Raw genomic sequence first — 116,140 nt, 5'->3', positions numbered from 1 at the left:
TTGTTTTAAGGCCTGTGTTTCCTCCATGTGAATGATCTGTTCATTGAAGTAAGTAGGGTGTTAAAGTTCTCTACTATTATTGTGTTACTCTAAATTTCTTCCATTATGTTTGTTAATATTTGGTTTATGTATTTAGCTGATCCCATGTTGGGTGCATATATCTCTACAATTGTTGTATCTTCTTGGATTGATCCCTTGATCATTCTGTAATGTCCTTTTTTTCTTGTTACAGTCTTTGTTTTAAAGTCTATTTTGCCTGATATAAGTATTGCCACCCAGCTTTCTTTTAATTTCCATTTACATGGAATGCCTTTTTACATCACCTCACTTTCAGTCTATGTGTGTCTTTAGATCTGAAGTGAATTTCTTGTAAGCAGCACACATATTGGTCTTGTTTTTACATCTATTCAGCCAATCTTTGTCTTTTGATTGGAGCATTTAGTCCATATACATTTAAAGTAATTATTGATAGGCATGTACTTATTGACATTTTAATTGCTTTGGATGTGGTTTTTTTTTTTTTTTTTTTGTACTTCCTTTTTGTTCCTTTCTTCTTCTTTTGCTCTCTTCCCTTGTGATTTGGTGACGATCTTCAGTGTTATGTTATGTTTGGATTTCTTTCTCTTTTTTGTGTGTGCGTCTATTATAGATTCTTGTTTTGTGGTTACCATGAGGTTTATACACAGCAATCTATTTAAATAAGTAATTATTTTAAGTTGCTGATCTATTCAGTTCAAGTGCACTTTAATAACCCTGCATGTTTACTCTTCTTCTCCATGTTTACTGGGTTTTCTTTCTTTCTTTTTTTTTTTTTAGTTTTCAGATTTTTTTTTTTACATCTTTATTGGAGTATAACTGTTTATACTGGTGTGTTAATTTCTGCTTTATAACAAAGTGAATCAGTTATACATATACATATGTTCCCATATCTCTTCCCTCTTGCATCTCCCTCCCTCCCACCCTGCATATCCCACCCCTCTAGGTGGTCACAAAGCACTGAGCTGATCTCCCTGTGCTATGCAGCTGCTTCCAACTAGCTATCTATTTTACGTTTGGTAGTGTATATACGTCCATGCCACTCTCTCACTTTGTCACAGCTTACCCTTCCCCCTCCCCATATCCTCAAGTCCATTCTCTAGTAGGTCTGTGTTTTTATTCCTGTCTTACCCCTAGGTTCTTCATGACATTTTTTTTTCTTAAATTCCATATATATGTGTTAGCATACGGTATTTGTCTTTCTCTTTCTGACTTACTTCACTCTGTATGACAGACTCTAGGTCCATCCACCTCATTACAAATAGCTCAATTTCGTTTCTTTTTATGGCTGAGTAATATTCCATTGTATATATGTGCCACATCCTTATCCATTCATCTGTCCATGGACACTTAGGTGGCTTTCATGTCCTGACTATTGTAAATAGAGTTGCAATGAACATTTTGGTACATGACTTTTTTGAATTATGGTTTTCTCAGGGTATATGCCCAGTAGTGAGGTTGCTGGGTTATATGGTAGTTCTATTTGTAGTTTTTTAAGGAACCTCCATACTGCCATGTTTACTGTTTTGACATGATATTTTACATCTTTTTTGTTTTGTGTATCCCATAACTACTTATTGTGGATATAGATGACTTTATTACTTTTCTCTTTTAACATTCCTACTAGCTTTATAAGTGGTTGATTTACTACCTTTACTCTATATTTACCTTTTCTGATGAGATTTTTCCTTTCAGAGATTTCATGTTTCTAGTTGTGGTCTTTTCTTTTTCCACTTAATAGAAGTCCATTTATCATTTCTTGTAAAGCTTGTTTGGTGGTGCTGAATTCTTCATTTTTTGCTTGCCTGTAAAACTTTCAATCTCTCCATCAAATCTGAATGAAAGCCTTAGGTAAAGTATTCTTGGTTGTAGGCTTTTCCCTTTCATCACTTTAAATATATCATGCCACTCTCTTCAGGCCTGCAAGGTTTCTGCTGAAAATTCAGCTCACAGCCTTATGGGAGTTCCCTTGTACATAGCTCATCCTTTTTTCTTTGTTGCTTTTAATATTCTCTCTTTATCTTTAATTTATCCCATTTTAGTTACAATGTGTCTTGGTGTGGTCTGTTTTGGGTTGATCCTGTTTGGGACTCTCTGTGATTCTTGGACCTGGATTCTTTTCTTTTCCCAGGTTAGAGAAGTTTTCAGCTACTATATCTTCAAATATGTTCTCTGCCTTTTCTATTTCTCTGTTCTCCTTCTGGGACCCTACATATGAACAAGTTTTGTTCCAAGAGTGTGTTCATAAGTCCTATTTTTTCATAAGTCCAACAGAGTTAACCTAGGTACCCAATTAACACAATCAGCTATATAGTGCTGTACTGTAATAGGTTTATAATAATTTTCACACAAATAATACATAAAAAGCAAATAAACCAAAAAATAAAAAGAAAATTTTTAATCTCGCAGTATAGTACCTTGAAAAGTACATTAGTACAGTAAAACAGCTGGCATACAGGGGCTGGCATCAAGTGAAGAGGTAAGAAGAGTTACTGACTGCAGGAGAGAGAGGAGGTGGGAGATGGTAGAGCTGAAGGATCATCAGCAATAGGAGATGGAGGGCAAGCTGCAATTTCACTCATGCCTGACGTTGATGGAACACACATTCACATCCTTGAAATTTCACACCTTGAAACTTCGTATGTAGGAGACTTACTGTAATGTGAATTTTAGTATACTTGATGTTGTCCCAGAGGTATCTTAAACTGCCCTCATTTCTTTTTCTTTTTTTTTTTTTCTTTTTCCTTTGGTGGATTACTCTACATTGACTACTTTTTATTCCAAAGTTGCATTTACCCATCTGCAGGTGGCATTATGTAGCAACCCTCTTACCTGCTTATCACACCACTGATGTCCAACCAGCCTGTTGTCTATTCAGCAAGCAAGTACAAGGTGCCTTCCACTGCCAGCAAGGACATCAGCAAAATCTCCAAAACAGAAATAGTGGGGGTACATTCTCATCACCTGTTCTTACTCTGGCTTGGAGTAAGAAATCAACAAATGATGAAATAAGGGTAACTTTGGTCCTCCCCAGTCTCTCATCTAGGTGTTTTCAACCGCATATTCTACTTTCATCATCAAGGGATTTCAGAGACCTTCAAAAGTCATTCAGTCCATACTGTACAAGCCAGGCAACACTCCCTGCAGAGAGAAGTACAGCAGTCTTATACTTAAAGTTCTCCATTAAACTAAAACACCTCAGTGGACAAAAATAGTCCTGAAAGAGAGAATTATTTTGGTATCTAACTTGAACGCTATTTTTTTCTCATTAGTTTTCTCTTTTATACATACTAGCATATACATGTCAATCTCAATCTCCCAGTTCATCCCACCCCCCTCCCCCTTTGTGTCAATACATTTGTTCTCTACATCTGTCTCTATTTCTGCCTTGCAAATAGGTTCATCTGTACCATTTTTCTAGAGTCAACATATATGCATTAATATACGATATTTGTTTTTCTCTTTCTTACATCACTATGTATAACAGTCTCTAGGTCCATCCACATTTCTGCAAATGGCACAATTTCATTCGTTCTTATGGCTGCGTATATTCCATTGTATATATGTACCACATCTTCTTTATTCATTCCTCTGTTGATGGACATTTAGGTTGCTTCCATGTTCTGACTACTGTAAATAGTGCTGCAATGAACATTGTGGTGCATGTATCTTTTGGAATTATGGTTTTCCCTGGGTATACATTCAGAATTGAGATTGATGGGTCATATGGTAGTTCTATTTTTAGTTTTTCCAGGAACCTCCATACTGTTCTCCATAGTGGCTGTATCAATTTACATTCCCACCAACAGTGTAAGAGAGTTCGCTTTTCTCCACTTCCTCTCCAGTATTTATTGTTTGTAGATTTTTTGATGATGGCCATTCTGACCAGTGTGAGGTGATACCTCATTGTAGTTTAGATCTGCATTTCTCTAATAATTTGTGATGTTGAGCATGTTTTCAAGTGCCTCTTGGCCATCTGTGTGTCTCCTTTGGAGAAATGTCTATTTCGGTCTTCTGCCCATTTTTGGATTGGGTTGTTTGTTTTTTTGATATTGAACTGCATGAGCTGCTTGTAAATTTCAGAGATTAATTCTTTGCCAGTTGCTTCATTTGCAAATATTTTCTCCTATTCTGAGGGTTGTCTTCTCGTCTTGTTTATGGTTTCCTTTGCTTAAAAGCAAAAGCTTTTAAGTTTCATTAGGTCCCATTTGTTTATTTTTGTTTTTATTTACATTTCTCTGGGAGGTGGGTCAAAAAGGATCTTGCTGTGATTTATGTCATAGAGTGTTCTGCCTATGTTTTCCTCTAAGAGTTTGATAGTGTCTGGCCTTACATTTAGGTCTTTAATCATTTTGAGTCTATTTTTGTGTATGGTGTTAAGGACTGTTCTAATTTCATTCTTTTACATGTAGCTGCTCATGCAGCTCAATATCCAAAAAACAAACAACCCAATCCAAAAATGGGCAGAAGACCTAAATAGACATTTCTCCAAAGAAGACATACAGATTGCCAACAAGCACATGAAAGACTGCTCAATATCATTAATCATTAGAGAAATACAAATCAAAACTACAATGAGGTATCACCTCACACCAGTCAGAATGGCCATCATCAAAAAATCTACAAACAATAAATACCGGAGAGGGTGTGGAGAAAAGGAACCCTCTTGCACTGTTGGTGGTAATGTAAATTGATACAGCCACCATGGAGAACAGTATGGAAGTTCCTTAAAAAACTAAAAATAGAACTACCATATGACCCAGCAATCCCACTACTGGGCACACACCCTGAGAAAACCATAATTCAAAAAGAGTCATGTACCACAATGTTCACTGCAGCACTATTTACAACAGCCAGGACATGGAAGCAACCTAAGTGTCCATTGACAGATACAGATGAATGGGTAAAAAAGATGTGGCACATATATACAATGGAATATTACTCAGCCATAAAAAGAAACGAAATTGAGTTATTTGTAGTGAGGTGGATGGACCTAGAGTCTGTCATACAGAGTGAAGTAAGTCAGAAAGAGAAAAACAAATATCATATGCTAACACATATGAATCTAAGTTTAAAAATCTTTAAAAAAAAAAAAGGTTATGAAGAACCTAGAGGCAGGACATGAATAAAGACACAGACATAGAGAATGAACTTGAGGACATGGGGAGGGGGAAGGGTAAGCTGAGACGAAGTGAGATAGTGGCATTGACATATATACACTACCAAATGTAAAATAGATAACTAGTGGGAAATCCATGTTGCCATAAGTGGCAACATTTAATTCTTTTCTACAGCTGAGTAAAATTCCATTGTTTATATATGTCAGGGGTCCCCAACCCCCGGGGCCACAGACAGCTACCTGTTAGGAACCAGACTACACAGCAGGAGGTGAGTGAGGTGCACAGCAGGTGAGCGACCGAAGCTTCATCTGCTGCTCCCCATTGCTCTCCATCGCTCTCATTATCACCTGCACCATCCGCTGCCCCACAGTCTGTGGAAAACTTGTCTTTCATGAAACCAGTCCCTGGTGCCAAAAAGGTTGGGGACTGCTGATATATACCACATCTTCTTAAGCCAGTCATCTCTTGATGGGCACTTGGGTTGATTCCATGTCTTGGCAATTGTAAATAGTGCTGCTATGATCATTGAGGTGTATGTACCTTTTCAAATTAGTGTTTTCATTTTCTCTGGATATGTAACCAGGAGTGGAATTACTGGATCATATGAAAGTTCTATTTTTATTTTTTTGAGGACCCTCCATACTGTTTCCATAGTGGCTGCACAATTTCATTCCCACCAACAATGTACAAAGATTCCCTTTTCTCCACATCCTATCCAACATTTGTTGTTTGTAGATATTTGATGATAGCAATTCTGAGGTGATATTTCATTGTGGTTTTGATTTGCATTTCTCTAATAACTAGCAGTGTTCAGTGTCTTTTCATGTACTTGTTAGCTATCTGTATATCTTCTATAGAAAAATGTCTATTCAGATCTTCAGCCCATTTTTTCATTGGGTTGCTTGGGTTTTTTTGATATTGAGTTGTTTGTATATTTTGGATATTAACCCCTTGTTGGCCATATTATTTGCAAATAAATTCTCCCATTCAGTAGGTTGTCTTTTCATTTTGTCAATGATTTCCTTTGTTGTGCAAAAATGTTTAAGTTTAATTAGGTCCCATTTGTTTATTTTTGTCTTTATTTCATTTGCCTTAGTAGACAGATCCAAGAAAATATTGCTATGATTTATGTCAAAAAGTTTTCTGCCTATGTACTCTTCTAGGACTTTTATGGTTCTGTTCTTACATTTAAGTCTTTAAAGCATTGTGAGTTTGTTTTTGTATATGATGTGAGGGAAGATTCTAATCTCATTGTTTTACATATGGCTGTCCAGTTTTCCCAGTTTCCCAGAGGCCCGCGTACCCCAAAAAAAAAAAAAAAAAAAAAAGAATTTTAGGATTATTAGTTATAGTTCTGTGAAAAAGTCATGGGTATTTTGATAAGGATTGCACTTAATCCTTAGATTGCTTTGGGGAGTATGGACATTTTAACAGTATTAATTCCTCCAATTCATGAACACATTTCCATTTCTTTGTACCATCTTCACTTTCCTTCATCAACATTTTATAGTTTTCAGCATACAGATCTTTCACCTCCTTGGTTAAGTTTATTACTAGGTATTTCATTCTTTTTGATGTGACTTTTTTTTTTTTTTTTTGCGGTACGTGGGCCTCTCACTGTTGTGGCCTCTCCAGTTGTGGAGCACAGGCTCTGGACACACGGGCTCAGTGGCCATGGCTCACGGGCCTAGCCGCTCCGTGGCATGTGAGATCTTCCCGGACTGGGGCACGAACCTGTTTCCCCTGCAACGGCAGGCGGACTCTCAACCACTGCGCCACCAGGGAAGCCCCTGATGTGACTTTAAATGGGATTTTTTTCTGCTTCCTTTTCCTGATAGCTCATTATTAGTGTATAGAAAAGCAATAGATTTATGTATATTGATCTTGTGTCCTGCAACGTTGCTGAATTAATTTATTATTTCTAATAGTTTTGGGGTGGAGACTTTAAGATTGTCTATATAAAATATAATGTCATCTGCAAATAGCAGCAGTTTAACCTCTTCCCTTCTTATTTGGGTGCCTTTTACTTCTTATCTTGTCTGATTGCTGTGGCTAGAACTTCCAAATCTATGTTAAGTAGAAGTGGTTAGAGTGAGCATCCTTGCCTTGTTCCTGAGTTTAGTGAGAAAACTTTCAACTTTTCATCATTAAGCATTATATTGGCTGTGAGTTTGTTGTAAATGGCCTTTATTATGTTGAGATATGTTTCTCTGTACCCACTTTGATGAAAGTTTTTATCATGAATGGATGTTGAATTTTGTCAGATGCTTTTTCTGTGTCTATTGAGATGATTGTGTGATTTTCATCCTTGCTTTTGTTAATGTGGTATATCACATTGATTGATTTGTGAATGCTGAACCACGCTTGTATCCCTGGAATAAATCCAACTTGATCATGCTGTATGATCCTTTTTATGTATTGTATTTGTTTTGCTAATATTTTGTTGGGGTTTTTTGCATCTATATTCATCAGATATTGGCCTGTAATTTTCCTTTTTTTTGTAGTGTCTTTGTCTGGTTTTGGTATCAGGGTAATGGTGGCCTCATAAAATTAATTTGGGAGTGTTCCGTCATCTTTGATTTTTTGAAAAGTTTGAGAAGGATTAGGTATTAGTTCTTCTTTATATGTTTGGTAGAATTCCCCTGTTATCTGTCTGATCCTGGACTTTTGTTTCTAAGAGTTTTTTAAATTTCAAATTCAATTTCACTTCTAGTGATCAGTCTGTTCAAATTGTCTGTTTCTTCTTGAATCGGTCTTGGCAGAACTTTATGTTTCTAGAAATTTGTCCATCTCTTCTAGGTTGTCCAATTTGTTGGCATATAGCTGTTCATAGTACTCTCTTACGATTTTTTGTATTTCTGTGGTATCAGTTGTTATTTCTCCTGTATGATTTTTTATTTTATTTGGGTCCTCTCTCTTTTTCTCTTGGTGAGCCTGGCTAAAGGTTTATCAATTTTTGTCTGCCTTTAAAAAACAAAAAACTCTTGGTTTCATATATCTTTTCTATTGTTTTTTATCTCTATTTTATTTATTTCTGCTCTGATCTTTATAATTTCCTTCCTTCTGCTGACTTTGGGTTTTGTTTGTCCTTCTTTTTCTAATTATTTTAGGTGGTAGATTAGGTTGTTTATTTTAGATTTTTCTTCTTTCTTGAGGGTGGCCTGTATCACTATGAACTTCCCTCTTAGAACTCTCATAGATTTTGGAAAGTTGTGTTTTCATTTTCATTCATCTCAAGGTATTTTCTGATTTCTTCATTGACTCATCGATTTTTTTAGTAGCATGTTGTTTAGTCTCTACATGCTTGTTCTTTCCCCATTTTTCTTTCCCTAGTTGATTTCTAGTTTCATACCATTTGGGTCACAAAAAATGCTTGATATAATTTCTATCCTCTTAAATTTGTTGAGGCCTCTTTTGTGACTAAGCATGAGATCTATCCTGAAGAAGCTTCCATGTACACTTGGAGAGAATGTGTATTCTGCTGGTTTTTGATGTAAAGTCCTGTAGCTATTAATTAAGTCCAACTGATCTATTGTGTCATTTAAGACCACTGTAGCCTTATTGCTTTTCTGTCTGGATGATCTGTCTGTTGATGTCAGTGGGGGTGTTAAAGTCCCCTACAATTATTATATTATCATCAATTTCTCCCTTTATGTCTCTTAGTATTTGCTTTACATATTTAGGTGCTCCTGTACTGGGTGTTTATATGTTAACAAGTGTAATATACTCTTCTTGTATTGATCCTATTATCATTACATAATGCCCTTCTTTGTCTTTCATTATTGACTTTGTTTTAAAGTCTATTTTGTCTTATATGAGTATTGCTAACGCTGCTTTCTTGTCATTTCTGTTTCCATGAAATACCAACTTCATTCTGTGAGGTCATCATTACCCTGATACCAAAACCAGACAAAGACATGAAAAAAAGTAATATTACAGGTCAATATATCTGATGTTTATAGATGCAAAATTCCTCAACAACACATTAGCAAAGTAAATTCAATCATATGCTATAATCAAATGGGATTTATTAAATATTCCCAAATCAATCAATGCAGTACACCACATTAACAATAGAAAGGATAAGAATCACATGATTGCCTCAATAGATGTAGGAAAAGTATCTGACAAAATTCAACATCCATTCATGATAAAAACTCTCAACAAAGTTGCTATAGAGGGAACATATCTCAACATAATAAAGGCCATTTTTGACAAACCTATAGATAATATCATATTCAATGGTGAAAAGCTAAAGCTTTTCCTCTAAAATCAGGAACAAGACAAGGATGCCCATTCTTACCATTTCTATTTAATGTTGCAATCAGACCAAAAAAAAAAAAAAAAGAAAGAAAGAAAGAAATAAAAGGCATACAAATTGGAAGGAAAGATGTATAACTGTCACTATTTATAGATTACATGATATTTTATATGGAAAACCCTAAAGTCTGCATCAAAACATTATTAGAACTAATAAATGAATTCAGTACAGTTGCAGGAGACAAGATTAATATACATAAATCTATTGCTTTTCTATACACTAATAATAAACTATCAGAAAAAGGAAGCAAGGAAACAATCCCATTCGCAAAAAGAATGAAATACCAAAGAATAAACTTAACCAAGGAGGTGAAGGATGTATACTCTGAAAACTATAAAATGCTGATGAAGGAAACTGGAGACAATACAAAGAGATGGAAAGATATCCCTTGTTCATGAATTGAAAGAATTAATATTGTTAAAATGTCCATACTCCTCAAAGCAATCTAAGAATTGAGGGCAATCCCTATCAAAATACCCATAACATTTTCCACTATAACAAATAATCCTAAAATTTATACAGAATTACAAAAGACCCCAAATAGCCAAAGCAATCTTGAGAAAAATGAACACAGTTAGAGGTATCATGCTCCCTGACTTTATACTATACCATAAAGCTATAGTAGTCAAAAGAGTACTGGCACAAAGAGAGACACATAGATTAATGGAACAGAATAGAAAGCTCAGAAATTAACCCATGCACCTATGGTCAATTAATCTACGACAAAGGAGGCAAAAATATACAATGGGGAAAAGAGAGTCTCTTCCATATGTGGTGTTGGGGAAACTGGACAGCTACATGTAAAAGAATAAAATTAGAACATTTTTTCAAACTGTATAAAAAAAACAAACTCAAAATGGATTAAAGACCTGAAAATGTAAGACCAGAAACCATAAAACTCCTAGAAGAAAACATACGCAGTACACTCTATGACATAAGTCTTAGCAATATTTTGGGGGATCTGTCTTCTCAGGCAAGGGAAACAAAAGCAAAAATAAACAAATGGGACCAAATTAAACTTAAAAACTTTTGTACAGTGAAGGAAACCATAGACAAAACAAAAAGACAACCTACTGAATGGGAGATAATATTTGCAAATGATATGTCCAATAAGGGGTTGGTATCCAAAATACACAAAAAGCTCATACAACTCTGTATCAAAGAAACAAACAACCCAATCAAGAAATGGGCAGGGCTCCCCTCGTGGCGCAGTGGTTGAGAGTCCGCCTGCCGATGCAGGGGACACGGGTTCGTGTCCCGGTCCGGGAAGATCCCACATGCCGCGGAGCAGCTGGGTCCGTGAGCCATGACCGCTGAGCCTGCGTGTCCGGAGCCTGTGCTCCGCAACGGGAGAGAGCACAGCAGTGAGAGGCCCGCGTACCGCAAAAAAAAAAAAAAAAGTCTACAAATAATAAATGCTGGAGAGTGTGTGGAGGAAAAGGAATCCTCCTACAATGTTGGTGGAAATGTAAATTTGTACAGCCACTATGGAGAACAGTATGGAGGTTCCTTTAAAAAACTAAAAATAGAGCTACCTTATGATCCAGCAATCCCACTCCTGGGCATATATCTGGAGAAACCATAATTCAAAAAGACATGCACCCCAACGTTCATTGTAGCACTATTTACAATAGCCCGGCCAAGGAAGCAACCTAAATGGCCATCGACAGATGAATGGATAAAGAAGATATGGTAGGTTGCTTCCTTGCAGCCGTGAGCTTTGGAGGCCGGGAGCGGTGGAACTCGGGCGGGCTGAGATCTGTGCTGGGAAGGGCGCCGGACTTGCATCGGAGCAGCACTTAGGAGACACGGTGCAGTTGAACAGAGCCATCATGAGGACGACAGCCCTAGGGCCCATTCACTTGCTGGAGCTCTGTGACCAGAAGCTCATGGGGCTTGTCTACAACGTGGACAATAAGGACATAGTGTGGCTGGAGGAGATCGAGGAGGAGGCCGAGCGCACGTTCACCAGAGAATTCAGCAAAGAGCCCGAGCTGATGCCCAAAACACCTTCTCAGAAGAACCGACGGAAAAAGAGACGGATTTCTTATGTTCAGGATGAAAAGAGAGACCCCATCCGGAGAACGCTGTCCCACAGAAAGACGCGGAGCAGCCGTCAGAGCTCCCGGCGCCTCCGTAACAAGGACAAGCTGGCCACAGTGGTGGGGGAGAACGGCTCCGTCCTGCGGCGGGTGACCCGTGCGGCGGCCGCAGCTGCAGCGACCTCCGCGGCAGCCGCTCCTTCGCCCACCCCTGAATCTCCCACGGTGCTGACCAAGAAGCCCAAGGACAGCCTGGCCCTGTGCCAGCTGGTACCCGTGGTGGAGACTGGCATCAGCGAGCGCCGGAGCGCTGAGCAGCACCTCAGCCAGCTCCAGTCTGCCCAGGCTCCGTCCCCCACCCCGGCTCCGGCCACGGCTTCGGCCTCCCATATCACCTTGACCTCGGAGGACGATTCAACACCCCAGAAGTCAGAGGCTGAGAGACTGGAGTCTGTCCCCGTGAGCTCCCTGATAACTACACCCCAGGACCCCAAGAGCCGAGGGGGCGGGGCAGAAAGGTCCGCCTCCAAGCTCAGAATTGCCGCGACCTCCCCAGGCCCGCAGGACTCACCCAGCTCTCTGGCCTCCCCGTGGCGGGAGCGGGTGCTGGCTCCCATCCTGACAGATAACTTCTCCACGCCCACGCGCTCCCATGTGGGCCGCGGATCGGTGCGGCGCAGCCTGATCGCCCCGTCCTCCCCGGGGCCCCAGGTCTCGCTGGCCCAGAATTACTCCCTGGTTTCCAAAGAGGAGAGCACCGTCCGAAGATCAAGCAGAAGGATTGCCAGGAAGGCCACCAAAGAGCCGGCCGCCTCATCTGCCACAGTTACCTGGAGAGGCTCCTGCATGTCGAGGTGCCCCAGAAAGCGAGCCCCAAGGCGGAGGAGCCCAGCAAGGAAGCTGAGCCGGAGAGGACGGCCGAGCCGGAGGTCCCCAAAGCAATGGCAGTGCCTTGCGGCTCCGCAGTGCCACCAAGATCGCCATTAGCATGCCCGGCTCGCAGCCTGCAGCCGGCGGCCAGGGAACGCCCTCTAAAGGGTGGCGGGAGGCCGAGACTGACCAAGCAGATGGCCCCCAAGGAGCCGCCTCCGAGTGCCAGGAGGAAGCGCAGCTACAAGCAGGCAGTGAGTGAGCTGGACGAGGAGCAGCAGCTGGGGGGTGAGGAGCTGCAGCCCCCCAGCAGCAAGACCCCTTCCCCGCCCTGTCCCGCCAGCAAGGTGGTGCGGCCCCTCCGGCCCCTCCTGTAGACCGTGCAGAGGAACGAGCTGCTCATGACCCCGACCTCGACCCCCAACAGCAGCATCATGAAATCCTTCATTGAAGCGCAACGCTCCCCTGCGCGTGGACCCCAAGGAGGAGCTGCAGCGGCTGGAGAACCTGCGGCGTTAGGAGTAGGCCGAGCAGCTCCGCGGGCAGAAGGTGGAGGACAAGCGGCGGCGGCTGGAGGAGGTGAAGCTGAAGCGTGAGGAGCGCCTCCCTAAGGCGCTGCAGGCCCGGGAACGGGTGAAAAGGATGAAGCAGGAGAAGGAACAGATCGAGCGGCAGTTTGCTCAAATCGACGAGAAGACGGAGAAGGCCAAAGAGGAGCGTCTAGCCGAGGAGAAGGCCAAGAAGATGGAGGGGGTGGAGGCGTTCAAGAGGCAGCAGGAGGAGGAGGCGCGGAGGCTCAGGTGGCTACAGCAGGAGGAGGAGGAGGAGGAGGAGGAGAGGCGCCCCCAGGAGCTGCTGCCGAAGAGGAAGGAGGAGGAGCGGGAGCGGCGGCGGGAGCGGGAGCGGGGGCGGGAGCGGCGGCGGGAGCGGGAGCGGCGGCGGGAGCGGCGGCGCGAGCGGGAGCGGGAGCGGCGGCGGAGCGGGAGAGGCTCCAGGCCCAGAGGGAGCTGCAGGAGAGGGAGAAGGCCCTGCGGCTACAGAAGGAGCGGCTGCAGAGGGAGCTGGAGGAGACGAAGAAGGAAGAACAGCAGCGCCTGGCTGAGCAGCGGCTGCAGGAGGAGCAGGAGAAAAGCCAAGGAGGCCGCGGTGGCCAGCAAAAGCCTGAACGTGACCGTGGACGTGCAGTCTCCAGCTTGTACCTCGCATCAAATGACTCCACAGGGCACCGCCCCCACCCAAGATCAACCCAGATAACTACGGGATGGATCTGAACAGCGATGACTCCCCTGATGACGAGGCCCATCCCCGGAAGCCCATCCCCAGCTGGGCCAGAGGCACCCAGCTTAGCCAGGCCACCATCCGGCAGTACTACCACCCCCGGAACCTCCTGCAGCTCTTCGGAACCATTCTCCCACTGGACTTGGAGGACATCTTCAAGAAGAGCAAGCCCCGCTACCATAAGCGCACCAGCTCTGCCGTGTGGAACTCGCCGCCCCTGCAGGGCACCAGGGTCCCTGGCAGCCTGGCCTACAGCCTGAAGAAGCACTGAGCCAGGTCCTCGGGCCTGCTCGGCAGCCTCAGCCTTCATCTGTGTCTATACGTCTGTGTCTCTGGTGCCATCCTGCCTGGTATCCTGTTGCTGAGGGTTCGGTCAAGTGTATATAAACGTCCTCTGTGTGCTACAGGGGGAAGGCGGCTCGGGCCTGCTGGGAGGCTGAGCTTGTTGGGTGTTCGGGGAAGACCCAGGCCCAGCCTTGCCTGGTCTGCTGACAGCACTCTGTAAATAGGTTGTTAGAGTTCAGCTGAATTTTAGCCTCTAGTGTTTGAGAGCTAGAGTAATAAAGTCTATTCCTTCAAGCCTGCTGTGAGTATCATGAAGACTGGGCTTCTCTTCAGAAAGCCCTGGACCCTGGCCCCGTCTCGGGCCGCTGGATGGGCTAGAGGAATAGGAACTGCTTATACTCCTGGGGTGTGCGTCAAGGTCTCCTGGGTCCCACCCCCAGAGATGCCGATGGAGTGGGTGATTCTGATGCCAGCCCTGGACAACCCTGAGAAACACTTCAGTTACTTTCATGTTGGGGCAGGTGACGATACTTCCTGTTTTTCTGGGGAGCGCCCTGCCTGTAAAGGGGGCCTCATTCCAGTGGTAAGACCTGGAGTTGAGGTCAGGAGAATTGGGCTCTTGACACAGCTCTGCCACTTAAGAGAGGCCCTCAGCCCCTCCACGCCTCAGGCTCCACCCACCCTTGCTGCACGGATGGTGAAAGGACTTAAGAACGTGGACATGCTGCTGAAGCAGGAGATCTGGGTTAGGAAGGGAACATCTCTTGAAACTCCCTCAGGACCAGTACGTGCAAGTAGTTGAGATGTTTCTCCAACAAATCCAGGCAGCTGCTAATTAAATGCTTAGTGTCCATGGAAGCTGGCCCTGCCCCATCGCTGCCAACCATGTTTTAAACGTGCCACAGCTTCATCATCTCCTACTCCAGCCCCTGGAATGGGGGTTGGTGAATTTGGGCCTATGGGCCAAATCAAGTCGCAATCCATTTTTGTAAAGTTTCATTGGAACCCGCCCAGTAGAAATGAATGCCTGTTGTCTCCGGCTGCTCTGCTGAGGGCAGAGTTAAGTAGTTACAACAGAGGCCTTATGGTTCGCAAAGCTGAGAATATTTACTGTGAACCTTTACAGAAAATGTTTGCTGACCCTGCTTTAGGACAAAATCAAGGCTGAATATAAGAGAGCTTTTTAAAATGAGTAAAGAGTGAATGCACACAACAGGCTGAAATCTAGAAGATTCCACCATGCAAAGAAAATCATTTTACAGTTCATTCAAATACGGTGCGAATTTAAATTTGTTCCATATGTTCTCTGATGAGAAACTGTTGTGTTGAGTCAACTGGTGAGTGTGTCTTTGCCTGAAACCACAATGTCAATGGGGAGCATATAGATGGATGTCCAGTTGTTCTAGAGCCATTTGTTTAAAAGACTATTCTTTTTCACTGAATTTCTTTTGTATCTTTGTCAAGAGTCAATCAGCCATATTTGTATGGGTCTATTTCCAGACTTTGTATTCCCTTTCATTGATCTATGGGTCTCTCCTTTTACCAATACCACATGGCCAAGATTACTGTAGCTTGTATAAGTCTTAAAAATCTGGTAGTGAGGCTTCCCTGGTGGCGCAGTGCTTGAAGGTCCGCCTGCCGATGCAGGGGACACAGGTTCGTTCCCTGGTCCTGGAGGATCCCACATGCCGCGGAGCGGCTGGGCCCCTGAGCCATGGCCACTGAGCCTGCGCGTCCGGAGCCTGTGCTCTGCGGCGGGAGAGGCCGCAACAGTGAGAGGCCCGCGTACCGCAAAAAAAAAAAAAAAAAATCTGGTAGTGCGATTTCTCCATCTTTATTCTTTTCAAAATTATTTTGGCTTTTCTATCAATTTTGCCTTTCTGTATAAATTTTAGAATCTGTTTATCTATACAAAAACACTGCTGGGATTTTGATTGAAATTACATTAAATCTATATAAGTTTGGGGAGAATTCACATGTTTATAATAGTGAGGCTACTAATCCATGAACATGATATATCTCTTCACTTATTTACATCTTTGGTTTCTTTTATCAGCATTCTGTAATTTCAGCATGCAGATCCTATATAAGTTTTGTTAGATTTATAGCTAAGTATTTATTTTCTTGGAGCTGTTATAAATGGTATTGTCCTTCTAAAAAAAAAAGAAGATATGGTATATATATACAACGGAATAGTACTCAGCCATACAAAGAATGAAATAATGCCATTTGCAGCAACATGGATGGACCTAGAGATTATCACACTAAGTGAAGTAAGCCAGACAAACGTGATATTGTTTATATGTGGAATCAAATAAATGAACTTATGTACAAAACAGAAGTAGACTTACAGACACAGAAAACAAAGTTATGGTTACCAAAGGGGAAAGGGAGAGAAGAATAAATTAGGAGGTTGGGATTAACACATATACACTACTATATGTAAAATAGATAACCAACAAGGACCTACTGTATAGCACAAGGAACTATACTCAATATTTTGTAATAACCTGTAAGGGAAAAGAATCTGAAAAATAATATATGTGTATATAGATATATGTGTGTATACAACTGAATCACTTTGCTGTACACCTGAAACTAACACGACGTTGTAAATCAACTATACTTCAAATTTTTTTAATTAAAATGAATCTGAGAGATCAAAGTGAAAAAAAAGTGGGCAGAATACCTGAATAGACATCTTTCCAAAGAAGACATACAGATGGCCAACAGGCACACGAAAAGATGCTCAACGTACTAACCATCAGGGAATAGCAAATCGAAAGCACAATGAGATATCACTTAATACCTGTCAGAGCAGCTATCATCAAAAGACCAAAAATAGCAAGTGTTGGCAGGATGTGGAGAAAAGAGAACCCTAATACACTGTTGACAGTTATGTAAATTAACACAGCCACTACGGAAAACAGTGTGGAGGTTCCTCAAAAAACTAAAAATCCAGCTATTCCATCATGGGTATATATCTGAAGAAAACAAAGGCCATAATTCAAAAAGATACATGCACTCCAATGTTCATAGCAGCATTATTTACAATTGCCAAGATTTGGAAGCAAACTAAGTGTCCATCAATGGTTGAATGAATAAAGAAGATGTGATATATATATATAGAGTTATATATATATATATATATATATACACACACATATAATTATATATCTAGTTATACATATAATTATATACCTAGTTATAGACATAGGTATAGATAGCTATAAAATGGAATAATACTCAGCCATAAAAAGAATGACGTTTTTCCATTTGTAACAACATGGATGGATCTGGAGAGTTTTATGCTGAGTGAAATAAGTCAGAGAAAGACAAATAGTACATGTTTTCATGTATCTGTGGAATCTAAAAACAAACGAATGTAATAAAACAGAAACAGACTCACAAATACAGAGAATAAACTAGTGGTTACCAGTAGGAAAGGGGGTAGAGGGAGAGGCAATATGGGGTAGGGGATTAAGAGGTACAAAATACAAGGTATAAAATAAATAAGATACAATATAATATGTTGCACGGAGACTATAGCCAATATTTTATAACAACTTCAAACGGAGTATAATCTACATAAATATCAAATAACTATGTTGTACACCTAAAACTAGCATAATACTGTAAATCAACTATACTTCAATTTAAAAAAAAAGTATTCCCTGTCTGTGTGACTTTGCCGAACATCGGAGTAGACCAGGAAGGAGGGTGTTTTGAAAAACAAGAATGGGGGTCGGAGACCTGTCTAGGTGGAGCTTGTCTATTTCCACAGGTTTGTAGCTCAAAGAACTCTGTGTGGCCTGAGGCAGGGCAGTTGTCTGGTACCCACTGAAAACTGGGTCTGACATTGTGAGCAGTGGCAGAGGTCAGTTATTTAAGAAGGCTTCCCACCTGCTAGTGGAGGTAAGATGAGAGCAGGTCCAGGTCAGCTTAAATGGAGAGCACTGAGAGAGATGCATCTCCTCTAGATGTCATGTCATGGATTGCCATGTGCCAAACAAGCAGAGGGTTTGAGACTGTTTCACATTCCATAGTATGAGGCTCTGGAGCCCCTTGAGAAGGAGCTGTGTGACATAAGGCAAAGTGAGGCAGCAAGACAAGACTGTTGGCCAAAAAAGGCTGAGAGTGACACGGTCCCATCTCTTCATTGCATGTCAGCCCACTCTACATTGATGCTTCCAGTGTTTGGAATGTTCAAATGCTCATTCCCTCCTTCACCCCTCTCCCCACACTCTTACCACAAAGCCAGACTATTTTCCTTGAATTTTTCCTGATAGAAGGGGTATGACAATCAACCTTGAAAATGTTTAATTACTTTATTCATTCACTGTAACTTTAAAATCACTTCAGTTCCTGTCTAGCATGGAATGGAGGCAGACAACAAGGTAATTCAGTGTGAGCTCACTGCCATGGCTATTTGGAACTCCTGAAGCAACAGGCAGAATGCTACTTCCAGGGAAAGTGTGACTTCCTGTGGGGAGGGAGGGAGGGAAGAATAGAAAGGGAGAGAAGGAGAATATTCTTTTTATAAATCTTGTAGAGGTCTTGTTGTATAAATGTGAATACGTGAATTTGCTAATTTTCAGTAAGGCAGAAGTTGATAGACAAAAGAACAAATGTGAAGTGAATTTACACCAGAGGCCCTAGAAGGTGGGAAGTATAAAGACAAGATGTGGTTGGAGAAAAGGGGATAGGGAGGATGAATCAAAGGAAGGGGAAAAAAAGAATCTAGGAAAAAACAGTCAGTTCAGTTTGGGGAGAGAGGTGTTGGAACCACATGTGTGTGCCGTGTAACCGGATGTAGAACTGCCAGGGTGTGGATTGGGGTTGGATGTCCATCTCTTTCGGACCATAGAAGAGGGCAATAGAACAAGGAATGGTAGGTCAGACTAGCTGTTTCAGGTGAGGCCTCGCCCAAGACTTTGATGAAATCCCCGGGTAGGTGGCCATGGGGCTCAGGGCTACAGTTTCAGAAACTCAGGTTTCTTGATCTGTTCATAAATCTGAGGAAGCAATGCAACCAAAGTCCCCAAGAGACTATGTAAATGAAAATTCCACTCCCTGACAATTCACACTACTGTCAGCAGAGGGCGCCCCTGCCCAATGAAGACCAAATGCAAATTAAAAACTTGTTTCAAGGCAGTTAATCTGGGCAGTAGGGTTACGGATGAACTTTGTTTTCTTTTTCTTTTTCTACATCTTACAAGAGTTATACAATGCAAATATACACTACTTATAAGATCACCAAAATTATGTGAAAATAAGATTTATTCTGCAACTTTCTGTCAAATGGTATAGAAAGTTATATATATTTGCCATATTACAAAATATTAATTGTCATATCATCTCAATGGAAGGGATATGAGTCTTCTTGGTACTAGTCTTTCAACTTCTCTATGGGCTTGAAAATTTTCATAATAAAAACTTGGGGAATATCTTGAATATAAATTTGAAAAAAAAAAAAAAGCTTGGGGAGGAAATAAAAGATATTCACATCTATTAATTCAAGGACCACTTCTACCTAAAAAATAGAGCCAGTCTCCTAGATAGCAATATCCTCACCCCTAGGGATTGGTGAGTAAATGTTAAAAAATTCTTATTCTCAAAATATTTGTTTAAACATTCCCTTCTGGTTAAATAAATCTTACATTTCAGGGACAGAACATAGTACCTAAGACCACCAGGTACCACTGTCCCTTAACAAACTACCCCAAAACTTGGCATCATAAAACAACTGTTTTATTTTACTCCCTATTTGTGGGTCATAAATTCAGGAAGTGTTTGGCTGGGCAGTTGTCACTTGGGGTGTCCCATGCAGTTTCAGGTAGGTGTCAGCAGAGCAGCAGACGTCCAAGGACCCCACCCCACCCCACCCACCCCTGGGCTGGATATGCAGTGTGGGTGACTCACAGGGCTGCAGCCTCTCCAGCAATGCAGCCTCAGGGTCATTGGACTTCTTACAAGGCAGCTCCACACAGCTCAAGGCTCAGAATTTGTGCAGTCCAGCAAACGAGGCAGAACCCAGCTCCCCTTTCATGACCTGGGGCCTCACTCCTGCCCACTGCGTGGTTTCATGTAGGCCAAGGTGGCTAGTACCACCACGGTAAGAGAAGTTTTAGCTGAACACACGGCTACCTCTCCGTTTCCCTGTCTCCCCTGCAACTGGGGGGACTAGAACAAGTTCTGGTGACTGGGAGATGAGGGAAGGAGATATGCACAAATTCTAGGTTTCATTCTAAAAGGAAAGAGGCTTGCCCTCCCCTTCTCTTTCCTTCCTATCTGACTGGAGCCAGGGCACCATCTTGGACTGGGTGCTAGGAACCATGTGTTGAAGATGGTAGGACAAAGAAACAGAAGACTGAGTTCTTGGTGGGTGTGAATCTGCTGTAGCCGCCTCAAAATACCACCCACCTGGACTTCTGAGTGAATGAGGAATAAAACATCTTATTTAGGCCACCATTGTGTTGCGTTTCTGTGTTTTGGCTACCAGACTCGATACCCTATAAGGTAAAAGTCTGCTGCTTTTAATACAAGTGCATCTCCTGGAAGGGACACAGATCCCTGTGAAACAGAGCAGGACCCCGTGGGGCCTTTCTGGGGACAGATCTCCACCCCCACCCGCACTCCTGTTGTGAAAAAGCTTTTCATTTTCTAGGCCTTCCCTGAGTTCCAAAGAGCAGATTTAATCAGAGAAGTGAGAAAATGCAGAAGCACTGGAAAACAGTCAAGCAAGATTCTGTGCCTCAAGACAGGAGATGTGGTGTCTGTCCCCATACCAGCAAGGGCCCTGACCTCTGCTCCTAGGTGGAGGGTGTGTGGGAGAACAGACAGAGATTCAAGGCCCCGGCTGGGCTGTAGGCAAACCCCTGATCGCTAAGGAAATCCTTTCAGGTAGCCTGAAGTCCCAAGTGTTTGTTAAAGATATTTAAGGAAGAGGGTAAATGATGAAAATTATGGTGAAGGTGAATATTTGACATGGTTACATGTAAATGTTTAACTTACATAAAGCTAAATAAATATTTATGTAAAGTTATGGCTTTTATAGATGATTTACCGATTTATCTACATATAGGAGAAAGATGCCTGATAGGAGTAAACAGAGATGGGACTGGGGGAGGAGTGTGGTATGTACGTGTGAATGTTTTATTATCTGCTTTCTGAAATGAATATATTTCGCTTTTTTTTTTTTTTTTTTAACATCTTTATTGGGGTATAATTACTTTACAATGGTGTGTTAGTTTCTGCTTTATAACAAAGTGAATCAGTTATACATATACATATGTTCCCATATCTCTTCCCTCTTGCGTCTCCCTCCCTCCCACCCTCCCTATCCCACCCCTCCAGGCTGTCACAGAGCACCGAGCCAATATCCCCGTGCCATGCGGCTGCTTCCCACTAGCTATCTACCTTACTACGTTTGTTAGTGTGTATATGTCCATGACTCTCTCTCGCCCCGTCACATCTCACCCTTCCCCCTCCCCATAACCTCAAGTCCGTTCTCTAGGAGGTCTGCGTCTTTATTCCTGCCTTACCCCTAGGTTCTTCATGACATTTTTTTTTTCTTAAATTCCATATATATGTGTTAGCATACTGTATTTGTCTTTTTCTTTCTGACTTACTTCACTGTGTATGACAGACTCTAGGTCTATCCACCTCATTACAAATAGCTCAATTTCGTTTCTTTTTATGGCTGAGTAATATTCCATTGTATATATGTGCCACATCTTCTTTATCCATTCATCCGATGATGGGCACTTAGGTTGTTTCCATCTCCGGGCTATTGTAAATAGAGCTGCGATGAACATTTTGGTACATGACTCTTTTTGAATTTCGGTTTTCTCAGGGTATATGCCCAGTAGTGGGATTGCTGGGTCATATGGTAGTTCTATTTGTAGTTTTTTAAGGAACCTCCATACTGTTCTCCATAGTGGCTGAACCAATTCACATTCTCACCAGCAGTGCAAGAGGGTTCCCTTTTCTCCACACCCTCTCCAGCATTTATTGTTTCTAGATTTATTGATGATGGCCATTCTGACTGGTGTGAGATGATATCTCATTGTAGTTTTGATTTGCATTTCTCTAATGATTAATGATGTTGAGCATTCTTTCATGTGTTTGTTGGCAGTATATTTCGCTTTTGTAACAAGAAAAAAGGAAATGATACCTTTCACTTTATTTATTTATTTATTTATTTTGTGGTACACGGGCGTCTCACTGTTGTGGCCTCTCCCGTTGCGGAGCACAGGCTCCGGACGCGCAGGCTCAGCGGCCATGGCTCACGGGCCCAGCCGCTCCGCAGCATGTGGGATCCTCCCGGACCGGGGCAGGAACCCGTGTCCCCTGCATCGGCAGACGGATTCTCAACCACTGCGCCACCTGGGAAGCCCACCTTTCACTTTAAAAGGTTGTTGCATCTAACAATCTAAACTCAGCACACACACCCCCTAAGCTCCCCTTCCCCCCACCCCAGCTCCACCGGTCCCAATCCCCATCCTCAACTCCGCTGTCAGCCCTACACCTGGCCCCCTACCACGCCCCCAGGTACGACCCCCCAGCCTTGGTCCGGTTTTGAACAAACCCCAGGGGATCAACCCAAGGCTCGGGGGGACCCTGGCCAGAGACTCTATCCAACACATCCGTCCACACCGGGATGACTCAGCCCACAAATAGAATCCCACCTGAATGACCCAGATAAGAGAAGAGGACCTAGGCCAAGAGACTTGTGCCGTGGAGGGAAGGCGGAAACACCAGTGGTTGGAGAGAATGGCAGGAAATGGAGGAGGAAGGGCTTTGGGTCCCTGGCAGAGGCTGAAGGGCCAAGGCCAAGGCGCAGGAGTGGTGGGATGGCTCAAGCCGTTTCTGGGCCCACAAACACACCAGGTCCCCGTGAGGCCTCCTGTGGGCAGCTGAGACGCCGACAAACCCTCCGCCCACGGGAACTTGCAACCTGCAAGCGCCTTGCCAGTCGGTCACCGACGTTTCAGTGAGGGCCTGAGGTAGGAGGTAGAGGGGCCCCTGGGCTGGACAGCTGGTGTTTGCCAAGTGGAGTAAAATTGGAGCTTTTTTTCCCTAGACACTCCAAGGCCAAAGTTAAAGGCAGGAGCTGAGCTCTGCTGGAGTAAAGAGATAAGATGACCGTTCCTGAGACCAAGGAGACCTCCCTGACTACACATGCGCAGTAAGGCTCCTAGGGGGTCAAAAAGGAGGGGGCGCCACCGCACAATAGGTGATGCCAAAACTCCCACAGGCCTCTGTGCTGGAATCCATCTTGGCAAATGTTGTGCACGCATATGGGGAGGGTCCTAGGGCAGGTCAGGTGTGAGAAAAGAAACAAGATAATTGGCCAAAGGTAAACAGAGACCGGGAAAAACTGCCCTATATAAATGATTTAACTGCCCTTTTACTGTGCTTCTCCCCACCAGGGAGGACACCTACACCCTTTCTCTCCTGGTGTATATTTCTGCCTTGCTTCTGTCTTAAATAAATCAACAGTTTCTCTGTGTGCTCTCCCACATGTTATGCTGTGTCTCTGATAATAAACTCTGTACCTGTGTTTTACAGTTTTTTTCCTCATTGAGAAATTCATTTTTCAAATGGGGCAAGAGCCAGGGGAACTTTGCTTTTAGTCTCTAGCCCCTGGTGGTGTAGTGGTTAGGATTCCTGGTTTTTCACCCAGGTTACCCAGGTTCAATTCCTGGGCAGGGAACTAAGATCCTGCTTTAAGCCACCACTCACTGCCCTCTCCCGAGATCAGGCCCACCTGGCCTGTGTTGAGCTGGGTGAGCTCTTTGGTATTATCTTTAATCTCCAAAGTCAAGGTTAGCAGAATTCTGAAGGATTTAATGACACCATGTTTTTCCATTTGGTATGTCCGCTTGCTTTGTTATCCACAGGAGGTTCATGCTCTATGAGGGCTGGCAGCCATGCACACATGAATCACATCTGAGGATGCCTTGGCATAGTGAATGTGGCCTCTCTGGGGACCCGCATCAAAAGGAAGAGAAACAGGACACAGAGACCCCTGAAAGTGCTCCTCACTTAAGGACAAACCTGAGAAACCTGCCTGAATCTTCAGAGGGTCTCCTCCTCTACAATCTCCCTGGGAGGGCTGCCCTCCCACCCCCACCTGCTGTTTGGCCTGGGAGCCCAGGCCCACCCACCAACCTGGAGCCTGTGGGAGGGGAGACCAGAGTACAAGGGAGGCAGAGGAGACGGCCTTGGAGCAAAGGCTGTAAAGGAGAGAAAGGGGAGGGTCCTGATTAAGTAGTGATTAACATGGGTTCCATTCAAATCCTGGCTCCACCCCAACCAGGTGTGTGGCCTTGGGCAAAGGACCCTCTCTGTGCCCAGTTTGCTCCTCACCTGTAAAACGGAGCAATACTTAACTACCCATGATCTCTTTGAGGATTAAAGGAGTTCATTCTAATTTGTGGAGCACTCAGAACAATGCACTTGGTAAGCAACTGTTAATTTAGTGCTAAGAACATGGATTCTGGCAGCCAAAACACACCTGGCCCAATTGTGTCGAGACAGAGAGCCTTGCCAATCACAGCTAATGATCACCTCTCTACCCCCAAACAGGGTTTAAACATCCACCTAAGAGCACATGGGAAGAAAAAACTAGCTCTACAACAATCTAAAAGGTTAAGATGAATGTCTGACCCTGGTTCCCTCAGCCCAGAAGTGAGGCCAGAGTTGCTCCCTCAGTGACCTGGTGACACCCCCTTCTCCACAACTCATCCATCTGGTGTGAAGCTCGAGGATGGTTTCTGTCAACAAAGTCACCTAGCTCAGGGTTTTCAAACCCACTGATGAAATCAAGTTGGTAGGTCACAAGCAGCATTAAAAAAATAATAAAAATAGTGGAAAATAGAAACTCTTAGGATAGTTTCAGGTAAAGTTTGCCATTTACGTGTGGGTGTCTTGGGTGGCAGTGTAAAAGGCATCCTCACACTCTTAGTGCTACTGCCAGCGTTGATCCAGTTGTCAGCTCTGCATCCTGGAAGGTGCTGGAGGATGCCTAGCAAATGCTGCCTCGGCCAGCAGAGGGCATCCCACCCGAGGTGCCCATTTCAGGAGGGACTGCCTGCATTCTCTCTCGGACCAGGGCTTGAGGGCCCCACTGCCCACCTCTAGAGAAGATTAGCACTGGGGGAGTGAAGCCTTGGGCCCTCTCCACCTCCAAGCCTGGCCTTTCTTTCCCACCTAGGCCCCTCCTTAGCTCTCCTACTCCCTGCTCCTATCTTCCCGTCATCTGCTTTCCTTCCTCCAACTGACCTCCTTCCTCTCACCTGTGCAGCCCCTTCCTTTAGGCCTCATTCTTTTCCTTGCTTCCTCCACCTTTCTCCTCCCTTTTCCACCCCCAACTCCTTTACCAGGACACACAAACACACAGAGTTTTTCAGACAATTCAGGCTTTATTTTTGAAAATAATTCTGTAGCTTCAACTTTCTTCCGTGAACTGAGGTCAGGCAAGAAAGAAAAACACACATGTTGCTCTCCAACCCTCCATCTGCGTCCTAATCTGTGCACACAGGAAGGGAATGCTTGGGGGAGAAGGGAAGGAGGCTGGGCTGAACGGTCTTGGCTGCCCTACCTCACACTGAGAGGGCCTCCAGAAGCCACGGGCCGGGCTAGCATGAACCGTCCCAGAGTGACAGGGAAAGGATTGGTTTTCAGAAAGGACCGGATAGGGGGCAGTCTGTTTCTTGGAGGAAGGATGAGGGAGGGGCGCCCCAGCACCCGAGGCTTTTCCCTCCACCCCAGCGGGTGAGCTGAGGAGAGGTTCTGCTTTTCCCCTTCACCGTTTCATCTTAGGATCACGAACTGCTAGGCTGCAGGGAAAGAAGAGCTGAGAGGTGGTCAGGGATAAACAAGAGGGGGAAAAAGAGAAATACAGGCAGGAGGGAGTGAACCCTGACAACCTAACAGCTCTGCCCAGACCCTGATGATGATGAAACCCCTTTGGTTAGTCTCATTTTGGCCACAAATACATCTCCTTCTCACATAATCCAGCCTCCCACCTTGCTCCAGTTGGGGGAAGGTGGAGATGGTGGGGGACAGGTACAGGAGGAGGGCTCATACTCTGGCTAGAATAGCCAGGACAGGGAAAAGAGGCCTGATCAAGAGAACTAAAGTTGCCAACCTCTCCACAGATGTCCTGGGAGAAAACCTGGAACGTGGATTTTGTGGCCCCAACGAGCCCAAGTCTCTCCCTACCACACAGTGGTTTCCTGCTTAATAACTCCCCCAACATACCCCAGAAAGATTCCCCTGATTTGACCCCCTTGAGAACGGGAGAATAACCCTCACCTTATCATCTGTGCACTTGAATGCCACTCAAAAAAAGAAAGAAAAAAAAAAAACAAGATAAATGGACCCAAGAGAGAAACACAGAGAGGATGATGCAGCCCAGGGACTACGGTCCCATCTTAGGCCATGATAGGCCAGGAGGGGCCCCAGGAGGGACAGGCAGGTGCTGCTAATTCCAGCTAGGATCATAGCCGTCCCAGGTCTGGGGTGGGGCCAGGTGGACACGGCGGCCCCGGAACAGGAAGCTGACGATGCCCTGGTAGCCGGCCCTGGGGACACCAGACTTGAGGTCATCCATGACTCCCAGGGCCTTGGCGAAGGCCTTGAAGCTGTCCCTGCTCGTGTACTGCACCCGCACCTCCCCCAGCTCACTCCGCTCACTGGTCCTCACTTTCTCCACCTGCAGCAGGGGAGCACCGTAGACACGTGCAAGGAAATCCCTGTCATAGGCCTCCTGTCGCAGGTAGGACAGGTCCAGCTGGGTGAAGGGCACGAAGTGCTGGTTCAGCTTGATAAACTTGAGGTGCTGGTCAAAGAACTGCCCATGGCTCACACCTTTGCGGCCAAAGGTCATCGTCCTGGAGATTTCAGGCCGCACACAGGCCCGGCCCTGCCGCTGCTCTGGCCGGCGCATCCAGTCATCCCAGAAGGCCTTGGGCCACTTGGGCTCTAGCTCAGCCCAGAGCTCGGCCAACAGCAGCCAGCCCAGGCCAGGGAAGAAGTCTGTGCGGTAGAGCAGGTCAGGCTTGCTTGAGTCCACCATCTGTTCCTTGCCGTTGTCATTCCAGGCGGACACACACCAGAGGGAGGGGTCGGCCCTCAGCAGCGGGTACGTGGCCTGGAAGTACTCGAAGAAGTCTGGAGCCACCTCCAGGTCATCCTCCACCACCACGGCTGCTGGGAACTTGAACGTGTGAAAGACCTGGCCCAGCGCCCAGCGGTAGTGCCGGGCAATCTTGTAGTAGCCCTGGAACTTTCGGTGGTCGGGCGGCACTGCGATGTTGCTCAGGTCGGGCTGCCGGATGTGCGTGATGGCGCTGCCGTAGGAGGCTATGACCTGGGCTGTCTCCTCGTGCCCGCAGTCCTGGCTGACGATGACGGGGAAGTGCTCGGCCGAAGGCCGATAATGCAGCAGCTTGTCCAGGCAGCGCCGGACGGTGCTGCGGTCACAGGCGATGACCAGGATGGGGATCACAGCTGGCGGAGAGGTCACAGGCACGCGCGGCAGGACAGGTGGGGCCACGGTGGGCACCCTCCACCGCTGGCTCCACCTAGCATGATGCTCCCTGATCTGCTGCAACAGCCCCCGCTGCCGCTCCAACTCGACCTCAGCATCCTGGGCCAGGCGGATCACCTCCCGGGTGAGGCTGGCGGGGTCGTCATCGAGAGCACTGTCTGAGGGCAGCCTGCCAGGCGCCGGGCGCGTCCAAAAGAAGAGGAGCAACAGGGCGTTCCAGGCCACAAAGAGGATGGCGCCCCACAGCACGAGCCCTGCAGACTGCTTCTTCAGCATCCTGGCCCCCGCGGGGGAGGCGGGCAAGGGTGGGGCTCAAGGCTGCCCTTGGCTTGCCTGGCTCACACGCGCACAGTTCTACGGATGTTTCCTCTGGGCTCCAGGATTAGGAAGCAGCCATGCACCTGAGGAGAGAAGAAAAACAACCATCATCACGAGGCATGGGGCTGCCCTGGAGTGGAAGAATGGGGCGCAGAAACAGATGGAAAAGTGCAGGACAAGGAAGGCCAGGACGTTAACTCCAAAGCTCTCTTAAAAGATAGCTGCCTGTTCCCTAATCTGGAGGGTCAATCTCTGCGGAAGAATAGGATTAGGAGAGCATGTTCCCGCACTCCAAAATGAGTTCATGAGTCCTCTGAAAAGCAATGTGGTTTTTTTTGGGGGGTGGTGGGGGGTGGGGGGGGTGGGGGGTGGGGGTGGTGTAGAGAGTGATGTTGGTGGAAGAGAGGAAGCAAAGGAATTCCACTTCCCCCTTCCCTACCTGACAGATTTTGTTTATCATCTTCTGTCCAGAGCTTAGGAGAGGTAGGGGTTAGACCACCTGCCTCCCATGCCTCAAATCAAACTACCCAAAGATTACTGATTTTAGGGCTTCCCTGGTGGCCCAGTGGTTGAGAGTCCGCCTGCCGATGCGGGGGACGCGGGTTCGTGCCCTGGTCCGGGAGGAGCCCACGTGCCGCAGAGTGGCTGGGCCCGTGAGCCATGGCTGCTGAGCCTGCGTGTCCGGAGCACAGAGCCTGTGCTCTGCGGCGGGAGAGGCCGCAGCAGTGAGAGGCCTGCGTACCGAAAAAAAAAAAAAAAAAAAAAAAAAAAGATTACTGATTTTAAAACTCTAATATCACACCTCAGGGCTAAAGCCAGCACCTTACCTAATAAAGAAGCACCAGAGGCATTCTCACGAAGGTCAGGAGCAAAGCCAAGCCACCCCAGATCTAACGACTATTTAACATTCTGTTGGAGGGATCAGCCAATGCAACTGGACTGCAGAACACAATCATAGGCAGAGGAAGTGGAGAAGAAGCAAAAGTATCTCAATGTACTGATGCTATGAGAATATGCCTGGAAAAGTCTAAGAGAATCAATGATAAATCCAACCTAAACAATCAAAGAATTGAGCAAGGTAGTGGGATATAAAAATTAACATGCAAAAATCAATAGCCTTCATATCCACAAATAATAACTCATTAAAAAAACAACAAATGAGAAAACCCTATTTATAATAGCCATGAAAATGATAAACTATTTAGGAATTAACAAGAAATATTCAAAAATCTACACGAACCTATAATTCCCGAAAAGACACAAAATAAGACTTAAATATCCCTTGTTCTTGGTTAGGGCACCTCAGCATCATCAAAAACCTCAATAAAAATACTTTTTTATAGAGCTAGACAAAAGTTCATAACAGAACATCTAGGAAAATGATGAAAACGAACGAGCAGTGAAGAGGGACTAGCCCTACCAGATATTAACATACTAAACATTACAAAGCCTCTATAATTAAAGGTATGCGGTGCTGGTATGTAAACAAACAGATCATCCAAAGGAATAGAATTTAAACGCCAGAAATACACCCAACTACACGCAGAAATCTAATGTATGATAAAGGGGATATTTAGAATTACTGGCACAAAAAATGGTCTTATTAATAGTGTTACAACAATTATATAGCTACTTGGGGGAAAAAAATAAGATCCGTACACAAGAATAAATTCCAAGTGGACTAGTCATCTAAGGAGAAAAATAAAACCATACAAGTGCTAAAAGAAAATGTATGTCAATTCCTCTGTAACCTTAGTATAGGGAAAGGCTTTCTAAGTATGACTTAAAATACAGATGCAGTAATAAATAAAACACTTTTTGCATGGCTAAAAACACCATAAGCCAAGTCAAAAGACAAATAACAAACTGGGAGAGGATATTTGCAACATACATCACAAATAATAAACCAATACCCTCACAGACAAAGGACTTTTTAAAAACTGAGGGGAAAAAAGGCCCAAACTCTTGTCTATATGACTAGGGCAACTCACACACAAAAATATTAAAATGGTCCTTAGACATACGAAAAGGTATTTAATTTCACTCATAAGAAATATTCTAATTAAAACTATACTAAGATAACATTTCTCCACCCATCAGACTGGCAAAAATTCAAACACTTGTCCTATTCTCGTAACAGAGTCAGCTGAAGAACAGAAGTTCTTGATTTTGATGATGTCCAATTATCAGGGTTTTTTTCTTTTATGAATCATGCTTTTGGCGTTGTAGCTAAGAAATCTTTGCCAAAGTCACAAAGATTTTTCCCTATGTTTTCTTTTTTAGGTTTGATAGTTTTAGGTTGTACATTTAGGTTTAGGATTTTGAGTTAATTCGTGTATATGGTGTGAGATATGGAACTAAAGTCCTTTTATAGCAGTCTGGCAGCTAGTCAAAATGCTAAACAGAGTTACCATATGACCCAGCAAGTCCACTCCTACATACAGACCCAAGAGAAATGAAAACATATGTCCATACAAAAACCTATAGGGAGTGTTTATAGCAGCTTTATTCATAATTGCCAAAAAGTGGAAACAACTCAAATGCCCATCAACATGGGAATATGGATAAACAAATTGTGGTTTACCCATGGAATGGAATAATATTCAGCAATTAAAAAGGAACGTACTACTGATACACACGACACATGGACAAATCTCAAAATAATCATTCAAGATGTGAAAGAGTACATGCACATCAGTGGCTGCCTGGGGATGGGGCCAGTGAGAACATCAGGGGAGGTATTACAAAGGGACACTAGGAAACTTTGTGGGATCATAGTTCATGGGTATATACATATGTACAAACTTATGAAAACTTACAATTTTAACTATGTAAAGTTTACTGTATATCATTTATACCTCAATAAAACTTTTTAAAAAAGATATTATTGGGTCAAATGACAAAATTAGAATATAGACCGTAGATCAAAGTATCAGTGTTGACTGACTGATAACCATAATGTGATTATATAAAAGAATATCCCAGTTCTTAGGTAATACACGCTGAAGTAATTAGGGGTAGAGGGCCATGGTAGATGCAACTTCTCAAATGGTTCAGAACAAAAATATCATGTATGTATATAAAGAGCAAATGAAGCAAAATGTTAACAGATGGATCTGAGTAATGGGAATATGAGTATTCTTATACCATTTTTATTCTTGCAACTTTTTTATAGTTTGAAGTTATTGTCAAATAAAATTTCTTAAAATCAAATATAGGGACATAGCCCACAGCTCTGACTAGATTCATCCAATATGGCCCCAGCTGGGCACATTAGTAAGAAGAACTGGGACACAATCCATTTTTCCTGAACTCCTCAATCACACCATGACATGCATCACACACCTGCTCTCTGCCAGGCTCTGGGAAGGGACTGGGACACACATCTAACAAGAAAAAGGCATGGTCCTGCCAACTCCCTCACTCTACCAGACCTCATTACTGAAAGGATCTACCATACCCTCCCATTCCAGGACAGCTGCCATTCCTGACCATGCAACTCTCTCCCTGGCATTCCTGCCTCTGGTCTCAACACTTCATATCCCAAAGCTTCAGGTCTGTACTCTCTTGTGCTGACTGCTCTGCCAGTTCCCCTCTGCCTCACAGACCAGTTCTCTAACCCTAGCTAAAATCTTGGGTCCCAGATCTCATCTCTGTGCTCCTGGACGCTCAAGCAGGCAGATCCAGTATCCAAGGATCAAAGGGCTGATCTTTAAGAGTCTCTAAAGGGAATGGATTCTGCCTCCCTCCTCAGAGACCCCTCCAGCCCCTGCAAGCACTACCACCCCCTGTCTTCCTCCTAGAAATCATCCACCCTCACAACTCCATCGCAGCAGTCTTCTCAGAAACCTCAAGTCCATTTCAGTTTTACTGTGTCATTAAATTTCCACTTTATTAGTGCTCATATACCAATTAGGGTTTCCTAGAAGAGAAACACACACAGATTTCCAGTTTCTTCCTCACTCCCCCCTCAGGATGTGGTCAATGTTGGAGTCCCTAACCCCCAACATCCTGCCTCCCAACTGACTGGGCAGGAATAGTCTTTAGATAAAGAGATGGGGGAAAGAAAAGAGAAACTGACTCCTTCAGCTGAAGTGTTGGCTTCAGGGCCAGAGGAGCAGGCTTGTCTCTGACTTATCAATGAGCCACCTCAAACCAGCAGGCTCTCAGAGGGGTAGCAAAACCCCACGGGACCACATCCTCTCCACCCTGCACCCTGCTCCAGACATCAGAATTAGGTGGCCCACACCCACTACCCTGAGGCCTGGAAGACCTCCCAACACCTTCTAAGCCAGGCAGATCAAAGCAATCTTCTCAGCCCCTCTGCAGACTGTATTCCTAGCAAGTCTATAAACCTTGAGAAATGTTAGACAGCCCACAGGAGACAGCTGCCCCAGTCCAGCCAGGCCTCCACCTTAGCCCTCAGGCCCTTGTTCACCCCACAACCCTTTTCTCTAAATTCTCAAACAGGACTTGCTTATCTTGCCGAAGGAGTACGTGATTGCTAGCCAGTCCCCTCTCTCGCCGGCTCTCTTTACTCCACTCTACTAGATTCCTTCCAGGACGCAAACACTCGAGCCTGCCTCAGGGCCTGTGCATGTGCCGGTATGCCTGGTCGGCTCTTCTCTCTTCTTCACCTAGTGTGTTCTGACTCACACCTCGCCAGGACACCTTCCCTGATGCTTTCGGACCCTGTGGCCCACCTCAGGCCCACCTCCCCTTCACAACCAACAGCACCAGCACAACGCTGTGCTCAACATCTGTCAAATCCCCTCTACCACCAGCTACCTGAGGAGGCGGACCCACTCCCCCAGTGCTGCCAAGCTGCTATGCTAGGATCCTCGACATTCAGATTTGCCTGCAACAAAAAAGTGGCTTCCATGTGGATGCCACACCCCCACAATCACTTAACTGCAATTCCCAAGTCCAAAAAGTGCTGAAAAGCCGAACTTTTCCACACTTGTTTGGCTTAACCTCATTTGGAGAAATCTGATCTAATGTGAGGCTACTTACAGTCTTTATTTATCCCATTCATATGTTTTGCTACAGAAAATAAACATGCTGGATTATCGTATGCTGCTCCAGACCTTCACTACACCATAAATGCACCAGATCATCTTTTTTAAATCCAAAAAATTCTAAATTCTGAAACATATCCAGCCCCAAGAATTTCAGAGTTATGAAAATGGAAGAGAAAGTTACCCATCCACTGCCATCATCCCATTTCAAGATCTCAAACGCTTTAAGCTGAACTCTCTTTCCTTATTATTAAATACTGAACTCCTGATGTGGCTCCTCAGCTGGTTCACCTATCACACACCTTGCTCCCCTCTAAGCAATCTTCCCAACAGTAACAGAGCATCCTTCATAAAGTACACAACTGGTCCCAACACTAACTTGCCTTAAAAACCATACTGCCACTGCCCACAGACTAGAACTCAAAATTATTATTATGACACACAGGGCCTTCACAACAAACTGACTCCAACATTCCTTTTCAACCTCACCTCCAACCACTAACCCCATGAACCCCGTACTCTGGCCTCAACAGGCTACTTTCTCCCTCAATAAGTACCCTTTGTACACTGCTTTCTTTCCTCTGGCTGGTCCCGCATCCTGAAATATTATCCAAAGCCCCACCTACAAGCATTATACATCCTTAAGAACGCAGTTCCTTAACATCCAGGCAGAGCCAGGCTTCCCACAGCTATACTCCCACCGTACTCTCTCCATACCTCCTGTCTTTCCTCTCCACACTGTAACAGAACCTGTGGCTGTACTTACCTGGCTCTCACCTTACTCCTTAGAAAAAAGGCTCTATGATCTGTATACCTATGACAGTGCTTGGCACACGTACGAAGTTCAAGTAGCTAGACGGAGGGCTGCTTGCATTATTCACTAAATCGGGGAGAAAGAAGACCAAACTAGCAGCCTAACAGTGAAAGATTACATTTTCCGAAGATGACTACCAAATATCCCATCCCACATGTTCTTCTTACAAAGTGACAATGAGGCTCCTCCCTCTAGAGCTGGGGGAGACGGGGTCTATGTTCCCTCTCTTTGATCTGTGACTACAGAGGAAGTGATGATTATGTGACTTACCAGGCTAGTTCATGAAAGGCAATACAGTTTCCACTTGGTGCTCCTGAGATGCCTGCTCTTGGAACCCAGCCACCAAAGTAAGAGGAAGCCCAGGCCATGTGGACAGGATACCTCTAGGTATTCCAGCTGACAACCACAGCTGAGGTCTGGCTAACAGTCAGCATCAGCCACTAGACATGGGACGAAGCCTTCCAGATGATTCCGACCCCAGCCACATATGACTGCAAGTACATGAAAGGCCAGGAGCAAAACCACAGTGATCCAAAACCTTGGGTCACTTCTTTTTTTTTTTTTTGCGGTACGCAGACCTCTCACTGTTGTGGCCTCTCCCGTTGCGGAGCACAGGCTCCGGACGCGCAGGCTCAGCGGCCACGGCTCACGGGCCCAGCCGCTCCGCGGCATGTGGGATCTTCCCGGACCGGGGCACGAACCCTTGTCCCCTTCATCGGCAGGCGGACTCTCAACCACTACGCCACCAGGGAAGCCCTGGATCACTTCTGACTTACTCACAGGCCAGGGGTATCACGAGTCGCTGCCTACATTCAAGCGAAAAGGAACACAGACTCCCCACCACCGGGTGGGAGGAGGGCAATGTCCTATTGTAACAATATAGAGTGGGATATTTAAAGTTGTGGCCATTTTGGGAAAATACAATTTGCTACATCTTCCTTTTCTAAAATAGAACAACAGTCCTTAACCTTGACCTGAGTACCTGATGTTCTGTTATTAATGACATTTGCCTGCAAGGCACAAACTCACAGTAGTTTTTTTTGGCCAGAGTTTTCACAACTCCTTCAGGGAAGTCACATAGCTGGTCCACACCACCAAGTACAAAGACATCTGCACTGTGGTGGGAGATGAGGAGTGAGCCTTTTTAGTGAATAAGACCCTCAACAAAAACCCAGGAGGTTCTGGGCAGGTTCCACCAACTCCCGTGGGTCTCAGCTTCTTCTTTTTTTTCTTTTTTACTTTTTATGGAGTATAGCTGCTTTACAATGTTGTGTTAGCTTCTACTGCACAGCAAAATGCATCAGCCATACATATACATATAGCCCCTCCCTTTTGGATATCCCTCCCATTTAGAACGCCAGAGTGCATTAGGTAGAGTTTCCTGTGCTATACATATGTTCCCATCAGTTGTCTATTTTACACATAGTATCGATAATGTATATGTGTCAATCCCAATCTCCCAATTCCTCCCACCCCACCCCTCTCCCCCTTGGTGTCCATATGTTTGTTATCCATGTCTGTGTCTCTATTTCTGCTTGGCAAATAAAGTCATCTGTACCATTTTTCTAGATTCCACATACATGCGTTAATATACAATATTTGCTTTTCTCTTTCTGACTTACTTCACTCTGTATGACACTCTCTAGGTCCATCCACGTCTCTACAAATGACCCAATTTCGCTCCTTTTTATGGCTGAGTAGTATTCCATTGTATATATGTGCCACATCTTCTTTATCCATTCCTCTGTTGATGGACATTTAGCTAGCTCAGTTTCTTCTTTTGAAAAACTGCCTATGAGCTGTGAGATCCCTTTTTAAAACTCTGATTCCTATGGTATTCTCTAGCCAGTTCTCTCTCTGTGACAAGACAATGTTTCTTAAACAGCAAGAGAACACCAGATAGTCAACTTCTCACTGTAAGCAATAATGGAGAAGTCTTATTTAGCTTTTAGAAAGTATGCAAGTTGAAGGAACATTGACAGACCTTCCTTTCTGTCTCTGTGTTGCTTAGTACGTTCAAAAGCACTGCCTGAAAAAAACCAGAAAGCATAGAACATGCCACAGATAATGGAGACCTAACTGAATCACCTTCTTGTTCATTAGACCTCTGCTAGATTCCTGTACCTTGTACCAGGCTCCATAATTTCAAAAGGATGTTAGAACTGAAAGGGAGTCGGAGAAGATACACTAAATAATTGAAGGACTTAGAGAATAAGACCTAGAGGAAAGGGATGCAGGCTAAAGGGATATATGATGCTAGCGCAGCAAAAAGGATGAAGCCCTGGGAAACCAAGTAACCTTGGGCAAGTCACTTGCGCCTTAGTTCCCTCATTTGAACAGGGAGAGGGTTGATTTGGATCATCTCCAAGGCCCCTGGGCTCTGGTGATGAAAAGGACAGTGACAATTTCCCCAGTGTCCCAAACAGGAAATGAGTTTAACCTGTCACATAGGCCACTGAGGTTAGACATACTACATTGCCTTCTAATCTGAGAAAAGGACAGGGAAGATCCGAGAGGCCTCAATGGTCTCGGGTAATGGGGTCAGGCAGGGGTGATTCACAGTTCGAGGCAGACGCAGGGGTGATGTAAGCATCTAAAAGAAAAGTCTACATGGTCTGAAAAGTATTATAAACGACAGAAGATAAAGCTGGACAATCTCAGCCAGTGATGTTCATAAAGGGAGGACTAATTAAACACATCACAGGGTCAAAGGTTAACCAAGGTGGAGCCTCACTCCAGGGTTCACTGTCCCGTGGGGACACAGACCAGCCGGCCACAGCCCCTGTGCTCCAGGGTTTGTAAGATGGGGCCCTGCACGTCTCAGGGCCCCCCTACTCCACACACATTAGCAAACAAGTACAAGAAAGTTTTCTTGACAATTTACTTATTTCCACATCGAGTCAATTCTTCCTCCCGGCAGAGGAGAAAGAACCCCCAGTAACTTTTGGAATGGACGCGCGGGTGGGGTCTGGGGAAAGGCCCCTCGCATTCCGCTCCCCAAACCCTCTCCAGCGACCCCAGCTCCTCCAGGCCCCACACCCACGTCGGCCCAGAGGCTGAGTTTCACAACCAGCCCCCTCCCCGCGGAGCCCGCCCTCTCTCACCAGCTGGAGGCCCGGGATTCCGAAAGCGGAACGCAGAGCTCCACTTCCCGGCTCCAAAGGGGCCGTGGCCGGGACCCGGGGCGGCCCGGGCCAAGTCCCTCTCTCGGGCACCGGGGCTGTCGGAGGACACGGAGGGCTCGGAAAGGGACAGCTTCCCAAGCCGGGACTCGAGCTCCGGAGCGCCCTCTCCGCTCCTGCGGGGCCTCCTTCAGTCAGACCTCGGTCCCGTTCCGGGGACAAGCCCCAGAACTGACGGACGCTGGCGTCCCCCGGCCCCCACTCACCAGGTCCTCCCAACTTCCCGGCCCTGAACTTGGCCCGCCCCGGGGCTTGGGGAGCGAGCCCGGTGCCCCGGCGCGTTCCAGGCGCTAGCGCGGAGGCCGCCGGCACCTTCCGCCAGGCAGGCTCTTCCTGCGGCGCTCGAGGGCCGGACCGCCGGGCGGGCAACGTGGCCCTTCCCCGGGGAGGGCGGGGCGGGGCAGGCCGAGGGGCGGGGCCGGCTGCCCCTACTCGCCCGGGACCCCTTCTCCCCGGCTCGCCTCCAACGCTCGACCTCTCAGAGGGACTCGCGGTCTGGACGCCCCAAGTTTTCCGGGGTCCCCAACTTCTGGAGATGCTATGGAGACAGCTGTTACCTTTGAGCCCTTTGCCGCTCTCAATCGCAACTCCACGGGTCTATACCCATCAACCCAACCACACTCAGCCCATTCCAGTCAGACTTCTCGCGTCTCCCCAGCCCCAGAGCCCAGGGCCTCGTGGGGTTGAGGGGCAGAACCCTGCCAGAGGTAGGCCAAGCAGCCTGCCTCAGTTGTGCGTTTACCAAACCCAAAGCCAAGGATCCTCCCCACAACCCCTGGCTTCCAGGAGGGAGGAGTCCAGGGCATTTGAGAGGCTAGAGGGTGCAGGGAAGTAAGAACACGAACCAGGATGCCAAAAAGGAAGCCAAGGAGGAAACACCTGCAGCCAAAATCGAGAAAGAGCAAGCTGGCTTTTTTTTCTTCCTGTTTTTTGTTTTGTTTGTTTTTTCCTTTCGGGGTGGGTAATGAGTGCTGTTAGTTTGGAGCAAAAGAGCAAAGAGAGACAGACCTTTCCCTAGGGTAGACCCACCAGACCTGAAGAGAAAAGGCCTCAATCAGGCTTTGTGGTAGCCCTGTGAAAGGGGGTGAGGGGGGACCCTGGAAAAGCCTAGATGTCCGTATCTGACCCTAACAAGTGAGGGTGGGGAGCTGAGAACTACCGGCTACTCATGCAGATGACTTTCCTGAGAAGGACTGAGTCCAGGGCCAGCGCTACCATGTGATCAGGACACACTCTGGCACCAGCACGTGCCCCCACCCACTTCCCTCCCCTGTGTTCCAGAGCACAGAGCAGGCCAGAACTTTGTGGTATATGGTTACTGACTTCACTCACTAACTTGTTTCTAGGTGAAACTAGGAATTACGTGGGGTTTTAGAGAAACAAAGGCAGGACATGCCCTAAAGTTCCCTGCGTGGGGGTGAGGAGCTAAAACAAAATTGCACAGAGGCCATCACATGCCAGACCTGCATCCTGCCCCACCCCCAGCCTCTCCTTTAACCCTCCTAGCAGCTCTGCAGAGTACACATTGTCATCCCATTCTACAGATGAAGAGTTTGAGACTCCAGCTAAGTGCCAACTTGCTGAAGGTCACAAGACCTAATGAGGGTCATGGCCAAGTTTTAGCCCCAGGCATTCCTGCTTCCAAAGATGGCACTCATTCCCTCTCCTCATGCAGCCTTGAGTGCAAGTGCTCTTTGTTATAGCTGTGTGTCCAGCATGACAGGCACACAGTGGGGCAGCAGGGAAATCCTGCAGTTGGAGCCCAGCCCTGAAGGAGAAGAGTGAAAGAAGAGCTGACACCTCAGTGAGGCTGGACACGTGTGTGTGTGTGAGTGTGTGTGTGTGTGTGTGTGTGTGTGTGTGTGCAAGGTCTCCAGTTTAGCTGATTGTGTGGACTGTGGCAGGAGATGGGAGCCAACCAGCTCCCATGTGCCAGCCAGCAGCCAATGCTTCTGTACCTCTGCCCCTTCTCTAAGCTTTTCCTCAGGTAGGAGACATGGAAGGCCTACATACTAACACTCCATGTCAAGGCAAGAGGGAAAACCAGAGTTTCTTAAAATGTAAAAAGTTGGGAAACACTGTAGGGCCAAGATATCAGGAGCTAAAATCACTGTCCCAGGACAAAGGCCAGAGTGGGATGCTGAAAGGTGGGGAAACCAACCAGCCCATGAGATGTCAGATTCCCACCTCTACCAATAATCCTTCTCCATCTAAGGCTGTTCAATGGGGAACAGGACAGGTAACTGTGTACCAAAACTCTCGCACCATCATTATAGTCCTCTGTTTAAATTCCAAGGCTCACAGGAAGATCTAAGAGTAGAAATTCCATGACTGTCCCAAAACAAAGGGCCTGGTTAGAGAACAAGAATGAGCTGAATTCTTGGATGGAAGCAAGAGAAAACATTTGGTCTGAGAGGCAAGAAACAGGGTGATGAGTGCCAAACTGACCTGGGAAAAGAGGTCCTGGGCTCCTGATGGAGGTTTCAGGCAGAAGGATTATAGGGGAAGGAGGGCAGAAACAAGGAGCCAGGTGCCTGAATTCTGGGGATGAAACTGGGAATGGATTATGTGAAAATGGAAGGAATAGGAAGATCTGGCCCCAGCCAACCCCCACTACTTCCAAAAGAGGAGAGCAGAGATAAGAAGGAAGTGAAAGTTGTTCCAGGAAACTACCCTCCCATAAACAATGCCTAAGATACCCTGAATTTTTGTATAATTTGGAAAGAATTCATGCTCTGAACTTAAGAATTCATGCTCTGAAACCATCAGTAGTGGTAAAAGCAAAGTTTTAAATCAATGATGTATCTATTTTTCCCTCTCCCTTCCTCTCAATATCCCTTCTCCCCATAAAGACCCAGAAACTCAGTTCATTAAGATAAAAGAAAAAAGATTAATACAATAATCACTGAGCAGTGTCTGTGAAATAGAACTTTTGGTTAGCCACCTACAGTTCCTTTTGGGAAAAAAAAGGGTATAAATAAATTCAGTTACAACACACACACAACATGTGGTTTCAGTCTATCATTGTGGATAAGTAGCTGGACACCCAATGAGTGCTGTGCCCTGACATCCTGGTACCCCTGTGAGAAGGCTGTGACTGTCTTGAGAGGACTGTCTTGTGGAAGGGTCAGGCTGAGGGCAGGGCTACTGCTTTTGGTGGAAACAACAGGAGAGAGGAATTCTGGCTCACTCCAGGGAAGAAACATCTTAGCAGAGAGGCCGTCTGACAGGGCACTTGAGTTCCCCTCCCTGGAGGTTTGCAGCAGAATCCGAATGGCCCTTCTCAGGTCAGATGCTGTAGGAGCAGCACAGCACTGGGCAGGCAATCACAGCATCTGCCGCTCCACACTTGGGCAAGCCCTTCCTAATCAGGGCTTCTCTGTAGCTTCCCCTCAAGTATCAAACTGGGAGAATAATCCCTGCTCTGTTCTCCCCACAACAATGTGGTGACGAAAAACTTACACAACACAACAGCCTGGACACTTCACATAATGTAAGCACTGTACAAATACAGCACGACTCTGTGGTACTTCAAGTGCTTCGAAGCACTCACCGTCCTCCCAGGCACGATGAGGGCTGCAGAGGCATCCTGGGACCACACATCCCTGAGGGATCACTGTGATCCCGGTATCTAAGCAAAGACTAGCACCAGGAATTTGCTGGACAAAGCTAGGGGAGGTGACAGGCCCACCCTGAAATCCAGACCTTCTAAAGTAGAAGCCTGGCCTCAAAGGGGCTACCTGAGGCATCAGACTAGAGAAGAAACATCTAGGGCCAGGAACTCCACCCAGGTCTGCCTGCCCAGCCCTCAGGCCCCTGGGGGACTCAGGGACTCCTATGGCAAGGAAGGAAGGGAAAAAAGAAATTAAGTCATAAATATGTGATTTTCAGCTTGCAAATGACCTCTGTTATTGTTGCCAGAACCCAGTGTATGTGATGCCCAGGTGTTACACATCTAGTGAGAGGCAAAGAAATGCTAGAAGCCAAGCTTCCTACCCCTTGCCCAGGCCACCAGACCCCACTGTCTATCAAAATTCCCAACACCTCTCCCTTCTACTGTTATTGTCACTGAGAAAAGCAGGCATCTTGGCAGAGGTAAACTGGAGTTCAAAGGAGGAGTGAGCAGAAAGTAAGGTAACCATGAACAGCCTATAGAGGGCTAAAAAATGACAGTCTGAAAAACACTGGCATCTTAAAGAGCAGGAGAGAAGACCACGATATGGCACAGGAAGGAAAGGCCCAGGGTTCCATCTCCTAAACAGACACTCGGTCCTTGAGACTTCCGCTTTTCTCCACCCCTCTTTAATCTGCTATCCCAAAGAGGCACACTTGTCAAGCTGACTGGAGAGCTCTGAGAGCCAACAAGGTATCTGGCAGAATCCCTCAATTTCAGTTCTCCTTGAACCCGTGCACCTTTGCCACCACTTCATGATCCCAGGTATTGTTTAACAGCAACAGGATGAGACAAATTCAGGGCAGGCTTTTAATTAAGGACAAATAAGGCTTTTGCCAGAACCCTAGTTCAATAAAAGAACAAAACTAATTTAGAGTTTTTCTCTATGTAACTATACAAGCATATGAAGCAATGGCAATGTTACTGTTTTACATGTACATGGCCCTGGATACTTCTCAAAATCTATCATTTCATTTGTTCCTTGTGAACAACCTGTGAGGGGCTTGGAAAGTTAGTTATCCCCATTTTGCAAGTGAAGAGAACATGGCAGAGCTTAACCAACATACCTAGGGGTGTACACTAAGAAAAGCAGAGCTAGAACACAAATCCTGATTCCCAAACCTGGGTTCTGTTCCTCTGCTCTTACCATGAGGTTTCATGGCCTACACTCCCTTATAGAGGAAGGAGGAGAGGCAACTTAGGAGGTTACCTAGACCATCTGCTACCTGCCCCCCAAGGCAGTTCTATTCAGTTAGCTGCCCAAAACACAGCAGCCTGCCTCAGCCTGGGTAATCCATTCCAGTGTTGTGCTTAGCCCAAACTGGCTTGGAATCCTACTACCTCAGCATTGAAAAAGCCCTTACAAGTAATCTAACACAACCTCCCTTCAGAGGCCTAAATAATTTTCATGTTCTCCTTGGACTAACCTCACAATTGCCATTGCTCACAACCCCTTACAAGGTAATCCTACCTGGGTAAGGAGCAGCTGGGAACAAGCCTGCACCCAGAGAGTGAAGGAGAGGTGAAGTTTCCTGTGTACCCCTCAGGGTAAGGGTTCCCATCACGGCAACTCCTCAATGACAGTGTCCCCAGACTTACCCCACTCAACATTTTCTGCACAGGAGCAGCAAGACACCAAGTGGGAAATGAGACACAAACCTTACCTTTCTTCTCTTCTCTCAGCTGCTCCCCTGGAGATCATCAAACCCCCATCCAGCACTCCATTTCCAAACTGAGAATCCCAAATCAGATACACCAAACAAAGTGCGGCTTCTCTCCTCTTGTCCAGGTCCAAAGTCCATGGCTGAGTGGACTCTGAGGGGGAGGAGTCTGGGGGGGAAGGGGTATGTCCAGGCCCCTCCCCCCCAACTGCAGGCTTCAGTGTCCCTCCCAGAGGTCTATTACATCCCTTCATTCAGCTGGTTTATTAAGCCCAGAGTCTGGTGATAGGCAGATCCCTGGTACTATCCCATCTCTTGTTCAGGGAGGGGAAGTCATCCACTGTGAGGGCTGGCGAGTCCGTCTTCTGCTGAGGCTCATGAGAGGAAACAGGCCTGAGAACTGACATGGTCCAGGAGGCTGATTTCTGTGTTAACCTGCAGAATATTTAAACATCATGACACTCTCTAATCTATTATATACCCAGAGGGATGTCTAAGACTCCCTACCTAAATTAGACTCCTTGACTCTATCATCAAAAACCCTTCCTTAAACACTCCACAAGGTTATACAAAGTTCCTACCTCACTCACATATTGCACCCCAAAACAGTCATCTCATCAATATGTATACACGTATAAGGCTCAAGATACAGGAAAGACAGCACCTAACCGCACTATAGGAAAAGTAACCAAAAGCACTAGTGTGTGGAGACTGTCTTCTAAGAAATACAGAAAAGAACATTCTCCCCCTGTTCTCGCCTTGCGAGTGCCACACACTAATCGCCCTACATCTCCCAAGCTTCTTAGGGTGTGCAGTGTTTTAATCGGCCAGCTCTCCCAGTCTGAACTAAATCCATTCCACACCTAGATGCTGGCACCTTCTACAAGCATTCTTTGCTCCCTTCCCTTCACCCGCACCTCCCCCTCTGCTTCCAAAACTGTGCCATGGATGTAATTCCCAATCTCCGTCAAACTCCTTCCCGGGGCCAACTCCCGAGAGCACTCTCCTGAAACGTTAGAAGCCTGAGTCCTACCAGCAATAGCCCCAGTGATGTTCCAATTTTTCAATCCGGTGGCCCACCCTGGCCGCCCCCTCCCTTCTAAGTGTATTCCTAAACACACACACACACACACACACACACACACACACACACACACACACACACACACACACACACACACACACACACACACACACACACACACACACACACACACACACACACACACACACACACACACACACACACACACAATCGCGCGCGCGCGCTCTCCCCCTTCCTTCCTGTAGGGGCGTGGCGCCCACAAGAACGCCCCCCAACCCAGGAAAGAATTTAGCTCCTCCCACCCTTCTCAGAACCCCGCGTTCGGTGTTCACGGGGAAAGGGGTGACAACGCGACCCTCTCTAGGTTCTGACCCCTTCCCCTCCGCTGCCCAGACAACCCTCGCCCTATCTGCGCTGGGTCGTTACCTGGGCCCTCCCCCCTCCCCCAACCTCAGCAGGGAGCCGCGGCCCGCCCCAGGTCGGACTCCAGGGCCCAGGCCGGGTCCCCGTTGCCCGCCCAGGCCCCACCCCCTCGACCCCCGGCGGCCCGGCCCTCCCCTCGCACTCCTTTCCCCCTCCCACCATCTACCGCAGCCACTTCCGCCCGTCCTCCGGAAGTGAGTCCGTGGCAACTGCCACCACCCGTCACCCGCTTTATCTCCCCCCAGCCCATCACCCCCGCCACCAAGGGAGCAGGACTTGAGGTTGCTCTGCAGTCACTATTAACAGGACTGGGGACGAGGCGTGGGCAGGACAGGGTGTGAGTGAGAACGGAGCTGGGGACGACAGTACCGGCCGTGCAAGAAAGGGCGGGACAGAGTTTGTGGCGGAAAGCGGGAGCTCGCGTCAAGTCGAGCCGCACGGGAAGAAGAGCGCATGCGTCACGATGCCTCGGTCGGGTGCTTGGACTGCCTGGCCCGGAGGGAGTGGGCGGGAAGGGGGCGGAGCGAGGAGCCCGGAAGTGGGGGCGGAGCCGGCCTGGCGCCGGTTCACCTAGTCCACTTTGGTCTTAGGGTCGCCTAGCAACCGCCCGCGTGTTCAGGGTTCTGGAGAAAGCCCCGAGGGCTACCCTCTCTGGATGCGAGTCCTGGTGAGAAGCAATTCTGGAAGCACCAAGGGTTGTGTTCACCCGTCCCTGTGCTGAGAGCTCTATAGCCGTACTGAAGGAAAGCTGTTTTGTTCATTGCTTACTGTTTCTCGCTGCATCTCTCACGGAGGCAGGACCTTCCTTGGGTCTGAAAAGAGAAAGAAAAGAGTGAGACTACTCATAAATTAAGCCCTCCCCCCGCGCCCCCACGACAGCTCTCTGTTGTACACGCCTCGTGTGAAACACTTTTCAATTATTAGTACCCACAGGTCGGAACCACGGTTACCATTCCCTGAGCAGCAGAGAGCTCTGCCCGAGATTACGTGGCTAGACAGTGATAGAGGCTGGACGTGAACTTCCCAGTCTGTGACACTAACCTATGTTGCCACTATCGTGTGCCACCTGTGACCATTCTCCTCTTAAACCTTTCTACACCTTCAAACATTGGACTTCCAAGTTCCAAAATTTCCCTGGTTGCTTTTTTCTAAATGTATTGGTCTGACTTGCTTTTGACTTCAAACTGAATCCAAGAGAAGCTACTACTAATTTTTGTTCATATGTCATCCATTTAATGACGTGTTCTAGAATTTTGCCAGGACTGTGGACGGATTCGCAGCCTTTGCCTTTTCCCCCTCTTATTGAAAACTGGAACTTAGGCTCCAGTCTTCTGGCATATCTTCTTTGATACTGTGATTTATAAGAAGAAATATATGTATTTGGTCTTTGTCTAGTTTCTGATACCGAGCTCCTAAAATCCTTGGAATTTTCATAAGTGATAAGAGCACTAGGAGGATCTTTTGTTCCAATATTTGATTTTTGACCCTAGTTCCTGACACAGGGCCACTGAAACCCTTGGCATTTCCTGGGTGATAGGAGTGTCATTTTTTCTAATGAGGCAACTTTGGGTGGGCTCCTGGATAGCTTCCGGATGGGGGCTGATCATTGGAAAGACCAAGCTGTGATTAGAAGGTTGGAATTTTTAAGCACCCCCTCCCCAGGCACTCCCCCACCCCCGCCATTTTCTTGAGATGAGAGAAGGGTTGAAAATGGAGCTAATGATAGATTAGGCTTAGGTGATGAAGCATCCATTAAAATCCCAATAGTATGGGGTTCAGAGAGCTTCTAGGTCGGTGAACACATCCAGAGACCGGGAGGGTGCCACACCCCCAACTCCAGAAGGACAGACGCTCCTGTGCTCGGGACCCTCCCAGGCCTTGACCGCTGTATCTCATCTGGCATTCATCTGTATCCTTTAATAAACTAATACACATAAGTGTTTCCCTGAGTTCTGTGAGCTGCTCTAGCAAATAATCGAATCCAAGGGGTAGGAGGTCACGGGAACCTCCAGGTAGAACAAAAGTTGTGACTTGCAGTTGGTATCTGAAGCAGAGTCAGTTTGGTGGTACTGAGCCCCTAACCTGTGGGATCTGATGTTATTCCAGATTGTGTCAGAATTGAGTTAAATTGTAGGACAAGCAGCCGGTGTCACAGAGAACTGCTTGGTGGGAGAAAACCTCCACACATTTGGTGTCAGAAGTTAAGTGCTCTGTATGAGTAGTAAAGAAGACACATAGGATAAAAGACTGGGTTTTTCTAGTACATACGTTGATCTGACTTGCTCTTAAGGCTGAATCCAAGAGGAACTACTACTAATTTTAAGAGTTTATCCATTTAATGACATGTTCTAGAATCTTGCCAGGACTATGGACGGATTTACAGCATCTGTCTTTCCCCCTTTTTTGAAAACTGGAACCTAGGTTCCAGTCTTCTGGAATATCTTCTATCCATGTGATTTCTCCAGATTACTAGCAGTGACCAACTTGCATATTTTCAATACTGGGAATGTAATAGTTGCTAGGTCAGGAGTCGTGAAATGATTTTTTTTTATTTGGAAAGATGTCATAGTATTAGAAACATTCTTAAAACAAAATTTATATTGCTGCTACACTCAAACAATACAGGTCCACAAATAAGTTCCTGATCTTTTCTCAAAAAGCTGTCTTTCTCATCTGAATTAATGTTAACTCCACTTCATTTTCTCAGGCCAGAATGCCAAGAGCCATCCTCATCTTCCTCTCTTACATCCTCTATCCAGTCTGTCAGGAAACCCTGTTGGCTCTATCTTCAAGCTCTGTCTAGGATTCAACACCTCAGCATTCTCACGGCCCCCTTCATCGCGCACCTGGACAACAAGGTCCCTCTGTCCTTACTCCCCTCCTCCAGTAGCCTAGTCTTCACACAGCAGCTAGAGGGATCCTGGCATTTCTCTGCTTAAAACCCCACAGTGGGTCCCCCGTTCACTTGGAATAAAAAGCCAAAGTCCTTACAGCAGCCTACAGAGCCCAACACCAACTGGCCTGCTTACCCCTAACTTGCTCTCCCTTTGCTTACTCTGTCTCAGCCACACTACCCTCATTGCTATTCCTTGAACCCACCTCAGGGCCTTTGCACTAGCTGTTCTCTCTGGGTATAAAGCTCTTCTTCCGGATACTTTCATTACTCTTTCAAATATTTTCTCAAATGTCACCTTTCTCAGTGAGGCCTTCCCTGGCCAACCTATTTAAACCCTGCCCCTCAGCCACAGCACTGCCAGTTTCCCTTTACTCTGCTCAATTTTTTCAGTAGCACTCACTTAGCAACTCCCAACATATTTATTATGCTTACTGTTCCCTGTCTGTCTCTCCCCGCTAGAATGTCAGTTCCATGAGGGGAGGCATATTTGGCTGTTTGATTCCTTGCTGTATCCCTGGAACAGGGCCATGTGCCTGGCCCTTAGTAGGTGCTCAACAAACATTTGTGGAATGAATGAATGAATGAATGAACTTGAACAACTGTTTTCATGGTGGAGTTTTCTTATCCTGCAGATACCTGAACATAGTGATAAGCATAGTATGCATATTTTGCATTATGATATTTTATCATCATAAGATAGTATCATGTTTCTAAATACTTTCAAAATTATAACCACTTTTTAAAACGTACTTAGACTTTTTGCATGCTTGTTATAATAAAGCAAACAACAGAGTTGTGTAAAGAAAAAGTTACTATCGTCCCACCTCCACTAATCCCTTCCTGCCGAAGGGAACTACTTTTAAATTTAGTGGATATCTTTCCAAATATTTTCTCCATACCCACATATATATGTAACAGATACAGATGTCACAGATCAAAGACAAGTATGACTAAACTGTAACTTTATTTTGTATAACACAAGGCACTTTCTATTTTTAGGCCTCACTGCCTCTGATAGCAGAAAAACTGAGTCTGGTTAACTCAGGATAAATGTTAGCACTTTATGATTTGCTTATTTATTAATGATCAGTTATAGTTTAATTCTAGTGAACTCTTTTCTCTCTTCACCTTTACAAAATTACCAAGCTTTTAAAAATTATTGTAAAAGAAGTATATATTCATTACAGAAAAATAGTAACTCACAAATATGCAAAATTTAAAAGTAACCATATGTAAAGCCAGCAGCCAGAAATAATCAGTTTGTTCTTTTCATATGTATGCATATTTGAGATCCTATTATAATTGCTTTATACATTGTAAACATATTTCCATGTCAGAAAATATACATCTATGGCATTTTTAATGACTGTGTGATCTCCTATTATACAAATGTACCATAATTATTGTCCCTGTTTTTGTACATTTGGTTTCCAACTTTTTACTTTTGTGAAATTACTTGTAGCTAAATGTCTGAGCATATCCCTAATTATTTCCTCAGGATAAAATCCTGAAACTGTTGTCAAAAGGTGTAGTCACTGTTGAAGGCTTTTGACGCATGTGAGACCTACAGAAAGGTGTCACTGCTTTGACTCCAGCGAGCAGGAGGGTCCTTTTCTTCACACCCTGCCAGCACCATCTTAAGTCTTCCCTATTATCTTGTTTTGCAATGTTTTCTTGGATATTTTCACAAACATATTTTTTCCAACATATATTTTTCAGATGATAATTATTTTGGATTCATTTTAGAAGCTAGATACTCTTTTATAATTTAATGGGCTCCTCCTTACCTTTTCAAGTGTTCCTTGTACTGATTTTAGTCCAAAGTCAGATAGATAAAAAAGTCAGTTTGTATATTTGCTATTTGTCACATGTTCTTTTATCCTGGAATGTATTTTAGAATTCTGACCCATAAGGAAACAGCCATATTCATTTTCTCCTTTTATCTTATTGTACCTCTTAGCAACTTCTGACCCACTCATCTGTGCACCTCTGACTGTGCACCTCTCCTTCCAACACTCTTCCCCCTTGACTCCCATGCCACCACACTCTTCCTGGGTGCCCTCCTCCCTCTCTGACCACTCCTTCTCAGCCTTCCTGACTAGCTTCTTCCTCCTCCCTCTTATTCTCTACCCAACACTTTCTCTTTAGATGATCCTGTTACCAAACTCAGGTCTGGCTGCTCACCGCTCAAAAATCAGTACTCAAGAGAGACAAATGTTGGTAAAAAGGAAAGTTACTTTTAATCCGAGTGCGGGCAATCTGGGGAGATGGTGGACTCAGTTTTCCCCCAAAGCCATCCCTGAAGATCCTGCTCAGCCATGAAAGTTTTTAAAGGGAAAAAAGGAAGTAATCTCAGTTAACCACTGAAACAGGGGGTCAGAATCGGCGATTCCCCACTGTGTGCATGTTTGTCGACTTCCTGTGATTTTTCTTTAGATGCTATCTTGTTCACACAGTTTGTTCACGAGGTTACTGAAGGGGAAGCTAGGGAAGAGATCTGGTCATCGGTTACTTATTCTTCACTTCTACTTCTTTGATCTACAGAAAGAACTCACATGTTAGGCAAGGTATTATGTGATCAAAAGATTTGAAAGGTGTGCTAGGGCCAGAGATGAGTAGAGCATGGGAATGCCAGGTTTAATGTTAGTGTCAAGACAAAAGGGGCCTCCCGCAGAGAACTGTTTCCTGCAAAGAGCTCTTTCCTGCCAAAAACTGCTTACAATCCCACAGAAGTCACGTGGCTTCTGTTATCAACTCTGTGTCAGAGACACCCAAATAAGCCCCCCAGGTCCCTTCTCCTCCGTCCTCCAGGCCCATATACCCAGCTGTGTGCTTGATATCTCAACTGGGTCCCCTCACAGGTAGCTCTAATTCAAGTGTCCAAAACTGAACTCATAGTATTCCTCCCAGCTCCTCTCCCAGCATTCCCCTTCTCAGTGAGTAGCTCCATCAACCAGCCAAACGCTTGTGCCAGAAATCCAAGTCCTCCACAAAGTTCCCACGTCCAACCAATCAGCACACCCCTCAAAGTTCATCTCCCAATTATTTCATGACTCTGCGCTTCTCTCTGTCTCTTCCCAACCTGGGCCAGTCAGTGCAGCTCATACTGTGACCATAGGAATTGGGTCACACAGGACTCAAGCCTGGCCAGCCAGCTCCTTCCTGAGATTTGCTGAATTCAGAGTAAGTTTCTCTCAGGTAGCAAAGCTCAAGCATGAATGGCGATAGTTTCAGATTTTCTACTTAATGGACAAAAGTCTTGGAGGACACTTGCTCAAGATTTGTTGGCCCTGCTCAACCTTCTGACCTTCTGATATGAGTTGATGCTAAGGAGCAATCTGAAGCCACTTGATGTTTCCCTTTGGGAGAAATAGATTTTTCAGTCTGTTGCCCATGTAGGTTTTCCATTATCCATGAAGTGCAGTACACTTAACCAGAATGATTTAGTTATACCAGTTTTTCCTGGACACATTACACCCTTTAAATCTGCAGGTACGAGTTTTATTTTATTTCAGTTATGCCACTTACTGCAGGATTTCCTTTAGCAAGTTACTAACCCTCTCTGTGCCTTAGTTTTCTCGTGAATACAGTGGGGATGATAACACTACCTAACGTTATTCAATTATCATGAGCATTCAATGAGATCGTGCATGTCAAGTTCTTCAAACTATGCCCAACCTATATAGTAAGTGCTCAGTAAATGTCGGTTACTCTTCTTACGATTAATTCAGAAAAGTTTCAGGCTAGTACTTCTTTACTGTTTCTTTCTGTTTCATTTGTTCTGTTCTCATCTTAGGAATACCCATTTTGTATATGTTGGGACTCATTTGACTGTCTTCCACCTCCCTCATTTTTATGTCTTTGTTTCTTTGCCATTTTTCATGTTTTGTGAAGAGTTTTTTAGTTATGCTTATTCTATTTTTGATGTTTCTAATGTTCCCAGGCAAATATCAAGTTAATACAATTTAGTTAATAGTAAATTGTATTAACCTGATAACTAAAACTCTAACATTGTACACCTGTTTTTTTTTTTTTTTTTTTTTTTTTGCATCTTTCCAAAGTGTATGGTTTAGTGGTTTTTGGTATACTGACAGAGTTATACAACCATCACCACTAATCCAGAACACTTTCATCACCTTTGAAAGAAACCCCATGTCCATTAGCAGTCACTCCCCATTTCTGCCTCCCTCACCCCTGGCAACCATTGATCTACTTTACGTCTCTACCAGTTGGCCTGTTCTGGACATTTCATATGAATGGCATAAGACATTATGTGTCTGGCTTCTTTCACTTAGCATAGTTTTTAAGGTTCATCCATGTTATAGTATGTATTAGCACTTCGTTCCTTTTTGTAGCTGAATAACATTCCACTGTATGTATGTGGTTTATTCATTCATTGGTTGATGGATATTTAACTTGTTTCCACTGTGTAGTATCTGTTTTTCCCAGTGTGATATAAGGAATGAATAAAGAGACTGGACCACAGCCTCTACATAGAAGCCTACAGAATCCCCAGATGAAGAAAGTGGTATTTGGGAGGAATTTGTGTTTTCTGGAAAGCAGTGGATATGGGCCAGTGCCCTCCTAGATGTGGGGAAATCCCAATTTTAAATGATCTGTTATCCCTACTCTTAGTATGTACATAATTATCACACCATGTTTCTTCTGTGTCAGGTGGAGACAGTCCTGACTATAGGCATGTTCTGACTTTCCCCTTGTCTTCTCACTCACTCTGTCCTTGGCCTGGTTGGATTTCCTTCCTGAAATGCCCTCTGCCTATAGGTCTCTCTTCATGTGTGATTTATTAGTCATTATACCATTTTCTAATATCTGCTCCCTTCAGCACTTCCAGGAGGTGAGGGTGGACTTTCTGGAACACTGAAGACAGATAACCCCCACTCCCTTTTTTATGTTCCTTGTGGCTAAAAGTAAATAAATAAATTAATAATTGGGTGTGGGGGCCTGGAGTTGCACTGCAAATATGGAAATGAAGAGGATGTGACAAGCCCTGACATCTCCAGAGATAAGGTGTAAAGCTGAAGACTGTGTAGATGCTGTAAGGAATCTGCGTGAAACTCAGAATATTAAGCAGAGACTTAGGATGAAGGTGGGGTGGTGGATGGAGGACACTTGGGAATCTCAGTTCAATCATGGGATGAAAGCTATTTAAGTACACTTAAAATCATAGCACTTTCTTGCTTCATTTCACAATGAAGGATGAACTTACTATCTTGTGTCTGGTCTTATTTAATCCTAGTATTATTTTAATTATGTTAATTTGGGGCATTCCTCCCCAACTAGATTATGAGCTTCTGAAAGGAAGAGACCCTGTTTACCTTATCATACTCATATATTTCTGAATTTGTTCAATTCAATAAACATTTACCTGCCAGCTCAGATTCTGGCTCCTCTGATTTCAGTGGACTCAGGAGATTCGATTTCCTTTCCCAAGGCTCAGGTTGTAAAATCTATCCTTCATTCCTGGCAAGGCATTCATGAGGATCAAATGAAACCAAGACTGTGAGAACCCTTTTAAAACTGAAAAGAGCTATGTAAATATTTATTGTGTTTAGAAGTTTCCAGATAGCAATCAGAAAGTGCCAGGGTGCTAGTAGCTTTGCGCTTTCAGGGGAGAACCCCTCAATGCCCTCTCCATCTGAGAACAGAGAAAGCCCTCAGCATCCCCTCCCTTAGGAAGCTGCTTCCGTTTCTCACCTGGCCTCTCCCTTTTTCAGGGCTCTCAAAGTGCTATCATGTCATAGAGAAAGCCAGTCTACTCTTAAACACCTTTCTTTAACAATATTATAAGTTCTAATTGTCACTGGGTGGTGGGTTGGTTGGTTGGTTGGTTGGTTGGTTTTAAATCTGAATTTGCATTTAAACCAGAAGCATTTTTCTCAGGTCAGTATTCCCTTAGACCAGCTCCATCAGCAGGGGTTGTCCAGTTACCTAGTGAATATTTGAAACCTCAGATACTGATGCCAGGAAGCTGAGGTTTTCCTGTATGGGCCTCCACTGGTGGGGAGTGGTGGGGAGAGGGGTGGAGAGGGAGAAGGGGCAGTCAAGTGAGAACACTCTGAAATAAAAGTGTCTTTTGCCTTCAGGATGTATCAGTTCACAGGGAGAGAGGAGACTGGTTCTCAAGAAAGAACAAAGAAGCTTACAAGTAAAACACTGAAGACATGCAGAAGTGCTGGTGTAAAGAATAAAGAAGTGTTTAGAGGGATATAAGCTTAAATTAGGAATACTTCCTGAGGGTAGGTGGCTCACCAGCAAGGTCTTGAAGGGAACCAGGAGAGAGGAACCCATGGTTTAGGTGTCATAAATCCTCCCTTACTTCAAGTAGAACCAAGCTCAAATAGGAATATTTCTAATCCTTATCATCTAAGCTGGGCCTGGTGCCAGGAGCTTGGATGCTTGTCCTGATTGCAGAGACCAGGTTTCACACACCCCCATCAAATCCTTTAAAGCATTTCCTTGTGCAGGAGCAGTTGAAAAGTACTTTGGGGAAAAAACAATTACAACTATTACCCCCAAACCAAAATTATAACCTTTTCATAATTCCTTTATCTTTTTTGAAATGGGTTTTAAACCAGAACAACTATTTTAAATTGTTAGAAACATTTTAAATAATTGTCAGTAGTAGTCTTTATTAATCATAAAAAGAGAAACATATACATTAGTCTTTGAAAGTACCATCTCTGATATTAGGCCTTTTTAGTATTTAAGAAAAAAACAGCAGAAAAGAGCAAGCAAAAGCATGTGAGGGACAATAACATAACTGGACCTAACAAAACAAAGAGGCTGAGATGGGAGACAGAATGAACGAGAAATATTTAAGTTGGGGATGGAAGTCAGTGAAGGAGGTCTAAGTAATTAATAGGATGAGAAATATAGATATCTACATGCTAAAACAGGTAAGAGAGAGCCATCAAAATTCTGAGTCATGAGAAGCAAGAGGAACTACAGTCCTGCAGCCTGTGGAACAAAAACCACATTCACAGAAAGATAGACCAGATGAAAAGGCAGAGGGCTATGTACCAGATGAAGGAACAAGATAAAACCCAGAAAAACAACTAAATGAAGTGGAGATAGTCAATCTTCCAGAAAAAGAATTTAGAATAATGATAGTGAAGATGATCCACAACCTCAGAAAAAGATTGGAGGCAAAGATGGAGAAGATGCAAGAAATGTTTAACAAAGATCTAGAAGAATTAAAGAACAGAGATGAACAATACAATAACTGAAATGAAAAATACACTAGAAGGAATCAATAGCAGAATAACTGAGGCAGAAGAACGCATAAATGACCTGGAAGATATAATGATGGAATTCACTGCTGGGGAACAGAATAAAGAAAACAGAATGAAAAGAAATGAAGACAGCCTAAGAGACATCTGGGTGGGACAACAATAAATGCAAAAACATTCGCATTATAGGGGTCCCAGAAGGAGAAGAGAGAGAGGAAGGACCCAAAAAAATATTTGAAGAGATTATATTTGAAAACTTCTCTAACATGGGAAAGGAAATAGCCACCCAAGTCCAGGAAGCGCAGCGAGTCCCATACAGGATAAACCCAAGGAGAAACATGCTGAGACACATAGTAATCAAATCGGCAAAAATTAAAGACAAAGAAAAATTATTGAAAGCAGCAAGGGAAAAACGAAAAATAACATACAAGGGAACTCCCATAAGGTTAACAGATGATTTCTCAGCAGAAACTCTACAAGTCAGAAGGGAGTGGCATGATATACTTAAAGTGATGAAAGGGAAGACCCTACAACCAAGATTACTCTACCCGGCAATGATCTCATTCAGATTCGATGGAGAAATCAAAAGCTTTACAGACAAGCAAAAGCTAAGAGAATTCAGCACCAGATCCACAACAAACCAGCTCTACAATAAATGCTAAAGGAACTTCTCTAAGTGGGAAAAACGGGAAGAAAAAGACCTACAAAAACAAACCCAAAACAATTAAGAAAGTGGTAATAGGAACATACATATCGATAATTACCTTAAACGTGAATGGATTAAAAGCCCCAACCAAAAGACACAGGCTTGCTTAATGGATACAAAAACAAGATCCATATACATGCTGTCTACAAGAGACCCACTTCAGACCTAAGGACACATAAAAACTGAAACTGAGGGGATGGAAATAGATATTCCATGCAAATGGAAATCAAAAGAAAGCTGGAGTAGCAATACTCATATCAGATAAAATAGACTTTAAAATAAAGAATGTTACAGGAAGGACATTACATAATGATCAAGGGATCAATCCAAGAAGAAGATATAACAATTATATATGCACCCAACATAGAAGCACCTCAATACATAAGGCAACTGCTAACAGCTCTAAAAGAGGAAATTGACAGTAACACAATAACCGGGGGACTTTAACACCTCACTTACACCAATGCACAGATCGTCCAAAATGAAAATAAATAAGGAAACACAAGCTTTAAATGACACAATAGACCAGATAGATTTAATTGATATTTATAGGACATTCCATCCAAAAACAGTAGATTACACTTTCTTCTGAAGTGCGCACAGAACATTCTCCAGGATAGATCACATCTTGGGTCACAAATCAAGCCTCAGTAAATTTAAGAAAATTGAAATCCTATCCAGCGTCTTTTCTGACCACAACACTATGAGATTACAAATTAATTACAGGGAAAAAACCGTAAAAAACACAAACACATGGAAGCTAAACAATACATTACTAAATAACCAAGAGATCACTGAAGAAATCAAAGAGGAAATCAAAAAATACCTAGAGACAAATGAGAATGAAAATACGACGATCCAGGGCTTCCCTGGTGGTGCAGTGGTTGAGAGTCCGCCTGCCAATGCAGGGGACACAGGTTTGTGCCCCAGTCCGGGAAGATCCCACATGCCACGGAGCAGCTAGGCCCGTGAGCCATGCCCACTGAGCCTGTGCGTCCTGAGGCTGTGCTCTGCAACGGAAGAGGCCACAGCAGTGAGAGGCCCGCATACCGCAAAACAAACAAACAAACAAAAAAAATGACGATCCAAATAACCTATGGGATGCAGCAAAAGCAGTTCTAAGAGGGAAGTTTATAGCTATACAAGCCTACCTCAAGAAACAAGAAAAATCTCAAATAAACAATCTAACCTCACACCTAAAGGAACTAGAGAAAGAAGAACAAACAAAACCCAAAGTTAGCAGAAGGAAAGAAATCATAAACATTAGAGCAGAAATAAATGAAACAGAAACAAAGAAAACAATAGCAAAGATCAATAAAACTAAAAGCTGGTTCTTTGAGAAGATAAACAAAATTGATAAACCATTAGCCAGACTCATCAAGAAAGAGAGAGAGGACTCAAATCAATAAAATTAGAAATGAAAAAGAAGTTACAACAGACACCGCAGAAATACATATCATCCTAAGAGACTACTACAAGCAACTCTATGCCAATAAAATGGACAACCTGGAAGAAATAGACAAATTCTTAGAAAGGTATAACCTTCCAAGACTGAACCAGGAAGAAATAAAAAATATTAACAGACCAATTGCAAGTAATGAAATTGAAACTGTGATTAAAAGTCTTCCAACAAACAAAAGTCCAGGACCACATGGCTTCACAGGTGAATTCTATCAAACATTAAGAGAAGAGCTAACACCCATCCTTCTCAAACTTCCAAAAAACTGCAGAGGAAGGAACACTCCCAAACTTATTCTATGAGGCCACCATCACCCTGATACCAAAACCAGACAAAGATACTACAAAAAAAGAAAATTAGAGACCAATATCACTGATGAATATAGATGCAAAAATCCTCAACAAAATACTAGCAAACAGAATCCAACAACATATTAAAAGGATCATACACCATGATAAAGTGGGATTTATCCCGGGGATGCAAGGATTCTTCAATATACAAAAATCAATCAATGTGATACACCGTATTAACAAATTGAAAAATAAAAACCATATGATCTTCTTAATAGATGCCGAAAAAGCTTTTGACAAAATTCAACACCCATTTATGATAAAACTCTCCAGAAAGTGGGTATAGAGGGAACCTACCTCAACATAATAAAGGCCATATATGACAAACCCACAGCAAACATCATTCTCAATGGTGAAAACTGAAAGCATTTCCTCTAAGATCAGGAACGAGAGAAGGATGTCCACTCTCACCACTATTATTCAACATAGTTTTGGAAGTCCTAGCCATGGTATTCAGAGAAAAAAAGAAATAAAAAGAATACAAATTGGAAAAGAAGAAGTAAAACTGTCACTGTTTGCAGATGACATGATACTATACATACAGAATCCTAAAGATTCCACCAGAAAACTACTAGAGCTAATCAATGAATTTGGTAAAGTTGCAGGATACAAAATTAATGCACAGAAATCTCTTGCATTCCTATATACTAATGATGAAAAATCTGAAAGAGAAATTAAGGAAACACTCCTATTTACCACTGCAACAGAAAGAATAAAATACTAAGAATAAACCTACCTAGGGAGACAAAAGGCCTGTATGCAGAAAACTCTAAGACACTGATGAAAGACATTAAAGATGATACCAACAGATGGAGAGATATACCATGTTCTTGGATTAGAAGAATCAGTATTGTGAAAATGACTATACTACCCAAAGCAATCTATAGATTCAATGCAATCCCTATCAAATTACCAATGGCATTTTTTACAGAACTAGAACAAAAAATCTTAAAATTTGTATGGAGACACAAAAGACCCTGAATAGACAAAGTGGTCTTGAGGGAAAGAAGCGGAGCTGGAGGAATCAGACTCCCTGACTTCATACTATACTACAAAGCTACAGTTGTCAAGACAATATGGTACTGGCACGAAAACAGAAATATAGATCATTGGAACAAGATAGAAAGCCCAGAGATAAACCCATGCACCTATGGTCAACCAGTCTGACAAAGGAGTCAAGGATATACAATGGAGAAAAGACAGTCTCTTCAATAAGTGGTGTTGGGAAAACTGGACAGCTACATGTAAAAGAATGAAATTAGAACATTCCCTAACACCATACACAAAAATAAACTCAAAATGGATTAGAGACCTAAATGTAAGACCGGACAGTATAAAACTCTTAGAGGAAAACATAGGAAGAACAACACTCTTTGACATACATCACAGCAATATCTTTTTTGATCCACCTCCTTGAGTAATGGAAATAAAAACAAAAATAAACAAATGGGACTTAATGAAACTTAAAAGCTTTTGCACAGCAAAGGAAACCATAAACAAAACGAAAAGACAACCCTCAGAATGGGGGAAAATATTTGCAAACGAATCAACGGACAAAGGATTGATCTCCAAAATATATAAACAGCTCATGCAGCTCAATATTAAGAAAACAAACAACCCAATCCAAAAATGGGCAGAAGACCTAAATAGACATTTCTCCAAAGAAGACATACAGATGGACAAGAAGCACATGAAAAGCTGCTCAACATCACTAATTATTAGAGAAATGCAAATCAAAACTACAATGAGGTATCACCTCACACCAGTTAGAATGGGCATCATCAGAAAATCTACAAATAACAAATGCTGGAGAGGGTGTGGAGAAAAGGGAACCCCCTTGCACTGTCGGTGGGAATGTAAATTGATACAGCCACTATGGAGAACAGTATGGAGCTTCCTTAAAAAACTAAAAATAGAACTGTCATACGACCCAGCAATCCCACTACTGTGCATATACCCTGAGAAAACCATAATTCAAAAAGACACATGCACCCCAATGTTCATTGCAGCACTATTTACAATAGCCAGCTCATGGAAGCAACATAAATGCCCATCGACAGATGACTGGATAAAGAAGATATGGTAGACATATACAATGGAATATTACTCAGCCATAAAAGGAACGAAATTGGGTCATTTGTAGAGACGTGGATGGATCTAGAGACTGTCATACAGAGTGAAGTAAGTTAGAAAGAGAAAAAGAAATACCGTATATTAACGCATATATGTGGAACCCAGAAAAATGGTACAGATGAACTGGTTTGCAGGGAAGCAGTTGAGACACAGATGTAGAGAACAAACGTATGGACACCAAGGGGGGAAAGCAGCAGGGGGAGGGGGTTGTGGTGTGATGAATTGGGAGATTGGGATTGACATGTGTACACTGATGTGTATAAAATGGATGACTAATAAGAACCTGCTGTATAAAAAAAAAAATTCTGTGTCATGAGGAAATATACACTAGCAGTCAGGAAATCATAGCATTTTCCATCTTGAAACTATTACAACCATATTTGAACCATTCTAATAAAATTTTTTTATGCTAAAAAAAGAATACCATCTCTGATCTTTTGCTAGGTGTGTGATTCACTGTTTTCCACCTTGTTTGTGGACAAAGGTGTGATTCTTACATGCCCTACCCCCCACCCCCAAACCAATACAGACTCCTCCAGAATAATGGAAGAACAGAAATTAAAAATAATCCAACACCCCTAGCAAACACTCATTAGGTATCATCTGGAAACTGTTCATGGCAAAGTAAAAAAAATTTTTAAGGAGCCACCAGTTTCTTGGAGTTAATCCACTCCTTCTTCTGCCTGCCACCTCCCAGTTATCTCACTGCTGTGTGGCAATCACCTCTGCATTGTGTCATGCACTGATTCACCCCCTGGTAACTGTTAAAGGGCTGAGCTTTTCAGGTGATTGCTGCTTTTAAATAAAATCAGACCCATTTGAGGTCACGTCTCGGGGAATATTAAACTTGCATTCTGACATGCCTTCTTGAGTGGGCGAAAAATAATTGGAATTTCAGTAGAGAATTGGGTGTGATGTATGAAATGGATTGCATTACTCAGCTGCAACCCAGAGCGAGGAGAAGATTTCAAGTAAAACATTTGATTTACTTTTTTTTTCTGGGCTTTGTCAGTACCTGAAAAACCAGAGGCGGTTTGCTCCAGGGAAGAGATCAGGGATGGCTGGTCTGAGGAGCACAGAGACTCCAGATTCATCTCCCCTCCCTCAGCTTGGGGTGCCACCTCTTCCTCCTCCACCCACCAAAGTCCTCAGAAGTCCTCTATTACCAGCTCAAATGCCACTCCCTCCTTGAAACCTTCAGTAGCTGTCAGCGCTGATTCTTCTTTGCCTTGTATTGGAATTCATTGTGGTACAGCTGTCCCTACTCTCACTCCTTTCCTCATCCCTCAGTTCCACCTCACCCCCAGCAGTATCTCGAGAGACTCTGGTGGATTGTGAGAAGCCACGGAAGAAATCAAAGTTTCGGTGAAGCCCTTTAGCATGGAAATCCTCCCAGGGAGGCTGTGGAATCGAAATTAAGAAAGGGAGAAAAGAAAAATACAAAATGTTGAAGATTTAACCCAATACATTTTGAGAAAAAGAAGAAATGTGGTGTAGTGGATGAGGCAGGACTTTGGGCTCAAATCTGAATGAAATTTATAGAGGCCGCTCAACCAAATCCCTAGAGAAGAGATACAGCCAAGAAAATGTTAGAGACTTGGTTACAGATTGTACAGGTTTCAACAAAGAGGGCCAAGTTTGTGGGGTAACGGAAAATAGAATAGGCATTCCAAGAATAATACATGGTGTTCCCAGTTCAAAAGTAAGGAAGTACCATCTGAAAAGTATGGGAAAGCGCAAGTTTAGGTCTGTGTAGAGAGACGCCATGCGTGGCACAGCCATTATGTTCACACTCAAGGTCCTCACGCCTTGGATTCAACTGCCAGCTCCATCACAAAGCTCTGTGCCGTGGGCAATTCTTCAACCTCTCAATGCCTAAGTTCCCCCCACCTGCCAAATGGGAAAGGAATAATGACCACTTCATGGTTTTCTTGTAAGGACTGAAGGAGTTGCCAGCAATGCTGCCTGGCACACAGTGAGTACCACAGCATGTTACTTTACTATACATTATAAAATTTGAAAGATCCGCTTGGTGATTTATTTGGACCAAATAAAGAAACCTCAGGAATAACCTTATCGAGTCCTCCACCGATGATGAAACACAGTGTCATTATACGACCTTTATAAGTCACTTGAAATGCATTTTATTACCCACTGGTCTCTTTGGGTCATTTTAAAATGGGTTTTTATGTATTTAAATCTTGTCTTCCAGTGTGACTCTTGAATGCAGAAACTTCTGTCTTAACCGTACGTGACACTAACAATGTGAGGCACGTAGAGCGGAGCTTAATAATACCTGTTAGTTTCTTTAAAATACAAACTTTCAAATGTATCCCAATGACAATCATTTACACATTAGCGATGAATCATTTATTTATTTATTTTAATGCCACTTTGGAAGACCCAGATGGCCCTGGCAGAAAGGTCTGAATGAGTAAGTGTTAACAAAGGGAGAGAAGGCCCCAGAAGGAATTGTGACCTGGGCAGCAGGTCTCGCTGGGTCTTGGTAGTCAGAGGGAAGAAGGCGTGTTCACTGAAAAAGTTTGATGAAAGCAAACAGAAGGTATACCAAGGACTACGGCCCATACACAAATGTGGAGCCCCTGTCCTTGGGCTGCTCACAGCCCATTGAAGAAACAGACAGGTCAGCAGCCTCACAACACAACCCAGGCCATGGAGGGAGGCCCTGCAAAGCCCCAGAGCTCAGAACTCAACCTGAAGCTTTGACCAGGAGGTGACATTTGTCCTTCTTGTTCATCAAACATTAAGGGAACCACTGGAACAGCAGGGAGGCAGGGAAGATCGAATCACTTCACTAAACCATCCATTTGTAAGCCATTTCTAACTAACCAATTTTCTGCCGGGGGGTGGGGAAGGGGAACTGAGAAGAAAAACCAAGTCCAGTGTTCCTAATTCTGAGGGGGTGAATAGACTTGGCCGACGTGGGACAGAGAGTGTGCTTCGATGGAAAGGCAAGACTCTCCTTTGGGATGTATAGAATTGGGGGCAAGGGGAGGCAGAGGGGGCTTGGGGATGTAGGCTCTGGAGGAGTGAAGTAGGAAGTGAGTTCCTGTCCTCCCAGTGGGCTCTCCCTCACTGAGCAGATCACTTGCAGAGACTGGAGTGACTACACGAAGGAGAGACTGGGGTTCTGTTCAACAGCTGGATAGGGCTGGTGACTGTCCCTTTGCCACTGAGCTAGAGGTGGCAGTGGGACAGCATATATCCCAGAGGTTTGGCATGCCAAAGTCCAGGAGGACCGAGGAGTCAAGTGGACACAGCAGGAGCAGGGTTTGTGCCACCTTGCCAATCCACTGAAATACACTGCCCTCCAGATGAGGGAACCCTTCAGGGGGCTGCGGGGTGTGAAGCCAGTGATGAAAATTGAGAGGAGCAGAAGGAGACGAACTAGGTGTCCCCCCTTCCTCCCAGCAGCAGTGCCCACATCCTGTCCAGCCTAGATCCATCCATCAGATTGAGGACCTTCAAAGTAAAGGGACAGGGCGTGCAACCAGTTGAGTTGCCAGATGAAATACTGGACACCCAGTTAAATCTGAACTTCAGACAAGGAATATTTGTTATTGCATAAGACATACTTACACTAAAAAAAGACAAACAAGGAATAATTGCTATTGTATGAGACATACTTACGCTAAAAAAAGACAAATGAAATAATTGTTACTGCATGAGACATACTTACAGTAAAAAAGACTATTCCTTGTTTATCTGAAATTCAAATTTAACTGGGTGTCCTTTTTTTAAAAAATTTGTTTTGCTAAATCTGGCATTTCTAGTAACAGGACAACATGCTAAGTGAGCCTCAACATTTTGAGGATGGTATTAAAGTAGTAGGGTCTTGTCATGTCTTGGCAAAGGTGGGAGCTTCCACAAATGGTGCTGACTTCTCCAGGCTCTGGGATTTGGTTACTAACTCCCAGGTGATAGTTCTCTCTCTAAGCACTGGGTCCCTCTTCCCTCTGGGAGCTGTGAGACAAAAAGAGAAAAGAAATGTTCTACACAGCCTAGTTTGATTGGCCAGCCAAAGTAATAGGCAATAGCTCAAGGGTTTCAAACTGCGGGTCACAACTCCTACAGGTTGTGAACCCAGGTCATGCCAGCATTTTGAGTAGGGGGTAGGGTGGGTTAGGGGAGGCAATCAGAGTGTACTGCCTGCATTTTATCTCAAAAAAATCTTCTGTGTCTGTGAGTCACTGTGTGTATACATAGTTAATGATGTTTCTTACTGTGGTCAGGGTCCAAAATGTTTGAAAGGTACTGATATGATGTTGAGACCTGCAGGGCATTATTGTGAAAACTGTATTGGATCAACAGCCAGGATGATTTGGTTTCACACTCACAGGATAGGGTAAGCTTTGCCTTGTTCTAGAAAAAATCACCCTCTGGAACCACCTTATCTTTTCACGGAATCTGCAGTCAATCCTTCATTTAAATCACTTAGAGTTCCCAGTGTTGTTCATTTTGCTGTAATCACTTACTAAAAGCATACATTGGAATCATATATTGTTGTACCCAATCTTAGGCATTAAGTAAGAGTGTTAATGTGGAACTAAAGGCACTGTCCAAATGACCATAGTGGTTTTTCACATTTGTTTTATTTCCTCCTCTAAAGGAAAAGCTTTTCAACTTTGAAATCCATGGAGATTACTTGGGATAATTCCCCAAAACTACCCTAAATGGTTTTGAAAGAGTCATAATTTCTCTCATTCAAAGAACATATGATGCTTTTATTTAGAAAGAGGAAGAAAAAATGTTTGCAGTTTCACTTGGAAATTTTAAAAAATTCCTATAACAATTAGCTCTTGATTCAGAAATTATAAATAAATAAAGCTATTTTATCATCCACTGTTACTAAAACATTGTGTCCTGTGATGTTTTAGTCTTTATTGATCCAGGGATTTAACTTTTATCTTGAGCTCTTTTGTAGGAAAATAGCTTATAAATCTTAAGTATAAATACTTATTGTCCTGTACCAATTGCTCCAACCTCTGTTTCTCCGAATTTTGCATTGATGTGTGGATGAAATGGATTTGCCATGCTTTTTTCCGTGGACGATACTGGTTGGCCATGGAATGTACTGGCTTTGGAGGCAGATACACCAGGATTTGAAACTAATTCTGACACACAGGAACACTGTGATTTTGACAGGCACATAAGGCTTTGGAGCCTCAACATCCTTAAATGTAAGATGGGAAAAACCAAAGTACCTAAACTGTAGAGCTGTTGTGGGTTTATATGAGAGAATAAATATAAAATAAAGCCTGGCATGGGAGAGACAATGCTATATATTCACCAAATTCCATTTCTATTTCCTCTTTATGAAGGTTGACACCACACTTTCAACCTCCCTTGTAGTTAGTTTGGGGTCCTGTGACTGGGCTGTGGTGTGGGCTATTTCTAGGCCTGGCTACCTAACCTGGCTACCATGCGGGCACATGTTTTAGCTCATGTGGCTACAAGACAAAGGAAGATTGCCCAACCCACATAAGACTTTATGTAAGCAAGAAATCAACCTTTCTTTGTAAAGCCATTAAGATTTTGGGGTTTATTTGTTACTGCAGCATTGACTAGCCTACTCTGACTAATACACTTGAGATATATAGAGAGATATAGACTAGATAGATAGATAGTAAACAGCTAGTAAACTTTAGCATTTAAGTTATCTATGAACCTTAAAATATGGAATGAGTTCTTTGATATATATTAAGAGAAAAAAAGTGAGACAATATATACTGTGCCACATCGTGTATAAGAAAGAAGCGGAAATTAAGATGTACATATGTATTTGCTTATCTTTGAAAAAAAAAAGTATAGGAAAGGAGAAACCAGAAACTAATAAAAATGGTTATCTATAAGGGGTAGCTTGGAACAGGGTGGACATGATATTCATGGCAGTGAGACTTCTCTGACTAAACGTGTTTATACAGTATTGGTTTTTGAACCATGTAGTTTACATATCCAGAAATAAGAGTAAATCATAAAGGAAAAATGACCTAAAGTTGGACCTTAAAAGAAACAAATGGCCGCCCTAAAGTTGGACCTTAAAAGAAACAAATGGGCCAATTCTATATGAAATTGGTTATTCAAACAACAATGAAAAAGAAACTTATTTGGGGTAACCTGAACAATCTACTCTGACTGTACATACAGTAATATTATTGGGAACAAGGAATTTCTAGTATAAGAGGGAAAAAATAAAAGAGAATTTAAGAAAAAAAAATTATGCTGAATGCCATGACAATATGAACTCATACAATTCATACCCCCCCATATATATATATATGTATATATGGTCTCCTAGTTGTGTTCCTGAAAGAGCCTAGAAACAACACTCTAGTGGCAATGAGTCCAACGAGCCCCCTTATCTTGCATCTCCCAATATAATAACTGGCACAGGCAAGAATAATCAAATGGGTACTACAATCACTACATGAAAGGTGGTTGGGCACTAGGTTATTCCCACAGGGGCGAAGTACCACTCCACAGATCATTATTAATTTCAAAGGGAAAGATGTTCCTTTGGTACCGGATGCAATGTATACCCACCCCCACAGAGGCATTTGGCCTTGCCTGTCCCTCAGGACCCACTTGCCCTGATTGCTGGATAAGCTGGCCCCAGTGATGGTGGTAAAGCTTCAGCCTCCACCTTGTCACCTCATCTCCTACAATGACAGACGTCTCTGCTTTGGCAAGGCTGTCATTACACCTTCCAGGGCCGAAGCTGCAGCCGCTCCCATGGCCAGGTCCAATGCAGCAGGACCCACGGAGGCCCTGGTTTTTCCAGTGGCTGCCCAGAGGCACCGAGTAACACAGTCCAGAAGTACAGATACATCAACACCCCACAGGCTTTATCCTGGAGTAGTCCTCCAGGAGGTAATAGTGTCACACGGCAACTCTGAAGATGTCATACATGACCAAGTGACCAGCCAGGCTGCTTATGAAGCCATTGCCAGCTCAGCAATGAACCACCTTTGATTCCCCTTTTTGGCTCCCGTGGATCGTACCCATCATAAAACACTAGCATGTAAACTTTGCTTCAGTCTCTGTTCCCAGGCAAGTGCTTCTCCATGGAAGTACGGCAGTCACTTTCTCAACCCAGTCATCACCTTTAGCATCACTAGTAGTGGAAAAACCCAACATGTGAACCTCTTCATGAGATGCCTCTGAAGCATTCTTGCAAATGACGTTTAACCCAAAACTAATCAAGCCTCCAGACTGAATTTCCATTCTAAGGGCAATACAGGCATAAAAGAAAAAGTTAAAGAACACCGTCAGGAAACAATCAGACAAATGAAGAATGTGCAACTCTCTATAAATCCCCTGGCCTGGACTCTTCAAAAGTCCATGTCATAAGTCAAAACCAAACAGAAGTTAAGGTGGGGGAGATTTTCTAGGTTAACCTCCAGATAGACTCCACAAACCTTGATTAGATGACAGGCGAAACTGCATAGAAGTCTTTAAGGGACAATTAAAAATATTTAAATATGTGTCCACTGACAGACAAATGGATAAAGAAGATGTGGTACATATATGCAATGGAATATTACTCAGCCATAAAAAGGAACGAACTTGGGTCATTTGTAGAGATGTGGATGGACCTAGAGACTGTCATACAGAATGAAGTAAGTCAGAAAGAGAAAAACAAATATCGTATATTAACACATATATGTGGAACCTAGAAAATGGTGCAGATGATCCAGTTTGCAGAGCAGAAATTGAGACACAGAAGTAGAGAAAAAATGTATGGACACCAAGGGGGGAAAGCGGCAGGGGGTGGTGGTGGTGGTGGTGTGATGAATTGGGATTGACATGTATACACTGATGTGTATAAAATGGATGACTAATAAGAACCTGCTGTATAAAAATATATATATATATATACTTAAATATGGCTTGGATATTAGTTGTGATTGTTAATTTTCTTAGGTGTGATAGTGGCATTGTGGTTATACAGGTGATTGTCCTAATTCTTAGGAGATTCATGCTGAAGTATTTAAGAACCATGATGTCATACTGACAACTTAGTTTCAAAACTGATGTGTCTTGGTGTTTGTGTGGTTGGGGGGTGGGGAAGAAGGAGAGAGCGCAAATATCGTAAAACATTAACAACCATTGTATCTAGGTGGAAGGCATACGTACTTGTTAAGTGTTTTTAAATTTTCACAATAAAATGTCGGGAGATAAACACCGAAAAAATCTAGGTAAAATGTAGGATATATACACATTTGAAGAAACGTTTTAAACCATGTTTTATTTTCCTCATTTTCCAGTAAGCAGCCAATACTTTATCAGGGATTAATTCATCCACCTCAAAATGGATAGTCACACCCAAATTGCTATGCTTTCAAAAGCTTTTTACCTCTTGCAGGTCTCTAGCAATTTCCCAAGGAGAAAATATTTGATGCCATTACGCACACCTCAATTCTTAGCTGGCAGAATAACCAGCGAGCAGTACAGAGCCGCTTCCTTTGAAAAACCTTTCCAGGGCGCAAACTGTGAGTATTGAGGCACTGAGGCACCATGGAGAAAATGTATTTTAGACGTAAATTTTGATTGATCTGATAGAGGCATCAGTTATCTTTTCCATGCATTGCAAATCTCGTATAGGATTCAGATACGAATAGCATCATTCTCTACAGCTGTATTGGCAACAGATAGACACGAATTAACAAATATAGTAATATACACAGTTATTTCAGGCTTCTATTATTAGCACCACCTCTTGACTCATCGGGAAAACTCCTCCCAAACTATTTTTGTTAATGTGACTATTGCATTTGTTTTGACAGAGTTTTCTATTATCACCACAACTAGCACTTTATTCCCAAGATGCCTCCAGACAGAATTGCTACCCCCACGCCCCCTTCTGCTCTCACCAAGGTGACTGGCCCCAGGTTAGCCAACCTTCAGTGCCTCCACCCATGACAGAGTCCCAGGAAAGCGTGGCACCTCACATTATATTCATGCTAACTAGGCTGGCTAGGCAATGCTCTGGACTCATAAAGGAGTCCCCCACAGGTCAGGTTGTTTCTGCTCCATCCAGGGAGGGGTCCTTCTTATACCCACAGAATGGTCATAGTACACTAATAATGCTCATTTTCCCATATTTACTGGTAGAACTCTTTGGTTAAGGCTGAGTTCATGACCACAGCATTAGGTTTCTGCTGCATTAATGCTGCGTAATAAGCAACCCCAAAGTCTCAGTAGTTTCCCAAAAAAGCCATTTATTTTTCTTTCAGATCAGCAGAGGCAGCTCTGCTTCAGGCTATGAACTGATTTAGGGCTGCTCCACTTGTCTCTCATCCTCTGGACCAATGGCTACCTGGGGCAGGCTCTTCTCAATGTAGGGTGGCAGCTGTGCCGGTAGGGCGAACAGAAACACAAGGGGCCATTTAAGGCCCTGGCTCAGAACTGATATACGGTCGCTTCTGCCACATATGCCTCTGGCCGAAGCCCAAGATCAATGGGGTAGGGAAGTACTCTCCATCCTGGGGAACATTGCCAAGAGCCGGGAGGAGAGGAAGAATTGCAGGCAGATCATTCAATTGACCTCAGCCTTCCTTGCAGCTTGGTGTGTCCTTGCAACTAAGTTTTGGCCAAAGGGATGCGAGGGGAAGCAATGTGTGCAGCCTTGCCCTTGTAAGGATTGGGAATGCCCTGTCTTTCCCCTGCCCATCACCTGGGGGCATGGTGGGACTGCAGCAGTCATCTGGCCCAGAGGCAGATGGTACAGCCAGTCCTACCTCTGGACTGTTACACGTATGTCATTTACACTGCTGGATTTTTGCATCTCTGTAACGGCATCTTAGAACCATAGTTAGCTAGTACACCATTCATTCATTCATTCAACAAGTATTTACTGAGTGTCTTCTCTGTGCCAGGCATTGTGCTAGGCCTTGGAGGAAGTGACAATGAGCAAAGGCAAGACAGAGACTAATGGATGTTGCCTTCCTTAGGACAGAGTAGCCTAGAGAAGGGAACAAATAAACCCCAAATCTCAGTGAGTTAATGTGCTTAAAGGTCTATTTCTTGCTCATGCGAAGTCTAATATGGTGCTGGTGGCCCTCCTACATCTTCTAGTCAACTAATTTTGAAATATAAACTTCCCAGGTTTCGGGAACAGTGGAAGAGAGAGCTGGAAGATTACAGAATTTTTTATGTGCCAAGCCAGGAAGTAGCTTATATCACACCATCCACATTTCCTTGGCCAGAACTCAGTCACGTGATCACCCTTAACTGCAAAGGAAAGTGGGAATAGTAGTCCTCCTACAAAGCCAGGAAGAGGAACTCTGCCACAGATGCATAGTTATAAACGAGGAGAGGACTCTGTTCTGGCCTCAGCCTTTTTAGATTAGCTCACTTACCTCCTGAGTATGTGTGTGGTTGTGCCATCCCCAGAGTAATCCCTGAAATTTGCAGGAAAGCAGTTCAGAGCAGCATACAGCAGTAAGTCAACTTCCTTCACTTCCTCCGATTCTTGTCGGTTGCAGTCTACCACCATTCATTTCTGAGAACACTGTTTTCTTCCCTCCATTTTATAATTCTCTCTCCTCCTCGTATTAGTTGGGCTTCTCCATAGAAACAGAATAAAGAGCATGTGTCTGTCTGTCTGTCTATCTATCTATCTACTTATCGTGCGTGAGAGAGAGAGAGAGGAAGAGGAACAAGAAGGAGGAGAAGGAGGAGGAGGGAGAGGAGGAGAAGAAGAAGAAGGGGAAGAGGAAGAAGAAGGGGAAGAGGAAGAAGAAGGGGAAGAGGAAGGGGAAGAGGAAGAAGAAGAAAAAGGGAAGAGAGGGAGAAGGAGGAGGGGGAGGAGGGAGGAGGAAGAAAAGGAGAAGAGAGTGATTGATTTTAAGGAAATGGCTCATGCAATTACAGAGGCTGGCAAGTCCAAAACCTGCAGGGTGGGCCAGCAGGCTGGAGAGCTGCAGGAAAGAGTTGATGTTGCAGTTCAAGTCCAAAGGCTCACAGCTGGCACAATTCCTTCTAGCTCAGGGGAGGTCAGTCTTTCTGCACCACACAGGCCTTCAGCTGATTGGACAAGGCCCACCCATATTAAAGTCAATCAGTTTGTAAATCTCATCCAAAAAGACTCTGACAGAAACATCTAAAATAATGTTTAACCAAATATCTAGGCACCATGGCCCAGCCAAGCTGACATATGAAATTAAACATCACATCTTCCAAGGCTAGTTTTTAACACTTTATATTTCTTGTCTAAAGTGGGAGGCAGAGTGATATGGCGGCGGGGGTGGGGGGGAGTCAAAGGGTGGGTTCAAATCCCAAACCTTACTCATCTGAACTCAAGTTTTCTAATTCGTAAAATGGGGATAAGAATGGTTACCTTGAGTGGATCTGTAAAAATTAAGAGATCATATATGTGAGACACCTAGACTTACGCCTGACAGATGGTGACAATTATTAAGTTTTCAATTTGAAAACAAGGTTCACTGAACACTCTACGTATCAGTATTTTTACTGATGCTTTTTATTTGCAGGTGACTCTCCACCCTTTCTGTTTTCCTTCTGAAACTGAGCAGTGTATCAACAAGAAGAAAATTCCCTGCTACAGTGGATAGTTCTCATGTGGTTTCACCATCTCCTGGCACTTGAGTTGCCAGCAGTCAGCTGTGCCCGGGATGCTTTGCCTTCCTACTTTTCCATGAGCCATCACTGATGACCCATGCAATGGCGCATGTTTGAACAACTTATTTAGGCACTCCAGAGAAAATCCAAGGGGAAAGAGAAGTGAGGAAGAGTGATAGGAATAAAGAAAAGGTGGGAGTTGGCAGGAAACGAGGCAAGGAGAAAAAGGAACAGAAATCATATTTTCTACTAATTTTCTTGGTGGTTCTGTGTCAGTTTATAAATTAGCATCTGACTGATTGGACAAACCAACTTTTCTGATACTCTCAGCCAGCCAGGCTACAGAGCTCTCCATTGGGGTGGAACTGAGGAAGCTTTAAAAGTGGGCCAAAGCCACATGGGACATGTGTCATAATAAGCAACATGGTCTTTCATAAGTTGAGTGTTGCTGAAGGTTTGGAGTAAGTAATGTAGAGGGTATCAAACAGTGCTCCTTTTAGACTTGGTTTTCTAGTTAGGCAGCTGGCTAAGCCACTTGTACAAAAAGACCCCAAACACATTGGCTTTAACAAGACAGGCCTCCGTTTCTCTTTTAGGTAACAGTACAGAGATGGGCAGGTAGACGGTACAGAGCACTAGCTGAACCGCTCCACGAGGTCACTGGGTACTGAGGCAGGAATGTTGGCATTGCCATCATCGATACATGGCATCCACCTGTGGATCCAAGATGTCACTCCAGTGCCACTTCAGTTGTCCCCTTTCCCAGCCAGGTGGAAGGGGCAGAAGAAGCAGAGGGCTAGAAAGCTTTTTTTTTTTAAGGACATTACCTGAAAGTTGTCCTTCAATCCTGCTCACATCCCTTTGTCCAAAAGCTTGAAGGGAAGCTGGGCACATGCCCTGCCAGAAACTGCAGGGAGGGATCTGATTACACCGGGTGCCTCTGAGTAGCTAGGAGTCTCTGCCATACCTACTCTTTGGAGGTTATTCAAATCCTTCATAAGAATCTGACCCAGTGGGCAACACCCCAGTTTTCTATTCTCTACCTGAGAAGCTCCCCTATCACCTATTTGAGGTTTCTATCTAAATTTCTGTCTGAGAAATTAGTTTTTCTGCTTAAAGAGAGACGCTCGCATCAGTGAGGTGACTCGGCCCGAAGCACTTGTTACAACTTGGAACTAGGCCCGAAGCCCTGGCCATGGCCATTCTGACTCAGTCAGGGGAATCTGAGGTGAGTGGTGGTGGTGCTGTCCACAGCCAGGCTCCACCTCCTCACATAGGAAGTTCATCTGCTTTCCCACCCTCCCCCCACCCAATCTCCCCCCACCGCACTCATACCTAACAGTTCTCAACCTCAGGAGAAAATAAGAATACCAAGACTGAAAAATTCCATTTTGCTTCAAGGGCAGTTACTGGGTTTCCTCATGAAATGTCTTCACGATGGATGTGCTACATCTTCACTCTCCCCCAGTAATTACCACCAAAGTCCCCTTTCACCCAGTGTCCTCAGAGGTACTAGGTGAGGTGGGATGGGAGGGGGGGGCTAGTTATCCCCATATTTGGCTCTTCTTCTGACGTGAGAATGGTATTTGTCAGGTGTCACGGCTGCCCCCACCCCATTTCCAGGACTCCCCTCAAGGCAAATGCTGATCTCCCCTTGAGCCAAGTGTGCCTGTCACATCCTGCTCCTCCAGGAAGGTCCTGCTGACTGGAATGCAGGCTGGATCTGGGGTAGCCTCCTTGGCCCACAGGAAGGAAGGCTGAGTAACAAGATAATGGGAGCCTGAGTCCCTGAAGATTGCAGAGCCACCATAGCAGCCCTGAGCTGCTGTTTCAGACCTTCATCTTGTCTAAACTACCTTCTCACTTAAAGCATCCGTCACCATTCTAATTGGTGGTGATGGGGGAGGTGGGTGAAATACCACTTTCCAGCTGTCAGAGAAAAAGCTAGATACTAATCAAAGCAGTAAGAACAGATTTTATTCGATAACTATGGCAATAGGGAAGAGGGTCCAGTGTAAACTAAACGCTACTTCAATTTGTGTAAAACTGGACATTTTAAAGAGAGAATGAGGGAGCAGGGAGGAGGAAATGAGGAAGGGTGGGAGCAGAGTCAGGGAAATGGAAACAAACAAAAAGCGTGATTAAGCCATTGGGATTTGCTAACTGACGTTTATGGAAGCTAGGCTCCTATCGTCCTACAGAGACTGGGAGACAGGGACCCTATCTTCAAGTGTTGGCTGGAACAAACAGAACATTCTTTTGAGTTTTCCCAGGCAGGAACTTCAGGGGGGCTGGAGTAGTCATCCTCAGGGACATGGCCTCGAGCTGTTAAAAGCTATGCTAGTGGGCTTCCCTGGTGGCGCAGTGGTTGAGAGTCCGCCTGCCGATGCAGGGGACGCGGGTTCGTGCCCCGGTCCGGGAAGATCCCACATGCTGCGGAGCGGCTGGGCCCGTGAGCCATGGCCGCTGGGCCTGCGCGTCCGGAGCCTGTGCTCCGCAATGGGAGAGGCCACAACAGTGAGAGGCCCGCGTACCGCCAAAAAAAAAAAAAAAAACACAAAACCTATGCTAGTGTTTGTCTGTCTCTAAATGAAGGATATGGGTGGAGTCGTTATGTGCCAAGAGCTCCTTCTGCAGTGCTCGCAGTCCACCTCACTTCCAGATCTGGGATCTTTGTGGGGTGGCCCCAGGACAGCTTGGCGCTTAGGACCTCAGGAGAGTGAATCAGATCCAGGGCTTCCTGGATAGCAGCCCCGCACATGCAGGCCCTCTCCTCTGCAGGAGGCAGGGCAGCCAGGGGAAAAATCATTGGAAAACAAGCTATCCTTCTTCTTGGTTTCTCTCATGGGTTGATAAGCTAGAATGGGCCTTTAGTCAAAATCTGAGTCCCCTGCTTCCTAGGGCTGTGGAGCAGGGAGAGGGTGGTCTGGACTGCATTTCTGGGGGCTCCGAAAGTGCAGCGGCAGGGATTGGGGTCTGAGCTATGACTTCAGGAGCGCCCCCCCCCAGACCCCCCATGCCTCATCTTGCTCCCTAACAACTCCTCTCCTTACCCCACCACCAACTCCTAGCCCCCACCCCCTACCCCGTCCCCAGAGTATTCCCCTTCTCTCTTTCACACCCGTTCTTGACCCCAATTACCATGTGTGCTTGCTGGTGCCTTCCAAAGTCAGTCTTTCTGCAGCTGTGCGTCCATGTACCTGTAAATTTCTCCCTCCTCCTTTGCTTGGCTAACACCTACTCAACCTAGCCATCAGCCCTCAGCTGTCAGCTTGAACAGTGCCTCTTCATTTTGTCTTTCCCTGAGCCTCCAAACCAGGTCAGTCTCCACTCCCTCCTACCTCTGGATTTCTATCCTTTCTACCACCATTGCTTACATGTCTCCCTGTCATTGTCATGACCATCTAATGGTTTTACATACTGGAACGAAGCAGCATAAGGGTAGCAACCCTCTCACTCTTGCCTCATCCCTAGCACCAAGGAGGGGCTCAGGAAATTTCAGTTAGATAAGCAGATGTGGAAACCTGATTGAATGGTGGAAAAGAGGTGTAGAGCGGGAGAAAAGTGAGGCCCCAGCTGTCATCCACTCTTCCCTGAAGTCTGACAGTGCAAGGAAGCACATGAAAAGAGAAGTATGTCAGGGTACAACAGAGTAAAGGAAGGCTGACTTAACACTGGGGTCAAAGCCAGCATGTTTGAAAGTGGAAGCTAGGGAGCCAGTGGAGAGGAGAAAGTTGAGAAGGTGGGGAGGGGAGTAGAGTTGAAGGAAGGGGACCTGGTTTGGAAAAGGCAATAAGAAAGAGAGTAAAGTATGCTCAAAGAGATAAAAAAAAAAAAGCAGGTATCACTGATCTTAGTAGTGTACCTGCCCTGTACCTGTTGCACAATAAATGTTTGAAGGGGAGAGGTGAAAAATTGTGGTTGCCTATTTCAGATGACCTCAGTCTTCTTAGGGAAATAGGAGGTTAGGTCTTATGAAAAATGGGCATTGAGAATCAAGAAATATTCTCTGGTGGTGGGATGAACTGGGAGATTGGGATTGACCTATATACACTAATATGTATAATATAGATAACTAATAAGAACCAGCTGTATAAAAAATAATAAAATAAAATTTTAAAAAAATAAATAAATATGCTCATTTGTTAGTGTATTTATAAAAAATAATAAAATAAAATTCAAAAAAAAATATGCTCATTTGTTAGTGTATTAGTTAGGACTAAGTTCTATAACAAGTAGACTCAAAATACAATGGCTCTACAGTGTAGTCTCTATGCTATAGAAATTTAATTCTTGTACCCTTAGCAGTCCAGGACGGGTATCCAGGTTAGTGGGTAGTTCCCCTCTTGTTGATCATGTAGGCACACAGGCTCCACCATCCTCTAAGGTCTAGAGAAAATGGGAACATGCAGAGCATGCAAAGGAGGTTCTCATGGACCTGGCATGGAAGGAACACACATTTCTGTTCACATTCCTTTGGAGGGATCTGAGTCATGTGTCCTCAACCAACAATAAAAAGGGCTGGAAGATGTTAGTCTAGCTGTGTGCCCACAGGAGAGAACAGAGTTTGGATACACAGCTAGTGGTTTTCACCACTGTGGTAGGCAGAAAAATGGACCCCAAAGATGTCCACATCCTAATCCCTAGAACCTGTGAATATGTTACCTTACATGGCAAAAGGACTTTGCAGATGTTTAGGATCTTGATATGAGGTAGTTATTCTGCATTATCCCCCTGGGTCCAGTGTAATCACAAGGGTCCTTATAAGTGAAAGAGGGAGGCAGGAGAGTTAGTCAGTATCAGAGGGATGCAGCATGCGAAAGACTTGTCTGGGCATTGTTTGCTTTGAAGATGGAAGCGGGCCATGAGCTAAGGAACTCAGGCAGCCTGTAGAAGCTAAAAAGGACAAGGAATGGATTCTCCTCTAAAGCCTCCAAAAAGAATACAACTCCTGCTGATACCTTGATTTTAGCACAATTTCAGATTTAAGACCCATTTCAGATTTCTGATTTCCAGAACTCTAAGATAATATATTTATATTGTTTTAAGCCATCAAATTTTGGAGATTTGTTACAGCAGCAAGTGGAAACTAATACAACCAAATTTGGTAATTCCTTTTTTAAAGAAGTACCTATTAATGGTATGAAGCATTATTTTAAATTTTAAGAAGATGAGACTATGTGTTGACTTTCCATCTTATGCACAAGCCTATGGACTGCCTCGTGAACTCGTGGGAACCAGTCAGGGCTGGAGGATTTTAATGTGGGGAGGTTCTAGAACAGCAGTTCCCAAAATGTGGTCCCCAGACCAACAGAATCTGCCTCTCCTAAGAACTTATAGAAATGCAAATTCTCAGCCAACCCAGACCTACTGAATCAGAAACTCTGGGGCCCAGCAGTCTGTGTTTAACAAGCCCTCCATGTGATTCTGACACTTGCTCAAGTTTGAGAATAGGACTAAGGCTCTATTCTAGATTGAAAGAAACTAAAAAGAAGCAAAAATGAATTAGCAGTGCACAATTCTAAACTGGGTCTTTTTATTCCAAAGGACATTATTGGAACAATTAAAGAAATCTGGATGGAGTCAGAGCATTCATAATAATGAATCCATGTTAATTTCCTGATTTTGATGGTTGTGTGGTGGTGATGTAGGAGGTCCTTTCTTGTAGGAAATATACACTAAAAGTATTCAGATGTAATGAGCTGCCTTGTTAGGAACTTAATTCTCAAATGATTCAGGGAAAAAAACAGTTTTAAACTATCATTTCCATTTTTCTTTGAGACTATTTCAAGATTTTGTTTTAATTTTGAAAAAATTTAATTTTGAAAAAAATTTAATTTTGAAAAAAAAACCCAGCAAGATACCATTTGTCAAATATCAGCTTGGCAAAGGTGAAAAACGTGTGTAACACCTAGTGTTGGTGAAGGTATGGGAAACAAAGTTTCACACACCATGGTTGGAATTATAAGTTGTAATATTTTTGGAAGGCAATTTTACAATATCTATCAAAAGTTTTAAAGCAAATTCTTCTTAGCAATTCTGCTGAGGGTAAGGAAATATATTTTATTGCAGTACTGTTTATACTAGAAAAAAACTGGAAGTAACTGAAGTGTTTATCATTAGGTGACTGGTTAAATAAATTATGGTATAAAATATGCAGTGAGTTACTTGGCTTTAGATCACAACTTCTAAAGGTCTTGAACCAAGTTCCCTCTTGCTAGAAGATTTTAAAAGTCTAAGGAAAGGCTGTGAAAGAATCCTGTAGAAAGTTATAAGGCGCAGCGTTGAGAGCTTGCCATATAGCAGTGTGACAGTCAGGTTCCAACCAGGAACATATAAACCACTCTAAGTATTTGGATGGAGGGAATCTAATGCAAGGGATTGGTGACATACTCAGGGATCAGAGAAGGCTGATACAGAGACAGCTTTTAAAATAACAATGCTTAAGGAAATAAAAGACAAATTTGAGAATTTGGCAAATTACAAGAAAGGAGGCAGATGGAAAGTCCATAACTGAAAAGTATAGTATATATATATATATATATATATATATATATATATATATATATTTTTTTTTTTTTTTTTTGCGGTACGCGGGCCTCTCACTGTTGTGGCCTCTCCCGTTGCGGAGCACAGGCTCCGGACGCGCAGGCTCAGCGGCCATGGCTCACGGGCCCAGCTGCTCCGCGGCATGTGGGATCTTCCCGGACGGGGGCACGAACCCGTGTCCCCTGCATCGGCAGGCGGACTCTCAACCACTGCGCCACCAGGGAAGCCCTATAGTATATATTTAATAGCAGATTACACAGTGAACTGGAAGATAAGTTATATCCAGAATGAAGCCTGGGTAGGGAGTGAGGGGACAAAGGGATGGAAATGAGAGATTAAGAGGCATAAGAGATACAGTGAGAAGGTCTAACATACCTTTATTTGGAGTCCCAGAAGGAAAGAGAAAGATAATGGTAGAGAACTAATATTCAAGCACACAATGGCTGAAGATTTACCAAAACTGAGGAAAGATACATATCTACAAATTTAACAGCCCTAAGAATCCCAAGCAGGATTACTTACTAAAAAGGTAATCCATACCTAAACATATCATAGTAAAACTGGAATAAACTAAAGACAGAGAAAAAATCTTAAAGAAGCCATTAACAAAAGAACATATTAAACAGGCAGATGAACAGCTGACTGCTCACCAGCTAGAGAAGAAGTCAGAAATTGGTGGCTTGATGCCTCCAATGTGACAAAAGAATGTGACGCTCAACCTAGAATTCTATTCCCAGAAAAAATATCTGTTAAGATCGAAGGTGGGGAACTTCCCTGGTGGTCCCGTGGTTAAGAATCCGCCTTCCAATGCAGGGAACGTGGGTTTGATCCCTGGTTGGGGAACTAAGATCCCACATGATGCAGGGCAACTAAGACCGCGCGCCACAGCTGCTGAGCTCGCATGCTCTGGAGCCCATGTGCCACAACTAGAGAGAAGCCCGTGCACCACAACGAAAGATCCTTCATGCCGCAACTAAGACCCAACACAGCCAAATTAATTAAGTAATAAAAAAATAAAATAAATGGCATTATTCAATTCCAAAAAAGAACAAAAGTGGAATAAACTGTTTTTAGGCAAACAAAAGTGGGAAGGTTCTACCTCTAACAGGACAGAATGTTCTAAAGAAAGTTTTTCAGACACAAGGAAAATGACCGCACAAGGAAGGTTAGGGAGGGAGAGAAGAATGAAGAGCAATGGAAAGTAATTATAACAGTAAATATATGGATAAATCTAAATAAATATTTGGTGTAGAAAATAATAATAATGTATTTTAATACATAGCTATACATTTATACATACATAATTAAAATTCACAAAAACAATAGCATATAAGATGAAATAAATAGTTAAAGTATTCTAAGATCCTTGCATTGTCTAGGATGAAGATAAAAGTATCAATTATCGGGCTTCCCTGGTGGCGCAGTGGTTGAGAGTCCACCTGCCGATGCAGGGGACGCGGGTTTGTGCCCCGGTCCGGGAAGATCCCACATGCCGCGGAGCGGCTGGGTCCGTGAGCCATAGCCGCTGAGCCTGCGCGTCCGGAGCCTGTGCTCCGCAACGGGAGAGGCCACAACAGTGAGAGGCCCGCGTACCGCAAAAAAAAAAAAAAAAAAAAAGTATCAATTATCACTAGGTATTGATAAGTCAAGAATGGATCTTTTAATTCCTTGCCCATTAAAAGAATGGAAAAACTGTACAACTTCCAAATCAACAGAGGGAAAAATAGAATAATAGAATAATTGTGATAGAATTCTAATAGAATAATTCTAATCCAACCTGAAAGCAAGAAAAGAGATAACAGGACTTAAGATTATGTGGGATAAATAAAATCAGTGAATAAGACTGAAACCAAAACATAACAGAACTTGTATATTAAAGACCTAATGCTCTTCTTAAAAAAAGTTATCAAACTTAAAACAACAACAACTATATGCTATTTCCAAGAGGCATATTTAAAATAAGGACACAGAAAGGTTGAAAGTGAAAGGATGGAAAGAGCTATGCCAGGTAACAATAATCAAAAAGAAGCTGATGTTATCAATACCAGAAAAAAAAAAATAGCCTAAATAAGCCAAAGGCATTACTACAGATGGAGTTTTACTTCTTAAAGTTTCAATACACCAGGAAGATATAACAATTCTGTATTTTCATGCACCTAATAACATGACTTCAAATATATAAAGCAAAATTCACAGAACTATAAATAGAAATGGATAACTCAACAATTATCTCATTAATCAATAGAACAAGCAGATAAAAATTCATAAGGAGCAGAGAAGATTTGAACAATACATTACAAAATTGATCTAATGTCTTTATCTAGGTGACTGCACCCAGCATTTGCAGAACACATGTTCTTTTCCAGTGCCTGTGGAACCTTCACTAAAGTCAAATACACACTGGGCCATAAACAAATCTCAACAAACTTCAATGGATAGCAATCATATAGAGTATGATTTCTGACCACAGTGTTATAACAAAAAATATAACTAAGAAGTCCCTATATGTTTAGAAATTAAAAATATACTTCTAAATAACCTATGGGATCTGTTGTAATTATCTGTGTTTTCTGTTCTTTCTTATCACACCAGAGGTCTACCAATTTGAATTCTCTTTTTAAAGTACCAACCTTGACTTTTGATCCTCTCTGTTGTGTTGCTTTCTGTTTCATTGATTTTTGCTCTCATCTTCGTTATTACCTTCCTTTAACTTTAAAACAATGGGATAGATCATTAGTTAACTTGACAATAATGTTCGTATGAAGTTTTACAAAAATACAAAGTGCTTTTTCATTAATCCTCAAAGCAACATTGTGAGTTAGGTCGTTTCCCTCATTTTACAGATGGGGAAATTATAGACATAATTATTGCATTCACTGAAATACTGTCCCTAAGGTTTGCATCCAAGACCAGAGGAACTTCTCCTGCCTGTCCCAGGGCCTCCTTTTATTCTCTGACAACTTAAGGAACACTTACCCCATGGTTAAGATGGTGGAAGCTTGGCTCTCAACAACCCTTACTTCAGTAATCACCAGCACATCTACTGCCAAGAAAACATAGTGGTGGGGAGGAAGTGGGGAGCAAAATGTGTACAACATGAGTGGGCAGGCTGCCTAGCCAGCAAGGAAAGTGTGAAGCTGCCCTTGACCCACCCATACTCTTGATCACTGGACTAGAGCTGGAGGCTCCTCCTGTTGACCCCTTTTCCAGAATCAAAAAGACAAAGCATGTTTGCTTAGAAACAGTGAATTGCTTGCTTAGAAGCACGATACCACTGAGTAAACTTATCCAAGAAAAATTTTTGTCTCAAATATTGTGTAGGGTCGTCCTTGGAGGATTTTCTTGGCTTGAGGAAGGGCCTACATTCCATTGCCTGAGTGTCCAAATGTTCGAGTCCTTGGACAGGGGTCACCACACTGCCAGACTTACTTCCCACACCCTTCTACAAATGCTTCTCAGTCCAGGCACAGTTCTAAGGGCTCTAATAACACTAACTTCTCCAACCTTCATTACAACCTCTGAGGTTGTTATTATTATCCCAACAAGAGGTAGATGAGGACACACAAGCAAAAAACAGAAGGTTTAGTTACTTGTCTAAAGTCATCAGGGAATAAGTGAGAGTCCTTATTTGAACCCAGGCTTCATGGCGGAGAGACTGTGCTCTTGGCTACTACACTATGTCACCTCTCTACATGGGATTCACACAAACTCCTTCCTGAGCATAACTGATACTATTCATAGCCTGAGAAGATCTGCCAGGTCTAAATGGGAACACTCAATGGAAAGAAGAATCGAGTTAAGTATTCTGACTTCCTTCTGCATGTCTCCAGCCAAGGCCCTCAGCTGAAGCTGGGGAAGAGGCATGGAGAGACCTCCCAGGGAATTCCGTGGGAAACCTTAAGTTCCTGATGCAGACTTCATGTCCCCACTGTCTGTCCTCAGCTAACTGATCCTCAGGTGACCATTTCTCAGTTTTGAATCTCATGAGGGAAAAGTTCCTTGCATTGCATGACTGGTATTCAGTACCATTTCACCCTTAGTGTCTCTGTACATAAACCAAGATGAAATTATTTTTCAGGCTTTCACTTTCCGACAAATTTGCTAGAAATAGAGAGCACACTCCCATGGAAGCCTTTTCTAAACTCACTGTTTATTAAGGTTTTCCCTTCCTGTTTTATTGCTCCTCCCTCCGCTTGCCCCTCCTGTGAATTCCATACGAACTCAACTCATTTCAGAGTCTTTCCCATACTCCCCACATCCATAAGCCGTGAGACCTTTAGTAAGTTTTGGTTAAGTTTTTCTCCTCCCTAGGAATTTCCTCAGTTCACATAAAATTTCTAATTTATTGGCAAAAAATTGTGACATAATATCTTATTGTTTTAATGTCTGTAGCAATTGTAACATAAAACTTTAGAAATTCGCTGAGACTTCAACTAAAAGGGAATTTATTCAAACTGTTGCAACAGAGAGTTTGAAAGGGAACGTCTCATCAAACTTGAGGAATGAAAGCAGTTTTATAGGGGAAAGAAACAAAAGCAGCACTGAACAGTGCGATTTTGGTGGGTTTTGGTCAGGTTGGTATTGCAATCTTACAGAAATTAGTTTTTCTTCCTGATTTGGCTCATTGGGCCTCTTACATCCTGTTCTCGGAATTGTTGACTCAGGAATTTAGGAGTGAGCTATTCTCTCAGAATAGCAGAGAGCAAGGAGGTCAGTGTATGTTCAGAGAAGAAAAATTTACAGTTCTCTGCATTCCCCTTTTTATTCCTGACTTTGGTTATTCATGCTTTCTCTTTTTTTCTTGATCAGTCTCACCAGATTTGAAACAGACGTTTAGCTCTGTTCTCTATATTTTTCTATTTTGTTTTTTTCTGCTCTTTATTACTTCCTTATTTTAACTTTCGTTAGGATTGATTTTGATTGTTCTACTTTTTGAGATGTTGCTTTGGTGATTACCAGGTTTTCTGAAATATCTTTCTAGGCTGTAAATTTCTCTCTAAGCACTGCCTAAGCAATACCCCTCTGGTTTTGATATGTAGTATTTTCATTGTCATTCAGTTGAAAATACTTTCTTCTTTGAACCATGATTTTAAAGTGTATTTGTAAATTTCTTAATATAATAGACATGTTCTAGGTACTTTTTATTATTACTTTCTAATTTAATTTCAATTATTTAAATTTTGTTGAGATTTACTTTATGGTCCACCATATACGTCATCCCCACCCCCCCAACTTTATTGGAATATAATTGACACATGCCATTGTGTAGATCAATTTTTGACAATGTTTCATGTGTTCTTGAGAGAAAATATGCATCCTTGATACACTGGTGCATTGTTCCATGCATATGCGTTAGAATGCTTGTTAATCTTATTGTTTAAATCTGTGTCTTTACCAATTTTTAGTCTGCTTGTCCTATTAACTAAAGAGAGCTGAAAAAAAATCTCTCATCATGAGTGTAGATTTTATATTTCTCCTTTGAGTTCTGCATATTTATTAGGTAGATACTAACTTATAACTGTTCTATCTTCCCAGTGTTTTTTCTTCCCTGAAACTTTTGTCTTAATGTAAACCTCCCTTTATCTCTAGGAATGGTTTGTGCCTTGAAGTCCCTGTTTCATGTAATAGTAGAGCTACACCAGTTTTCTACTGGCTTCATATTACTTCTTTCCATTCTTTTACTTTCAGACTTTGTGTCCTTATATTTGAGTCTTTTGTAAGCAGCAACATAGTGGGGTTTTGTACTTTCGCCCTATGTGCTACAGTCTATATGTTTGTGTTTCCCCAAAATTCACAGGTTGGAATCCTAATACACAGTGTAATGGTGTTAGGAGGTGGGGGCCTTTGGGGGGTGATTAGGTCATCAGGGTGGGGCCCTCATGAATGGGACTAGTGTTCTTATAAAAGAGACCCCACATGACTCCCCAGCCCCTTCTGCCATGTGAGGATGCAACAAGAAGTCTGCAACCCCGAAGAAAGCCTTCACCCAACAATGCTGATCTCTAATCACTCTGGACTTCCAGCCTCCTAAACTTGAGAATTAACATTTTTGTGGTTTAAAAGCCACGCAGTCTGTGGTACTTTGTTATAGCAGCCCGAAGAGACACTGTCTGACAATCTTTGTCATTTAGTGAAATTAAATTAAATATTGGTATTTTTTGGGAAGATTTACCATCTTTTTTTGGTCTCACCCCCCCTTTTTTTTAACATCTTTATTGGAGTATAATTGCTTTACAATGGTGTGTTACTTTCTGCTTTACAACAAAGTGAACCAGTTATACATATACATATGTTCCCATATCTCTTCCCTCTTGTGTCTCCCTCCCTCCCACCCTCCCTATCCCACCCCTCTAGGCGCTCACAAACCACCGAGCTGATCTCCCCGTGCTATGCGGCTGCTTCCCACTAGCTATTTTACGTTTGGTAGTGTATATATGTCCATGCCACTCTCTCACTTTGTCACGGCTTACCCTTCCCCCTCCCCATATCCTCAAGTCCATTCTCCAGTAGGTCCGTGTCTTTATTTCCGTCTTACCCCTAGGTTCTTCATGATTTTTTTTCTTAGATTCCATATATATGTGTGAGCATAGGGTATTTGTTTTTCTCTTTCTGACTTACTTCACTCCGTATGACAGACTCTAGGTCCTTTCACCTCACTACAAATATCTCAATTTCGTTTCGTCTTATGGCTGAGTAATATTCCATTTATATACGTGCCACATCTTCTTTATCCATTCATCCGATGATGGACACTTTGGTTGTTTCCATGTCCTGGCTATTGTAAAGAGAGCTGCAATTAACATTTTGGTACATGACTCTTTTTGAATTATGGTTTTCTCAGGGTATATGCCCAGTAGTGTCACCCCTCTTTTTTTTTTTTATTTTCACCCCTCTTTTTAAATTTACCTTTTTGCTTAAAATTTTCTACTAGTATTGAAATTATATGTTGTATTTTTATGATTCCTCTAGATTTTACAATATTCACAAGAGTAACCAAAACCTTCACCCTAATACCTCAATCCTTTTTACTCTCTCTTATTTATCAGTCTTGTCTGGTATTTTAAGCCTATCTTAACAACTCTGCGTTTTTATTGTTTGGTATAAAATGTTATTACATTTGCTCACCTATTTTGTTCTTTCTTTTTGCATCTCAAAACCCCACCTGGGATCACTTTCCTTCTATATTAAAGTGCATTCTTTAAAATTTCCTTTAGTGAGGGTCAGCAGGGAATGAATGGAACAAATTGTCTTAAAATGTGCTTATTTTGTCCTCATTCCTAACAGATATCTTCACCAGGTATAAAATTCTAGGTTGACAGTTATTTTCTACCTTTATACTGACATTTTCATTCCACTCATTTGGCTTCCATTGTTGCTGTTGAGAAGTCTGTTCCTTTGAAGGTAATTTTTAAATCTTCAGCTGTTAATTTTTTTCTTTGATTTCCTGCAGTTGCACTATGATGCACATAGATATGACTTTGTAAATTTATCCTAATTTGTATTCTTTGAGCTTTTAAATCTATAGACCTGTTATTTTTCATCAGTTCTGGAATATTCTCAGCCCAATTACCTTTGTCCCTTTTCTTCTGTCTTTGCCTTCTAAGACTGTGGTTAAATATATGTTAAAACTTCCTAGTGAGACCATTCCATCTTTCTGAGTTTTCCCATATTTCTCCATCTCCATGCTGCATTCTGGATAACTACTTCAAACCTATCTTTCAGCTCACCAATTCTCATTCCTCCTGTTTCACAATCTGTTGCCAAATACATCTTTAAATATTTTAAGCGGTCGTTTTCACAAACGCACCCAATAATTCTAATGTGACGTCTATGTGGGTCTGTTTTTCTGCTGGTTTCCAGCCGTGCTGCCTTTTTTCCTTATATGCCTGATTATCTTTGACTGCTTGCTGACTATTTCCCCTGAAAAATCGTTACCTGAGGTCTAAATTGAAGGAGTCCTCTTCTGAGGAACTTTTATTTGCTTCTGCCAGGGCTCAAGTTGTGTTTACCTGGGTTGTAAGGGCTGGTCAGGGACCACAAATTGTCAGGATGTTCTCTTTTCTCTTTTTCTTCAATCCTATTGCTATGCTCGGTAACGAGGTCAGTCTCTAAAGTACCCTGGGGGTGGGGAGGGGGATGGGTCTAGATTTGGGTTTTTTGTCCTGACGGTGTAGTACTCTGGGAACCCAGTTTAACTTCAGAAGAGTCACCTATAAGATTCATCACCTTGGGTGAACCTGGCCCTATCATCCTCTCTCTCTTACTCTCTGTGGCTGGTGAAGTGGTGCCTAACTCTGCATCATCAGCAAAGTCTGCGGTCTAAGCTGCTTTGGTGTTCACCTCTGATGACGAGATCCCACCTTAAAACAGCCCTACCTGTTTTAACTGCAGTCTTTTCAGCCTCCACGCTCTTTTAAGGGGAAGGGAGGGCACACCACCTGCATTTTAAAAAACAGGTGGGAAACTGATCCAAAGAACCTAGACTACCTTCACCAGAAACAAAGTACTGTCTCACCTTTTCAACATCATTTTTTCTTTTCTAGACTTTGAGATTTTCCAGTCAAGATTTTTAGATTTATATGCTTTATTTCTATCCTTCTAGTGCTTGCCCATGACATTTTACCATATTTAACTCAATAAAATCTAGAGTTAAACAGCATCTTCACCCTCCTCCTAAATAATACAAGCACTTTAGCCTGCTTTCACACAGATGTCCCAGCTTCCAATTTACCTACTATTGTCCAATATTCCAATTCTATTTATCTTTTAGCCTTGAGAATTAGACATGGCATTTTAAAAAACACAGTGTTTCAATTTACCTACACCTTGGCAATTTTATTTTTCTTGCATGTCAGACATCCTCTGGGAGGTGGTGGTGGCTGGTGGTCCCTAAACCAGCTCAAGTCCTGAGGTGGCCTTGAACAGATGCAGCTGCACCAGCTCACTGGATCTGTTCTTCACAGTCTGCCTGGAGTGGCTGGAGACCTGAAGACCCCTCCTCATCTGGGATCAGTCCAAGAAGCACATATCTGGCCCTAGGTAGACTGTGGGCCCATTTTCCATGTGTCCAAGTCAATGGAGGCTGTAGTAGGAACATGAGCACGAGGAGGTGCTCAGTGGGCTGGGGTGCTCAGAATCCCCATTCCTGTGGTAGCTGTCTTCTCCCTTGTTATTTAACCTGTGTCTCTTTCAAAAGTAGGTGACACATTAGGTCCAGGTGGAGCTCATGTAGATGTGTGTGTGTGAGGGGATTGGGGACTTCAAGCCACAGGCACACCAACAGCCCTGGCCACATGGAAACCTTAAGTAACCTGATCATCTAAAACAGTTAGAGCTGGCCCTATATTCAGCCAATGAAAAGATTGGTCGATGCTCAGTGACCACTGGAAATCAATACTCCATGGCCTCTTTCCTTTCTGCCCACTGTACACCAGAACTACCAGGGACTGGCCACTCTGGACAATGCATGAGCATTTCCAACGCTCCCTTTGATCAGGCCATCCTATTTTTCCCATTCTTCTCTTAAAAGGACCCAACTCAACATCCTGCTCAGATGTCATCAGTGCCTCCCTTCCCAGTAGGTGGAAGTCACTTTCCTTGGAAAGCCCACAGTTTAGTTCAGCATCCATTAGGGTGGCTTTGCTGTGGGTCTCTCTCCTCTATCTACTCCTGCTTCCTAGTACCTAGGACAATGGATGTGCCTAGCAGATCCTCAACAATATTTGCTGAATACACTAATCCATGTCTGTGGATAGGGTCAGGTTTGCCAGTGCTGCATGTAGAGAAGGACAAAGAGCAAGTGTGGTCATGACATTTCAAAGTGGAATTGAGTGGCAGAAATGCTCTTTCCCTCTCCCTTTTCTACAACTATCCCTCCCCCACCTCCACCCTCCTCCATCAAAACTTACCTTGTTTGGAGGCAAAGTGAAAGAAATACTTCTAAAGAGAGGTATGGAAACTGTATGTTTGGAAACAGGAATCCTAGAGAGAATCAGAAAACTATCTGTCCAGAGACTATTCTCTTGTAAAGAGTGGATTTTGGAGCCAGAGAGACCTGACTTACAACTCCATCTCTACTGATAAGCCCCACCTGGAGTATTCTCAGACAGGTTACTTAATTCTCAGAAGACTTGCTTTTCACTCTTCGGGTTAACAGTCTTACACATAGTTAACAATATTTTGTTAAATTCTATCTGTTCCCAAGAGAACTGTTTCTCTGTTGTGACTCCTCACTCACACAGCCTGTCCACTCCCAGGGGTTATGATCCAGCCCCAGTATGAGGATTAATCCAATTTGCACTTCTCCTGGTGGAGGCACAACCTAATTTCTCATGAAATGTGAGCTACTAGCCCTGTGAGATGAGTCCCCTGGGCACTCCTTGGTTTGGATCTGGTATAACTTACCCCCCAAAGATAAGACAAACAAATGGCTCTCTCTGTATGATACTCCACCTAAAGTATGTAACAGCCTGTTTACTTTTGAAGAATTCCTTTATTGGAGTTTCACCTTACCTTGCCACAACTATCTGGCTCTTCATGGCCGAGAGTGAGCCCTGAATAAAGTATTCACAACATTTTACAACAGACAATACACACACGCAGTGCATGAAATCTTTACAGTAACACAATCAAACATTTAACAGGATTGTTAAGAAGCATGAATTTCCTCCCATTCCTCCATTACTGGTAGCTACTTAGCTTTTTAGCTCTTGCAATAAAATGCTCTCCTTCTCATCATTCCTATTCATAGGAATCCCTGAATCAATTCTTTTTGTGTAAGGTACAAATTCATGTTGAAGATGTGTTCCATTAGTTATTGAATGTGCTGAATTTCTGTCCATGGTATAACTCTTCATTTGTAGCTTAATGTGTGAGGTTTTCACTTATCACACATTCATCATTTATTGAGAGGGTTCATTTGAAAAATTTTAAAGTTTCACCCATTTAATAATGTATAGCACAACATTACAACAGTCCAATCAACTTGAATTTATTTATGAGTGACTCTCTTCTATCTCCTGTTAGATTTATACGTCTACACTTTTTACACTTCCTACAATGAAATCCAAATTTTATTTCAGAAGTTGTCATCACTCCCCGCAAATCAGTTAAATCAAAGTTATTCTTCATGACCACTATGATATTAATTTATATTCCCTGAAGCCTGCCCCTCCCTGAATTTGCCTATGGAGGTCCTTCTTGGATCTTTTCCACTGACCAATGGATAATTGGAATTCAAAGCTACACCTGAATTTCCTACATTTCTATTCACATAATTTACCCAAATATGAACTTTCTGATGGTGACTATGAGACTTCTAATTGAAGTCTTTTTCTCATTTGTGTTTTTTATGTCCAGAAATATCTACTTATTTTGAAGGTTGTCTCATACTCCATAACTTTGATAGGTTTTATCCCCAGTACGAACTATTTTATATTCCATAAGGGCTCAACTACTTTGACACTGGAACCTTCCTTCCTGGCTATGATTGAAAATCACAGAGAAAAAAATTACTCATGGTTTCACTTATACTATGTAAACTATAAGCCATGAACAAGGACCTCAGACACTCTTGTAAGATTTTTCTTCCATTTGGGTTCTCTAATACTAGATAAGCTCTGCCTCCTACAGAGACATGCTCATCCTGGTCCCATCCAGAGCATTCCCTCCCTCGTGAGTTCTCTTCTGTGATGTGCTACTATGACTTCCCATATTTGTTACATTTAAAGATTCCTCCCCAATATGGGTTCTTTTATGCTTGGTGAGATTCGATCTGATATTGAAAGCCTTCCCACACTCGTTACATTGGTATGGCTTCTTTCCAGTGTGGATCCTTTTGTGTTGGTCAAGGACTGATCTGTAATTGAAGGATTTCCCACACTCACAATTATACGGCTGCTGCCCACTATGGACACCTTTATGGTTGATAAGACTTGAGTGTGAGATGTATGCCTTCCCACACTCATCACATCTATAGGGTTTCTCACCTGTGTGGATCCTTCTATGCACTGTGAGGCCTGAGCTGTTCCTGAATGCCTTCCCACACCTATCGCACACATAGGGTTTTTCCCCTGTATGGATCCTTTTGTGTTGAGAAAGGAGAGAGCTGTAACTAAAAGATTTCCCACACTCAACACATTTGAAGGGTTTCTCCCCAAGATGGACCCTTTTATGGCTTATAAGAGTTCTGCTTGAGAAAAAAGCTTTTCCACATTCATCACACGTGTAGGGTGTCTTGCCAGGGTGGGTACTTTTATGGTTAATAAGGCTTGAGTGTGAGATGTACGCTTTTCCACACACGTCACATTCATAGGGCTTCTCACCAGTATGGATTCTTTTATGCACTTTAAGGCTTGAGTTGTTTCTGAAGACCTTCTCACACCTGTCACATTCATAAGGTTTCTCTCTAGTGTGGACCCTTCTGTGTTGAGAAAGGAGTGAGGTGTAATTAAAAGATTTCTCACACACATCGCATTTGTAGGGCTTCTCCCCAAGATGAATTTTTTTGTGATTTATAAGGGTTCGGTATGTGATGAAGGCTTTTTCACACTCATCACACTTATAGGGCTTTTCCCCAGGGTGTACACTTTTATGATTTATAAGGCTTGAGAGTGAGATGTAGGCTTTCCCACATTCTTCACATTTGTAAGGTCTCTCCCCAGTGTGGATTCGTTTATGTACTTTAAGGCCTGAATTATTTCTGAAGGCTTTTCCACACTCATCACACCCAAAGGGTTTCTCCCTTGTATGAATCCTTTTATGCTGTTCAAGGGCAGAGCTGTAATTGAAGGATTTCTCACAATAACTACATTTATAGGGCTTCTCCCCAAGATGGATTCCTTTGTGGTTTTTAAGGCTAGAGCGTGAGATATAGGCTTTTCCACACACATCACACTTATATGGTTTTTCCCCAGTATGAAGCCGCCTGTGGACTTTGAGTCCTGAATTGTTTCTGAAAGTTTTTCCACACACATCACATACATAAGGTCTCTCTCCAGTGTGAATCGTTTTATGCTGAAGAAGAAGTGAGTTATAACTGAATGATTTTCCACACTCCTTACATTCATGGGCTTTCTTCCCAGGGTGAATGCTTTTATGGACTGCAAGGCCTGAGCTATAGCTGAATGCTTTGCCACACACATCACATTTGTAAGGTTTCTCTCCTGTGTGGATCCTTTTATGCACTATAAGGCCTGAGCTGTTCCTGAAGGCCTTTCCACATTCATCACATTCATAAGGTTTCTCTCCAGTGTGGATGACTTTATGCTGAATGAGGAGAGAGCTATAATTAAACGATTTCTCACACTCATCACATTTATAAGGTTTATCTCCAAAGTGGATGCTTTTATGATTTAGAAGTGTTCTGCAAGTAATGAAGGCCTTCCCACACTCATCACATTCATAGGGCTTCTCCCCTGTGTGAATCCTTTTGTGGACTCTAAGGCCAGAGCTATTACTGAAGGTTTTCCCACAGATGTCACATTCATAGGGCTTCTCACCTGTGTGGATCCTTTTGTGGACTCTGAGACCAGAGCTGTTCCTGAAGGCCTTCCCACACTCACCACATTCATAGGGCTTCTCCCCAGTGTGGATCCTTTTATGCTGGTCCAAAACAGAGCTATAATTGAAGGATTTTCCACACTCATCACACTTACAGTTCTTTTCCCCAGAATGGGTGCTTTTGTGGTTTATAAGGCTGGAGTAGGACATGTAGGCTTTCCCACATTCCTCACACTTGTACGGCTTCTCCCCAGTATGGATCCGCTTGTGGACTCGAAGGCTCGAGCTGCTCCGGAAAGTCCCCCCACAGTCATCACACTCATAGCGTTTTTCACCAGTGTGCATAATTTTATGTTGAACAAGTCGAGAATTATATTTGAAGGATTTCCCACAGTCATCACATTTATGTGATTTCTTAACAGCACTGGTTTTCTGCTGTAGAATGGGATGAGAGTTTCCATTAATGCTCTCCACACATTTGCCTTGTTCACTGCTTTTCTGTTCTATACAGACAGGTTGGTGTGTAACATGTTTTGAGCTCAGATGTAAGCTTTTCTCAGATGCCTCATCTTCCTGTTCTGACTTTATATTTGCTGTATTCTTGGTTTTGCCAATCTTTTCCCTGATGCCACTTTTGTCTTCCTTCATTCTTTTTCCCTCAGGCTTTTCCATCTGATTCTCTACCTTGCTATCCCAATCACAAGTTTCACCAACCTTAGATTCCTGCATATGATCCTTGTGAAGACCTTCCATTTTTGGCCACACAGATTCTGCATTTCCAATATTTTCACACTTTTCAGTTGATTCCTCATCCTCAGTGCCCCTCGTCTTCAAATGTGACACTAAACCAAGAAAATGAAAATGATACCTTCACTTTAGAAGAAACTGAAGGAATTACATCCAAATTCACTCATTCACTCAACAAATGTTTATTGACTACATGCTGTGTGATAGGTACCATTTTTAACTGCTGGGGATACAGTGGTGGACATGCCAAAATTTCTGTCCCTGTGGAGCTACCGCTAAAATGCTAGAGCCCTGGATTGTCAATGGAACAGAGAGCTTTTCTATTCTTGCATAACAGCTTAGCATGAAGGCAAGTTGAAACGGGTTGGAATGACGCACAGAACCAAAGGCAACATTGATCAATTTCTGAAAAATGCCACCTAGTCTTGGAAAAATAAACAGTGGGTAGAAGTAATTTCTGAAAAATAGGAGACTGAAAGAGTAATAAAACAAAAGCTAAGAAGACATAATCAGCAGAGGGCAGGCAAGCAAAACTAAAGGAGAAATCAGTACATGAGTAGAGGTATTGGGGAATTGGTTATGAAATCATGAGGACAGTCACATCAGACTTGAGAAAGAAAACAAGCTGCTGCTGCCTGTCGTTGGTGTGGCCCTCCTAGATTTCCCTTCCAAGGAAAACACTGACCCTGGAGAGCGGTTAGTCAGGGAGGAACTCTATATGGAAGAACACACTCTGGCTTGCCAGGCAGAGGCTTTCACTCCTACTTTATGAACTGGCTAACTGCAGTCAGAGCATATCAAAGATCAGAAGCTAAAACACAAACCATCAAGCAAAGGATAATAATACTGCCTAGGTTCAAATACCTAGCTGTATGACCTCAAGAAAGTTATTTAACCTCTTTATGCCACAGTTTCCTCATCTGTAAAATGAGGGCAACAGAACTGTTGTGAGTATTACATTAAATAACATATATAAGGTATGGAGAACAATGCCAGTCACTTGGGTAGTTCTATATGCTATACCATCTACTTTATTATTTAATCAAGGTCAGGTTACTGGATCAGGGCTACAACCTGAGGATAATCCACAGGACTCAGGAAAGGTAAACCCCTTCTCAAAGTAGATTTTAGGGCCCAGGCAGTGACTCTCTGTTCCCCTGAAGGCACTCTACACACAGCTGGCACTCCATCAGCATCCACCTGCTAAAAGACTGACTCCTGAGAACAAAAGAAACAGTTCTAAACTAGTTGTTCCCCAACCTTAGACATTTAGACATTTGTGATTTGACTTAGTTAAAATTCAGACTTCCCCTCTTACCCTGGGTATCAGACCCTCTTGGTTGGTACTCTGTAGTTCTACTTAGAAGCTATATGTGAACATGTGACGAGAAAGCAAGGGCACTAAAAGTAAGATATATACTCTGGAGTAGACACATATAAAGAATCACACTCATGATCGAACTTATGCTTATGGGATTGGAATGATGGACTCTGAATTTAAATTTACAGAACAGGAGGAGCTAGGAATCCAGAATATCACCAGGAAGATAAAACAAAGAATCACTCAGTAGACATTTTAAAAAGGTGGTTCATCTGAGAAAGCTTCACAAAATGACTATTAAGTAATATTAGGTAAGAGATCATTAGAAGTCACTGAGAAATGCTGGCATGACCTAGTTCCTTGCTCCCTTTCTTTACTTCCTTGGGCAGAGCAGTCCATGCCATTTAAAATGTGAGTGCTACTGGGTGGGCAGTGGAATTCCAGACCATCAACAGCAACACACCGTTCATCTGAATCCTGCTCCCATCACATCAGAGACCCTGCTCCATCCATTCCCTTTGGCCTTGGCCCCTCCACCTCTACTCACCCTCAGCCCTGAAAAGAGAAAGACGTTCAAGTTTCTACAGCCATAAAACTAATCCCCTAAAACTGCCAGGGAAACCCACAAAATTTGTCAGGGGGAAAAAAAGAAAAGGAAGAGCTACAAGGGAGGAGAACTAACCATACTAGATATCTAAATATGCCAAAAGGCTGTTACAACTGAAACAGTGTGGTATTGGTATATAAATAAACAGAATAGAATAAAAATTCAGAATAATCCCAATTACACAAAGAAATCAAGTATACGATAAAGATGGTATATCAAATTATTGAGGCAAAAACGGTCTTTTTAATAGTGTTGGAACAAGTATAAAGCCATTTGGAAAAAAATAAAATTAGATCTATTCTTTACACCATTCACAGGAATAAACTCCAAATGTAGCAGATCTCTAAATATTAAAAACACTATACAAATGCTAGAAGAAAACATGGGTGAATGCCTCCATAACCTAAGTATAGAGAAAGTTTTCTATCACCCAGATGCAATAAATGAAAAGATTAATAAACTGGACTATATAGAAATAAAAGTAAAATTGCATGGCAAAAATACCATAAGCAAAATCAACAAATAAATGACAAGGTGGAAGAAAATATTTGCAACATACATCATATATAAGTGCTTATGTAAGTGATAATATCTCTAATATACTAAGAATTTTTAAAAGTTGAAGAAAAAGAGTCTAAAAATCCTACAGAAAAATGGGCAAAAGACATGAAGACAATTCACAAAAAGAAAAACTAAAATGGCCCTTAAACATGTTTTCAATTTCACTCGTAATAAGAGAAATGCAAATAAGAACTATATAAAGATCCCCTTTCTCATCTATCAGATTGGCAAATATTCAAAAACTTAACAATATGCTCTGTGGGTGAGGCTGTGGGGAAACAGGCATTCTCATCCATTACTGGGAATGCAAACCCCTGGCATAACCCCTGTTGAAGGAAATTTGCCAATATCTACACAACTATGTATGCATTATTCTCTAATCGAGAAATCCCATCTAGGAATTCAAACCAAAGATACACTTCCAACAATACAAAAGTATATATGCACAAAGTTATTCATCGTAGCCTTTTTTTTAATTACAAAATTTGGAAAACTACCTACACGTCCAAGCACAGAAGACTGGTTAAATAAACTACAACAGCACATATACACACTGGAGAACTAAAAAAGAATGAGGAACATTTCTATAAATTGATAGGAAGCAATTTCCATGATAGGTTGTAAAGTGAAGAAAAGCATATATGCTACATTCTACGTAAGAAAATAAAAAAAACAAGCATACAGCTGCTTATCTTTTCAGTAATGTGAGAATCCACAGAACAGTGAAGCCTGTTACCTATAAGGGGTAGGGTGGGGGAACAGAACAGAAGGGAGAGGGGAGAGAGATGCTTGAGTACAGCTTTTTGTATAGTCTTTACCCACGGAAGCATGATCATGTTCTGCAGACTCAAAGAATAAAATTAAATCAGTGACAAAACTGGACAACGGGAAAGTGAAACCAGAAAGTGAACAGAAACAAATTAACTCATTTGTGTTTCACATGAATACTATAACAAGAAGGAAACAAAAAGGAAACAAAGAACTAACCCATGTCACTCGGGTACATAGTATGTGACTATACTATATACTCTCAGTCTTGGGAAGGCTGGAGGGGGAAGTGGGGAAGAGCTGCAAACAATCCTTTTTAGCAGGTTTGCTTTCTGTAGTGGAATGGGCAAAACAATTCAGAAACAATTTTAGATCTATTATGAGACTGAGTAAATGTGTTGATTTAGTTGAGAGCCAGGGCCCTCCTGGAGGAAGAAGGAATATAAAAATATGGAACAGGGGAAGATAAGAAAGAACCCTTTGTGGACAAATTGGAGGTACTGGTGTGAACTCATGATTTCTAAATTATATATAAATGTGCACATCATATAAATGTATATTCACATGTATTTAAATTTGTATGTATACATGTGTAAATGTATATATATTCTCTAGCTCTGTCTGCTGACAGCTAAGAAGCAAAAATACCTGAGTTAACGAGCACACATCTAGCACCTTGTTCTGTGTCTCTACTACCATAACCTAGTAAAAGGAAGCAGGAGGATTCCAGGCTGGGGGCTAAGACATCCTGTTAGGCCAGCAAATAAGGAGATGCTTAAAACAAAACAAAAATGTGGGCACAAGACCCAGCTTCAACATCGAATTTAGGCTCCATAATAATTATGTAAAGAATTGTAAGCCATTGAAAATAGGATTTCATGAGTACATACAGGCACAAACAGGGGAGAAAGGGAGGCCTCTTGCTGACAGCAGAATGCCAGGGCCGGTTGGTAAATGTGGAGGCAGCAGTAGAGTTGCAAGAAAAAACTCAGCATTCTGCAACTATCAAGGTAAAGACTGGATCAGGGGAGAATTATCAATGGATTCTAAATCTAGGGAGAAATTCTGACAAGGAGCAGGATATATGCATGGTCTTAAAATGTTCTCCCATAGACCGCAAGGGGTAAAATAGTAATTACACAGTGGAGAGTCTTGGCTAGGGGTCTTAAGTTAATATTGTCAGTGGGGGCAGATAAACATCATGTGCTTCCAGAAGTGATGCCCTGAGAAGGACACATCACCTATAAGAATGCATTACCTGAAATGAAACAGGGAAACATCAGGTAGATCAGATAAATCCAAAATAAAGAACCTTATACTAAAAGCTATCTGTATTCTTCAAAAATGTCATTTTCATAAAAGACAAAGAAAGGCTATAGAAATGTTCCATATGAAAGAAGCCTGCAGAGATTTGACCACAAATTCAATACCTGACCTCACCTGGATATGTAGTGAAGGGACAAGCTTTATAAAAAATAATCGTGCCAACTGATGGAACTGGAGTATGTATGATAAGTTAGGCAAAAGTAATATCAAATTTAAATTTATTCAAGTTGACAATTAATACTGTAGTTATGCAAGAGAATATCCCTATAAATATACACTGAAGTGTTTAGGGATAAAGGGCCATGCATGATGTATGTAAGTTACCCTCAAATGGTTTAGGAAAAAAATAGATAGATAGATAGATGGATAGATATGCATGAAAGAGCAAGAGAGAGAAGACAAAATGAAGTAGAATGTTAACCACAGGTAAATGAGTAAAGGGTATTTTTTTCACTATTCTTACTCTTAAAATTTTTCTACATATTTGAAATTATTTCCAAATAAAAAGTTTAAAAATGTCAAAATGTAAATTTAAAATTCTCTCAACTATACCTTCCCCTCCAGGTACTGCTTTCGCCATCCTGTCTCCTGTTCACAGTTGTGTCCTGGAAAAGTGGTCTTCACGTCCCGTCTCCCCTCATGCCTCATCTATTTAATCTGAATTCTTCCACTCAGACCATGCTGCATTAGCTTCTTCAGGGCCAGGTGCTGACTCCCCCACCTGCTAGCCCTTGGATGTTCCTGGCTCCCTGTCCCGTCTTGAACCTCTCCTCTTGTGACTCTACATGCTCTCCCTGGGCAGTCCCATACATATGCGTGGCTCCTACAAGCTGTCTTGTAGAACCTCATCTCTGGCCCACACTCCTCTCTTCAATTATAGAGCCTCATATCCACCTGTCTCAGGCACTTCTCTTTCCCTCACCACTCCACATCCAAAAGACCGCTTAAGACCAGCTGATTCCACTGCCTACACAGTTCTCATGCCGCCACCCCCCACTCCATTTCCACTGCTAGGGCCTTAGTTTAAGCCCTCCTAAATTCCCTTCTGAACTCCTGCCATAGTCTCCCTACCTTCGTTCTTATCCCTTTCCAAGTCTCTTCCAATAACTGTCAAGAATTTTGTAAAATGCACACGTGAACACTCCCCAGTGGGTGTTCCCAGGCTACCTAGTGTGCTTGAAGCCTTCTGCATCTGGCCAGCTGGAGTGACTTGCTAAACACCAAAGGGGCCATGCTAATTCACCCCTTGCTGACACCACACTTACTAATGCTTGACCCAGATGGACCCTTTCCTCTCTCTCTGACAGGCTAATTCTCAGTTCCCTTCATGTCCTCTCGGATTCCTTGTTTGATTGGCTGCTGACTGGCCGGGTCTACATGAAATCACAAATACTTCACTGTTTACCTCTCTAACCTAGGCAGACTCCAGGAGTCTCCCTGTTCTAGCCCTGCTTAACCTCCTCTGATTGGGTGGAAGCAGAGTTTCCCATCATCTGATTGTAGTTCATCCAATCCCCTTAACCACAAATCAAAACAGAGCAATATAAATGTGTAGCTCCATTGAAAACAGATGGCTTGCAATGAAATACATATTAATCAATACTAAGACTAAGAAAAGTTCAGTCAAACACACAGGCAGAAAAGCACTAAAACATAACGATGGTATTAGAAGTGGGAAGTCTGTGGGAGATGCTTAGGTTACGAAGAGTGGAGCCTTCATGAATGGGATTAGTGTTCTTAGAAAAGAGATACCACAGAGACCCCTTGGGGCCTTGGTCTTGGACTTCCCAGCATCCAGAACTATGTAAAATAAATTTGTTTATAAGCCACTTAGTCTGCGGTATTTTGTTATAGCAGCCCACAAGGACTAAGACAGCGCTAAATTGTAAAGACAGTCAAGAGAATAACAAAATATTAAGTTATCCTTACAAACATTACTGAAGATACATTCTAGTATCTCAGTTATCTCTGCGACTGAGTGTTGCCCAGCAAACTTATATAATGATCCATATCCTACTTTTCTCTGCAGCCACTGGGCTAGTCCTAGGGACACAGAGATGCATAAAACAAGTCCTGGCCAATAAGGACTTGCAAACTAGTATGAGAGTCTGGCAGGAAAACAACCAACACGATAAAAATGGCAGACACTAGTCATGGATGAGGGAAGAAGGGGTAGGGATAGACTCTGCTTCAAAGAACTAGGAAGAGCTTCAAGAAGAGAGGAATAGTTCTAACAGAGGGAAGAGCAGGTGCAAAGGGGCTGGTGTCCACCACCCTCTGGACAACTGGAACAGAAGATGGCAGGCACAGCTGGATAAGTGGGCAAAAAGAAGGGCTGCACCAGGCTCTGCCCATCATACTGAGGAGTCCAGACTTGATCCCGAGGGGTTTTAGACAAAGAGGGACAAACTCGGATATGCATTTTGAAAGATCACTTATTCGATCAAATCAGGAGTTAGTAAAGGGCCAGACAGAAAACATTTTAGGTTTTGTTGGCCACATACAACTCTATTACTTGTTTTTCTTTTCCTTTTTTTCTCTTTGCTTTGCTTTTTAACATCCCTTTAAAAATGTAAAAACCATTCTCAGCTTGCAGGCCATACAAAAACAGACCACAGACCCAGAAGTCTACCAATTCCTGTTAGATAAAATCAAGGAATCAGAATTAATTTAGGATGGTGTGAGATAATGGCATTGTGGCCATTATCTTTTTTTTTTTTTAAGACTAAAGTATGCTAGGATAATATGGCATGATGTCTGGAATTTCCTTTAAAATACTTCAACAAAGAAAAATTAAAAAGGGAAACAAATGTAGCCAAATCCTAATAACTGTTGAATCTGAGTGATGGATGTATGGAGTTCACTGTACTATTCTACTTTCCAGTTATGTTTACATTTCTTCATAATATAAAATTAAAAGAAATACAGATCACTCATACTAGTTGCAATGGGAGAATGGATTGGGAGCGGGGGGTGGGGGGGGGAACTGAGTCCTGCAGTCTAGAAGGAGGTTATTATAATCCAATCAAGACTGATGTGGTGGCTAGCTCATGTGTCCCCTATGACACAAGAAAGGAATCGCTCCAAAAGCACAACTCCTGCATAGAGAGAGGGACAGACAGGTTTAATTTCTTAAAAGTTCTCAAAGCTGATGATGGGGAACTCCTCTCTAATCAGTTTTCAACAGAGAGAGAGCTGGTTACATCCCAATAACCTAGTTACATCAGTTAAAAGTTTCAGCCACAGAAAGCCATCCACTTCTTCCAAATTACACATGACCCACACCTCCGGGCAAATGTGTGCTTCATGCTGTTCACATTCTACCACCAATGCCTAGAAAAGAACATGCAGATAGTAAGAATCTGTCTGTAACTCTTACTATCCCTGCCCAGGAGAGTCAGGAGCCACTTCTCAAGAGTAGACTCACAAGAGAGGAACTGTGGCTCACTCTGGTTGAAAATTCCTCCCTTAACAACACACTTCAATAAGCAACAGGTGCAACACCTGCAGCTACCATGGATTTTCAGAGTACCAACCATATTCCATAAATCAATCTACCATCTGAATTATGTGTCTTAAGTTCTTGGATATTATACTGGACTTGGAGGTGACCAGAGAAAGAAAAAGAGAAAATAAGAGGGAATGTGAGGGCAAAATGCTTACCAACTCAGAAGACAGAAGTGGGAGGATGGGACAAATGAAAGATGAGACTAAGGAGTGAGAAAAGTGATACGCAGATGGACAGAGAGTACGATTTGTGATTTAGTTATTGCATTAAGTTTACGAGTATCAGAATTGTAATTGGTTAACATAAGTTGGTTCTACTGCTTAATCCTTATGACTAAAGGTGTTTTTCCTTAAAGTAAAAAATGAAATAGAGCACTCTCAAACTTGGTAGGGGAGAAGAGATTTCTAGTCATCCTAAGGAATAAGGTAAGCAAAGGAGATTTTCTGAAGCTAAAGGGGCAAAGACTGGCTTGAAGACAGTCATTAATAGATGGTTGATTAGGCTACTGTAAGGCTAAGTATCATAAACACAAGTCTCTGGAGAGAAAAGTTACTCGGTTTAATTTGTTCCTTAAACACTCTACATGACTTATTATAATAATGTATTGACATATTTAACAATCTACCAATAAATGGCAGAGTTAATGTAAAACAAAAGTTTTTTATCATTGTTAATCCCTTCTTTAAAAACCCTTGCTCAGATAAGCCCTGGTACAATGTCCCTGGGTGTGCCATTGTTTGATGTAACAAAGAAACTGGAAACAACGCAAATGGCCTGAATAGATCTAAAAAATTACAGGACATCCAAAACATCCAAACAATGTCCGGTCCAATACCACAGCAATGTATTAAAAAAAAAAAAAAGCTCTTTGTGTTCTGATGACCTCTAACATAGATTTACCAAAAGAAGGGGCAGAACTCTGAACAGTACCTTACCACCTGTGTAAAAAAAGGAGGAACTAACTACATTCAGATCTGCCAGTGTTTGCATAAAGAAACTCTGGGAAGATACACTCAAATAACCTAACAAGTATGGTTGGTTATCTACTGGGGTTGGGCCTAGGCAGACGGCTGGGCAGAAGAAAACCTTTTCACTGACATCTTGTCATATATTTAATATCTGAACCATATGAATACATTACATAGTCAAAAACTTATTTAAGAAAAAATCCTCGTGTTTTCAAAAAGAAAACACTCCTGGTGGCCTCCTAGTCCAAAAGTCTTAGAGCAGCACACCCAGCCCCGGCATTCCCCATTCCTAATTCACATCCCCACGCCTGGGCTCCCACAGGCTGTCCCCAGGTCTAGGAGCCTCCTCGACCTTCTTCTCCCTGGGACCTAGTCAATTCCTTCTCATCTTGTGAGAGGCAGCTACAGGCAGCCTGATCCCCTGTCTGTAAAACAGGTGAGCTCCCCTAGGGCGAAGGCCGAGAAGCGCCTCCCAGCGGCTCGATCCACACCTGCGGTAAGAGTCTCTCAACATCACTGCCCCATCAAAGAAAAATAAAGGGGGGGGGGGTCCCTCCAACGCTTGTATTCACTCTCAAATCCCAAGGCCAAACTGAACTGCCACGGGGGCTTATTTTAAAGCACTAATTTTCAGTGTTCCCTTCCCGCCCGAAACAGCAGCGAAGAGTTGAAAAACACGGGTGCGGGGCCCCAGCCCTTCTGCACGCACCGGGTAGCCCCAACCCGGCCCTGACCCCCTCGGACCCGCCCGGAGGTGGGGCGTGCAGGGAGCCCATTATATTCCAGGGGCGAGCCCTAAACCCCTCGGCCGGCCCGAAATCTTCCCTCCCCTCCACTTCCCCGAACGCGCTTCCTGATGTATGTGTGGGGAGGGGGCGCGCTTCCTCCCGGATCCCGCCCGAGACCCGAGGGGTAGCTAGCACCCTGCCAAGAAGGGAAGGGCGTGGCAGGCTAGGGCCGGGGGCGGGAGCCCGGGCGGCCTCGGACTCACGTACTGGCTGTGGGGGCACCGCGGGAGCCCGGCCGCCGGCGGGACAAAAGCGCTGACGGCCCGGCCGGAATAACTCACGCCGGCTCTGGGGCACTTCCGAGTCCTCTCTGGGAGGCTGGAGGACTGACTCGATGATAGTTCCCGTTTCGGGCACGTGACCCGAGGCGCTCTGCGACTGAGTGGTCGCAGAGAGAGTATTGTTCCTTTACTATTAAGATAAATTCAGTGCTCGTTGTGGCGCGAGCAGGGGGCGAACTGACGAAGTTCCAGTTTTCAAGGACTTTACGTTCTGGGGTGGGGCAGACAATAAAGCAAATAAGTGGCTCGGTAGAATAAACACCTGATAACCTCTGTATTTGAACGTAACTTGTTACAAAGTGAGGCTGCGTGGGCGACCCCGGGAGGGAGGAATGAGGGCAGAGGAGAGGGCGGGGACTGGGGCCCCTGAGGGTCTTAACAGGGGCTGGCGCGGCGGCTGGAGAGCTCCTGACCTCAGAGCGAAGAGAAGTGCTCCCGGACGGGCCGCTCAAGGACCAGACCTGACCCCAACTCTGCAGCTGCGGCAGCGGGGCAGTGACCTCCGGTGTCGGCTTCTGAAACCCCAGCTTGAAATGACTGAAAAGCGATCCTTTTTTTAAAGTAACATCTAAATATCTTTTATCTTAAGTTTAAGTAATTGCAGAAGACATCTTGAGGGCACATTGTGAATACTGACATTAAAAAAATATATAACAACCAAACAGCTTCTCATTAAGACGCATCCAAAGGACTCTAAATACGAGACGATTTGATACTATTATCCACTTTATATAGTAAGGAATTTTACATCTTTTTGGGTATTTTCCTTGAACCTATATCTTTATGTACCTCACAGGGTTTTTATCCTAATCTAAAATATTTTAGTTCTATGTGCATCACTGAATTTGATTCTAATGTAAAGTAGTTTTATGCTTTAAGTCTTATCGTCCACCCTAGCATGCATTTCCATAACAAAATTAGTTTACAATTTTTTCTCGTGTTAAATATTTTCTGAATTATTAAAAAAGTGTATAGCACAATATTAGTATCAATTCTTAGACAAAAAGTGAAATGCTTTGGAAGCACAACTTTTAATAAGATGGATTTTTTAATAGTTCAATATATGCAAGTTACTTGGATGGATTTTACTTATCGCTGTAGTTGTTACAGGAGAGTAGGTTCTTGTCTCACGGCAGAAAAAATTCAGAGATGAGACATGGAGGTCAAGAAAGAAACTGAGGGTTTAAGTGCTAGCTAGTAGGCTCTGAACGGAAGAGCGCGCGGACCCAGGTGAGTAGCTACCCTGAGTTTCTTTGGCAAGCCGGTGATGTGGGGTGCAGAAATGAATGGAAGGAATATTCATTGAGGAGGGAGAGGTTTGGGGTCGTATTTCCTGATTTTCATCCCAACTCCACCTTCCCGAGGGGAGGAGTGATTTTTGTCCTTATTTAGCCTTGATCGGTAGTGTCATGGCATTGGTGCATAATGGGAACTTCTTATCTGCAAGGCTAATTTTATTGTAATGAGGGCATAGTGAGCAAAATGTTACATTTGGACCCTGGAGATTCCCACCTTTTCTCACCTTTCTTTGCGTCCAGGACACATCACCCCAAAATATGTGGTCTCCTGTCAGTCTGGAGGTTCCTGCTTTTCTTTGTTTGCCCAAGGAGCCCCGGTGTTCAGAAGATATATGGTTTCCTGCCATTTGGCCTGTGCTCCTCCTTTCTCTGCTCATATCTAGCTATCTGCCTGCTCTGAGTGAGCAGATGTTCAGCATCATTTCCACACTTCCTTTACATTTTTTATAGATGCAGGTAAATAGTGGGAATAGAAGGGGATTCCTTGTAGCAATGGGTCTTTGATCCATCTGGCTCCATACCAGTACGAGGTGTGCTCTGTCATAGAAAAGACCCAGGCAGCTTCAAACCCTGGGAGGAGAGTCCCAGGACTTTTTCAGCTGCGTGGTTTCAGGCAAAAGCACATGCACATGTTGAGGACTGGGATTTTGAGCTACCCCCAAAAGTAGCCTAGAACACATGTAGGTATTGAGCAGTTGAAAAGTGGCTAGTTCTCTGAATTTTTAATTACAGTTAATTTAAATAGTCATATGTGGCTAATAGCCCCTTACTGGACAGCAAGGCTCTAGATGTTGCTTTGGGCAGTCCTCACATGCCTCCAGAAAGATTCACACTCTAGATTGAAGGTTGCTATGTTGGGCTTGCCTACCATACATGGCAGAGGAAGACTGTTTTTATCCTTTATGTAGCAAAGTAGAAAAATATTTATGTCCAGGCTGGGTGGCTTTGCTCAGTGAAAGTTATTTGGTGGGGTGGGGAGTGGGAGACAGGGATCATTGAGAAGCCCGCATAATCTTGATTTTTATTTTAGGTAATTTTTTTCCTCCATGAGTTTTGCTATACTCCAGGCACCTTTTGTTTGGCCTTGTGTCTATACACACGCGCGGGTGTGCACCTTTTCCAACACCTGTCTCTTCTGGAAATCTACAAATCAGAGCAGGGTCTAGACCTCCCCTGTCCACTATGTTAGCCACTATCCACATATGGTAAGCATATTAAACAGCTAGCCTGAATTGTGATGTGCTGTAAATGTAAAATCCATACTGGATTTCGGACTTGGTAGGAAAAGAGAATGTAAAATGTTATTATTTATGTTGATTACATAATGAAATGATAATATTTTGGTTTTATTGGGTTAAATAAAAGATATTGTTAAAATGAATTTCACCTGTTTCTTTTTACTTATGTGTCTACCAGAAAATCAGACATCACATACATGGCTGGCATTAACATTTCTAGATTACGTTTCTAGATGCTGCTCTAGAAGGCCAAAAGGTACGGCAATGACTGCCCAGAGTTTGCCCTTCCTTTAGGGTTCATCTGCCCCCTTTGGAGTGGTTCAAGTAGAGATTAATGTTGAGCTATGCCCAAAGGAGCTTGCTTACAACTCCACTTTTAGTCCTTGAATTTGGTCAAAAGTCCTTCTCCCACTATGGCATAATATCACCTCATTATGTAAAATTTGGAAAAAAAAGAAAAATTAGGAAAACTAATCACTTTTAATCCTGTTACCCCGTGGCAACCACTGTTAACATCTTGGTAAACTTCTTTCCCTTTTTATCGCCAATTTTCAGTTTTAGATAGTTATAATTGTACTATATTTCCAATTTTTAGATAGTGTTTTTACAAATTAAATTATACATTATCATTTTCCATGTTGTTACTCTTTGTGATATTCTACTGACCTATAATCTCTTCAACTTCTCTGCTTTTAATAACTTAAGTTCTTACTAAGTCTTTTTTTAAAAAAAAATAAATCGGTGCTGTAATACATATTAGTGTGCAAAAGCCTTTTCTATGTTTTCCTTGGAATAGTAAGAAGAGTCTAGAAGCATTGGAAGCAATCAGAGCAGAGAAACGGACAAGGATGTTACCCCCTCCTACGATTATTTCCCACTGCAGCTGGATAAGGGAAAAGAAAGCAGAATATAAACACTGGAAAGCAGGGGTATAATTATCCTATTTGTAGATTAAAAGATTTCATTTTTGAAAAGCCCTAGAGATTCAGCCAAAAAAAAAAAATCTAGAATAAACAGGAAGAGAATTCTGTAAGGGGTGTGGTTCCAAATTAACATACAGAAACCAATCATTTCCTTATGTACAAACCAGAATTAGAATAATGGAAGGAAAGCTTATGTTTACAGTAGAAACAAATATACAAAAGGCCAAATACCCAGAAATTAATAAGATATGTGCAAGACCTAAGTGAAGAAAAGTTACATTGCTCCCGGGGTCACAAAAGATTAGCTAAACGTATGGAAAGATTCTCAGATGCACCATTCACAGACATGGATTCAGCATCAGAACAATGTCATTTATAAATTAATCTGTAACTAATGATCCCAATAAAAAATAGCAATAGAGGGTGGGAGGGAGGGAGACGCAAGAGGGAAGAGATATGGGAACATATGTATACATATAACTGATTCACTTTGTTATAAAGCAGAAACTAACACACCATTGTAAAGCAACTATACTCCAATAAAGATGTTAAAAAAATAGCAATAGAATCTTCTTTAGCAACATAACATTTATTCTAAAGTTCATGTGGGAAAATGAACAAGCTCTTGCTTGTTTGTTTCTAGCTAGAAAATGCCTGAGAAAAAGAAAATGTGATGGGGGAGCAGTGTTACAGAATATCAACAATTAAGTTGGTGTAATTATGAGACATAAAGTCTGAAAATAGACCTAAAGAGTCATGGGTATTTAGAGTCTGATAAATGTTGCACTTCAAATCAGTGGGGAAAACATGGTGTGGGGAAAACTGTCAAGCATTAGAAAAGCATGTTGGGATTCAAACCTCTGTTCTTATACCAGGATAAACTCCAGATGTGTCAAAGAATTAAGTGTAAAACTTGCCCACACTAACCATCACTGCTGCTGCTAGCACCTCCATAAAAATATTAGAAAAAAGAAACACAGGACATTTTTTAGATCATACTGGAATGAGGAAGGGTTTTTTTTCCTTTGTTGCTCTAACACAAAATCCAGAAACCATAAAAGTGAAGAGTAATCAATTCAAATACACACAAATAAATTTTATTTTAAAACCACCATAAGAAAAGTGAAAAATCAAATGGCTAGCTGGGAAAAAGTATTTGCATTTTGTATCACAAAGGGTAAATTTCCTTGCTACACAAAGAGCTCTTCCAAAACTGAAAGAAAGACCAACAATCTGATAGAAAAGTGGGTTCACAGAAACGTATGTACAAATGATTCATAATAACAATGCAAACCCAAACTTCACGGAGATGCCATTTTTCTCTTATGAGAATGGCAAAGATCCAAAAGTTTGAGAACACACTGTGGTGATGGGAAAAGGGAGGAAACAGCCCTCTCCTGCTGTGCTGGAGGAAGTGCAGACTCTCCTAGCGCCCAGGAAGGCACTGGGCAGTACGGATCACCATGCATGCATCCTTTTAAAAAAAAAAATTTTTTTTTAATTGAGGTATAGTGAGCTACCAGAAAACTACTAGAGCTCGTCAACAAATTTGGTAAAGTTGCAGGATACAAAATAATACACAGAAATCTCTTGCATTCCTGTACACTAACAACAAAAAAATCAGAAAGAGAAATTCAGAAAACAATCCCATTTACCATCGCATCAAAAAGAATAAAATACCTAGGAATAAACCTACCTCGGGAGGTAAGAGACCTGTACTCAGAAAACTATAAGATACTGATGAAAGAAATCAAAGATGACACAAACAGATATAGGGATATACCATGTTCTTGGAGTGGAAGAATCAATATTGTCAAAATGACTATACTACCCAAAGCAATCTACAGATTGAATGCAATCCCTATCAAACTACCAATGGCATTTTTCACAGAATTAGAACAAAAAAAGTTAAAATTTGTATGGAAACACAAAGAACCCACCCCCGCCCCGAATAGTCAAAGCAATCTTGAAAAAGAAAAACAGACCTGGAGGAATCAGGCTCCTTGACTTCAGACTATACTACAAAGCAACAGTCATCAAAACAGTATGGTGCTGGCACAAAAACAGAAATATAGGGCTTCCCTGGTGGCACAGTGGTTGAGAATCTGCCTGCCAATGCAGGGGACACGGGTTCGAGCCCTGGTCTGGGAAGATCCCACATGCTGCGGAGCAACTGGGCCCGTGAGCCACAATTACTGAGCCTGCACGTGTGGAGCCTGTGCTCCACAACAAGAGAGGCCACGATAGTGAGAGGCCTGCGCACCGTGATGAAGAGTGGCCCTTGCTTGCCACAACTAGAGAAAGCCCTCGCACAGAAACGAAGACCCAACACAGCCATAAATAAAATAAATTAAATTTTAAAAAAAAGGAGAATAACTAAAATTAAAAAAAAAAAAAACAGAAATATCGATCAAGGGAACAGGATAGAAAGTCCAGAGATAAACCAACACACATATGGTCAACTAATCTATGACAGGGAGGCAAGAATATACAATGGAGAAAAGAAAGCCTCTTCAATAAATGGTGCTAAGAAACCTGGACAGCTACATGTAAAAGAATGAAATTAGAACACTCCCTAACACCATACACAAAAATAAACTCAAAATGGATTAAAGACCTAAATGTAAGGACAGACGCTATAAAACCCTTAGACAAAAAACATAGGCAGAACACTCTCTGACATAAATCACAAGATCTTTTTTGATTCACCTCCTATAGTAATGACAATAAAAACAAAAATAAATAAATGTGACCTAATTAAACTTAAAAGCTTTTGCACAGCAACGGAAACCATAAACAAAATGAAAAGACAACACACAGAATGGGAGAAAATATTTGCAAATGATGTGACCAACAAGGGATTAATCTCTAAAATATACAAACAGCTCATGCAGCTCAATATTAAAAAAACAAACAACCCAATCAAAAAATGGGCAGAAGACCTAAATAGACATTTCTCCAAAGATGACATACAGATGGCCAAGAGGCACATGAAAAGATGCTCAAAGTCACTAATTATTAGAGAAATGCAAATCAAAACTACAGTGAGGTAGCACGTCACACTGGTCAGAATGGCCATCATCAAAAAATCTACAAACAATAAACGCTGGAGAGGGTGTGGAGAAAAGGGAACCCTCCTACACTGTTGGTGGAAATGTAAGTTGGTACAACCATTATGGAGGTTCCTTAAAAAGCTAATATAGAACTACCATAAGATCCAGTAATCCCACTCTTGGGCATATACTGGAGAAAACTGTAATTCGAGAAGATACATGCACCCCAATGTTCATGGCAGCACTATTTACAATAGCCAAGACATGAAAGCAACCTAACTGTCCATTGACAGAGGAATGGATAGAGAAGATGTGGTACATATATACAATCAAATATTACTCCGCCATAAAAAAGAACAAAATAATGCCATTTGCAGCAACATGGATGGACATAAGGATTATCATACTAAGTGAAGTAAGTCAGACAGAGAAAGACAAATATCATGTGATATCACTTACTTGTAGAAGCTAATAAAAAATGATACAGATGAACTTGTTTACAAAACAGAAACCAACTCACAGATCTTGAAATCAGACTTACGGTTACCAAGGGGGCAAGGCAGGGAGGGATAAATTGGGAGATTGGGATTAACATATACACACTACTATATGTAAAATGGATAACTAATAAGGACCTACTGTGTAGCACAGGAAACTACTCAATATTCTATAATAACCTACATATAGGAAAAGAATCTGAAAAAGAATGGATATATGTCTGTGTATGACTGATTCACTTTGCTGTACACCTGAAACTAACACAACATTTTAAGTCAACTACACTCTAATAAAAATTAAAGAAAAAAAAAGAGGGAGAGAAACTAGTTCTTCAAGTCAGCTACGGCTTGACCATAACATTGGATATTATAGATACCCATTGTCTCATTTATAAAATAAATGTCAATACTTGCAAAAAAATTGAAGTATAGTTGATGTACAATATTATATAAGTTACAGATATATAATTAGTGATTTACAATTTTTAAAGGATATACTGCATTTATAGTTTCACAAAATATTGACTATATTCCCTGTGCTGTACAGTATATCCTTGTAGCTTATTTTTCTTTTTAATTAAAAAACTTTTTTTTTAATTTTTGGCTGTGTTAGGTCTTCATTGCTGTGCACGGGCTTTCTCTAGTTGTGGCGAGCAGGGGCTACTCTTCATTGCGGTGCACAAGCTTCTCATTGCAGTGGCTGCTCTTGTTGCAGAGCACGTGGGCTTCAGTAGTTGCAACACACAGGCTCGGTAGCTGTGGCACGCGGGCCCTAGAGCAAGTGGGCTTCAGTAGTTGTGGTGCATGGGCTCAGTAGGTGTGGCTCGCGAGCTCTACAGCACAGACTAAGTAGTTGCAGCACGCGGGCTCTAGGGCACACGGGCTTCAGTAGTTGTGGCGCGTGGGCTCAGTAGTTGTGGCTCACAGCCTCTAGAGTGCAGGCTCAGTAGTTGTGGTGCACGGACTTAGTTGCTCCACACCATGTGGGATCTTCCCGGACCAGGGATCGAACCTGTGTCCCCTGCATTGGCAGGTAGATTCTCAACCACTGAGCCACCAGGGAAGTCCTGTAGCTTACTTTATACATACTAGTTTGTACTTCTTAATCCCCTACTCCTATCTTGCCCCTCCCCCTTCACTCTTCCCACTGGTAACCACTATTTTGTTCTCTATATCTGTAAGTCTGTTTCTTTTTTGTTATATTCACTGGTTTGTTGTGCTTTTTAGATTCCACATATAAGTAATATCATACAGTATTACGCATACATCCTTTGCCTTGGCGACTCTGCTCTAGAAATTCACCATACTGGTGTAGTTGTGTACTCATGAAATGGTGTGTGCAAAAGTCATTCACTGCAGCACTTTTAAAAGTAAACGATTGAAGAAAACCTAAACAGTCCAAAGTAGGAAAGTAATTGAAAAAATTCTTGTACATCCACATGTACTAGTTTGCTCGGGCTGCCATAACAAAGTACCATAAACTGGGGTGCCTAAAGAGCAGAAATCTATTGTCCCACAATTCTGGAGGATAGAAGTCCAAGATCAGTGTCAGCAGGGTTGGTTCCTTCTGAGAGCTGTGAAAGAGAATCTATTCCATGCTTCTCACCTAGCTTCCGGTGGTTTGCTGGAAATCTTCGGTGTTCCTTGGCTTGTAGACACATCACTCCACCTCTGCCTTCATCTTCACATAGCATTCTCCCTGTGTGCATGTCTGTGTCCATATTTCCCCTTTATGTAAGGAAACCATTTATACTGGATTAGGGCCCAATCTATGTAACAGAGAACAAATCTGACTCCACATTGGATCTATTCCTTTAGCTCTAATCTTTGTGCTCTGTTGCCTGTGCTTAGTCATGCTGGCTCTGCACCTTCTGTAAAAAAATGTTGCCTATAGCCTGAAATATACAGGATAGCCCATTCTTAAGGCTCTGACCTTTAAAGGTATAACATTTTTCCATTAAAAAGTTGCAGAACAGAGAACAAGTTTTGTCTTGTTGGAGGTTTATAGGAACATTGTGACCAGACCTACTTGGACAGTTGCATGAACAAAGGATTCCAGTGCCAAGAAGTTTGCAACAATCAGCCACACACCCTCCTTTTGGTATAAAAGAAGCCTGAAAATTAAGATGGTTATTTGGGACACTAGTCCACCCCCTCTTGATCGGATAGCTTTTCAGATAAAGTCGCTATTCCTTGCCCCAACAACTTATCTCTCAATTTATTGGCCTGTCGTGCAATGAGTAGTACAAGCTTGGAACTGGAAACATCTACTCCACTGTGACCTCATCTTAATTAATTATGTCTGCAGTGACCCTATTTCCAGATAAGATCACATTCTGAGCTACTCAGGGTCAGGAGTTAGGACTTCAACAGAAGAATTCTCAAGGGGATACAAAACAACCCTCAACACCATGCAACAGACTAATATTCACCCATAAAAAAGAAATAGGGAGCTCTTTATGAAATGGTGTGGAAATATCTAAGATGCAAGAAGTCAATGTTCCAAGTTATCATATGCTATACTTTGTGTAAGAAAGGATGAAAAAATATGTACATATTTGTATACATAAAAATATCCCTGTAAGTTTACACCAGAAACCACTAACATTGGCTGTCTGTGGGGAGGTAGCTGGGTTGTTGGAAGAGATAGGTGGGAAGGAGTATTTTCAGTGCATATCCTTCTTATACTCCTTGCATTTTGAATCATGAGAGTGTAGTATTTATTCAAAAATTTAATTTAAGCTTAATAAAACTTAAATGGAATCAGACTGCTAAACTACTCTCAAGGAGGATTATATCAATTTACGAGGTCCGCAGCCATAAATACAGAGCCCTTTACACACACACCTCTCCAGGACTAAGTTTTAACAGGTGTGTTTTTTTCTCTAAATTTCCAGGCAAAAAATCATATCTTGTTTAATTTGCTTACCCTTATAGTGATCTCCTCCATCGACCACTGGCCCTTCTTAGATCAAGTATCATCTTGACATCTTTTGTGGAGTTTTTATACATTGCAGGAATGCATTATGTATTAAAGAAATTTACCTTTTGAATTTACTATAAATGTTGCTATTCTCTTTGCTGTTTGCCTTTTAATGTCAGTGATTTTTACACAATGGGTGTGTAAAATTCTTATGTGGCACTGTTGAGCTGCAAGAGAGACAGGGAGGAACCTGCAGAAACATCATTTATCAGGGACTCTTAAGGGATAACTCACGATCCCTGGAAAAAGATCTGGAAGGGACAGTAGTTCTCCTACTGTTCTCATTTTTGGGGCAAAAGTAGATGTGTCTTTTTTTTTCAGAAGGCCTGGCTGAAACTTGTATCTGCAGTGATAATCAACAATATTGAGCACCCTTATGGTGTGTATTTTGTACTAGGTACTGTTCTAAGTGCTTTACATATATTGATATATTGAATTTTCTCATCAATCCTATGATGAAGGCACGGTATATACCACCCTGCATCCTATAGATGAGGAAACAAAGAGAGTAAGCAAATCACCCAAGGATACACAGCTGGGCAGTTTAGAAGCTATGATCTTTGACATCTTTGAAACATTGTCTTGAAAACATCTTTGGCACCAGCTGGTCCAAGCCCAGCTGACTGATCTCCTCTTGGAGATGCCATTTTTCTCCACTTGTCGCTCACAGACCACAGGACACCAAGACCAAGTAGGAGCCCATTTAAAAAAAAAAAAAAAAGAGAGCGAGAATTAGACTTCCTGTTGTAAACATGGATCAACCCACAGTTATATAAGACTTTGGGGAAGTTGAAAATCAAAGGAGCTCTCTATTTCCCTAATTTGGAGAGGCAGTTCTTAGAAAATGGAACCCTGCTCCATCTTGAATCAGTGTTGGGCTCTGGGTTTCTAGGTAATTGGGTAACCCTGGGCTGGTACTTAACTGCCCTGGGTCTCAGCATCCTCATCTGGAAAATAGGTAATAACAGTACCTATTTCACAGAACTGTTGTGAAAAATAAATTAGTATATATAAAGCACTTAGAGCAGGGCCTGACATATAATAAGCACTATATCAGTATTAACTACTATTGTTACTGGCGTCACATTCCTATAGGCGTTGGCTCCTGAGGGGCGTAGATCATCCTCCTTCATTCCCCAGTGAAGAGAAAGATATTGAGATAGGACTTGAGGTCTTAGAAGTGCAGCTTTATGCAGGGTCAAATGTTGACTCCTTCCCGCTGGGTCTGGCTCTATTGGAGCCCAGAGAAGCACTTAGGGGAGAGGCCTGCCTCTAGCAGGGCGGGTATCTGTAAGGGACCCAGACTGCCTAGGATCTGTGGGTATCAAGTGTAGCCAGTGGTAGGTTTTTCTCCCAATAGTGAGGTCTTGTGAAACATCACGGCGTGTTCTTGGCTGGGCTAGGGAAAATTACAGAAAAGGCTGAGGTCCATATTTTTACCTGCGTGGTGGGCACCAGTGTTCCTAAACCTCTGGTCCTGTGACTTCATTCTGCAGGCATGGGGTACCATCTGCTGAAAGAACTGAATCATGGAAGCAGAAACATCTCATCTGCATCCTGTAGAGATGTACACTCCCCCCACCCCCGACCACTCCACCCAATCCAAGATAGCACAGCATGGGGCACCGGGTCATAAGATGGGCTGTTGGAGGGAGGGAGGTGGCACAGGCATCACCTGTGAGCACATCCAGGACATCTCTCAGAAACCAGCAGGAGAAGGGGAGAGGGGGAGGCTTCTGATTGCAGAAGGGGTGGGAGGATACTCTGGAGCTGAGCTGTTTGCCCCTGGGATCTGGGCACCACATGGCCGCCGATGCTGATAGTCAGTGCCAGGACCTCCATCCTCCACCCTGAGAAGTTTCAATCTGGACACATATGGGGTCCACAGCAAGGCACCCTCCCTCAACCCCAAAAGACACAGAAACAGGAGGAAGAAGGCTACCATCTAGGAATTAAAATACTAAACTTCAGTATAATAAAGAGAATCAGTTTGGGGGAGATAAGCCAAGAAATTGTCTACAGAAATGTGTTTGAGCTTATAAATATCCCAAATCCCAATGATGCCAAGAGTGCAGTCTCAGAGAGGCACTCGGGGATGGGATTTCCGTTTGTGGACTGTGGATGATACTGTTGGACGCTTCCCCAGTAGTTATTCTACCTCCCTTCTTCTTGGCTAACAGAGTCCCCAAATTATAAGGGACAGCAATATGCCCAGACTGTTCCGGATTGGTGTAATGATTCTTATTGTTTTTTCAGATACTCAATTTCCCAGCCTTCCCCCTTGTAGCCAAAGGAGGCCAGGTAACCAATTTGGGCCACTGAGGTGTTCAGGGAAAGTCTACTGTGGATTTAGGAAAGATTTTGTTTTTAATTAAAAAAAGGAAACCAGCACAGAAGAGAGCTGGCTGATACTGCCTGTTCCTCCTTCTTCTTCCTGCTTAAAGGTCCGTATGATGCCTGGACCACCTGCAGTCTTCTTGTAACCATGAAGCAGCACACAGGAGAATCCAAAGGCAAACAACTGATGAGTGCAGGGCAGAAGATAGGGTGTGATGGCTAATTTTGTTTCAACTGACTGGTGCCCAGATATTTCTATACTGGAAATTCACATTTTAAAAACTTCAAAAAACTTGAGATATAGTTGATGTACAATATTACATACGTTACAGGTATACAACATAGTGATTCACAATTTTTAAAGGTTATACTCCATTTATAGTTATTATAAAATATTAGCTACAAGCCCCATGTTGTACAATATATCCTTGTAGCTTATTTTATACATAATAGTTCATACCTCTTAATCCCCCATCCCTATATTGTCCCTCCCCCCTTCTCCTTCCCCACTGGTAAACATAGTTTGTTCTCTGTATCTTTGAGTCTGTTTCATTTTTTGTTATATTCATTAGTTAAAAAAAATGTTTTTTAGAGTGCACATATAAGTGATATCATATAGTATTTGTTTTTCTCTGTCAACTTATTTCACTTAGCATAATACCCTCCAAGTCCATCCATGTCATTGCAAATGGCAATATTTCATTCTTTTTTATGGCTGTGTAGTATTCCATTGTGTATATATATGCCACATTTTCTTTATCTCTGAATGAGATTCACACTTGATAGACTGAGTAAAGCAGGTTGCCCTCCCTTATTTGGGTGGGCCTCATCCAATTAATTGAAGGCCTGAATAGAACAAAAAGTCTTACCCTCCTCCAAGTAAGAGAGAATTCTTCCTGTCTGATGGCCTTCAAACTAGGACATTGGCTTTTTTCCTGTCTTTGGACTGGAACTAAAACATTGGCTCTCTTGGGTCTCAAGCATGCTGACACCCTGAAGATCTTAGAACTTGCTGGCCTCCATAACTGTGAGAGCCAATTCCTTATAATAAGTCAATCTCTCTCTTTCTCTCCCCCTATCGTTTCTGTTTCTCTGGAGTACTCTGACTAATACATGGGGTAAGCCTGAGTCTCCATCGATGCCACGGGTCTGCTGCACCAGTCCTGATGTTGGTCTGCACCACCATGCTCTTGACACACGACAAAATGAAATGTTCTCATTGTTCAAACCATTTAGTCAGTCTTTCATTACTTGCAGCAAAAGCATTCCTAAATAGTCCTGGTTAATGGAAACAAACTGTCTTTCATTCTCAGCTCCAGTGTACAAAATAATCACCCTGGGAAGACCCACCCTCCAGAAATTGTTTTAATAGCTCTGGGTGGTACTTAAGACTGTATTTGTCACAAGCTTCCAAGGAATTCTATTAGGCTCTGAGAAACACTGAACTGCAGAACATAGGGAGGCAGTAGGCATAATATCAATAGTAAGGTGGAAAATACTATTGAAAGAAAGAGCAGGATAAAAAGCATTATACTGTAAATGATTTACCTATTTAAAGAGACATGCAGAAGAACACTCTCTACAGTGGGGCAAAAAAGCTAGAAAGAAATTCATTTCTAGTGGTGGGATTTTGACATTTTTGTTTGTTAGCTTTTCAAAACTTCTGTAATCAAAGCCTGCCTTAGTAGTTTTAGTGGGGGCCTTAGTAGTTTTAGTGGGAGAGAACATACATGTACTTAAAAGAACATCCTTCTCTTAGTCGTCCTTGCCCATCCTGGTGATCTTCTGACTATGAATCCAGCTTCCTGGTTACCAAGGCATCTCATGATGCCTGTCCATGTGCATATTTCAGTCCCTGACACATAAGATTTCCCATTGTAAATGAATAAATTAGCATTTGTGTTGTTCTGTCAACTGTGAGCCTGGATAATGTGAATCAGTTAAGACAGACAAAACTGATTTTGTGTCATCTAGACCCTGGCTTGTGGCAGGGCCCTTTGGCAGGGCTGGCAGGACCAAGAAAGAGAAAATTACACACAAACACCCACATTAACTGCAGCCAACATTTTAAGCACCTACTATGTGCCAAGTGCGGGGCTTAGCACTTCACAGACCATCTCATTTAATCCCCAGAACAATCCTGTGAGGAAAATACTGTTGGCACAAAAACCAGGAGGAACAGAGAGGATGGATCTAGGTGTAATTATTAGGAACACCAACACATAGGTGCAGATTTGGGTGGAAAGAAAGATAAAATATGCTAGGAAATGTTAAAGCTACAGAAACAAAAAGTGTTTAGAGACTGGACAGAGGTTCTGGGGGGAAATGCAGCCTGTGATTCTGCAGGTACAGGGGGGGCTCCTTAGTGTAAAGATAAAATAAAATCCCTTAAGGAAAAGTAAAACTAAGAGGAATCCCCTGTGGAAGCAACATACAAAATGGACCCAGCATGGCTAACAGGGACCCAAAATAAAATGGAGCCAGGCGGTTATGACAGGCTGGGGGTTCAGTCATACATTCCGTATTCTTAGAAAAACCGCAATCACACAGCTATAAGGACTTCTGATTCTGCTAAGGATCCTGCCTGGAAAGCCCCTAACAAGAAGCTCCAACAACAACAAATCATTGAGGAGTTTCAGTCAAGCTCTAAGGACTTGTGGTCAGGCTTCAAGAGCCATCCAAGTCTCTTACAAGCCTCCCAACTGTGGCTTCTGTGGTTTTTGCTTTTAAAAATCCATCGCCTCCTCCACTCCCGGGAAATGTACTTTCAGTCACAGCCAAAGGCTGCATATCCCCAGTTTGCAAACCTTTCAAACAATAAAGCTGTCCTTTTGCTTTAAGA

The 116,140-nt window shown here is 43.0% G+C and overlaps 2 protein-coding genes and 1 pseudogene across 19 annotated transcripts; 1 reads left to right on the top strand and 2 right to left on the bottom strand.

The window, feature by feature from the left end:
* The first annotated feature begins 11,084 nt into the window (after window positions 1–11,084).
* On the top strand, window positions 11,085–16,576 carry LOC117311682 (inner centromere protein pseudogene; annotated as a pseudogene).
* Window positions 16,577–25,361: 8,785 nt separating this feature from the next.
* MGAT1 (alpha-1,3-mannosyl-glycoprotein 2-beta-N-acetylglucosaminyltransferase) lies at window positions 25,362–37,990 on the bottom strand. 6 transcript variants are annotated; one of them, XM_073802967.1, is made up of 2 exons: window positions 37,282–37,990; window positions 25,362–27,914 (listed from the first exon to the last, which is right to left on the bottom strand). In XM_073802967.1, the coding sequence occupies exon 2, from the start codon at window positions 27,787–27,789 to the stop codon at window positions 26,446–26,448; it is 1,344 nt and encodes a 447-aa protein (XP_073659068.1). In that variant the 5' UTR covers window positions 27,790–27,914; window positions 37,282–37,990; the 3' UTR covers window positions 25,362–26,445. The 6 variants fall into 6 exon arrangements, with proteins under 6 accessions (XP_073659068.1, XP_033709652.1, XP_033709649.1 ...); XM_033853761.2 differs by having other exon boundaries at window positions 37,403–37,990; XM_033853758.2 differs by lacking the exon at window positions 37,282–37,990 and adding an exon at window positions 37,052–37,203.
* A 4,217-nt stretch (window positions 37,991–42,207) lies between these two features.
* ZFP62 (ZFP62 zinc finger protein) lies at window positions 42,208–100,975 on the bottom strand. 13 transcript variants are annotated; one of them, XM_073802959.1, is made up of 7 exons: window positions 95,977–100,864; window positions 90,809–90,936; window positions 87,107–90,529; window positions 79,571–79,634; window positions 79,225–79,304; window positions 44,416–44,459; window positions 42,208–42,614 (listed from the first exon to the last, which is right to left on the bottom strand). In XM_073802959.1, exons 1-3 carry the CDS (start codon window positions 96,002–96,004, stop codon window positions 88,220–88,222), a joined length of 2,466 nt encoding a protein of 821 aa, XP_073659060.1. In that variant the 5' UTR covers window positions 96,005–100,864; the 3' UTR covers window positions 42,208–42,614; window positions 44,416–44,459; window positions 79,225–79,304; window positions 79,571–79,634; window positions 87,107–88,219. The 13 variants fall into 13 exon arrangements, with proteins under 13 accessions (XP_073659060.1, XP_073659049.1, XP_073659051.1 ...); XM_073802948.1 differs by adding an exon at window positions 68,824–69,030 and having other exon boundaries at window positions 87,107–90,936; window positions 95,977–100,863; XM_073802950.1 differs by adding an exon at window positions 68,824–69,027 and having other exon boundaries at window positions 87,107–90,936; window positions 95,977–100,863.
* Window positions 100,976–116,140: the final 15,165 nt, after the last annotated feature.

The sequence above is a fragment of the Tursiops truncatus genome, chromosome 3 (assembly GCF_011762595.2).
Source record: "Tursiops truncatus isolate mTurTru1 chromosome 3, mTurTru1.mat.Y, whole genome shotgun sequence".
Classification (NCBI taxonomy): Eukaryota; Metazoa; Chordata; class Mammalia; order Artiodactyla; family Delphinidae; genus Tursiops; species Tursiops truncatus.
The sequence above is the reverse complement of the archived record's forward strand: the minus strand, read 5'-3'. Positions and strand labels throughout refer to the sequence as shown.

What these genes read in the sequence shown, in the direction of transcription:
- ZFP62 (XM_073802948.1), bottom strand. Translation starts at nt 96,004, where the DNA reads ATGGCGAAAGCAGTACCTGGAGGGGAAG. An exon ending in AGCAGTACCTGGAGGGGAAG is followed by an intron (nt 90,937 to 95,976) that starts GTATAGTTGAGA and finishes TTCTTGGTTTAG; the next exon opens with TGTCACATTTGAAGACGAGG.
- MGAT1 (XM_073802967.1), bottom strand. Translation starts at nt 27,789, where the DNA reads ATGCTGAAGAAGCAGTCTGCAGGGCTCGTGCTGTGGGGCGCCATCCTC.